The sequence below is a fragment of the Sander vitreus genome, chromosome 24 (assembly GCF_031162955.1).
Source record: "Sander vitreus isolate 19-12246 chromosome 24, sanVit1, whole genome shotgun sequence".
In the NCBI taxonomy this organism is placed as follows: Eukaryota; Metazoa; Chordata; class Actinopteri; order Perciformes; family Percidae; genus Sander; species Sander vitreus.
In genome coordinates this window covers 10729332-10873510 of record NC_135878.1, presented here as the reverse complement: position 1 = coordinate 10873510, position 144179 = coordinate 10729332, and the positions used below count along the sequence as shown (strand labels likewise).

General features: G+C 40.8%; 3 protein-coding genes and 2 non-coding genes across 6 annotated transcripts in view; 3 read left to right on the top strand and 2 right to left on the bottom strand.

Annotated features, from left to right (window-relative positions):
* Positions 1-8044, bottom strand: part of LOC144512957 (transmembrane protein 47-like) — a 23359-nt gene extending 15315 nt beyond the window's left edge. The window contains exon 1 of the mRNA XM_078243980.1: positions 7565-8044. Within this exon, the coding sequence (XP_078100106.1) occupies positions 7565-7793 (229 nt within the window). The 5' untranslated portion in view covers positions 7794-8044. The remainder of the gene's footprint in view (positions 1-7564) is intronic.
* Positions 8045-27974: 19930 nt separating this feature from the next.
* LOC144513089 (cilia- and flagella-associated protein 47-like) lies at positions 27975-98887 on the bottom strand. Its single transcript, XM_078244161.1, has 67 exons — positions 98744-98887; positions 98097-98254; positions 97662-97777; positions 96053-96191; positions 95841-95925; positions 95532-95672; positions 95054-95223; positions 94615-94721; positions 94188-94417; positions 93893-94097; positions 93355-93583; positions 92930-93082; positions 92619-92817; positions 92399-92486; positions 91998-92214; positions 91660-91904; positions 91316-91446; positions 88748-88870; positions 88478-88609; positions 88268-88345; positions 86796-86943; positions 85576-85655; positions 84633-84831; positions 84335-84420; positions 83861-84077; positions 82098-82323; positions 81315-81432; positions 80596-80723; positions 77321-77421; positions 74483-74605; positions 74068-74293; positions 73878-73949; positions 73267-73404; positions 71947-72028; positions 71600-71695; positions 70677-70863; positions 69888-69985; positions 69511-69627; positions 67358-67492; positions 66750-66862; positions 63201-63351; positions 62332-62420; positions 62041-62124; positions 60340-60404; positions 60061-60197; positions 57119-57221; positions 56505-56731; positions 56218-56356; positions 54984-55111; positions 54799-54864; positions 54306-54449; positions 52854-53027; positions 52037-52148; positions 51574-51627; positions 51326-51423; positions 50014-50189; positions 49704-49811; positions 48125-48236; positions 47609-47713; positions 46831-46987; positions 46625-46708; positions 45179-45326; positions 43973-44157; positions 40906-41080; positions 30467-30628; positions 29113-29278; positions 27975-28687 (listed from the first exon to the last, which is right to left on the bottom strand). The coding sequence occupies exons 1-67, from the start codon at positions 98885-98887 to the stop codon at positions 28496-28498; spliced, it is 9321 nt and encodes a 3106-aa protein (XP_078100287.1). The 3' UTR covers positions 27975-28495.
* trnag-gcc (transfer RNA glycine (anticodon GCC)) lies at positions 53375-53445 on the top strand. The gene has a single exon. It is a non-coding gene; the product is annotated as a tRNA-Gly (tRNA).
* trnad-guc (transfer RNA aspartic acid (anticodon GUC)) lies at positions 94795-94866 on the top strand. Its single transcript has one exon. It is a non-coding gene; the product is annotated as a tRNA-Asp (tRNA).
* Positions 98888-102920: 4033 nt separating the features above from the next.
* Positions 102921-127487, top strand: LOC144512628 (TSC22 domain family protein 1). 2 transcript variants are annotated; one of them, XM_078243454.1, is made up of 3 exons: positions 102921-105860; positions 122601-122652; positions 125649-127487. In XM_078243454.1, exons 1-3 carry the CDS (start codon positions 103810-103812, stop codon positions 125910-125912), a joined length of 2367 nt encoding a protein of 788 aa, XP_078099580.1. In that variant the 5' UTR covers positions 102921-103809; the 3' UTR covers positions 125913-127487. The 2 variants fall into 2 exon arrangements, with proteins under 2 accessions (XP_078099580.1, XP_078099581.1); XM_078243455.1 differs by lacking the exon at positions 102921-105860 and adding an exon at positions 121709-122196.
* The last annotated feature ends 16692 nt before the right edge of the window (positions 127488-144179 follow it).

The window sequence follows — 144179 nt, the reverse complement described above, 5'->3', positions numbered from 1 at the left end:
GAAACTCAAATTGCAATTGCAACAGCTGGTCTTTACACAATAGTTCTGTTCTATCCTATTCCGCAAAGTGAGATCCTTCCTTTATGCCTTTGTTTTCCCATCTCAGTCCAATTAATTAAAAGCTTTGCTGTGCATGTTGTGATCTAAATATGTCTTACTCTGATTAAAGTTTTACAATCTGTCTCTGCATATAACCACATTTTGCTTGTTGTTTGCATGGTTGTTGGGAATGAGGCATTTGTGTGGAGCTGGTGGGTGTTCCTTTGTCAATTTAACCCATAGATACATACTTTGGATCTTTAGAGGCCTGGGACCATAGTACACCTTGTCAAATCCATTATTACTCAATTAAGCCCTTAAGTCTCAAGTTTGAATGATTTCCTGGTAATTTGTGTATTTGTGTTTTTACTCTAAATCTTTATAGCATATTTAAAGAGACTGTATTTTTGTCATGGTATACAGGCAGAAGGTAATAGGTTTTTGGAAATAAAATGGCGGAGGATAAAAACTTATATAAAATATAAGGTATATATATATATTAGTGCTGTCAAACGATTAAAATATTTAATCACGATTAATCGCATTAATGTCATAGTTAACTTGCATATATATATATATATATATATATATATATATATATATGTTATATTACAAAAATAAGGATATTGATCAATTTGAAAATGACACTTTTTGGCACATATGGTAGTATCTCAGAGGTACAGAAAAATGAACGCATGTGTCTTTGCGAAATTGCTTGGTTATGTTGTGGCATAGTGGGCTAGTTCAAGAGCTACTGCAGCTGGCCAGCTAACCGGTAATTGCTAGCCAGCTGAGCTAATGCCAGTTAGAATGGCCCCAGGAGATTTTCTCCAGTTTCTCTTTACTGTCCTGTTTATCCACCCTGCCATGTTTCCCTTGTTAACCTGCAATCTATGGTGGCTGAAGGTCAAAACACGAAAGCATTTCAGAAAACACGATAGCATTTGACTAAACAAAAAAACATTTTAGAAAACAAAATGCTTGGTTACGTTGTAACCTTGGTTCTCTGAGTGAAGAGACTCTTTCCACCGTTACATATTCCATATGTATGGGGATGATCCCACTGAGGTCAGGTACGTGGATACTTCTTTAAGACACACCGGCTTGACCGGCCACGCCCTATGCTATTTCCTATAAAGCACCTGTGCTGGCGTGGAATCACTGATAGTTTGATCAGAACAGAATAGTGCTGCCCAAGCCCAGATAGTGTAAAAACAAGATATAATGAACTGTTCTAAAAGAACACTATGAACAATCAACCAGGTCAAGGCCCTGCAAGTCGCAAAGGCCAAGCCTGAAAGGCAGAGGGGTTGCTGGGAGTAGGCTGCAAGATGCAAGACCAACCCCAGGAACACATAGAGCCTTTTCTCTCAGCACACACTCACAAAGGAGGGGCTGGCTGCCACATTCAGCAAATGAAGGTGGACCGAGATGACCACTTGGCCGCTGTACATATAGCAGCGTGGGAGGCTTGCCACCATAAGTCCACAAGGTAGCAACGCCAATGGTAGAGTGCCCCAGTACCCATGACGGGACAGTCACACCCGAAAATATATTCACCTGTTCAATAGCGTCAACAACCCAGTGGGACAGACATGGCTTTGACAAAGGTCCGCCCAGATGACCTGAAGCAGAATTAACCGCTGGACAATCTTCCTGAGGGCCCAAGTGCGCTTGATGTATTCCGCCAGGGCCCTGACCGGGTAAAACATGGACTGGGGCCACTGGGGAGAGTGAGTGGAACCCTGATGAAACCTCTCTCAGGAATGCTGGATCGGGGTAAAGGATAAACTGGCCCCATCCTGTCATGGAGCTTGCCTACTCGTCAGGCTGAGGTATACCAGAGTAACCCAGTGTGAAGGGAGATCCACTTCAGATCAGGAAGGATGCCGACGTGCTCCAAGGACCATGGTCAAACCCAAAGAGTGACTAAAGGACTGGACTTATGACCGGAGAGTGAAAGAAGGAGTGGCAGAAGGAGGAGAGGCGTAAAGCAGACCCTGAGGCCATAGATGGCAGCATAAAAAACAAAACGACATTTGGTAAGACCCAAACCGGAAAAGGTAGGTACGTATTGGACGTAATGATTCCTTGTTGCTGATTGGATGCACTGGCTGTCAGTCTGTGACAAACAGTAGTTCTTCTTTTGGATTTAAGGCAGACTGGGTGCCTTGCAGCACATTGCTGCCTCACAGATAGGGATGATAAAATCAAGTAAAACGTTAAATTGCTGTGCAGCAGTTCAAAAGCTGGAAAGGGGGAAAGGCTCGGCTGAAAAGACATGCACTGCATGCATCATTTGAAAATGTTGCACCCTTAGTATTAGTTTTAATACAGTAATAAATGCCCAGCAGAGGGTCGTTAGGCCACGGACTCGGGAGTCACCATACGCACCTTCTAGTTTGGTTTGTGTGCAACATAGTAACATGCAAACGGGCTGGGTGAAGGTGAATATACTGTAGATCCGCTGGTGTGGTGATTAAATACTAATAATAATGTATTTCAGCTCGTACATGTTTTTTTTTTGTTTTTGTTTTTTTAACCTTTATTTATTCAGGGAAGGTTCACTGAGATGAGAGGCAGCCTCTCTTTTGCAGGAACGCCCTGATCACTTTCACTCATTCATTCAGTTGCACACATTCATACCTGGAAGCTGCCCAGTACAACCACAGTCTGCTCTGCTGGCCACTAAGCAGCTCCACTGGAGCGGTTTGGGTCAAGGGCCTTACTCAAGGGCATAGAGTTATTACATTTTGTCGGAGCGTGTCTCTTTTCACCGGCGCAGCATTTCTAGCCTTTACAGCACTGTAGTAGCAGAGGAAACTCACAGACCAATAGCATGCGTTGTAAATCATCTCACTTGATGCTACTCTGTACCCAGTAGAGTGGGGGTAGAGGAAATACGGAGAGAGACCGGAGAGACCCGTAACGTTGTTCTGAAACACATGGCGGTGGCAGAGACATCAGTACGACCTAAGTCATCCAAGGTGTGGGAGCATTTCACACTAAATAAATCAAAAACGTGTTAATTGCAAGATAAGCAAAAGCGACATGGCATGGCACAGGCGCACCACGGTGATGATTCAGCACCTACAACGTAAACATGTTGGAGTCCTTGATGAGGAGGAAGGAAGTTCAACAGCAGGGTAAAGTCACTACAGAATCCTACTTTTGTTCCGTTTTGAAGTGAGGAACGTAACGTCCCTCCAGTAGCTCTTCTGGTGCTGGTGTGGTATTTACTCGTTATCCAGCTTGACAAGCATGACAAGCTAGCGTTAGCTCGTTAATAACAGTAGTAAAGCAGGGGTGGTATAATTTGCAAGACTAAAGACACATTTCTATTCACTTGCCTTTTTTGGCCCATTCATTTTTCAATCTATTGTCATGTATATATTCTGTGCTTTGTCCCATATCAGTTATTGTTGACAAATATATTTGTGTGTGTTGTACTTTTTAATTTCATTTTAAAGTTCTTTTATAGCACTTGGTCATCTTAAGCTGTGTGTAAATGTGGTGTACAAATGAACTTAACTTACACATGATGGTAATAATTTAATGAAAAAGCTTCAAGTGAACGTGTGTGTGTGTGTGTGTGTGTGTGTGTGTGTGTGTGTGTGTGTGTGTGTGTGTGTGTGTGTGTGTTGTCTGTATGTATGTTGTCTTTGGGTTACTTACCTTTACACAACTATTAACTAAAACAACAAGTATGTATGTAAATATGTATTGAGTTGATGTAAATTAATGCTTTTTTGTTTTTTTATCCGATTCATCGATTAATCGAAAAAATTATTAACAGATTTTACAGATTAATCGATTATTAAAATAATCGTTAGTTGCAGCCCTAAAGGCTAACACACATAGCCGACACATACTTGTCGCACCAAGACATCTAATTAGGGAGTCCTGGTCTGGAGTCTGGATGTGTATGTACTGTAGGGTTGCACGATATTGACATGGAATGTGATATTGTGATATTCATTATGAATATTGCGATATCGATATTAATTTAGATATTTCTTTAACAAATGTAAAATTACAAAAGTTATGGTAAAACGCATCAAAATAGATTCATAACAAATAAAACAAGTTTTCTTACAACAAGGTTTATTTCAACTGACCGTCATATTGGACTGGTAAAACATGAATAAATAAATAACAAACAGGACATGTTTTACTGGTTGTACAGTATAAAAACAATAAATAAATAGCAAGTCTACAGAACAGGACATATTAGAAAAAAATAAAACTATATTGCATACTTATCACGACACTTTCGATATAATATTGCACAACGTGATATTGCGATAACGATATCCAGTCGATATATCATGCACCCCTAATGTACTGTGGGAGAATTTCCAGCTTACAAACTCATATGCTGTGTGAGCATGTTGCACGTTGAGACAGTGGTACCCCAGATCTCATTCAGGTCAGTGTCCAACATGACAGCAGTAGGTCATAACCTATCTCAGGCAGAGGAGTAGTTCAATGTCTTCATAGATGACAAAAGCTGTACAGCTGTATGATTAGACAGGGCTGCCTCAAGCGCTCCCATTCGACCAAGGTCAGTGGAGGAAGTTACATACACGTACTTACCCATGCACTCATTTGCTCACATTTATACAAACACAAACACCTAACATACATACACACAGAAAATGCATTAGTGACACACATATTGAAATACTGGATAAGATGCTCTTTGACCCAGTGTCACAGATGAATGTGCTGCATGTAATGGGGTACCTCCAACATGACTTGTAACGTAGGTAGGAACAGTTGTTGTAAATGATCCAATAGCATCTTCACACACGCATAGATGAGTGAAGAAGGACCTTATTTGGTAATATCTAAATCTTGTATGTCCAGTATGAGTTTAAATATTCCTTAAGGAAGACGGGAACTTAAGATGTTGGGATGGTCCTACACAACACAACATTGTGGTTAAACTGTACTGCTGTATCTCCTCGATTGAGATTTCATTAAAAGCTTCTGTGTAAGTTATCAAAGTTTTCTGAACTTTCTTCACGTACCCAGAGTCCTGCTCCTAATTTTTTCCATAACATGTATAGTATGTGTGCGGGAAGGAAAGAAATAAAGAGAGGAACTTCTTAAAGTAGTGGTCACAGAGGGTCAGTGAGCGGTGTGTGTATGTGTGTGTGAACATGTCCTAAGAGAGGAAGTGCAGAGATGCACCAACAGAGAAATCAGAGTGACATGAAATATTCAGCTGGGCTTCAGAGGAGAATGTCCAGAAATAGGTCAGCTCAACATGGAAGCCTCTTATTGGCGCACACACACACACACACACACACACCAATTTACACACTGACATACAGACACCCAGACTCCCCTTTTGTCACACAGACAGACACACACACACACACACACACACACACACACACACACACACACACACAGTAATTCACTTGCATACAAATACACACTGCACAGTTGCCACACATACATACACACACGCACGCACACACACACACACACACACACACACACACACACACACACACACACACACACGCACACACACAGAGTAATTCACTTGCATACAAATACACACTGCGCAGTTGCCACAAATACTGTACATACACACACGCGCAAGCACGCACGCACGCACACACACACACACACAATCATGATCCCATCCCACACACAGAGAGAGCAGCAGAGACTTATGGATTGGTCACATATCAGCTGTGCAGGTAGGCTACATAGAAAGAGCGAGGGAGTGTGTGTGTGAGATAGACAGATAGATAGATAGATAGATAGATAGATAGATAGATAGATAGACCGATAGATAGATAGATAGATAGATAGATAGATAGATAGATAGATAGATAGATAGATAGATAGATAGATAGATAGATAGATAGATAGATAGATAGATAGATAGATAGATAGATAGATGTCTGACAGTTTAAAGACCTTTAAAATGATTCCTCTTAAATTGTAAAAGTACAAAGTGTAATTAGCACCAGCCAGCTCCCATTCTCACAGTGGTAAAAAGCCACTTTCACCTCAATTAAAGTAACGCTCGTGAACTAGTTTCCCTGGGAACCTATCCAACATTCAAAATCATCCTCTCATCTCCGGCCCAAAACAGCAAGATATCTCCTGTGTGTGACAACAAGGCCGTTTTCTAAAAAATAAGAGGCAGACAGGATGAGCTCTATATCGAGCCAGTGCCTTTATTTCCCTCTAATCCTCCTCCTGTTTTGACAAATTCATTAATAAGGCGCAGGTAAGTGGCAGCACCCAGGAGAGTTGATGTACTTTGTCATGGAGGTGGTGGCAGATTTGCTGCTTTAATAATCTAGACGGTGATCATTGTGAAGTAACAAAAACAGGCTGAATATGCATGTTATAACTCTTGAGCAGCATTCATTTTACTTTTATTTCCCTGAAATATAGCCCAGCAGCCTATACAGGTGCTTGCATTGTTAAGTCTTACCAAAAGGAAAAAAATCATTATCATCCGTTATCAGACATTATAACAGATATGCCTTCTCACCATTACATTATAACATAAAACAACTTAAAATTGCATTTACGGCCTGCAATTAATTTTTTCATAATTTTTATATTAAATATAATCTGCCAAATATTCTCTAGTTAAAGCTGAAATTAAAATGACTTGTTTTGTTTTATCAACAGTCCAAAAACTCAAAGATATTCAAGTTACTGTATTTTAGTAGATGAAGAAACCAAGAAGCATTTTGGGCATTGTTGATTAAAAAATATGTCTTTAAATTAAATTCAGCTCTAATGCATTCATAAATAAACTGTTTGCATCCCACTGGTGTTCATCTAATGCTCATCCACATCTCCTCGGAGACCTCCCTAAAAGAACTGTTGCCAGCCACTTGTGTGCCCATTAACACCAGGGTCCAGTATTTACCACTTTTTTTGGAAAATGCTGCTTTTTGAGTAGAAAAAGAGGAGCGGTGAGAAGGAATGTGAGGGGATTTCTATGGCAATAGAAGCCTGCAGGTACACTATAACAAACAGCAAACTTTTTTTAATTTTTTTTATTTATGATCCATTTTTCCTTTACAGTTTTCAAAGCAGAAAACACTTATTTGAGTGTATTTCTATTTAAAGTGCACTCCAGCCCGGCAAATTCCTTCATTTCACCTCCACAATAATTAATGTGGATATCACAGGTTGACAAGGACTGTCAGTATGAGGCTTTGTTCGTTGTTAGAGGCAGTGGGGAGTCACTACCTGCCTAGGCTTGTGGAGTCAATAGATTACCTTTGGGGATTTCCTCTATGAATTCCCTTCTAGAGGTGAGGAAGCATCCCTCCATCATCCTCATCATCATCATCATGTCATTCAGAACAACTCTTTGTTCTCTACTACATTAAAAAGCTCATGTCAACGCATAATAGAAGACACGTGGTAACTAGCCTACCTTCTATTCTGTCCGGTGCGCGCGGGACAGGATAGATGGAGCGGTTGTTATGATTTTATAATCCCATACATTGTGAGTTCCCTTCCTTCTCATTACCTGAACCCAGCGTGCTGCTGCATTGCCAGTCTTCGGTGCTCGCCGGCTTCCAGCATGACTCCCACAGGGACAGGTAGTACTGGTCGTCGGCAGTCACCCACGCCGGGCTCATCACGGCTCCCACATCCAGGCAGAGCGCCAAGAAGACGCACACCAGCCCGACCAGCTTCAGCGGCGTCAGCGGAGAGCTGCGCGCCGACTCCTCCGTCTCGGTGACAGCAGACGACATGGCGCGGCTGGAGAGTCGAAGAGGGGGGGGACCGGTTAAAAACCCGGGGAGGATGCCGATGTGTGTGTGGATGTACTCCTTCCAAAGGTGTGTGGATGTATATGCGAAAGTCGATCGGGGAAGTCTAGTTTTGCTGCTGCTGCTGCTGCTGCTGGTGGTGGTGCCGCCGCAGCCGCCTGCGTTGCGCGCTGGACGGACGCTGCGCCTATGCCACCGCTGCCGCCGCGTACCGGAGACAGCGCTGACGTCAAGGCTCCGAGGGATCAGCAGGTGCTACAGGGTCCTAGAGAGAAAGAAAGGGGGGAAAGAAAGTAACGCCGCTTAATCATGGCCGAATCCAGGATGTGAGGAATACAGAGGTCCACCAGCCACCAATCAAACTTTATACAATTGTGTGGGTATTTAACAAAACTTGACCTATTCATGGCTGTTCAGTTATCTATGTTTCTGTAAATCTCATCTCCCTACTCCCCTCTACACTGTACAGTTAGAGAGTATGTAATTCTAGTGAAAGAAATCACTTTTACAAAACTTCTTTTTTGTTGTTGTAGGCCTTAAACAGTCACATTTACTCAAAAGATATATCAGAAGCAGACTTGTGGGTTTGTCAGGCTACTACGAGCAACACCATTCACCGTTTGATCCATGGTTATTATAAAATAACCACTATAGCTCCTTTAAGTCATTATTTAAATACAGTACAAATGTCATTAGCTTCAAAAGGTCAGTATTTAGCCTATAATTTTTTAGTTTTCCATTTAAATTGAATAGGCTATCTTTGAGTTCTGGACTGTTTTGTCAGACAAAACAATACATTTGAGGATCTTGGGACCTGGGAAATTATCATGAGCATTTTCCACTGTTCTCTGATATATACCAAATGAATTATTGATTTGTTTGAAAAAACAATTGTCAGATGAATTAATAATAAAAAATAACTGTAGTAAAGCTGTCTTCACATAGTCAAACCCCCCAAATTTCCAGATATATTACTGAGATCATGACCTCAGTGAGTCGGAGCACCTCCTTGTTGTTGAAACACATACTGTAAGGTCGATACAGCATTATCAAGCTCATAAGCTACCGGTCATACCAGACAGCAAATTGCGCAAGGGGTATGTTATATTCCTTATAAATTCAACGTTTTTATTTGTTAAATGAAGTATGTGTTCTTTCTTCATTCAAAAGGTACCTGCTTTAAATTCCACTTGCTTTATTTAAATGTGAGTGTCATGTTGAAACAGAGCAAAATGAGAAGGATGACTCCATCATTTAAAGAAAAATCCAATTTGATTTAGGAAATTTGATCATTGGAAATAATATAAATTATCTCACCCCATTAGCCCTTTATTCGTGACTTCAGAAAAATCGGAGGTTGGTTTCATTAGCAGATTAAATATTAAGGACTTGCAGTAGAGGGAGAAGCAAAGAGCAAAAAAGAAGCGGAAAGCAGACAGCTATGGAGCTATGGAGGAATATTATTGTTTCTTCTGCATACTAATGACAAAGCCAGAGATGAGAAAGAAGAGACAGGAGGGTGGGGTGGTGGGGGGTCGATAAAGCAGACCTGAGCAGGTTCAGGGAGGAAGAGCCATCCATATGTTTATTCAACCGGAAAGAGAGGAGGTATTGAGAGACTGATGGAAGGAAAAGATGGCCTTGTTTACCCTCCATGAGGACAATAATGAGCGATGATGAGGGAGAGACAGAAGGACGTAGGGGAGCAAAGCAGAGAGCAGAGGAGAAGAGAGGGGAAAGGTAACTGAAAGAGGAGGGATGGAAGCCTGGAGGAATTAAGACAGAGGCTAGATAGAGGTCTTAATGAGTAGACTCACTGTTGAGCCATATCAGTTATTCATAGTTTAATAAGAAAATACCTCTTTGCACTTGTTTTATCTTTGAGACACATGGCTTCTCAAACAAAAACATCATCTTTATACTCCTAAACATTTGTTTTTATCAAGTAAATAAATACAATAAAATAGTTAAATGGTAGGAAGTGGTAGTATATTATGAATAATGAAGGAACATGCCGATTTTGTTGCTAGACCAGTTAAAGCCAATAAAGGACAGTGGCTAGTGATATTTACTTTGTTTTCTGTATTAAAGGGCCCACAGTGGGTTTTTTTGTGGTAAAAAAATTTAAACTTTCAACTTAAATTAAATACTTTACAGAAATGCAAGACTCAGTCATTGTTAAAAATGGAACGGAAAGGCTGTTACGTGAGGTCATTCTCTTACTTTCTCAGCAAAGTAAAAGCCACATAAGCATTTATTGGAAACATAATGCAACTTTATCGTGGACATTTTTAATTTCCAGCCCTTTATTGACATTCAGTGGAAGAATAATGAAGGTACTCGACAAATTGTATTTATGTTCTTTATGAGCTGAGAGATTCCGTTTATACTGGCTCAGTGGGGACATACATACGGTATGGTCTTCTGCTGATTGTAGCTGGATGAAAAACTCCAGGGACAGTCAAAGACGTTTAGTGGAGTTTTCATTCTAATTTTCAGCCTGAATGTGTCAAGTCCTCGAGCTACAGAAAATGCTTAGCTTGAGCTTTTTGGAAATTGCACAAGTAGGCAAGACAATTACCTCAAACCAGAAATAAAAATCAAGAGTACTCTAAATACTTAATTGTTTACTTTATACTCTCAAATATTTTTTAGAAGAGAAAAGAATTTCAGGATGAAGAGTCCGACAAACATATCCCAAATCAAATAAGAGCAGGACAGAGCTAAGGTTAGCCTAAACTCTGATATTACAGCATCAAAGTTCCCACACAATGGATGTGTCAGTAACATGCTCCTTGACTTTAGAAGTAATGCTACGTTACCACTGTAGGTAATAAACTAGTTAGCCAGGAATGCTAACGTTAACGGTTTAGAGCAGAGATCTTCAACAGGGGGTCCGGGACCCCTAGGAGGTCCTCAGAGTTACTAAAATATCTTAAACCTTATCTTAACTTTATTCCAACATATTAGCAAATATAAATCAGCTTATTTTTTTTATTTTTTTAAACAAACAAAAAAAATTAGATACTGGCCTCTAGGTAAAGTAGTCACTAAGGCAGCCATCCACAGATACAGTTAAGGTTTTATGTTTGACATTAAAACATGATTTAAAAAAATCATCAAGAACTATTATTTGGATAGGTTATGCAATAAAAAAGGTATGTAAAAAGGCTTGAGGCCGCCCTACACGTTATTGTAGTCCTAGTTTATTATGCAACTTCATTTTAGACAACATATGTAGTAGGGGGTCCCTGCTCTGTCTCGGTTTTCAGTAAAGGGGTCCTTGTCTTAAAAAACGTTGAAGACCCCTGGTTTAGAGCATTAAACATGTTTAATCCATTCCTTACACTGTAGCTCTCATATCTTTGGAAAGGTAAAACATTCTGAATTCCTAGAACCATTAAAGAGTAAAGACAGCTTGTACTTATGCTACACCACAGCAAAATAATTTGAAAGTGATGACTCGGTTTTGTCTTCGTCATGAGATAAATGTTCACAAATTCAAAACACCAAACACAAGGGTGTAACTTTGGGTTCAACATTCGGGGGGGGGGTTGAGATCACCAGCTATCTAGCGAGTTTGTTTCAGCAGGGGGCGGGGACAAATCAGCTCCATCCTACGTAATTACGCCTATGACCAAACAGCAACTTTTCTAGACATTCAGTGGAATTTATGGCCTAAAATATGCACTCTAACTGGATTGGGCACTGAAGACAAGTAAACAGTGTGAGACGTGTCTTCTCTTCATTGTGATCGCTGTGTTTATGGTCTGGTGCTGCTGAAGAACTCCACTCTTTTGTTATCTTTCTGAATGTCTGTGAAGATACAGGGGTAGAAGGGTTGAAAGGTCATGTTAATAGTAGTGTAAGAGAAAGGTTTACACATATCTTTAACTGGTGTTAGAAAAAAATAGAATGAAATTCACTTGTCCTCTTTTGTTTTCTATACACATAGACACGCGGTCACTATGTTATGTACACATAACATAGTGACCATCAGTCACTCAGAGCTGGGTAAAAATTCTAAAAGTCCTATATGACAATTACAGGGGAACTCCACTGATTCTTCACAGCAACGTGTTTTTCCAGGTGTTGGGGAGTACTACTGCATATGTGAAAAAGTTGAATAAAGCCTTTTGTGACCAGAGCTTGCTCTGCTGATGTCGTGCCCACATTTTGCATCCCTGCCAAGAATTGCAAACGCTTGGGCAGCAACAATAATTTCTGCAGAATGAATGTCCTTAACACTCACATCTGCTGAGAATTGCATCCACCTCACGAGCAGCAACAATACATAATTTATGCTGAATAATGCATCCCTTAACCCTCATTGCTGCCGAAAATTGCATCCAGGTAGCAAGGACATTTTTTATTTATTAGAAGCACTTTTCCGGTGATGGCTGAGCGTTACTGCGCAGCCTCCAACTGAGCTTGATGAAGTAGATGCGACGTGAGCAACCTGTCTGAAAGTTGTAAGTCTTCTGGTAGCTGTGCCAAGAGAAATCTCAATCATTCCCAATCTTGCAGAGAAAGAGAGCGTAGGTATTTGTTAGGAGATAACATAGGCACAGGCTAATTATTGCTAACTAAAATGCTAGTTAACATTAGTAGTTAAACTTAAACAACTAATCGAAACTGCCTGTGAGCTTCTCCTGTACCGTACGGTAGTTTGTCTACTATGCGACAGAAAGTCGCGTGGTTATGACACAATCGTTACAAACGCCTGCTACGGAGCCATAACATGAGATACAAGGTAATGGAGCCTTGTATACATTGTCGTGTTTCTTTAGAAATAAACAATGGACAAACAGAGTCTTTAAACGCTTCAGATGTGAAGTTATTTGCTGTCAAAGTGACGCCAAAATGAATGGCAGTCAATGGAATGCTAACGGCAGGTGATGGCTTGATAGCATCAAAATGGCTCCATCGGAGCTACGCTTTGTGGAGGCTCGCTTACCCCCTTGGCTACATAAATAAGCCGGAGAGTTGTCCCTCATCTGGCGATAGAAGCCCTGCTTTCCCCGTTCTGTTGGCTCAGAGTTCCACAGCCTAAGTCCACAGGTACAAATTAGTTTGAATGTAGTCTGAATGTAGCCATGTGGCCCAAATCAGAAGTGGAAAAGATCGGATCTATGTGACTTGGGCTGTTTGCACGGCCATGAAAAAATCAGGATTTGGGTCACTTTTGCCTGCAGTCTGAACGTAGCCATTATACTTCTAACGCTCTTCTCCTTATCTTTAACCCGATTGACTTCAAAAGTGGTCAGTACAAGCTAAAGATCTTATCAAAGCTAAACTGTCCAACGGTGAGGGCGTGGCAAGGTGTCAGATTTCTATGTAATGCTGTGAAACAGGAAGTGGTTGCAATACATCATATCCATTGCTCCACATTCTGCGCACTGTTATCTCCATAATATTGCTCTAAAATTCAATATTCAATAATTCAATCAAAAAAGGATACAGCTAAGAGTGTCTGAACATAAATAACAAATTAAAACTTAACTATGAATGCCATTATTAAGAAGCTTGAGCAGTAGTTGCAGAAATTACTGAGAAATGCAGTCTTATTAACAACACTAACAAAATAGCTATATGTGGAGAACAGGGAAGTGATATTGCGAACAATAATTGCATATAATTGCAATTGCATAGTTGAAGAAAATGTTTGCAAAACACTAAAGGAACAATGTATTTAGAACATAATCAACTGGATCTTACCTGTAAAGCCAAAGAGGAGCCATGACTGGAAGAAAAAAATCTTTAAAATGAAAAAGATTACTCAATCCGAAACAGTCAGACATTTGTTTTACATTATCATTTTAACTATACATTATCTAAAATTTAAAAATGTTTTGCCACAACTTTATACCAGGCCATAGTACAGTAGTAGTTGTTGTTGCTAGGTTATATCACTCAAATATATAGCTATGCTGAGCTGCACAGTAGACTCTGCAGCATAAGAACTAGTCTTACTTCATGAATTTGCAGTGAGAAACAGAAGGCTGTAATTTTATTCTGACAGTCCATGTACTGAAGCTGCTGACAAATTGTTACGTGTGTCCTCAGCTATTGAAGATAAAGAAAGAAAGAACAAATCCAGTTGAATTAGGAGCTTCTGATGCACTTCTCAAGGACAGAGAGAACCCCAGTACAGATGAAAAAACGGTGCATCATGAAGGTTGAGTAACAACTAAAAGTGAATTAACTCACGGCACATGGTCTTTTAAAAACAAATTGTAAACTTGAAGTTCTCAGTTTACTTTTAATGGATTTCAGTGTCATGGTAGTAAAGTATGTACTCCTTAGGATAAACTAATGGTGTTGGCAGTGGCAGGTGCTAGAGAGCTTTAAATGCATGAGTTAAGTGGTTCTTTTTTAATTAGTCCAAATGCTCTGAATCCTGTGTATGCAAACACATGAAAACCTATTAATCAAATATTCCCACTGCGTTTCATGTGTTCATTCTGTTTTTGCAAATCGCACTACAGGCTGTGGGTGGTGCCAGCGGAGCCAGATTTTTTTTTTTAAATGACCTGCTTCATGTAGTTCTACTCGAACGTAGGGTCAGTTTCAGCAAATATGACAGAAAGTTAGTTTTATAAGTCTTATAACCTACTGCACCTTTAAGTAGAGCTAACCCGGAGTGAAATGCAATGCCTAACTGAAAATTGCTGGTGTATCATGGGGATATGTGTCCTTTGTTAATGATAATGCAGGCCTGCTTGAGCCATTACGTATGTAAACAAATCTGTTGTGCCTCAACCTCAACCTAAATAGTGTGTTATATTGTTTTTTTTTGGCACTTTCAAAAATACTATTACTGCATGTTTCATTAAAAAAAAAAAATCATCTTCACCTGAAATGTTCTTCATGATAGAAACCATGAGAATGTCAGCTGAATGACAACTTTAATGATATCAGCTAAACTCATGCTCACACTTTAGATTAATTACCGTATATGCTTAAGGATTTAATTATAAGAAAAAGAGTGTTTTTCTAAATATTACTCATAAATTCTACAGACAGACTGTGCATCCAAAGGATTGCTGAAACACATTTAAAAAAAAACATCCTATTTTGATATATATTTGCACAGCCCAAAATTCCAAATTTGTCTCAAGGGGCTTTAACATCTGAAGATAGTATACAACACCCTGTATCCACAAAAAATAAATAAATGGATGAATAAAACTCTATAACAGAAGAAAAGGGTGACATCCCTTTATAAGGATTGATGCTTCCTACCTTTCCTGGATAAAGTCTTATTTGACTGTGTTAATGTATCTAAGAAACAGGATGTGGCTGTTTTGGGTTGGAAAGACTACACATTAATTACACACACTGATGTCAATGCTGATTAATGTGCATTCACGCTTATGAATTAATAAACAATGCTTGAATTTTGGGCAAATTGTTGGATTAACAGTCTTGGCTACTAAACGAATCAAACTCTTCACACAGCACAGCTAACCGCAATAATGAAATAACATGAGATTGGTGCATCCAGTCTGATAAAAATACTTAAATCCCTCTAATTCTAGCTTCAAATATGAGAAACCTCGATGATTAATGTAATCTATCCCATGTCTTGACATTTTATAACACATGTGGCACGGGAAGAATGTAAATCACCTCAGATGACTTGCATATCAAACACTGGAATTAACTCATGTACAAATCAAAAGCTTCCTCGACATAAAGGCATCCTTACTGTATCTCTCTAGGGAACTCCAAACTTCCCCTTGTCACCCGGTAGGGAAAGCCAATTTACAGCTACACCAATATTACTGTACATTATTACTGAGCTAAAGGTCATAACATAAGGAAAAGAGTAAATAGCAAATGGAAAAACACTTTAATTAACATTTCCTTTTAGACTTTCTGGAAATTCTGTTCAAATTTGCAGTACATGCGGATAAAATGTGACTAACACTGCTTTTTTTGAAAGGGGTCACCAGTCAAAAGGTTCAGAACCACTGGTTAAATCTTTACCATTGTATTTGTAAAATACAAATGCAATATATATATATATCCATCCATCCATCTTCGTCCGCTTATCCAGGGTTGGGTCGAGGGGGTAGCAGCTCCAGCATATATATATATGTGTATATATATATATATATATATATATATATATATATATATATATATATATATATATATATATATATATATATATATATATATATATATATATATATATATATATATATGTATATATATATATATATGTATATATATATATGTATATATATATATATATATATATATATATATATATATATATATATAATAAATGTAGTAGAGTAAAAAGTAAAAAGTACTATATTTTACTTAGAAGTATAAAGTAACTGGATACACTCAAGTAAAGTACCTTGATATTGCACTCAATTACAGTACTTAAGTAATATTCACAATCCCTATGATCTTGTTTACCAGCTTACTGTAAACAACAACTAAATGAAAAAAGTTTGATCTGATAGTTCTTCTAAACATTAAATACAGATACGGAGCAAATGTGAGTTGTTTTTGTTTATTAAAATTCCACTCTGTGTTATTTTTAATTAGATTTTTTTTTGTTGCAATTAGATGATGAATGAGCACCACAGTGTTTTTAAGCATAGCTCCCGATGAGCATCAATAATGAATCCAGTGATTCTTCAAAAGAGAAATGGCTCTCTGAGGGTCCTTTACAAAATGAATCGCTTAATGTCCCCTTTATTTCATTTGCTACTAAGTTCACGTAATGGAAGAGTGCACAGTATACAAGTCTGTATTCATTTTTCAGAATTTGATTACAGTGGCTTTGTGATATGTTACATGTACTTATTATAAAAAGTGTATAATAACAAATCAGTCCCATAGAGTATTCGTTATTCAAATGAACACAGGCTGAAGTACCACTGACTTGATGCGTTTCGGCTTTCGTTTTCTGAAGAGGTTTGGAGAATTGCCTTAACATGGGATGCTCAGAAACATACTCAAGGAGGTAAATGTTGGTATTTTCCTGTTTCCTGTTATTTAAGGACATTGCCGTTTTTAAATATGGTTATTTAAAGGTCCAATATTTAATATATTTACTGTATTTAATGACCACAGTATCTTATCAGATATTAAGGAGACATGCTAATACTATCTTCTCTGACAAAAATGCTAAAGCCAGTATTTCCTCCTTTGAAATTGCCTTTTTTTGTTTTAGCCTGTGTGTTTTTGTCAACTGCCCATTTTGACAACCAGACATGAAACACAAACACGCAAAAACAACAGGCTGCAATGGTAGCATCAACCAAACAAGCTGGATTAACAGTGATAGATTCATTCTACCCGACATCTTTCTTAACTTTCTGCCTTAACCCGAATATAATATTTTTTTTTAACTGCATGTAAACACACAGACTGAGACGGACATATGACAGAAACCGAAAGTTTGACTTCTTCATATTGGAAACATGCAATTTAACTTTGGCAAAACAACCGTGTAGTGTGAATTGTTGGATTGGGACATAGCTTGTGTTCTCTACAGGTCACTCTGCAATGTATGCAACGTTATGTTATGGAATATTACTGTGGCTATTGTTACTATCGCCAGCTTTAAGGTTATGATATGTTGGACAGTAAGATGATTTCCACTTTGTGTCATACAACCGTAATGTGTAATATTCAGTACATTGCATAGACAAGCTGTATAACGAGGTCTGGAAAGTAGTAGCTAGTACCGAAAATCTCCCCCCTGCTGAAATTCTTCCCCGCTTCAGTTCAGCGGCCGTAGCCGACAGACGGTGACTGGGGCCGCGAGCTCGCGGCCTTTTTAGCGGCTGTTGCAGTGCCGTTAAGCCAAGGTGACTGTCAGCCGGGTCCGCGAGAGTACAGGCTTTTATGGCAGTCAACATAGCCAGCATCTAGCAACTCTGCTGCACTGTGGAGTAATGTCTGGCAATGCAAGGCTAGCATCCAGCTAACATTGACATTGTGGGACGCTGGGATTAGCGTTCGCAACCCGGCAACCCCCGTGAACTTCGACGCTGGGGAGGAGGGGCCGGGGGAGACGACTCGCTCCAGTATTTTGAATTTGGACTGCAGTAACCATTTTAAACGCTAGCTGTCAGTATTACATATTGGACCTTTAAATCTGTTTTAATACAGAATATAACATAACCAGAAATGTTCAATATTTGCATATTCCTCTGCTGTGTGGGGTGTGGTGGCTATTTAAGTGTATACTTCCTTAATGTGTGTACTGCAGGAAATAAACAGTTAGAAATGTTGTAACTGAAAGACTTTGTAAGTAACCCATAATGTTTGGTGTGTGTTCTTAAACAAAAGGAACTTGTTTTGTTTCTATAATTGATGTCTTAATGCAGCTTGGACTATCCTGATTTGAGAACAATTTCTCAAAACCAGAACCATGTTCCACCCGGGGATAAGATAATTACAATTTTGTATCAAACAAGGTTGGAAAAAGACTAAATCCTTTGCAAAGGTTTTCATTTTCTTTCTGCCGTGTGTGTGGTGATGGGTTATTAATATGTTGGTTCATTAGCATATTTCATATTCTGGTGCCGAGCACTTTTAGACCTCTATCTGTCTCCATTGGCGGCATAGACAAGACACAGGTGCTGGATGCTCGCTGAGGATAGCTTCATGAGAACACAGCACACACTATGGTGAACATACAAACGCTGGCTCCTTTTTCACCAAGATAAGCACACACCCATCAGTCAGTGTAAAAGCTTCAAAGAGTGTAATAACACATTTAAATGAAAGCAGACACACCAGCATGTCATACACTCACATAAAATCTGTCAAGTCATCGAAGTTGCTTCCAAAAGATGTCAAACAGAATTCAACCAAACCAGACAAACACATGCATGCTGTCCCTCACACACAAGTGTTGCTTTGTCACACAACACTTGGATGCAAACAGAATAATAACTCCTACAATCGTCAGTAGCATGAAATATGTAACAATGTCTCTTACACACACATACACGCACAGACGTGATGATTTTTTATGTGTCAGAGCTGAGTTTTCAGGCAGTAAAAAAGGGGAGAAGATGAAAGCAGGGTTGAGCAGCTTGCTTTTTCTCCCTGTCTTTTCTGTCATGTTCACCAGAGGGTGAGTTTTGATAGGTGTATGCACACATGCACGCACGCACGCACACATGCACACACACGCTCAAAGGAATAGGTGTAGACACACACATGCAGTGTTCGGGAGAAGTGCCGCAGCAATAATTCGATTTCACTTCAAAGAACCACGCAGTTGTTTCGGTGGGAAACGGGGCTGATGTGTGATTGGCTATGCAAACTAGCGGGTGAGGGACAGTGGGTACTCCAGGATACCGGACCATTTTCCTCTGTGTGTGTGTGTGTGTGTGTGTGTGTGTGTTTGTGTAACTGACAAGAAAGTTCATAGTAATTTAAATATTATCCATCACTTTGATATCAAACTAAGTAAAAACAGGAGTCATGAGGTGGGAAGATGTCTGCTTTGAGATGCAGAGTTAAGATTGATTGGTATGACACTCTTGTTTTAGTGGAATATGCCCATTCTGAATGGCAGTTCACTGTTGGGTGTTGGTATGTTGCTGCTATTCAACTGTATTATGGCAATTAAAAACAGCATATCCGTCATGTTCCATTGGCAGATACCACTTCTCACAGACATATACTAATTCTTACATATGCCATATATGCTGCTGCTGTGTGCTACTTATAAAACACCTTACAGTCATATACTGTATAAAATGGTGTTTTACTCTTGTTTCAATGTCATATGTCAAGTGGTATGTCGCTGTTTTTCTACTGGCATAAGCCACATGAAAACATTAGCACTCTAACATTGAGCACTCAATATAAGCCAGTTGAATATTGTGTTCGGCGGCAGAGGAGGAGACTGTGATGCCAGAAACACATGCCTTTTGATTTATTTGCTATTAGTTCATTTTCTGAGTTATTTTCTTTTTATATTTTGAGTTACATGTGTGTACAGGGTACCCCTAGGATCTTTTAAAGACCTTTTTAACCACCTAGGCTAAAATTTTATTAAGCTTCATGGCCATATAATAGAAAATCTGTATAGATTTTAAGACAAAGAAAATAATTATTTACCTCATATTCATATTTAATACACAATAGTTGTTTTTACTCTAATAAGATCAAACAAATTAAATATTTGTCGCATTAAGAGCTTTTATGCTATGATTTAAATAGCACGCTGGTCGACACAGTCACACACTGTTCACACCCCATGGAAACCCATCACCATCAAAAAGGGAACTCTTAGCTGAGTGCAGTGATGCTTCCCACAAGTCTATGTGGAATAGTTCATTATTAGGGATGCACCAAATTCAGATTTTTGGGGTTCGGCCTACTGCCGTAGCTCGACGTGCACCTCCAAAGATTTGTAACATCAAAGCGATGCAGACCGCAAGGACTCGTCCTGTGTGTTGATAGTCGGTGTTTCAAGCAGCCTACTGTGGGGAGTAGCAACATGCTAGTTCACTGACATAAGCTTTGCAAATAAACTCAGACATATTTTGGTTACAATGATGGGGTTATCTGTTTGTAAAGTGTTTATATGTCAGTAACGTTTTAAAATTAGCACTTCGCCAGCAAGCTAACATAACAAAAACTGGCTGGTAGACACCTCGCAAGCAACCTCACACTTATTTTCTGGTTACAGTAACTAGGTCAATGGATTTCACTGTCTATTTCTCCATACTTTTTACTAAATCTAAGCAAGAAAAGGCCAAACAAATAAGATTAATATTTTAGCACGACAGTCTATGGGGTTTGCCATTCTGAGTACCGTTTCGGTGGTGAGCGACACAGACACAGGCGACACCCCCTAGCGTTATGGCGGTGAAATGCACCGCGATGCAAAGCAACCCTGACGCAGAACTCCGAAAGGGTCACGACGGCGTAGAAGCAACAACGTAGCTACGGCGTGGAGTTGACGCAGAAGCATAAAACAGCCTTTAGGCTGGCCACAATAAAAGGCCACTCTAAAATCCGGGGGGTCCGAAAACCAGTCAGTATCTGGTGTTAGGGTTTCTCTCTCTCTCTCTCTCTCTCTCTCGACCTGACTGCAGTTCGTTGTCGTAACCGACTTGAGTGGGCAAATGCTCACATTCGATGGCATCTAGCACTTTGGAGAGGTGTTCTCTTCACGGATGAACCCTAACCCTAACCCTAACACCAGATACTGACTGCTTTTCTGTGTCACTCACCCAAAATTTCGCCTTGTATCTGGGATCCAGACTTGTTGCCACAACTAAGTGGCTATTCTGCTTCAACATCATCACAGCTGGCAGGACACTGGACATACACGCATTTTCTGCCTTTATTTCTCTGGTCAACTCCTCAAAGGGTCTGACCACCTTGAGAACATCCTCCATTAGAGTCCACCCCTGTGCACGTAGATGTTTATGGCACGTTTTTGTTCTGTTAAACGTTCGAACATCAGATATGTCGAATTTCATCGCGTTGACACGTCCTGGATTAAATGGTGATTTGGCAGCCCCGACTCCTGCTGTAGAGCAGAAAGCCTTGATTGAGCACTTGAAGAGTGCCTGAAGTGACCAACAGTTTTCCTGGCAAGTGCGATCATGTCAGAGACACTTTGTTGTGATAAAAGACTGTCTTGGATGCACAACTGGAGCGTGTACGCAAAACAGCCAGCACTTGGAACCCCTGCCTCGGACATAGCTTTCCGCATGTTTGCAGCATTGTCCCTCAAGACCAGGTGACACTTGTTAACACTCAGATAATTTCTTGCAGTGCATGTGCAATGTTTAATGCGGTGTGCCTTCCATCGAATGCTTCACATCAAAGAATAGCATGTGTGCGCTTAAAATCATCATCAATCCAATGTGAGGTCACACTGATGTAGTGTACTCACAAGTCCATATGTCACATGTAAATGCAAAAGCCTGTGCTTCGGCAACGTGTGCTTGTATGCGGGAAGTGATGGACTCATGCATTTCAGGGATGATTTTGTCAGCAAAAAAGCACCTGGAGGGGATTTTGTAACGTGGCTCAAGCAGATGGAGTAGCTCGTTGAATCCAGTGTCTTCCACTATGCTACAGGGCTGCAAGTCAATGGCTATCATTTTCCCAAATTGCTGCATGAATGGCTTTGGCTCGTGGGTTATCTGATGCCCACTGTTTGTTCGGTGTAGGGCTAGCAAAGCTGGTAATGGCCGTCTGGTTAACACAAGTTTTTAGCTGGGACTGTCTTCCTTTGCCGTACCTGAAGTTGCTGCATTTTGGCTGCTGTCTGTAGATTCCTTCATGCACAACTCGTATTCTTTTGGCTGTTTCATACGCAAATGTTTTAACAGCGGCGATGTTGTGTATTGTTTAGGGTCCTTGCCACCACGAGACAAATCGGCATTGCAAATTGAACATGTAGCTTGACTTGAATAGCCTTCTTTTGACTGTAAGTACAGCCTTGCATTGCCAGTTCCATTTTCACTTTCTCACAGCCTACTGCATTGAACGATCCACCTACGTAAACACCTTCCCATAATCAACGGCGGCGTCATTACGTCAACCAGCTTAGCGCGCGTAGTGCAAGCATAGGGTTCGGTGGAAAAAAATTCTAAGGTTCAGCAGAAACCGAACACCGTCAAAAAGCCCAATATTCGGCCGAATCCGAACCTGAATCCTGGATTCGGTGCATCCCTATGTAGAGCACACAATGACTGTGTTGGGAACCGTTCCCTCATTCACTCACTCACCATTCGCTATATAGTGTTTATTAAATAGTTAACTATATAGGGAACTACCAAACGAGAGACACTCACTGAAAGTATTGTTGCGTCAGTAGATGTGCCGGTTATTTGTGTGACGGAGGTGAGCCGCCCAGCATCATGTAAACAAACCGGAAAAAAATCAACTTCTAATACGTCCTTGAAACAAACCCAGCACTCAGGAGAATAACTCAAATTAGCTGTGCATTGTGGGTATTTTATAGTGGACTATATAGTGAATGAATACCACTACAAAAATGGCGACCACACTATAGTGCACTATTTCCGTGATAGGGAACGGTTTCGAACACAGCTAATGTAAATGTCAATGTAAATTGGATGTTCGTCATATAAGGCTGACTTCCTGTTGCCAACAGGTGGCACTATGACTATGAGTCAATATTGCCATGTAGATGTCCTCAGGCCTGGTCTCTGAAATTTTGGGCAGATTGGACAATGTTCATTTGAGTAACAACAACTTCCGGTTTCATAGCGAAAGAGACACACAAAAAAGCATGTGCACACACGCATGCACGCACACACACACACACACACACACACACACACACACACACACACACAGACACACACACTCTTACTTCCCCTTCTACTGGCAGGCTGTCAAATAAGTTTGTGTGCATTTCAGGGAGAAACAGCCCCTGCTTAATTATTGCCATGCTAATTGAATCCCCGTGTGAGTGATGTATGGGGATAGGACTCTCTGTGACAGAATGAAAATGAAATAGTATTAAGCAGCCAAGTAGATAATCCATTTAGGAATGTCAGGGAAAGAAGGATTAGTTAATGCACAGCCATATGGCTTGCCTGTTGGAACACATCAAAGTTGTTTGAAATCTAAAATGTTTTCATTATCAGTCCCTCTCTTTATAAAAAAAGAATTCTAAAGTCTCTAACAAACTAAACTACCTTCCCCAGGCATTCATTATTTTTTTGGATGTTACATTTTACCTGAGCTTTTGTATGCTAAACCCAGAGAGAAAACCTTGGACTTAATTAGAAAATAACTGAAAACAATTATTTGTTGGATGAATAACTCTTACTGTAAACATCTAATTAAAATTATTCTTACCCTGGCATGTAGGGTCTTAGACAGTGCTAGAAAGGTGGGCCATGTATGGTTGAATCCCAATTAGCAGTGTTTGTTAGCTGTCACAGAGGAGTGATGAACAGCACCTTCCCATGAGTCTTTTAGAAACAGCAGAACACTATCTATGACAAAGAGGTAGTGTTCTGCTGTTTCTAAAAGACTCATGGGAAGGTGCTGTTCATCACTCCTCTGTGACAGCTAACAAACACTGCTAATTGCTACTTACTTAAAACATTACATACTGTATGTATCAAGCATCTCAGAGTAGGAAATTTCTAACTGGCCAAAAATTCCCATAGTGCAAGATGCAAAATTTAGTCCTACTTTTAGGACTAGGAGTAAATCATTTTATCAGCTTTCTTATCTTAGGGAATGACTGCTATCTCCAATATTTAAGAGAGCTCCAGAGGAGTCCTAACCGGTTAGAAAGAGGAAATAATGATGACAATACGTTTATTAAATATTACAGTTTTGTCAAAAAAAATTAAAGTGTTAAGAGTGACCTTGTGCAGCATATGCTCTCACTACAAAAAAAGGATGTCTTTGCAACCTTCAACAGTGGAAAAAGCAGCTTTGCAAAAGTGATGATTACGGTCTGTAACAACCAACAATTTAGAGGTGAGGGTTTGAACTTCTCTCTCAAGTTCTCTTTTTTCCATTCTTAACAACCATTTCTGTCACTTTTCATGTTAACAAGCAAGTGCAGCACTACGAATGTCTTCCGTAAGACACAAGGTCTGTTTACAAAGACCCTAATAATCATTATAATACCCTAATCAGAATAAAAATGCCTCATGTAACTACCTCAATCAGAAGAGATTGGGGTTGATCTGGCACAATCGGAAGGAATTTCCGAACTGGTTGAGAGAAGTGGTGTAAATCTTTGATTATCCGTTCAATCGGAAAATATTAGATCCTAATAATAATAAGTAAACGCTTAGTCTCACATTGCCAGACCTTCCTCCACAGCGCCATGGAGGAGGGTCTAGCTAGTCCACACAGCATTCCGGGATGGGAGAAAAACGTGCTCTGGTTTATTGGCATTTCTTATAACCAATCACAATCGTCTTGGGCGCTAAGCGCTGTACGGAGCCTCTGCAAAATAGCCTCGGGAAGGAACTCGTTTTACGTTCAAAGGTTTAAGTCGTGCAACAGAAAACTCAGATTGGACAGATAGTCTAGCTAGCTGTCTGGATTTACACTGCAGAGATCTGAGGTAAATTAACCTGAGTTTAAAATGCCAACACAAAGAAAGCAGAAGGTACCGGACATCCGGCTGAAATGAGGAACATCCAGCGGTATTTCCGGCAGCACCTGAACAATCCCGGATGTGAAATATCGTCGATATAGACTATTAAATGCTCAATTTGATCGTTTCTTTCTGGTTGGAATAAATTTGCCTATACATATAAAGCCTACACGTAAAATGTGGTACTGTTTCAGTATTTTCAGATCACATGAACTCACAACTGTCAGAAAACTACAATATATCATCATAATTTCTACTTTGCAGCTCCTAGGAGTAATCCATCTCCTTACTGAAAGTCAGTGTAAGAAACCTTATAATTACCTCTCAGTCCTAGTCTGAGTGAGGAGTGTTTTTAGTCCTAGTTCAAACTAGTACAACAAAGCTGTACCTTATCACAAACATACTCTTACCCATACCTGCACAGGCTAGCTCAACAGAAGCCAACGGAATATCTTTGTATTACTGCACAGCTGTTAAGCAGTGCTACACAATTCAGAAAAACTAAAGCCTTAACGTTCTCTCGAAGGAAGTGAAGTTAAACTTTGAGTGTCTTGTTTTGTACGGAGGTCAGTGGATCTGCTTTGTTCGAGTTTAATGTGTCAGCACTTCGCAGACTGTCACCAAGATTTCATTATTGTAAGACTGACTTCAGTGTGATCTCTTGTTACTGCAGGCAACATAACAGACCCTCCACCAATTACTGTCGGCTTGGCTCATCTGTTGCTGGGGCAACGCACCTGCAGAGGAAGGCGAGAAGGGGAGCTCATTTCCGCAGGTAATCTACGGACAGGAATCAACAACCGCACGCACATACAGCCACACATCCCCTTTCCCTCACAGATGATATGCAAAATACATGCAGTGTCTTTTCTTTATCCTCCACCCGACACCAGCCTTTTACTGTTCACTTTATCTGCTGCCTTCATCTTTTCTTGCTCTCCCTCCCCCTTCTGCTACTTCCATCATGTATTACTCCAACCATATCCTTTGCCTTACCTCTCTTGTGTTCTTTATTCCTCTCTCTCTCTCTCTCCCTCCATCTTCTATCTTTTGCTTCTTTCCTCTATCTTTCCAATCTCGTCTCTCTCTCTCTCTCTGCTCTAGTACGCTGCAGATGGTGCTTAATGGACGCATAACTGAGCGTAACTGCCTCGTGAATAATTCCACAGGCACAAGGTGAGCCATAGGACAGCTCCATATGTGGAAAGTGCAAACGCATAGGCACGCACAAACAACTGAATGTAACTCTCTAACACAACTAACACAGTTTAAAACAACTTCAAGGGTACCATGAATTAATTTTCATCATGATTAATCATTTGAATTAAAAAACATTTACAGCTCCAACATACTCTTTATCTCTGTATCTATCCTCTGACCTGTGCTTTTCCATCATCTTTTCATTGAGTTCCTTGGAGTGTTAGCCTTTGTCTTCACGGTGGAGGTTTTTGCTAAAATGCTGACTCACCAAAACTTGAACCTTCCAGACAGAGGTGAACTCAGTTTAATTATGAGACTTATGTGACTTGTGAAACCAATTGGCTGCACCTGGGATGATTTAAGTGTGTCCTTTTAAATGGTGAGTACTACATTTTATGTTGGTAATTAATTTAGATCAGATTATAGAGTTCTGTTTTGACTTCGTCATTAAAGGATCTTTTCTGTTGTTGAGTGTCAAAGACACATTAAATCTCCTTTGATTCAATATAAGCCAGCTGGATATTGTGCTCGGGGGGGGAGAGAAAGGAGGAGGCTGTGATGCCAGAAACACATGCCTTTTGATTGATTTGCAATTAGTTGATTTTCTGAGTAATGTTCCTTGTATTTTCTTTTCGTATTTTGAGTTACATGTGTCATGAAGAGCACTATAAATACTAAAAACTGGTTAAGAGAAGTGGTGTAAACCTTTGATAATCCGATCTATCGGAAAATATTAGGAATATTATTCCTAATAACCATGTAAACGGTTAATTTGATCGTTTCTCTCTGGTTGGAATTAATATTCTTTCTGCGCATGTTTGCCCCATGTGGGGGTAACACTAGATGATGTTGCTTGCGTGAGGGACAGTAGCATGGCAATAGCAAAAGCAAAACTGGTCGGTAGCTGATACATTTTTGTTGTTAGCGTACACTTAAACTGATATTGATGCTATATGGCTATATGGCCATTTAGAACAGTTATTAAGACTTGCTTTCCAAAGATTGGACAACACGGCGTAAAAACCAATTACTTTTTAGCATAACCCTTACACTACAGAAATAAGAAGTTTCTCCCCAGCTGTAAGGGTACATAAGTTAACAAGTGTCACTGAATGTGCCATTGAACAGTGGAAGAGAAGATTCCATATTCTTCATGGAAAGGGTGTTCAACAGTCCACAGAGTATTGCAAGTACATTGCTGTACTTGCAATACTGCGCAATATACTGTATGTAAGGGATGCAGCACCATAAAACTATTTGATGGCTAACATGGATCATTTCACTAATGTATGTACATTTATCTTATGAAGGACAAACACAAGCAGCTTGCCAGTATTTTACATTAAATCTTCTTTGATTCAGTGTTGCAAAACAACACGGTATCTTCCAAGAAGGGTGAATACTTTTTCATAGACACTATTTTATAGCCACAATATTTATGAAACTGAAATAGACTTTATTAAAAATCCTTAGCTGCTGTGTAGGATACATTTGTATGCACACAGGCCCACACACTGGGCAACCTCTTAAGGCTCATGTGGTTTGATTTATTAAATGGAAGATACTGAGATTTTCAGAAAGGTTGCACTGTATTTCAAGGTTGTCCTGGCTGGTGTAATATAATGTGGGGTGGCAATATCTGCCTAACACAGGATCATAAGGGAAGGGATGAATAAAACAAAGTTGGTAACATTTTACTCTTAGGCATTATAGGGACACCATAACCGTTACTGGCATTTATTGCTTATCATACCTCTTATAACTGCTGAATGTGTGTCAGGAACAGTGACTCTTTCAATTCATACCAATCATAAAGAAAGACAAGGAGATGAAGAAAGCAGCTACAGAAGGAATTTTGCATGTGGAGGTTTTTTTTGCCAACTGTGTTACATGTATGATGTTTAAATGAAGGTTCAAGGTTCATTACAATTCGAGATACATTAGCAGTGATGAACACCGATTTCAAATCAAAGAACTGGGCAATTTATTTTTCAAATTTCAAGTTCAAGAGTTTTCAAAATTGATCTTCAGTTCAACTTGACAAAAATGTCCTTCACTTGCCACAAGGTAAACAAAAAACATATGTGTATTGGCAGAAAAATAGCTCATTAGAACTGCTGATAAGACACACTAACACGACAAATGAGCCATTTTAAGAGAAAAAAAAAGGATCAATTATGAAATCCATCTGCATCAGCACCATGTGCCTGTCCAAACAGTTCACTTTTAAAATATAAAGGTATCTCTTTGAAGACGACACATGTTGCTGGATAAATAAAGCAACCGCGGTTATAATCTAAACATAAAAAGTCAAAAAGGAAGTTAGACACAAATGACGATCCTTAGCTGTAGGAGAGAGTGAGAATGTCCTTTATCTGCGGACTTTGAGAGGGGACGAGTTAGCCAGGGCGGGAAGCCGAAGGTTCCGAACCACAAAGTTCTGCTGCTGTTCATTGGCTGGGCGGAGCACAGAAGAACTGGCGTTGGGGGGTGTGGTACAGATGGGTGGGGAGTCATGAGGGGTTTTCCCTCTTACCTCATAGGTCCACTGCATGTCTGCTGCCTTTAATAAGAGAAGTAAGCTGTCAATCATGCAACTCTGATAATTACTGAGTTTGTGTGGTGAATATGTCATTTAGCATATGCATGGTTTTAACTTTGGCCAGTACCGTGGCATCTCACATCTGCAGCTGGAAATCCTGCTATCGCTTCTGGCTTACTTGGCACTTTGAGTGGAAAAAACTAACTTTTTTTGTTGTTAAAGCTGACATTTTTAACAGTAACATAAACTGTAAATTACTGCACTACTTGAAACTCCTAAAAGTAATAATAACTCTGAAACACTTTATTGGTAACATGTTATGACCAGTGATGCAGCGGTAAAAAAAAGACCTCTAGACATTTAGTACAATTTATTACCATAAAACAGAAAACTACAAATAGACCCAAAAGTCAGTGAGATTATCAGAGAATAAATAATTGAAATACCTGGATGGTTAGTCTTGCTCTGTGCTTGCTGTACATGGTAGGTGTGAAGGACACAGTGATGAGGGCACCGGTAGAACCAACAGGAGGTAACATCCCTGAGGCTGGAGTCACTGTGAACTCATTGCTGCTGCCTGGCAGGAACACTGCTGTGAACGGCTCTGGCCTCCTGGAATGGGAATGTTAGCCACTTTTCACCACAAGACCTTTCTCAGGAGACCTGATGACCTTTTGAGGATCTTTGGAACTTTACATTTTGACCAGAGGAACAAGGGACTAATGTAGTTCCTCTACGGTAGTTCCTGGTGCCAAAAACCTTTAGTTCCTAAGTTTACACCCAAAGGCCCTTGAAACTTTGATCAAAAAGGGCAATATGGCTGCATTAATAAGGTTTTTCCCTATGTGCTGGCTAGGCTCGGTTTGGCACGTCAGCCCAGCACGGCAGGGATTTGCCTTTCCATTAAAACAGTGCTACCATCTTGAAGGCGTGTCTTTAGTGGCGTGGCTTTTCAGGGCTACGGCTCAAAGGCAGCGCTGTGTATTTTTGGCTTTCGGAAAGTATTTCTCATGTCACAGAAACCACTGAGAGTGAATCTTGTATGTTGGATGTTATTATCACAGTCTCTGATGTGTGTGGACAATAACCATTTAGTTTCATAAAATGTACCCAAATTCAGACATTCCTGTTCTTACGTCGCAACATCTGCTTTTGCTATTTAGAAGCCGGCGAGCCTGAGTGGTCAAAAGGAGCGGCTGTAAAACGGTGGATAAAACTTATAATTTCCTATTACTTCTTGCCGATAAAAGTCCCTTGTTATTTTGTTATTTAAAAGCTTCTATTATTAAGCAGCAACATCAGGAAATGTTGGGTCTTCATCAGCAGTAACTTCACACGACTCACGATCATGAACCATTAAAAAAGCAGATTATCACATTCAGAGATTCAATTAGAAGCTACAAAAATACTAAGAACTGAACACTCAGAGATTTTCCAGCACAGACATGAGTTGAGTCCATGGCTGAGTCTCGCAACACTTGAGGGGGAGAAAGGGGGGTTAGAAGGGGTTGGCTGTGATTGGCGATACGTCACCGCAGCCTGCTTGGAGGTGGGTCGGGCGAGCTTTGGACCTACTCGGAGAAGGCCCATTTCCTTTACCAGTCTCGGGCTAATAATGGAAACGCAAATCAGCGAGGCATGGTTTGGCATGACACAGCCAAAAGTGCCAATGGGAAAACCCTATTAATGTTATAGGTGTAGTGACTTGCAGTTTGTATTAAATTATAAGAAAACTTGAATGGAATAAGAGCAAACAAAAAAAAAAAAAAAAGCAAAAATGATAGGCGAGTCAACACACACCTGGTGGTGCTGGTCAGACGAAAGCCAACATCTGAAGTCTTGCCCAACTCAGTGGCTTCAGTGAGGATGACATCATCCACTTGAGGCTCTGTGCTAATGAGAGTAATAGGAAACTCCCAGATCCTGCCGGACACACACTGCACTGCTAGTACCGCTGAGCACCTGGACACACACACACACACACACACACACACACACACACACAGTTTTTTTCAATTGGTTACAATACTCAACCGCCACCAAAACTCTGTATTTACACTCTATTTTGCACACATTACATACTATTTTTAAAACTGTTAAAACATAACACAAAATTATTGTAAATTAGACTGATATTTGGCACATTCTAATGCCAATATTCCATCATTTACACTGACCTTAATTATTTAATATTTTAATGAGTTTGTCTCCCCGATTGTAAATGTGCTGAATTATTGCAAAGGAGAATTATGCTTTTTGTGTGTTTTAACCCACGCAGTCTGTAAATAGCTATTCATATTTACAGTAAAGCCACAGTTACTCCTGACTGATCAGAACTTTTGAAATTAAGAATCGTTAAACCTCATTCATTATTTATTTATTTATTGAATCCTTCAATGTAAGTTTTATCAAGACATGCCACAATGATATTTAATGTTTTATTAGAAACATACACACACTTATATAGGCTATTACTGCAGGGACTTCTATGACATCATGTTTTATTTTGAAAACGTGATTTTGGGCATCTGACATTAGTTTGCATATTGGTCAATAGCAAAAAGGCGTTCTTGGACATTTTAAACTGTCAATTACAGTGAGGCTGCATTTTCCTATTACAGTTCAGTTACTTTGACAACATTGCCTGTTTTAGTGTGTCTTAGAGATGGCTCTGCTGTAAAAGAAAATGTAAATAACGATGGGCTAATTTATTATTTCGTTCCTTCATTAAGCCTATAAATGTCCTGTGGCGTACTGTAGCCTATATAGAACATGCAGCGCTTTCAGAGGACTTTTTTTTAATGCGCAATCGTCAAACTGCTGCCACCGGTGTTTTCCGGTGTAGCCCGTCTAATGAGGATGTTCCCTGTCTGTGCAATCAATGTTATTCTTAATGTATTTTGTTATCAATTATTTTGCTAATATCTGTCAAACACTGAAGCTGATTCTCCTCTCTCTACTCGGCAAGACACGCAGCGTCTCAGCTGTGCGCGCGCACGGGACTGATACAGACAGAGAGGCTCGTTCTATCATAATGCTCGCATTGTTATGAAGCGGACGCTATAGTTGTCATAAAATATACACGCATAGTGAATCGCAACTTGTTAATCAAAAGTATTAGCCTACAATAAAGTAGCTGGCTAGACTTAAATGAGTAGTCAGCTGTTTGGCTGGCAGCCGACGCTTATGGGAAGCTCTGCTCATATAAATCATGAAACCTTAATAAAATCCTTTAATAAAAAGTGCATGCACGTGAGGAGAAAGGCTTATCATTTCTGACAATCACATCACTAGGCTATGAAAGCATATATTCTTTATGTTGTAAAAAAAAATATGAAAGACAGAAATGAAAGTCTGACAGATTTAGGCACCAATTATTCATAAAACAAAATGTTTGTTGTAAAAGTGTGTTGCATTACTTTAGTTTAGGGAAAAAAAGCCTACTGAAACATATTGCAGCATTTCTAATTCATTTCGGTAGCATATATATATTGTAGGTTAGCAGTAAAAAGGAGCCATTCTTTTATTGTGATGGACTCTTGGTTAAGGCAAAAAGGAGAGGCTGAGGGAGGCTGTGGATGCAGCGGGGAGGATATGGCCAGGGGAGGAGCCTCCAGAACCTGAGCTGCCGAAAGCAAACACAACACAACTTGTCAGCTCTCATTAGATAAGGTCCTAAGGGTTATGACTGTTGATGGTAATTGTTGATTTTGTTTATATAAGTGATTATTGGTCGGACTGTTGATCTAAAGCTATGCTAACGGCAGCTGTCACTTGTTGCCATAGCAACTCCAAACATCCTGGGCTGAAGCTGTCTCAAGCCAGAGAAATCAAACATGCAGTTTTTTTGTTAATGATTAATGCTTTGTTTTTTATTGATGAGGATACATTCATATGCTGTGTATTTGTGTTATTACATTATCTGACATATGTCAGATAATATTTATATATATATATGATACATTCAAAACTTTAATTTGTTTTAAAGGAATAAATAAATATTTTAAAATTTGACTGAACCAGACAATTATTATTTTTATTATTAAAAATATTAATTATTAATATTATTATTATTATTTCTGAGACAATTAAATTGTATAGAAAAATGTGGAATTGCTACAGCTCTACTGATTGGACATCCACATTAAAGGGTAGCAAATCTTCCCTTTAAGCTATACACCAGGACCATGTCAAAAAGGAAGAGGAACTAATCAGTGAAATAAACTGCATTAGGCTTCAACTGGAATAAAAACCTTAACACAGTTTGCCCTCTGTGGCACACAGATGAATACCTCTGATTTAGTCTGCGTTCCACTCATGTTTGTCTTCAAGTCGTTCTTCCACTCTAATTCATCTGAAAAAATGGTAATTTGAGCATTCCTATTTATCTACGGAAACATGATTCTCTAAACCGGTCTTTAATGTTCCCGCTTTTAGCTTGTGATACTTGGTTTCCTCATCTCACTACCCACGGCAGAATAATAACGTAGATAATGGAAGAGCAGATTAGCGACACCACACCCCCCGTCATTTCCTCATGGAGAACTCATTAGCTCTCAGAGGTATTGATCCTACCAGGGCACGCCTCATTAATTGCCTCCACAGATGAAGGCAGGAGCTGATAAATGAATGCACTCTTCACTCAGCAGGATGTCACATATAATGTACAGTAAGGAGGACAGTAGAGAGTAGATACATTGTGACTGAGATCATACTGTATATTTCCATTACATAGTCAGGGGGACATTATCAACTTGGTAAAACTGCTTTTAGTTTTAGTGCACCCGACTCCTGGAACAAATTACAGCACTTTCTTAAAATCAACTCAGTTGTGCCGTTCGGACAATTTAGAAATCTAGTTTTAAACCTGCAAACTTCTACTTCTTAACTGCTTTACATAATTGAATTTTCTTTTGCATCCCTATTATCCTAATGTATTTATCAAACCATTTTCATGTTCTGTATTTGTCTTTGTAATCTGACTTGATAAAATCGAGTTTTGATTTTCTTTGAGGTCGCCCCTCAATGATCTCTCGAGGATAAATAAAGGTTGAATGAATGAATGAAAGTTAGAATGGATAATTTCTAAGTAACTACAGTGTTTATTTTAAGTAAGAAGGTGGTTGTAAACAATGAGTTTTTGACTTCTTGTAGCTGCAACAGAGGATGTTATGAGTTGGACCCGTTTTGTTTGTATTGTGCATGGGCACAAGGACACACATGCATGTGCACAGGTGACGCTAGTCACATTCCTACCTATGGTTTTACACCATTGTGAGGTAGTGGTACTGGCTGATATCTCTCTAACTAGTGCATGTATAGGTCCTGGGCATGTGTGTGTATTTCAGGCCTTTGTGTAGTGTGTGTAACAACAGAGTGTAAAATGCAACTTCCCCTTCGGGGATTAATTAAGTATGTCTTCTTCTTCTTAATGCCCCCAGAAACGCAGCAATTCGCCAGCAAAGACAGAAAAGAAGAAGACTGCAAGCAAGTGCACATGGATGTAAAAAATGCAGGATTTAAAATGCTTTAAAAAATCACCTTTGTAAATGTTTTATGAGGAAGGAAATGTATTGAACACTTTTGTTGGACCTCAAGGATACACACAATTTGTAAGTAACACTGAATGTAAAAAGAACTTTTGTGTGTTTACAAGAACACTCCACAGGGCACCCTTAGGCCATGATCACACTTGGCGTCTTTTTTGACAAGAAAAAGTTGACAAGGGCGCTTTTATAGTAAAAAAAGAAGAAGAAGCTGGCAGCGTTTTTGTCCAAAAAAGCAGCCGAGAGCATTTTCCGTTGCTATAACAACAGCTAGTGTATCGTAAGAGTGATATGTGGAGCGGTGCTAGATAATCAAAGCACCCGAGCGATGTTCACCAGTGAAGAGCTCGTGAACTTCAGGGGAACAACACCATCAGACTTATTTCCCACTTTTCTTCTCCCTTCACTGGAAATTTTGGACATTCTGGTCAAAGGTGGGCTCACCTTTGCTCACGCAGCGAAATGTCGGAGGAGAGGGAAACAGGCCGGTGCGCTTTGTGCGTCTCCGCCAGCGAGGATTACGCACACCGTTCCCGGGAATATTCCTCTCTAACATGCGCTCACTGCCCAACAAACTGGAAAAATTACAACTGCTGTTGGTGAGAAACAGGGACTTTTCTTCATCTGTTTTGTGCTTCACGGAGACGTGGCTCTGTGGATTAATAACGGACTCTGCGCTGCAGCTGGCAGGCTTCCAGCTTTTCAGAGCGGACAGAGACACGGATCTCTCCGGCAAAACTAAAGGTGGAGGAATCTGTTTCTACATCAACAGCGGTTGGTGCAACGACGTGACAGTGATCCAGCAGCATTGTTCTCCTGACCTGGAATATTTCATCATAAACTGTAAGCCTTTTTATTCACCCCGTGAGTTCCACTCATTCATTCTGGTCAGTGTTTACATCTCACCGCAGGCCAACGTGCAGGACGCACAGCGCATGCTTGCCGACCAGATACTGTGTGTGGAGCGGACCAACCCGGACTCCCTAGTTATTGTCCTTGGTGACTTTAATAAAGGGAACCTCACTCATGAACTCCCTAAATATAGACAGCATATTAAAAGCCTGACCAGAGAGGAGAACATTCTGGATCACTGTTACACCACAGTCAGGGATGCTTATCACGCAGTCTCCCGTGCTGCACTGGGTTTCTCTGACCACGTAATGGTTCACCTGATCCCCGCCTACAGGCAGAGACTAAAGATCTGCAAACCTGTAGTGAGGACATCAAGGAAGTGGACCAGTGAGGCTGTGGAGGATCTCCAGTCGTGTTTGGATTCTACTGACTGGGATGTGTTCAGGACTGCTACCAACAGTCTGGATGAGTACACAGAAGCTGTGACGTCATACATCAGCTTCTGTGAGGACTGCTGTGTTCCATCAAGCACCAGGGTGAGTTACAACAATGACAAACTCTGGTTCACAGCCAAACTCAGAAGGTTAAGGCTGACCAAGGAAGAGGCGTTCAGGAGTGGGGACAAAGACAGATTTAAAGAGTCGAAGTACAAGTTTAGCAAGGCAGTGAAGGAGGCTAAACGATGGTACTCTGAGAAGCTCCAACGCCAGTTCTCAGCGAACGACTCTGCGATTGTCTGGAAAGGACTTAGGCAGATCACCACCTATAAGCCTAAAACCCCCCACTCCTTCAATGACCGACACCTAGCCAACGACCTGAACGAGTTCTACTGTCGATTTGAAAGACAAAAGGACAGTCCTGACACCATCCCCCACGACACCTCCCTACAGCTACAGCCACCTCCCTCCACCTCCTCCATCTCCTCAACCATTATCCCTGTCCCCAAGAAGCCAAGGACCACAGGACTTAATGACTTCAGACCCGTCGCCCTGACCTCTGTGGTTATGAAGTCCTTTGAGCGCCTTGTGCTTTCACACCTCAAAGCCATCACTGACCCCCTCCTTGACCCCCTGCAGTTTGCCTACAGATCCAATAGGTATGTAGACGATGCAGTCAACCTGGCCCTCCACTACATCCTCCGGCACCTGGACTCCGCAGGAACCTACGCCAGGATCCTGTTTGTGGACTTCAGCTCTGCCTTTAACACCATCATCCCGGCTCTGCTCCAGGAGAAACTCTCCCAGCTAGGCGTGCCTGACTCCACCTGCAGGTGGATCACTGACTTCCTGTCTGACAGGAAGCAGCATGTGAAGCTGGGGAAACACGTCTCCGACTCACAGTCCATCAGCACCGGATCGCCCCAGGGCTGTGTTCTTTCCCCCCTGCTCTTCTCCCTGTACACCAACAGCTGCACCTCTAGTCACCAGTCTGTCAAGCTTCTGAAGTTTGCGGAAGACACCTCCCTCATCGGACTCATCTCTGATGGTGACGAGTCCGCCTACAGGTGGGAGGCTGACCTGGTGCAAGCAAAACAATCTAGAGCTCAACTCTCTAAAGACAGTGGAGATGGTTGTGGACTTCAGAAAGAACCCAGCCCCACCTGCCCCCATCACCCTCTGTGGCTCCACAATTGACACTGTGGAGTCTTTCCGCTTCCTGGGAACTACCATCTCACAGGACCTCAAGTGGGAGCTGAACATCAACTCCCTCGTGAAGAAAACACAACAGAGGATGTACTTCCTGCGGCAGCTGAAGAAATTCAACCTGCCAAAGACAATGATGGTGCACTTCTACACAGCCATCATTGAGTCCATCCTCACATCCTCCATCACCATCTGGTACGCTGCTAGCACAGCCAAGGACAAGGGCAGACTGCAGCGTGTCATTCGGTCAGCAGAGAAGGTGATTGGCTGCAATCTGCCACCGCTCCAGGACCTATACGCCACTAGGACTCTGAAGCGTGCTGGAAAGATTGCGGCCGACCCCTCCCACCCCGGACACAAACTCTTTGAGACACTCCCCTCTGGCAGGAGGCTGAGGTCCATCAGGACCAAAACCTCACGTCACATGAACAGCTTTTTCCCCTCCGCCACTAGCCTTATTAACAAGGCCCCGAAACCACCCTGACTCTCCACCTTCAGGCTACTGTTCTCTCTCTGCTGTAATGCTCTTTGCTCTTTATTTTTTATTTATAACTTTATTTATTCTTTATTTTTAACTTAATACATACTGTGTAAATATACTTATACTTATATTGTTTGTACCTATACTTATATTGTTTAATATTCCATCTAAAGAATGTGTGACGTGCACCAACAACACCAAAACAAATTCCTTGTATGTGTTAAAAAACGTACTTGGCAATAAAACCCTTTCTGATTCTGATTCTGACATTCATACTGATCTGAAACGCTGTTTCAGAGCCCCTAAACCAGAGAAATTTGAAAACCCCCCGTTTTGGTTTGGAATCTTCCTATTTGCTCACATGCTTATTGTTAAAGGGACGATAGAATGATTATATAGGGTATTTCACACTGTTCCTTAAGGTCTCCTAATAGGGTATGTAACATTGGTTGGGCTGAAAATTGCCTGAATGCTATTTTATTAGGACCTTAACTACCCTGTGAATATGGCTCTATTTGGAACAAGAGCTTTTCTTCCAAATATGGTATGCTCATGAATATTTAGATGAGCTGATTGGTTTGAGCAAACCCCATAGAAACACATTGGAGACGAGACAGCAGGTCTCATATTTCAGACACTGCAACGTTATATGTTGTTTGTCGGGCTATTCCGTTATTAAATTCACTTCTGAGACTTTTTTATGCGAGAAATCAACTATATAAAGCTCAAATATGGGCCGTTTTACGAAAATTTATGGCTAATTGCAAATTTAGTAAGACGTGTCGGACTTTAGGAGCTTCGCACAGTCTGACGAGAAAACAGCAACCTCCATACCCAGTGAAAGTCACCGTTTCTCGGCTACTGGACGACCGGGGCTCGGGGCTGGCTGGCTGCCAGCTGCCGGCATAACTAGAGTATATTTAGTTTGAATTTCGTCACGCCACTTATATAACATCTACCCCAAGGTCTTATAAAGCTAACAATGGTGTCAATTTAATGCATTTTTGTGAACATTAGCTAGGGATTTCGTTAGCTGCTACTGTTCCTTCAATCCTATGTGTACAGATCGCGGCTAGCTAGTTAGCTTCACTTTTGGCATAATTAAAGTATATTTACAGTTAGAATTTCGTCACACCACTTATATAACATCTACCCCAAGGTCTTATAAAGCTAACAATGGTGTCTGATTTCAATTTAATGCATTTTTGTGAACATTAGGGATTTCGTTAGCTGCTACTGTCCCTTCAATCCTATGGGTAAAGACCGCAGCTAGCTGCAGGCCCTGGAGCTCCATCAGGGCCTCGGCATTTTGTAGTCCAGTAACCCAGAAACGGTGACTTTGCGCGGGTAGGGAGCTTCCCTACCTGCGCAAAGCGGGAGCTGAAGGCTTCCCTTCGTGACGAAGATCCAGCTAGCTCACAGCGAGCTGGAATCTATGAAGTAGGACACGGCGGGCGGCGAGGCAGCACCGGCCGCTGTCACGTAGCCTGCTGAGCTCCTGCTGAACTGCGACACACAGTCGGACAAAATTTGCAATTAGCCATAAATTTTCGTAAAACGGCCCATATTTGACCTTTACATAGTTTATTTCTCACATAAAAAAGTCTCAGAAGTGCATTTAGTAATTAAATAGCGGACCTCTGGAGATCTGCATGACCTAGCTAGATTCAGAAGACTAAGCTGACCACAGGTCAGTGGTGTAGCTTATGCAAATGTTGGTGCGTGACAAAGACTAGGAGTTGGGATGCTGACGTCAACTTCCAGCTTTGTTCAGACTCGCCCGTTTTCAGCGGCAGTTTCAAAATGTGAGATTTGCAGAGGAAAGAGGTATCAATGGGATTTTGAGCTTCTATGTATGTCCTATTTACCCTCCAAACTGTCGTTATTCAACTATGACAAGGTAAAATCTGTTTTGCATTCTATCACCCCTTTAAGTGTTGGTGCATATTCATAATTTCATCAAAGCAGTTGAGAATATAGGGAAGGAGTGCCAGTCCAATTATTACGGTTGAATTAGTTTTTTTAAACCTCTTTTTATGGAGCTAGGATAGTGACATAAAATTTTTGCATTGAAGGTTTTTTTTGGCAATCAAAACAAAACCTGAACTGAAAAAGGAAACATTGGCTTTGAAACACTTTTATTTGAAAAAGTTGTATTGGCACTGAAAGAAGTACTGGCCCTGAAAAAAGTTCCACCGAAAAATAAAACACAGGCTTAAAAAAAGAAGTTGAAAACGGAAATCCGAAGACTGTCATGGAAAAACACATCAGCATGCAGACAATCTCAAAATAGAATAAAATAGTTTTTAATGCCTGTGTTTTAATTTTCAGTCCCAATACAACGTTGTCCAATACAAGTGTCTTAATGCCATGGTGTCCTTTTCAGTGATCTGACATGAGAAGAATTGCCTCAACAACTTAAAGTTGGCTCACCAAAGCGTCAAGGATAAAGTGTGTGAATAATTGACAATTCAAACCTAAGAAGCTTAAGTCAAAGAAATATCCAAATGCTTTTCTCATTGACTGCCATTATATGAGATCTTCAAAAAGCCATGTGTGAATTGATCAGAAAAGCAAGAGGAGAATCCCTTGCATTTTAAACCTAAAAAGTATCAAATGTGCTTTAAGGTCACACCAGAGTTAATGTCTTGTCTATAGGGATCTGACCTAACGTGGCAAGTGCTGTTAAAGCAGAGGCAGCTAATGAGCTGGCCTCCTCCTTTACCTCTGAGATAGCACAGCATCCTTTAGCTACAAACATTTAGACTCAGCACATGTAGACAGTAGTTATAAATGAATGCAGAGTCCACACCCACATGGAGAGAGAGAGAGAGAGAGAGAGAGAGAGAAGATGGGAGAAAGAGTGAGATAGAGGAAGAAGAGACTGTACTTTAGAGGGAGAAAGACAAGAGATAAATGAATGCAGTGTTTACTCACTACGCTCAATGCAAGTGTGTTATCTGCAGAGAGAAAGAAAGAGAAACAAACACATTGTGTTTGTATGCCTTCTTTCCTGTTGTGTGTCTGTGCGTGTGAGAATGTGCTAGTACTGTATGTGCTTGTTTGTTTTTCAGACTTATTATTAGCATCCTTTTGTTTTTTTCCCCCACACAAAAGAGGTGTGCATATTTGTTTCTCTGTGTGTACAAATTTGTGTTTTTTTGCCTCTGTCAGTCTGCATAATACTCTCAAAGTGTGTCTGTGTGTGTGTGTGTGTGTGTGTGTGTGTGTGTGTGTGTGTGTGTGTGTGTGTGTGTGTGTGTGTGTGTGTGCGTGCATGAGTGTGTGTGTGTTTGTGTGTGTTTAGTTCTCTCTTCAAATGAGTGTTTGTGTATGTCTACATCTCTCTCTGGTCTTTTGGCTTTTAATGTGGTGCGAGTCTGTGGTTTGTGTCTCTCAAAATGTGCCTGTATGGTTTCTTTTTTTCTATGTGCATTTGTGTGTATAATAATTTCTCTTGAGTGTGCAAGGTGTTTGTTTGCTTTAGCTGGCAACACAACCTATTGAGAGGTTTAACAAGGAGAAGAACAGGATTTAACTCAAACGCTACTGAATCTCTGCAACAAAGAGACACATTCCTCCTCTATCTAAATGTTTCTCAGTGTGTATTTCATTTTCCTGCGTGCTTGTCAATGTGTGTCACATTTTCTTTGAACAGGTTTTTTTTGTGTGTGTGTGTGTGTGTGTGTGTGTGGTGTGTGTCTGTAGTACTGTAACCTGCATGGCCTGAGAGGAGTGTAGACTAGATTAAGGGTGAGTGATACGATGCCAGTCTCAGGGTCCCTTCTCACTGCATCGACGGAGGCAGAAAGGCAGTCCTCCACCTCTGAGTGCTCTGTTTCGCTGTCTGAACGAACCGCACACAGGAAGTCTTTCCCCATCACCCGGGAAACTGTCCGGGAGTAAGAAATAATAAGAAGGTGATTGAGCAGCTGCAAGAACCACCAGAAAAAAAGAGAACATACCGATGCGTTCCATTTGTACTCGGAAGCCGGATTTTCCGAGGTCAAAGTCGGAACCACGCCCCCTGACCTCGGATTTCCGAGCTCGGAACTCGGACAACCACAGAGTACCCTGAGCTAAAAATCCAACATGGCTGCTCTGTGCATCAACAGTTGTGAAAGCTGTAGTAACATACAGATATAAGCCCTCGTCTTATTTGTGTCTCACTAAATCAGTCGTACACACAGTGCTGTCCATCTTCTATATGTGGACATGTTGTTAGGCTGTTTGTATGCACAAAAAAACAGCGTAATGCGTTGTTACAAACTGGCATTGCTAACAATGGCTAACCTGGCTAGAGCTAACGAAAACAAAATCCGACTTGTAAATGGAACACATTCATCTCCGGTGTGACGTCATTCCCAGCTTCAGCTTCCGAGTTGCGAGGTAAATGGAACGCACTATGAGCTGCTGTACTTAAAATGTCTACAATTTTTGTTTAATTTGATGCTTCATTTTTTTTTTATTCAAGCATACTGAGGATTTTTTGCTAGTCATAAAATAGGGTATCAGCAAGAGGTGAACACTCCTCATTAAATAAATAGTTTTTCTTTCTGCTCTGTTCATTGTGAGCGCATGTCAATGTGTCAAGTTACTATTTTACACATCCACATCCTGCATGTGCTTTATAATAAATACATTCTACTGTGGAGTCAGTGGTAAGCCTTTACTGCAAAAAAGTACTAACAATGCCATATGTGGTTAGCTAATGTTATAAAGAAAAAAAATGTCCCCCCCTCCCTGAACTTAAAAAGACTCAGAATGTTCTTTGTTTCCAACCTTTGCTATGTGATATAGTCCCCACTGCTCAATTTTTACAGCCTCACAATAATTTACATAAGAATCAGAGGTGGAAAAAGTACTAAAATATTGTACTCAAGTAAAAGTACCAATACTTTGATGAAATATTACTCAAGTAAAAGTAAAAAATACCTATCTGAAAAATTACTCAAGTAAAAGTAATAAGTAGTTCATTTAAAATAAGTAAAAGTTACTTAGTTACATTAAAATAAACTGTAAAACAGGGCGGGGGGGATCTCTCCCATGTAGTGAAAATAGGACCAGGGGTCATAAATCCAAAACTATTTTGTTTTTAATAAAAGAAAAATGTACATCTATACAAATGTATAAACATGTAATAACAGCATAACACATGTCACACATGACATTTAAGACCCTTAGAAAGGTATAATGTGCAATTTTAGTTCAGACCATCCCATAAAACGTTTCAATCAACAATCAATTGAAAGTGAAAGTACCATACATTGTTAGTTCCGAGGGCCATCCTTCTGTTCTTCACAAACATAAACAATAGTTATAATGCAAATCAAGACTTCCTCACGTGTTTTGACTCCATAAAAAGGGTTAGACCCTAATGTTCACAGCCCAGATTAGCAGCTAGCTTCTACACACCTAAGTAGCCCGTATGAGCTAATTAGATGAGAAAAAGGGACTGTTGTGGAGGGCAGGACCAATAGGCTAAACTCAATTCTGCTGAGTCCACCAAACACTCTTTAATAAACTCCCCTTCAGATAATAGCTTACTGTTTTTGGCGAATTTGTGGGATATCACAAAGCTGGTCTTGACTACTTACGTCCCTGGATGCATTGTTGCTTTTGCAGCTTAACTAGCAAAGCTTCAGATGTCCGTGCCCGCTCTGCATCAGTCAAGTTGTTGTATTTCTCTGCGTGTTTAGTATTGTAGTGGCGATTCAAATTATAATCTTTTAACACAGCAATCTGTTCTATGCAAACTAAGCACGCGGCTTTACCTTTGACTTCAGTAAATAAATACTTAGAAGTCCATGTTTGGTTAAAAACTCGGCACTCTGTATCGACCTTTCTTTCTTTCCCACAAGCTGACATTTTTGAGGGATAACAGCTCATTCACGTCCATGCTAACGTCTCTAGCTGACACAGGGGTCCGACACATTGCAGTTCTTCTTCTACTTCTTTTTAATTGCGACTTGCAACCAGAGAAGAAGAAGCTGAATATGTTCGCACAAAAAAGAATGCCCAGGTCTGGTGCGCGATTATTTTTTCCTTTCGGTTTCCGTTAGTCTAAGTTATTTATTTTTTTTACTCAGTAACGGATAGGATTTGTAATGTAGCGAAATACAATACTTCACTCGTAACGTAAACAAGTACATTTTAAAATACCCATTTTAAAAACTACTTGAAAAAAAACAAAATACACAACAAAACTAATCAATACAGTAATGTGAGTAAATGTATTTTGTTACTTTCCACCTCTGATAAGAATGATCTCAACTATACTAATGCAGCAAGGAAGTGTAATACACATTTAACATTTAGGAAAAACAGAGCACTGGTATCGGATCAGTACTCAGTATCGGCAGACACCCTGAGTTTTGGTATCAGAATTGCTATTGGAAGAGAAATTAAGGAATCCCTTTTTGAAGAAATTCTAGGTCTAGGTACATCACTTAACACTGTGGTCATGATCAAATATTTTGTAAGGTCTACAGAAAGTGAAACAGTTTTAGATGAGAGTAGAAAACATTTTCAAGTCATCTTAATTCGTGGTAAAATGCTGTCATTTCGTAATCTTTCTGAAAAGTATTCCTCTATCTGCTTTTGGAGTGCTACAACTACTGCTATTAGTCAACTACTAAATATTTTCAGAATTATGACCCTCAAAATATCCCCTATTGTCACAAGGTTTAAAAAAGTGTTTTCTAATATTGCAGCACCACTAGGACTCTTGGAAAAAAAACAGTAAAAAACAGTAAAAAAGTAAAAATCACAAACTGGCACACACCTTCCTGTCCTTTCCGGTCTTCATTCCCCAGCACACATCCAGTGAGCAGTACATCCATCTTCCTTTCCTGCTGGCAGCCCGCTTCACAATGGATCACGCCCAGTGGAGAGTTCTCAACAGGAACCTCCATGGGAATTCCACGGATAGGGTAAATCCAACAGATGGTTGACAATTCCTGCTCTGACCTGAAATATTTATTTTGATATAGAGTGCACACATTACTTGGGATTAGTAATGAACCATAACTGGATTTAAAAACATGCCAGGCCTCTTCCTAACAGGATATCTGTGGCAGGCCAAAATCTAAAACCAGACCAACAGCCGTGTACAGCATGTTAGAAATCAGATTAGATTTTTCACAGAGCTAAGGATACTAGCTGCTACGTTTATTTAACTAAAGACTACATTGATTGAATACCCAACCTTTGTTTGTTGTTAAATAATTAATCACAATTGAATCAAATAATTATGAAGATAAGATTAAGAATGAAAACGATATATACCTTATTTGAGTATTTTATATTTACTTTGGCTTCCTTGTCCCAAAGGAGTTTGAATTTGCATACCCTTCACACGAAATGCAGTATTCCTATTTTTGGCCTCAAATTTATATTTAGGAGTCAGTTTGCCTGTTTGCGTTATGTGTTTTGCACATTGAAACACATTAAAAAAACTGAGCCAAAGCAATTGTACAGTACTGTAAAAGTAATGGATTATGGTGCCTTTGCCAGCATGGGTTTCCTCAAAGTGTTCCAAGGTGTGAGTGTGATAGATGTGTACGTGAGACGACCTGTTCAGGATTTACCCTGCTTCTCGCCCAATGTGCAATAGCACAGCTACTTGTGATCCTGAGTGGGCATTAATATGAATGGATGGTACATTCTAGATATACTATACTGTTCCCACTGTAGGGAACAGAACATCTTTGATGAGCTCAAAACTGTACTGAGCACTTTCAACACTTCCAAGAGTTACTTGTCAACACTTTTGTTGACAAGTAACTCGTATTCACTTTGTTTACAATGACAGGCTATGTGAAAACCCACCTGGATGTTGGAATATAAAATGCTAATGAGCTTTACTGAATGTCTAGAAGCTTGTCTGGAACCAGGCATAGACTCAGACATAGCCTCTTATGCAGAAAAAAGACACACACACACACACACACACACACACACACACACACACACACACACACACACACACCTCACGTCGTCTGTACTGAAGGTACTGTTGTTGCTCGGGCGGCTGCAGTGCTTCACAGTGATGCAGAGCCAGACCTGTTTTAGCTCCATAGAGTTTGGTGCAAACGCTACAGGCACATCAAAACGGTCCCCTTCACAGATCTGTATACCTGCAGCCAAGATGAAGGACAGCCATCAACATTTTCTAAAGCGTTTCCTGCTTACGAACCAAATGAGAAATACAAATGTTCACTTTGGTAACCATGGCTAATTAAAATACATTGCAATAGTTTTAAATTGGACATCTGCAGAACTAATACTTGTTAAAAGAAATTACTTTTTCGAGAATGTAGAGGAGTGGTGGATTTATTTAGGTTATGAAGACTAATAGCTCTTCACATCCCTACTGTCAGTTAGGTAAGTCTTAGATACAGGGACATTTATGGCAAATTGACTGCATTTACAGTGTATAGCGCTTTTCTAGTCCTAATGACTAGACACTAAAGGTGGCTGAGGCTGCCATACAAGCTGCCAGATTCACGCACATTCACACATGGCCTAGCTTTGGGAGCAATTCAGGGTTCACTGTCTTGCCCAAGGACACTTCAACATGGAGACTGCAAGGGCTAGGGATTGGACCACCGACCTTCTGATTGGTAGACGACCGGTTTCTACCCACAGCCACATAATGGCTTCTATCAAATCTTAATCTTTGCTGGATCACTTTTTAACCTGTTTTGTTATCAACTTTGTCAAATTTAAACACAGCCAAGGCAACATTAAGAGGTTTCAGAAAATGTTTTAGCTGCATTAATTGATTTTCGTGGCCAGTAGGGCAACAGAAATTGACAAAAACACATCTGACATATCATTACTTTAGAAAGTTGTTATTGCTAACATGTTAGTAAATAATTGCTTATTTACACATTAATAGTTAGTTAGAGAGATTTTAGCAATGCTTTAGTTTACACTCATGAGGGAAATATCTGGCGCTTTAGCTTTTTCGCTGATAACTGCTGCCTGTTGTGGCTGGAAACCAGGTTGATGAGAGCGGTGAGAGTGAACCAAAACAATTGCAGGCCACAAAAAAGGAACAATTAGCTGAAAGATGCTAAACAACTCTGTAAAGCTAAAGGGAACTGCTGAGGTGAATAATAATTCTCTGTGAGTTTTCACTACAATTGACCCATTTTACATTACACATAGCCATTTGAGCCATTGTTAATATAGAAAATACAGCTTTAAAGGTCCAGTGTGTAACGTGTTTAGTTGTTCATTATCAAAATCTGTGTTGCCCGTTCACAAACTTGTCCTTTTCATGAATATTTACCTCCACCATCAATTTCAAGTAAGTAAGTAAAGTTGGACCTTTAAAGTTCCGGAAATTTGGGAACTATGTGTTGCCTGGTAAAACTGGTTTATTGAACATTTTATCATAATGTGGTGAAAATCGTATCAGTGAACATACCTTCAGTGTGGCTTAGAGGGATAGAGAAGACCTCCTTGTCTTTAGTGACTTGATGGCAGTTGGGGGCCCCACTCGGGTCCTCATCTGAGAAGAAATACCAAGTACACACTGTGACATTATGAACATGTCTGAGTGTGTCACATGCATGCGACGAGAACTAATTGTGAGAAAGTGTCTGTTAGATAAATACAAGGAGTAGCTGTGACCTGTGAGTGTGATATTGAGCACGACTGGGAGCTCAGTGGGGTTTGTGAAGGGAATGGTGATGGAGGCATTGGAGCCAATCAGGGATGAGATGCTCAGAGGCTCCTCGCTCTCTGGAATAAGGCCACGCCCACTCAACAAAACACACCATTCCCGCAACTAAAGAAAGATAGAGACAGATGAACACATACACAGTGGCCAGAGGGAGAGACATGAAGTAAATGAGAAATAAGGGAATACAGAGGAGGGAAGACAAAGAAAAGGTGTGGTCAAAAGATGAAACTCGGAGGGAAAATGGCAGTATGCATTCTCTCTTCACTATAACCATGAATCATTTTTTTAGATTGATGCCATTTAAAAAGAATATTTTACAAATACTACTGTAGACAATAAGTGGTAAGGCTGGCTGATATGGCAAAAAATGTATCACGATAATTGTTAATATTAAAACAATATATATCACAATAAGTGTAAAGCGTGTCATTTTCTGGTTTCGGATCTGTTTCATGTCGAACTTTAAGTAAGCCAAGCCCTATTTGGGACTCTCTCATCTAATTTGTGGCCAAACCATATCGCCAGTACAGCAACATTTTGTTACTTGTTTATCCAAAGTAGGTCTTTATGATCAAAGTTGTTGTGACTTTTGAGTGTCCGAATGTATTCTTGTGTGTGTGTGTGTGTGTGTGTGTGTGTGTGTGTGTGTGTGTGTGTGTGAAGGCAAGGGACACAGATTCATGTTATCAATTATCTCTTTGTGTTTGTGTGTGTATATATACATACCTGAGGGCATGTGAAAGTGATCTTTGCCGTGTGGTTCCCCTCTCCGATGGATGAAGGACTAAAACGGACACCAAGCTGGGTGGAGGAGTGGGGCTCCACAATAAGCTGGAACACACATACACACACAAACACATGAAATAACTTTAATAGGGACAGTTAGGGAGGATAAACACACACATGCTCAAATCCTTTAAATCACACTGCTAGGCAACTCACAGCCTTCCACCCAGATATAAAGCAAGTCAAAAACAGTGTAAAGCAGTGTAAAAACACGACAACTGTGTTATCAAGTGTCTTGTACTATGTGGCTGTTTTAAGAAATGTATGTAATTTTAAACAAATCAAATAGTCATTGAACTACAAAGAACATCGAAAAACGATGGTAAATCAACTGCAGGAGCAAGGTAACTTCAGATGTACAGTATGCTGTGACAAATGAAGCTTTATTCTGCTGTAATGGAACAGAATACTGAGCTGATAAAAGGATGAGGCACAAAGGTGAGTGTGAGTACTTACAGTACTTCCTGGATCCATTTCAAGTGTGTAGTTTCTAGGGTTACTGTTGGTTGCAATCAGCTCCAGCGTCTCAGCTGTTGGGTTAACCAGGGGAATGGTCTGGCTGGTCCATCTGAGACACACACACACACACACACACACACACACACACACACACACACACACACACACACACACACACACACACACACACACACACACACACACACACACACACACACACACACACACACAAAGTAATGCCAGATAAGCTTCCTGACACAAATGTTGCATTTAGAATTTACTGAGATAATAAGCAGTGTGCACAATTTATATGCAGCTATAATCGCTATTCATTATTCTGTTAGTGTGGTAAGTTATCTCTCTGACATAATTATCATGCTAGGGGTGGGAATCTCTAGGCACCCCACGATTCGATTCCGATTCAGAGGGCTACGATGCAATGATAAAACGATTATAGATGCATCTTGCATTACAATTTCTATACGTGACTTTATTTTTTCTCAGTGTGACTACTACTACTTTAAAAAACATATTGTATTTGTAATAAGCCACTATTAAAATAGACGGATTCATTTACTTCCATTCTTACCGATACCTGAAATTCAGTTCTGGTACCCAATGGTACCTTTTAAATTGCCCTCTGTATAGCAAAAAAAAAATATTTCAGTTGTAAAAATAATTCCAAACCTATTTATCCATTTTATACACCACACAAAATAAAATCCCACCCTCTCCCCTCCCAAACCTGCGCTCGAGGTACCGAAATTTGGTACCATTTGATTTAACGTGAATCGATCCTCGGTAGTAGCAACGTAATTCGGTCGGTACCCAAAAAAAGTACCATATTTGGTACCCAACCCTAGACAAAATACACACGCCACCAAAACAAGTTCCTCCCCGAGTCCATTTTGCAGATACACCATCTTAGCGAATGGAGCTTAGCACCCCCAAGACCATTGTGATTGGTTTAAAGAAATGCTAACACTAACACACACACACACACACACACACACACACACACACACACACACACACACACACACACACATAATATTTTCACAAATATCAGAAGACATCTTATGAATATTCTCGGTATTTTAGTCACCTAAGTGTATGAATATTGATTTCACGTAAAGTATTGAACCAATATTAAACCGTATTGAATCGATATCGAATCGTATTGAAGCCATATTAAATCAAAATTGAATCATGACCCAAAGTATTGAAATTGAATTGAATCATGAAGTCCTTGACAATACCCAGCCCAAATAAATGGGCTTTTTTCCAGGATTGCATAAGAATGGTTTAAGATGCAGGTGTGATACTGGCACACAAAGCCATATGTTTCGGTCCTGGTCGTAAATGGAGAAATTTTGGACAATTATTGATCCTAACCCTCTTATGGCCACATTCAGGAAGATCATTGTTAACAATGCTATAGTTGTGGCCTTCTCTGCACTGCTTGCTCGACGACAGATTCTCCTCAGATGGAATAAAGAAGAAAGGATGTAATGGCACACCTTAAACTCAAACACGTGCATTGAGATATTATGTGTCTTGGTGTGTGTACACCTACTTGCCCAGCTGACAGCAGGCCTGTGGTAGCATGATGACTGGAGGAGGAAGAGCATAAAGCTCCAGCTGATACCAAAACTCCCCCACCAGCTCTGACTGGAACACCACACTGTCAGGAAACACACACCAAACCCATACAAATACTATATATGTACTTCAGATTTAAAACACTTCAAAACAGACAAATAAATTGCTGAGTATATATTACATTACCAAGCTCATGTCGTGGACTGTATTATATTGTATTCCAAACAATGAATGGTAAATGGGCATTTTACCTCCTCCTTTAAAGAAGGTCGGGTCAGTCTTACCTGCCTGTGCTCTTTCCTACTCTGCCAGGGGAGAAAATTGCTTTGTAGGTGAGAGTCTCCTGTGGGGGAATTGAAACCCAGTTGGGCCCACTTAGGTCGTCTCCTTCCAGGTGCACATCCAGCATCAGCAGCTCTTCTTGTGGGTTTTTGACAGGGATCTCTAAGGCAACTGAGCTCTGGGAAGACAGCATTTCAAAGATGACACCTGTTTTCTTCCCCTGAGATGTTCTGATAGTCTTTTGATCTAAGTGTAGAAGGAAGATTAAGTTTTCCAGTAACAGTGGCCAGCAGCAGAAACACTACTTGTAACAAATGTAACAATGATATATATATATATATATATATATATATAAAATCCTGAACTGAATTTACTGATTTCACTTTCTTTCAGAACATTGCTCTTTAAGCTAAGTATGAATGTAGTGTCTTGCTAACTAACAAGTGGGCTGACCAGGGTCTTCTAATGTCTTACCACTTTCGGACAGTAAAATTCTTGTTTGTATGTCACAAAGTAAAGTTGTTATAGAAGACGATAACATTTGAACAATTAGGCTAAAACTACCATGTGTTGTTGTACAATAAAATGTTTCTATTTTTACTCTGACTACTGCATTTGCATTCTTACCAGATGAAAAATGTATATTAAATTGAAAGTAATGACATTATTTATTTTTTTGTGATTTTGGAGAGTAGGCGCTTTTGCCAACTCAAGCTACAATCTTTGTGAGAACAGCAGCATTAGAGGCCTAAGGGGGAAATTTAAGAATGTGCTACCCTTTTTATGTGGTAATAACTCAAATTGAGTCAAAATGGAATAAAAGCAGCAATGCACTGTTCAAAGGTGCAAACTAGCAGGGGTGGGATTGTAAATTAAAACAAATAACCTCTGCAACAGAATAATCACCGCAGAGTGATCACTGTAGCAGAGGAAACTGTGTCTGAAATATAAGGTTAGTGAAAGCTTGGTGTTTTCCCAAAAATCTGCCACCAATTATTTTTCATAACTTAAATCACTGAGTTGACACAAATAGGTCATATAATATTTCCTCACATGGAAACTTCCTCTTAAAAGATGACTATACTCTTACAGCAAAGAGTCTTCTCTTCAAATACAGTAAATAAATATTCCAAATTCAGCAGCAGAAAACATTAGATGAACTGTGGATGTGCTCATTTACATCTAAATTCATAGTACAAACTCCCCTGAACTGAAAAAAATTACTGATGCTAATTTTTGCGTCCCTGAAGGTAATATGCGTCAGAGTTTGTGAGTATCCACTTAAAGAGTACAAAGTGTGTTTGCAGAACTTACCTGAGCAGAACACTGTACATCTATGATCTTGATAGGTGCTGCTGGCTCACAAATTATCTCTAGAGAGAAATGCACCTCGTAGCGTCCAAGTACGTTTCCTGGATAACACATGCATAAATCCGGTATAAATGCACACACGTTTACACATTACCTAACATTCTAATGAAGTCTTGGGCAAAACAATTCTAAATAAAGTGTTAAAGTTCTAAATGGTTCTTGTACAGTATATGGTACAACACTAAGCTTACCTTTCTGCTTGTCTGCCTCCTGCATGTCTTCAATTTCTAGAAATGACACACAGCCTGCAGGAAAAGTTGTAAATGAAGTGTTCAGGTTTTTTTTTTTCTTTTTTGATTGATTGATTTTACATATGTAACTACAAGGGTAAACTACAACTTTAACGTTGTGATTCAACAATGTAAAATATTCCGTCATTATGTGCTCAGCATTTGTTCGGCTTACAGGCATGCTACACAAACACTACAACATTAGTGTACACAGTCAAAACAGAATTCAAATGTAGGTCTTAAAACAGGCATCTAAACAATGGACACAAGAGTGTAATAGCCTGTGTGTGACTGTTTACGCAAATGTAATAGAATTTGATAAACAGTCAGCCGACATTTGAGCGCAGCTGCCTTCCATGTCAAATACTAACCACATAACCCCCACAATCACAAACATGCAGAGGAAAAATAAAAAAAAAATCACCTGTCTGTTTTCCTCGTTTCCATGATGACACAGCCAGGCTGTATGAAGCGTTGTGACCAGGTTCAATCTCCAGGGAGGGAGTTCCACTTACAACAGATAGATCTGTCACCACCTATGTGTATGTGCATACACACCATTCAAATATATTCTCACTCACATACAAATGGCTGAAAATGCACAAGGATATACAATCAGAGCAACATTGTTGCTCCACTACTGTGGTCCAATCTGAAATGTCTCAAAAACCATTAGATAAGGTTTAGATTAGGTTGCAGTAAAATCCTCTACAGACATTCAAGGTCCCTGAGGATGAAGCCTGCTGACTTTTGTGATCCTTTGACTTTTCATTTAGCTCTACCGGTAGGACAGAATTTTCATTCATCTCAATATCTACTTGATGGATTGGCACATTGATGTATCCTCATGTCGTTAGTGATACCCTGACTTTTTATCCAACTGTTGGATGAATTACCATGACATTTCACATTCTTGTCCCCCTCAGGATAAGGATTTATCCTGCCGTCATCAGGTCAAATTTCAATGTGTTTAATACTTTGTTTTAAGACACAATACTTTCTAAACCAATGGCCGTCCCATCAACCTCAGCTGTACTTTGCTGATTAGCAAATGCTAGCATGCTAACATGCTAAACTAAGACAGTGAACATGGTAAACATTAAACCTGTTAAACAATCCGATGTTGGCATTGACATTGTGAGCATGCTGACATCCCTGAGTACATCAAACCCAAAGATGTTCAGTTGACTTTGTCAGCAAGTAACTGCATGTGTGGAAGTTATTTGCATGTGTGCTTATACCTTGAGAGTAAGTTTGTTCTGGCTGTAGTTGGGGACATCAATCTGTGTGTGTGTGGTTTGACCTACAGAGCACCGTAATACCACATGGTCCACAGGCAGGGGGTGCTCTCCCACTCCTCTGAGGGTAAACACGTGCTCGATACCTTCACAGTCATTGTGTAAGGACAGCTTGCCCTGTGGGGGTAGGGATAAAGTCCAGGCAGTCAAAAAAGTAAAGGACAGGCCCAGGACAAATAACTATAGGACAAAAATGTTTCTTATTAAAGTCTAAAATGCATTAGACTGCATTGGAGAGACAAGATGGTATTCCCTGCACAAAGTTATTTCTTACACTGTTGATTGTGAACACAAAATACACATAATTTACTCATTGTGGTACATTCTACAGTGAGCAGCTTCATATTTTAATTTACAAAAAATGATAAGTGTGACAGGCAAACAAATTAATAAACAGCACAGGGACTGCTTCACTGCTGCATGTCTCCTATTTAAGCCCTGCCCCTCAATATGCATTCAGAAATGCATTGGTGGTTCAGTGGTAGAATTCTCGCCTGCCACGCGGGAGGCCCGGGTTCGATTCCCGGCCAATGCAACACACTTTTCCCTCTACTGTATACATATGTTTCTATTTTTATTTCAAGATGTAGTTTTTTATTTATGTATTTACTTAAATATTGACAATTGAGTCATTTGTTATTTTCCGCTGGAAATATAGATGCATAGGATAAAATGTATAATCTATACATCGTTTTTTTTATATTTTTTTATATATCTTTCTAGATTTTTAACGTCTTACTCACAAAATAAATAATAGTTTTCAACTTCTAGTCCACTTATGATTAAACAAATGAATCACTTTGAAATGGGAAAATAATTCTTTGTTCAACTTTCTCTATACGTGACAGAAGTAGTGAGGTTTTCATTAATCACTGTAAGGGGCCAACTAACTAAATTGCAGAACACTTCAAAAAGAGAGACCTCAGTTACAGTAAAATAAAAGTCTATCACGTTCTTAGAAAAGCACTGGAAGATTATGCTGGCCACAGAGGAAGATTAAATTCCCAGATATCATCTTAACAGCCACACAGGCCAGACAGTGTGCTGTGCTGCTGTTTGAGGCATCACGATAAGTGTTCCTACTTGAGCTGACTGTTCCCTGAGAGGATGGAATGGAATAGGCTAATGAGAAGAAAGGCCAAATATGAGGGCTTGGCTAGATGAGCATTGGTGTCAGGAGACTTCAAAGTGGGCTTTCTCCTTTAGTGTTGCTCTTTGAATTTTATCGAATACACACTAACTCAAGACCACCACACTGTAAAGATAGCATGGTCTCTCAGAGAGTGTATATTAGGCAAGACAGTTAAATAGCAAGAATTTGACAAAGGACAGAAATCAAGCAAGAAAACACAAAGAAAGAAAGAAACAATGAAACCACAACAAAAAAGGCATTACCGTGACAATGCATTGTGCAGAAGGGTGAAAGGTGAGGGGGTAGCAGGCTCTTGTCCCTGCTGGCACATTCAAAACATTTGGGCCGGAGAATCCTTCACCATGCACCTCAGCTTGCATTTTCCAGTCTTGGTGAGTCTCATTGTGCTGTGAGAGACGCATAGGTCTGATCATTTGACTTAAACCCAGAACCCACCATTATTTAACATTTCGGCAAGCAATTTTACAAAACTGCCATCATAACATAACATCTACTTTTCTAACCTAAAACTTTGAATATGTTAGTTAGTTTCAGTGATATAATTAGTCAAAGATGCATTCCAAACATGCTTTTTGGTTGCTGTGTATTCAGGATTACCACTCTCCTCTAAGAAAGCAATTTCTTATTATGGAAGGAATATATAAAATGATTCATACTTAATCAAATACTTTTAGGATAGCCCTTAATAAGCAGTGCACACCCAGACTGATTGATGCATTTTCTCTTGCCCCTCACCAGTGGTATGTCTTGCGTGACCGAACGGTGAGCAGGCGAACTGAAGTCCAAATGCACAGATCCTCCCTGTGGTCACAAATGAGATTTTTAGTAACATTAACTACAAACACATGAACCAACAAGCAATCCAGGATTATACCATTGACAGGTTTACTAAGCTCCGCCTGACATCAGCTGATATCTACCTGTGAAGTAACCAGTGCCTCTAGCACATAGACCCTGGTATCACACCAGGACCTCAGGACCACCTGACATGTAAATTGCCCCACGGAGTTCGCCTGGAACCGTAATGGGATGTCCACACAGCCACAATCTATCGTACACAGAGAGAAGAGGAGACTCAGGGATGGGAGGAGGTGGACAATCAAAGGAGAAGTGTTGACAGTTACATAAATTAATCACATGACCATGAGTGAAAACTATTAGGGCATTTCAGCCGTGGGACCTTTTCCAGGGAATCAAGGACCTTTTGAGGAGCTCAAGAACGTTAGCCGCATTTCCACCGAAGCAACCACAGACTAAATTAAGTACCTGTACAATAGTTCCAGGAGTACAAAAAGTTCTTTCTCCGAGGATACCTCTCAATGGTCCAGCAACTATCGAGGTGGAGTTTTTAGTACTGAATGTTGTTAACTTGTCGCCAGCCTCAAAACCATTTACCTCATAGACCGCCATTATAAAAGAGACGGCTGTATGGGGGAAATGGTGGTAGGTTAGGGTGGGTGGCAAAAAGATACAGAGGCAGGATTTGGGGATTTAGCCAAAAGGTGAGGTGACAGACATGGGCTATGCAAGGTTGGTGGTTTTCTATTTTATTTATTTATTATTATATTTATTTTTTGTTATCTCTGAGAATGTGAAGGCCACTGTGTTGTTTAATTTAAAATGTAATGGTAAAAATCCGTCCAAACGTCCATAAAATGTTTGACAGGACATTTCCAACTGCAAACAAGGTCAATTATTATTCTTTGTGTTATGCATTTGTAATCCATGAAGTTTTCTTTTTTTTTTTTTTTTTTTTTGTGAAAAAAAATCCCAGAAACTAGCAAAGCTTTTTACTTTTTTTGCACGAGTCAGCCCAAGGTAAAATCCATAGGACCTAATTAAAGATGAGGGTCAGACATTTATAACCTTAATGTTTTTAAAGTTATAAAAATGTTTATGTTAGGATAAACAGAGAGAGAAAGACAAACGAGCTGTGAGAGCTAGTGAGTGAATAAGAGAGAGGGAGTGAAGATGAGAGAGTGCAGCGAGTGAACAAGAGAAATACATCTTTGTTTGCTGAATTTTTCATTGCAAGACAGGCATTCTGGGTGTTTTCAGTATCCTATTCCACCTCTCCAACTCTCTTTTTCATTCATTCATTCACTACATCGACTCACACAACACTACATTCTTCAGGTATTTACGCGTGTGTACCTGCAGGATTCTCCCATGGTATGTTGGTGTCTTCCATTATAGGTATTGTGACAATACTAGGTAAAGCAAAGTATTGTGGCAAAGAAACCTCCACACTGTATTCTACCCGTTTACTGTGAAGACCTCTCAACACTTGGGCCTAACAAGAGAAGAGAAAAAGAGGGACAGCAAGTCAAATATGGACAACAGAGAAAAAATATCACAATACTGATGTGGAATCCCCCCCTGTCTGCCCTTCCTACTGTATAGCCAAACATCTGCTTTCCAGAGCCAGTATGTGTTTGTACCTGTTGTTTGAAGCGCTTGCGTACAGCTGTGGTTGCCCTCACAGTGCTGCTGTGCAAAGTGTGTGTCAGCATACGCCTCTTGTGTTCATCGGCGCTCATGGTGTGCTGACCCCAGAATGCCAGAGCTTGCTCCCAGGCCATATTGATCAGCGGCACACGCACCAACTCATCACACACCTGCCCCACCTTGCAGTGTAGGCTTAGCACTGATACACACACAGCTTGGTCTATTGGTGGAGAAAAACATCACTCTTGATATTATTTGATTTGCTATTCACTATAAATACACTACTTTATATTTAAGTGAGACAGCTAAAGACAAAATATTACTACTGGTGCCTCTTAAAAGTGATTATGCTCTTATCATGTTGCCACCAAAAATTATAAGAACATAATATGTCCACCTAGCCCAAAATATGTAAGATATTTGCATTTACAGTAAATGTTAAATGAATAAATGATAATTGATGTTGGTGAGAGCAATGGTGAGAGATGTTCATAAAAAGTAGGTAAATGGAAAAACTGCAATAGTAAATAACATTTAGTTTCACTCAGATTGTGCTATGATGCCCTAAAATACTTTATGAGCATCATTTAGGTGACAGGTTTCCTACCAGAGTTGATGGGGATGGAGAGGTTAGAACTGGGCCTTGCAGTGAGAGGGGAAGGAAGAGGCAACTCTGCTGTGGCTTTTACCATATACAACATATCTCCCACCTGGAGGGACACACAGAGACAGACATGGTTGTGGAGAAATGAGGGTCACTTGATAAACTGGCTGGTAATGTTTGGAGACCTAATCAATCATGTATGTTTTACCTATGTTAAATATGCTATTTGTTTTTTTGCCTGTTCTCAAACTTTGACTTTACTATCCTGAACTCTAGCTATAGTGTCCTCGCAAGGAGTTGCCCTTTTCCAAAGCTAAACACTAAGCTTACAATGTCCTCCAAAAAACGCAAGGCGGAACGTTTCTTGGATATTTAATGAAATATCGCAATTTTTAGTAAAACCGCAACAAAAGCACAAATGACAAATTAGAACATAACCAGGTAACACAACATAGGCACAATGTAAGGCCACAACGGCTAGAAACAAAAAATGCTAAGTCACAGGGCAAGCAGCACTAGCTACCAGCTACAGCTATGCTAGCTATCAATTAACTCCCTTTAAAATGTATTTTTCAGCAAACCAAAGAACAGCAAATATATTATGCTTACATTATCCCAAAGGTGATCAAACTAAATACTTATGGACTAAAAGTGTCCAATGCAACAACATAGGAAGATAAGTTGCAGAAGCAGTCACACTCTACCATGCCTTATTAACTCTAGGGAAATTCCCTGCTCTAACACTACTGCTGTTGACCAGGTGGGAGCACTACAGTACTTAACACTTTTACAAGCACTCAAATAGAGGGCAGAACACTAGCAAAGAAAAGCTATAATTTGAATGGCTGTCGTTACACATCTAGACTCTTTTTTTCTGAGGGTTAATGCTATCAAACATGATTAATCACATGATTGTCCATAGCTAACTCACGATTAATCGCAAATCAAGCACACATTTTGTTCTAAATGTACTTTAAAGCTGTAATTCGTAAGATTTTCATGTAGTTAATTGTCTATTAAGTTCCTATGTATCAAAGAGTGAGTTAACAATGGTGATTGAGCATATGATCCACTGATGAAAGAGCTTGTATTTGCTGCTTTGCCAATTAATAGGATCTGAGTGTCTGTGGCAACATTCCCGCCCTAAATTAAATGCGGTGCAAAGTTTTCTCTTTTCTTATTATTTTTCTGTGTGTGGTGGGCGGATCGATCCAAATATCGATAATATCGATACCAACGTTGGTATTGATATTGATCAACACCAGTGTAATAAGATTGATACTTTAGTTCAGGGCTGTAGTACTCGAGTCCGCTCTTGGATTCGAGACAGTTCTTCTATGGTCTCGGACTTGTCTTGGACTCGCTGGTATTTGGACTTGGACTTGTCTCGATCTCTGCCACAGGTCTTGCCAAATATGGCTTTTGGTCTTGACCGAGTCCAGGTGTCTGTATTATGTTTATAATAATATTAGAGGGAAAGTGAAACACTGGCCACCTGATAACCAATCACACACTAGATTATCTTCGCACGCCCCCTGCATCTGCATCATCTAACATTATTGCCATTCATTTTCATTGATTCACACACACTGTAACAAACGAAGAAACGCCAATTCTGCCATACTGAAATTTGGTTATAGAAATCACCAGGAATTTCTCAGCACTGCGCTTAAAAAGAAACACAGGGCAGACTGCAAATTCTGCATAGCAACAATTTTGGAAACCTGTGGGACAATTTCGTAGACACCTGCAGAGGCATCATACATTGCTAAGTAAGTTATCTGCAGAGCTAGGAGCTGCTTAGCCTTATCTATGTGTTAACGTTAACATTAGCTAACATAGCGGAAGATAAAGGTAATGTTCTTGAACATTAAGTTATCATAACATACCTACATAACATACCTATAATGATTGTCTTGATACTGTCATGCATTGTCTTGACTCGGACTCAAACCATTTTGGACTCGGTCTTGTCTTGGACTCAAACCTCTTTGGACTCGACAAAGGTGGTCTTGACTACAGCCCTGCTTTAGTTTTAGTTTCTCTCCAGTACGCACTGCGGCACTTGTGTCCTGGGTTTTAACGTATTAATAATCCAAAGGAAAAACATTTAAAGGTCATGAAAATTCATTCAGATTTAACAATTTGATGATGAATCCACCTTAGTTATTAAAAAGTATCAGTATCGTATCGGTATCGGCGATACTGGCCCTGTATTTACTTGCTATCGGATCGATACCAAATTTTGCAGTATCGCACACCACTAATGTTAAGTGGTGTCAGCAAAGAGCTTTTGCGCCCCACGTGGGTATGCAACCCCCAGCAAATAACACCGAGCAGCCCATTGTCATTCCTAACTGCTGCTTTGCCCCTCAGCATCTCATACCGACGCACAAGTTTAATCGACACACACACACACACACACACACACACACACACACACACACACACACACACAGACAGGAGGCTTTGCAATCACTCATAATCCGACAATGGGGCACCTTCCAGCAAAAGTGTGGATGTGTTTATTTGTGCTTTATAATATAACGGCCGTGAAACGATCAGAAAATAACTTTTTATTCCTCCGATTCACTGTTTTGTTCAGCTCTCCCTCGCGCAACCACTAGGGTTGAGTACCGTTCACATTTTTTTTTCGATACTGGTAGCTGGAATTCGGTTCCGGTACCCAGCAGTACCTTTCCCTCTGTAATAACAAAAAATACATTTCAATTGTAAAAATAATTACAACCTATTAATCCTATTTACTTATAACATTCACTCACTCACTCACTCTCTCTCTCTCTCACACTCACACTCACACACACACTCACACACACACTCACACACACACACTCACACACACACTCACACACACACTCACACACACACTCACACACACACACACACACACACACACACACACACACACACACACACACACTGACCTGTGGGCAAACTAGCAGCACAGAGCAGTACTTGGTGCCTGGGCAGAAGGGCAGGTAGTGGATGTTCAGAATGTCTGCTTGGCCTGACTTCAGACAAACACTTCTCACTGCACTCAGGAACTCACTACCTTCACCATCTGGGCACACACACAAAGGTATATACTGTAGACCACAACCAAGCAGATGTGAAGAAAGGTAGTATACTCAGACACAAGTATAAACAGTAAAAAAGGCTGGACAGAGTACAAAGCATGTGTGCATTTGTGTGTTTGTACTTACTGACATCTGAGCACTTCCCTTCCATCTCCTCCCCACAGCTTTTGTCTGAAGTAATTTTCTGTAAACTGAAAGAGGGGGAAGAAGGAAAAAAGTCATAATAATTCATAGTATATGGATATAAGACACAACCTAATTCAGCTGCACCATAGATGACCTCAATCCTACTTCAGTCAACTCCTGATCAGGAGGAGGAACTGGAATGTTTGGCTTTGAAGATGTCTCAGGTGGAGAGATGCATACTAACCAGCTATTCTTAATGACAACCTCTCCTCTCCTGAGGAAGCTCTTTTGATTAAGCTACTCAACTATATATAAATTATTTTATGTGCAATTAACTAGCTAGCTTGGAACGTCTGCTTAAGACAGAGCATGTACTGTGTTTGCATTTATAATATGTAACTTATGAGCTACCAGTGATATTTTTTTACCAGTGAGAGATCAGACAAATAATGCTGTGTTATCTTGTATTTGGACAATATTAACAGTTTACTATTCTTGTTTGTCATAATAATAATAATAAAAAAAATCTAGTAATGTATTCATATTAATCTAAAAAATATATTCAAAATACTGACCACAGTGCAAACCTGTACTGTTACAGGTTTTTAATATTCTGAGTATTCTTTGCACCATAGGAACCGGTTAAACTGCTGTTAAGTGCTTTGCAGCAGGACTAAGAATTTAGGGGACAATCTGTTTAAAATGATCTACTTCTTTCAAAGTTTTGTGAGTGCTTTCCATTTTGTACACTTGAGTTGAGTTCAACTCAAGTACCCTTAAAAGAATAGTTTGACATTTTAGGACACATGCTTTTTTGTCGAGAATAAAGTAAGAAGATCAATAGCATCTGTTCATTTAATACGAAGCTACAGCCAGCAGCTCGTTAGCTTAGCATAAAGACTGGAAACTGCCCTGTCTCTCGCTTGTGTTTCCCTGTGTTCCCCAATCCTCCCGTCTTCTATGTCCCCGGTTTGCCTCTCCCGCATTATCAACCCTGGCTTTTCTCCCATTCATCGCCAGATTGTTGCCTCAACTACAGTGGTAGCTATGTTTAGGCCTCTAGCTTACAAATCTTTGTGAACGGTTTTCCTTGTGTTCTGGTAACCTAATTAATACTTGTTTGTTTCCTGTGCTCCAGGATTCCTGTTGATCTGTTTGCCTGCCTGCCAACCTACTCTCCCTTGCTACCTCTGCCTGCCACGCCGCCCAGCCGCTTTCCCCTCTGCAACCCATCTCCTTCTACAGCAACATTACAATAAACCTGTTAAACTTCATCTACCTTTGTGTCAGTTTCCTTCGATTGAGTCCTCCTTACTATAGAGAACCAACTGGCTTTACCCAAAGGTAGCAAAAAGCTGCCCACCATCACCTCTAAAGCTAACTAACTAACATGTTATATCTTGGTTGTTTAATCCGTACAAAAAATAAATGTAAAAACCTAAAGTTGTGGTGTTACAAGGGGTTTTGTGCAGAACTATTTCTTGGCTGCGCACAGTGACGTACTGGAGTCTTGTCGTCACTGTGAGGTGTCCAGGCAACCATTGAATAGATTCTAAACTTCAGTATATTACTGCACCCGGCCAATGAATAGTCCCACACATAACCCCCCCATAAAACCACCACCTGTCATTTTTACTGTGGATTATATTACCTGTAAAGCATGTGTGTGTGTGTGTGTGTGTGTGTGTGTGAGTGCGTTACTTGGCTTTGGAGGAGGCCTGTTGAACGAGGCTGTCTTTCTTGTCAGGCTCCAGTGGGTTGAATGGAGACTCCACCAGCACCACCCTAAACACACATGCACATACAAACACACCAGGGAGGTTTCAATTCAGCAAAACAGCACAAAAACATACTGTACTGGGACTTTGTTTCTGGAAAGCCCCATCACCGTGAGCAATCATGGTAATCAGTGCAAACTAAATTTTATTCACCTCCATTGTACTAAATATCACAGACAGTTACAGCATATAAAACCTAGACACAGACACCTACCTGAATGTAGCTTCTTTGTTGAAAGGGTTAGTTATGGGCACTTGGATCACTTTCAGCTGGTAGCATGGAGACTTACATTTGACAGTGTTCTAAGGAGAAACAGAAGGAAGGAGACAGTCTGTCATCTGGTTTTCATCAGTCTACAGCAGTAGCCTCTCTGTCCCAGCCAGCCTTCAGAAACACACTGTATTCCAAACTGCTAGTACTGTATGTAAGGATATCACGAGAGCCGATGCTTCGGTACCAAGTCAAAGTCAAAATTCTAAAAACATGGCGGTACTCGTTTTTCTACAGTACTGCAGGGCAGCATATACGCCTACAAGTGTTCTAGTCTGCCATTAAATGCGAAAGGAAAAAGACTGCCTACCAGCACAGAACAACGTTGAAGATGGTGACAAGTGCAGCTGCAGTGACAGCACGCCTTGACCGAAAAACTAAACGGTAAGAGTTGTGTCGTTTGTTTTAAATACGTGAATGTTACATTCCACTGTTCTTTTTTGTAATGTTAATGTTTTATTTATTACTTGGAAGCTACAAGCCACTGTTATATTTTTGTTCATGTTCAAATGTTTTTAATAAAAGGAGTGTATGTTGAAGTACATATGGATTAATATTTGGTTTTAGTTTTTTCCCCATGTAATCCAATTGGTTATCGAGAACCGTGGAATTTCACTGGTGCTGGTATCGACTACTACATTTCTGGTATTGTGACATCCCTAGTGTGATGTGTGTTAGACAAAGCATGCTAGTGATGGTTAGCAAGCTATCAACAAATCAGTAAGTGAAGCTTGAAGCCAACTATCTCAGTAGTGCAGTAAGTGTAAATGTAGCGTGGTAGTCAGTCCATCCCTTTAAATCACGATACTCACCGTGGGTGTGATGTGAGTGACGTGTGTCTTCAGATTGAAGGTGAGAGTGGTGCCACACAGGCCATAAGGAGAGCTGGAGGTGAGCAGAAGGACTGCCTCCATGGGCAGCATGGTGGAGCAGCTGAACTGGACGGTCAGTTCAGTGCTCGCCCTGTGAAAATCACCACAGGCAACAACAAATTATCTGATCATTTTCTGTGCTACGGGAACCAGAATGCCCTTCACAGTGCTTTTACAACTCATTTTAGTGTACAATCTCCCATTTTCAGGTTATGACAGTAATGATTCTGCATAATGGCATTGTCATTAAAGACAGCATTTCTGAGAGAAAAGCTAGGGATTCAAAACGGGACATGGGCTATTTTTATGGAGAAGCCTCACTTGAGAGCAAAACTGGTACATTTTAATGAGCTACACTCTCAAGGCAATTTTACTCAACTTGCACAGTGAGCGGAATAAGTTGAGGAGGGTTTTTTTTTCTTTGCAGTGCACAAGTCTGCCTAAAACAAGTTATTTTGGAAATACTTATGCAAAGACAGCACTTCTTTGCTAACAATACCAGTTTTAGTAAAGTATGTATTGTTGATGCACACTACAAAGGCATGCGCCAATGTTTCATAATTACAATTTTATTTTGAGTCAGATTTTTCATGCTTTAACATGGACAAATATGCCTGTAAACACTTTGTTATATATGAGTCATTATTATAAAAAGGTAGCATACTATACATATTATCATACTTAAATCTACAGGAAGTAAAATATGGAAGAAATGTTATTAAATGAATGTCAATAATTAAGACAAATTGCAAGAGATCCCAAAGTCTCTTTAAAGACCATTACATGATTTTAATACAATGGCACTAATGGGGTCTAAGTTAAGACCAGAGAGGGCAATGGTGGCCTCAGGGCCATAGAAAAAAAGAATTCAGTGCTTACAGTCTCTGCAATATAAGTATAATGAAATATTCCCGGAACTCCTGATTCATTTTGTACATTTTAAGGTGTTTTAACCCTTTAATCCTTAGGCTTTTTGCTCAGTTCATTCTCTTATTTACAGGCTTTTAGCAGTGTCACTACATGTCTTGCTAGGTATGGCATACATTGGTATTTTTAGATTTTCAGAATAAGTTGGGCTGTGAATTGTGCTATATGTGTTCTAGGGCAGTTTTTATGAAAACTGGGTATCTGCACACTTTTTGAAATCAAATGTAATGCCTTTTAAGACCTTTTGACGTCAACAAGACAATCATAGGTCATCTTTAATTTCTGTGTTTACTTCCCATTATCCTCAGGGTATATCGTTAGAACAGGAGCTGGTTTAAAAAGACTTTAGAGACCATCCCCTTCTCATGGGTATGCATCATCTCAAAATTCACAACCTTTCAAAAAAAACATTTTATGGCCCTAAATTAATTTTAAGGCCTTGCAAGACTTTTTGAGTATCTGCAAATAACCTGAAAAACTGTTGTTTTGTTCTACTTGCTAAAGTCCCAAACCATAAATATCTGTATGCTATATTAATAGGTAGAGGAGAGTGTCAGTGTCCAATGTGAGTGGAGGGAAGCAGTAAGAATTTCCACACCTCGCTTACGGAGCTGTTCTTTCCCGGCTTCTTCGCTCAATATCGCTCCACGCTCATCTCCGATTTCACCCAGCTGCTCTCTAATAGATCACTGCTCGCTCCAAAAAAAAGAGCTACGTTGTATTTATCAGATGAAAACCACCCACCCGCCCTTCATGCCCGGGAGGTCCGCCAGCAAAAAGTCAGCTGGATGACAGGCACTGGCGGCATGGAGAGGGAGGGCGGGAGCCATTAATCTGCATGTACTGTGATGCAGTAATACAGAGACGGGCACGGGCATGCCTCAAACTCATAGTGTGAGCAGTACTGGAGCGAAATTGGAGAAGGATGTAGCAGGAGATAACCATGTTGATAGGACATTCTGAGCCTAAATAATGTCAAAGTGCAAAATAAAAAAGACCCCTATTATTAAAATTAAAACAATTTTCAACCCCAATTGCTATTCTTTTTTCCTTTACTTCTATTTGGGATAATCGTATTAAGTATTAAATAAGTTTTGGAACTACAGTTCTCATATTGCTTTGGGGGGGGGGGGGTGAAGCAGTAGGTAGATTGTTGTCTTGGAGTCAGGGTGTTAGCTGTAGGCTACACTTTTTAGTCCCATTGTTTAGCCTATATTTATTTACATTTCAACAAATTTTCATAATGAAAAATCATTTTTCTAATTAACATATTAATATCCCTGGAGAGTTAAAGCCATGCTGAATACATGAAAGAACACATGAAAAACATAGCTAGTAATGTTCACTCAGCGTTTTGTTTTGTTGTTAAAATGTGTGTGTGTAAAATGAGCGGTGACATTAAGGTAATGGCACCCTACGGTACCGTCTATTTGCTGGATGGTTTCAAGGTAACGGTCGTAGCTAACATTAGCAGATAAGCCCATTGACAGCGATATTATTGTTAATATTTTGAGTAGGGCTGTCAAAATAACGCGTTAATTTCGATTAATTAATCTGAGAAAAAATAACACGTTAAAAAAGATAACGCAGATTAATCCATTCCATATTGACGTTTGACCCGGAGCCGTTCTAGCCACCATTGGACTGTAAAATGAAGGAGGGAGACGAGAATGTGCTGCCTGGATCATTAATTGGAACATTTACTTGTAAAAATCTTCTTCCTGCCAACCCTGGCTACCGAAATCTGGTGCCACCGATATGTCTGCACTTCTCTCTGATGCTCTGAAACACAAACACCGCTGCACATGACGCTCGACAGCAGCTAACGTTAGCCTACCGCTAGCTAGTAGCTGGATTAAATACGGTTATAATGCTGACAGCTAACGCTAAACGGTGTAAAGTTTGACTGTGTTTTACTGTAGAGGATTCAACACCGGTATGTAACAATCTGCAGCTGCCGTCGGAAAAACAACACAGACGGTGCGTTCAATGAAACTGGTAAATTACAGCCTCGTGGTGCATTTGAAGTTATTGTAAATGTCCTTTTCCCATCTGATGGTTCAACAGCAATTTACTACTGAAATTAGTTATTGTTATTGTTATACATTATTATTAAATCATTTCATTTTGACCATATGGCCTTAGCAATAAACAAGCTGTTCTTTAATGTCACGAACTGTTGTTTAGTACCCTTTTTTTTTCTTTTCTTTTTTTACTTTCTTAAAAAGTATCGGTTCAGGCACTGTTAATTATGTATGCGATTAATTTCGATTAATTTACACAGAGTATGTAATTAATTAGATTACATTTTTTAATCGATTGACAGCCCTAATTTTGAGACAATGTTTCTGACCGTAGTAGTGGTCATAGTGACTGAAAGTGTGATGTGAGATGATAAAAAGGAACTACATGCTGTTTTCAGGTAACGTTACTTTTTGACGATCTGTGATGTAAGATACTGTACAAACAAAACCTAGTTTCTTGCAAGTTTTGTACAAATTTGTACTATAAAAATGTATATTAATTTATTTCAGTCATTCATTTTCTAGGTAAAAGACATACTTTGGGGGAATGGTGACAGTGGATCCATCAGGGAGGGAGAAGAGATGGACATCTTCTCCTAAAAGTAAGACCTGGTATTTGATCGGCTTTGAGGATGGGTTTTTCAGATGCACCTGCAGCACAAACACACAAAAACACACAGAAATAGCCAAGTTTTTGTACAAACACAGGCGAGCACAACCACAACCACAAACACATACAAATGCTGCTGCCAGAAAACAATACAACCATGAAATCCATCTTCCTTAGCACAGACAAACAGACATCCATTTTTGTTAGGCTTGTAATGCGGCTTAACCTAACAATGTGGATCATTACCCAAATGTATGTTTGTCTGTGTTTGTAATCCTGTTAGTGTATGTGGGGGTGTGTCTATAATCCTGTTAATGTGTGTGTGTGTGTGTGTGTGTGTGTGTGTGTGTGTGTGTGTGTGTGTGTGTGTGTCTTTGAGTGTGTCATTATCTGTCCAGGAGCTTATTATCCATGCCATTCAGTCTTACAGTGCAAATGTATTTGATGTACAAGGAATGCAGTTAGATTTTTTATTAAGGTGTCTTCTAGGATCAGCGTTGGTGCTGTGTATGTGTATGTATGGGGGGGGTTGTAACCTGTTTGCTGAAAATGCAGTGCAGGCCTCCTGATAGAGTGATGGTGTGCAGTGGCAGGTACTGAGGCAACCTCTCATACAGGTGAACACACAGCATTAACATCTGCACTGGATTTGGGTCTGACAAGTCTGTGGGCTGAACACACCACACACACACACACACACAGACACAGACACAGACACACACACACACACACACACACACAGATTTTTGGGCTTTAGCAGAAAGGGGGGGGACTGAGAAGTTGTTGCTGTTCAAATTCTTGGCTAAGTCCTGGATCGTCACAATCCTACCTACAGCACCTTTAATCATCATGACATATTAAAATCTCCAGGTATGCTAAATAGGTCATTAATAAAGGCAATTAATGCTGTAATTAGCTAATATGTCTCTGTCAAGTAATTGCTTGCACTTAAAATGTGGATGGTATTAATATGTACTAGATAGATACTTAAAAGATTTAGTCTCAGTAAATTCAGATTCCGTTCATCATAAGATATCAAATTACATGTACATCGCTGTTGATTCAAGTCAATTCATATACAGCGTAGTATATCGATCTACACACACAGAGTAACTATGATATGTGTAAAGTAGTTACTTATGCATCATATACAGCACATAATGACATGATTATGGCAGAGCTAAAAGTGCTCTACCTCTGCTGTAGTCATGTCATCATGGGCTGTATGGTGTGAGTAATGTGAATTTTTTTCTATGATATATTAGGTGCTGAAAGATAATGTGCAAGATGTGTAAGATGCATCATGACATTAAAGAACTTTGAACTATCAAATGCCTTTCTATCGGTTGTCTGTCCAGCTTTCCGTTTTGTATTTATTTGCCACCTAGCAAGCCAACTAACTAACCAGCTAGCCGGCCGACCACTAAATTAGTAAAATGTAATGTTTGGGTAATGTTTCAGTATGCACTCATTAAAGTATGCACTCATTAAACTTAATTTGACTGGTAAAACAGTTCTTCCATTACACAATAATAAAAGTAATAATTTATAAGAAGTAAAAAGTTTTGGATAACTTTTTACTTCTTCCAACCATATGTTAAACTAACAGTTAATGGAGATTTACATATTGCAATACTATCATAATCCTACAATGAATCATTGTGAAAACAAAACTTTCTAGATGTTGTGTTATTACTTTGGCCAGGTCATCATCAAAAAAGCAAATTGGTACATTCATGATTTTGTCCATGCTGACATTAGTTGCTTCATGTGCATTTATTAAAAACTTTGCATTGTTTAGCTTTTCATATAGCTAGACGTCTAAACTCTGGGACAAGGCCGTTATGTTTAAATAACTGCCATGCTGATTCCAAACAGACAGCTTTGTCAAGGCAGTTTGGGCTTCAGATAGCTTTTTCGTTAATGACAAATCGCGTTCCTCTATGAACGTGCGCACACGTATTGTTTGTATGACAAACACGGTTGGTCAGTGAAGGCACAGTCGCAGCGGTAGCCGTCGTTGCCAGTGACATACTCATATGACAGAGTGCACAGACCGAAGCTTTGTGACTAGCATCTAATGACTAGCAGGCACTTTCTTACCGCTGCTGCCGTACAGTATCTTCCTTGAACATACGCTGCAGAAGCATGCACCAGGCTCCCTCAATTTGAGGCACCAAGTGCTAAACGGCTTCCCGTCTCCACCCTTTTCCTTTTGTCCTCTATTAATGCCCAGCGCCATTTGTTTTAACGCCTTTCTCAACTAAAGCTGTATCTACATGCTCCAAGTTTGATAAACTTTGCCTCCTTTTTTTTAGTTAACTTTTTACTTTGCATCTGATTGGCTAGAACTTGTTTCATTGGTAGGTGTTAGTTTGATTATTGGTTAAATCCAGCGCATCAAAAACAAATCCCATGTGGACTTTTTAATTTATTTATTTTTCTAAAATAGTCATACGCCAGAAATCTGGCACCAGGCCCGAGTACTTTAAGCCCTGTGTTAGTTAGAGCTGCGTTCCTCTCATATGATTGGTATGTGAAATCAATTGACTCAAAAATATTAAACCGCATGCAAGTTTTTCACGGCCGCACGCCGGAGATCCAGCTTTAATACTTTAAGCCCTGAAGCCTTGTTGAGGCTTGTAATGTTGTCGCAAGAAACACCCCTCTGGTCCCATCTGGTATTTACCTGTACATCTAGGTTGAGAAAAAGTGCAGTTAAGGCCTGGGCCACTATGATGTTGTTGTGAAGGATCTGTTCCAGGCTGCTAGTTGTGGTGTACATCCTCCGGAAGTGGCTGCAGATCTATTTAGGAACACAGCAGGTAAGAGGGAATAAGAATCTTATCTTTATCTGTAACTCCAGGTTTCATTTAGAACTCTACTTTCTCTGACACTGAGACGTTTTTGGAATTTGTCCAAAGTTTCTATGACAAATTCACCAACCAGAAAACACCACCACAAAAATACAGCGTGAGTTGCACTCTCTCTAACACACACACACACACACACACACACACACACACACACACAGAAAAATAAACATACACTTGCACACACACTGACCAGGTAAGGGCAGTAGGCAGCAAGCAGAGCAGCTAGTACCAGTCCATCTGTCAAGTCCAGGTCAAAATTCACTATCCAGCGTGTTGATGGGACACCACCTGCGTACCATTACCATGAAGAAATGACCTATTAATCAGTAATACATATAAAGGAATCAAAATGTACTGATAACAATCTTGCCTCAAGCCTTACAGCAGGATATTACCTTTGTTTTTAATTGGTAACACACATTTTGTCAATTCTGAATTCCCTTTTTAAAAACATTTTACAGTCAGCACAACAGAAGTAAACTGTAAAATGCATAAACTCTTAATTGGGACATACAACACTGAGCGCCTCATTTCATTCATTGATAAAGTCTTTGATAGACTTGTGCCAGACTTGAGGAAAAGGGTGCAAGTGAGGTAGAATTCTGTACTGTGAAGCAGTCATAAAGGATGTTTTGTAACACTAGCAGGCTGAAGCTGACAAAACAGTAGAATACCTACAGTTAAGAAAGGATCAGCATTTGATGGGCTGTAGCATTTTTAAACTTCTATATATTTAATTAGTATATTAAGTAATATTACGTTTTTATTATAATTTTTACACTTGATATATCTTCTTTCTGGTTATCATGTGTATTCTATTATTTTTTCATTGCACACTAGCCTTTTTAGCAAAGCATTAAGAGTATGCCACCACCCTGCATTTCACTGCAGATAGTGTATGAGCATGGGAAAAATAAACCCTTTTAACTTTGAATCTTAAAAAAAAGTTGTGAATGTTTGTACATGTTGTGTGTCCTACCTGTTCCCCACACAATCTTCCTCATGCCCTGGTAATGCATGTTGAGCCATGAGAGCAACTGGAGCTCACAGGATGAATAGATGTTACTGGCCAGTGGCTGTGAGCTGACAGAAAGGATTCCATCTACGTTGTCATGGTTCAGAGTTGGCTTCAACCCGCTCTCTGACACGCGACACAACACCAGCACCTGAGCATATGTAGAGGAATATTCAATACTGGTATTAAACAGGACGAGATTCACCTTTTTCACAGACACATTAACAAGCTGTTCCCAAGTACAGCAATGTTGTCAGGCTTCCATTAAGCTGTTAGGACTAAAAACATTTATCAAGTCAAAGTGTTTTTATTCAACCTTTCATTTAACTTTTATCTGACCATCAATAATCAATCAATCAAGATTACACATCTTTCATCCCGTTCGCTGTTAAACTCGTGGCCGACTGTACACATGACGTATTATTTGTTCGTAAAACACAAAGTACACAATGCTGTTGACTTTGAATCTTGCTAGCTTTATGGCTTGTAGCTGTCTGAGCCTAACGGTTCTATGAGCTAAGAGGAGCAGAAATATCTCCTGTTGCCAAGCGTGGCAAGTCGAATATAAAGTCCATGCTATTTACAGTGAACGTTTGCATTGCCTAAGAACCCTGTGGGATGGGAATGGGGTGGGAACGATTGTTCCAGGTGTTAACAGGGATACAGAGTTATTATTCGAACACATGAAAATATAAATGAATGGTGTTCAAAAAAATTGAATTTGGCAAGTGACCATGGTAAATGTAGGTTAATGCAGTTTGAGGTGTCCCTTATCAGGTAGACTAATTAATGGACTTCGGCGGAGACAACCATTAACCCTTACTAATCTGACAAGATGCAGAGTGGATGACGACAAACAGACAGACAGTGCCAGAGAGAGTTTTTACCTTGTATATTTGCAGCAGCATGTCAGTCCAGGATCGTTTGCTCAGAGACTCGTAGTCAACACTGCTGTAGTCCAGACCACATTCTTCCTCATTTGACTGAGAGAAATACACATATGTATGTTTGTGTGTGTGTGTGTATATATATATATATACATACACAGTATATATTGCACAATAAACTATAAATATGTTGTGTGTGAGTGAAAGAGAAAGACCATGAATGAGACCATTATGGTTTGTTTTTTTATTGTTAGCAAAGAGGCATTGTTGAAGCATTGTCTCCCATTGCTCCGAAAATAGATTAGAGGTCTAGGACCAAATGGTTGTGTGTGAATGTTTATCTGTACCTGCATGGAGCACCAGTGTTTGAACTCCTGCATGTCTAGCAAGTACTCTGGTCTGATATGACAAAGGCAGGCTCCTTGTACCCTAAACAAAGAATTACAATGCACTGAAAAAAATGACAGTAGCCCCAAAAAGTTTCCAAAATGTTACTTAAACCCTTTTCAGACATGGACAATGTAACATTGCTGGCTTTATCTACAGTGGGGCAAAAAAGTATTTAGTCAGCCACCAATTGTGCAAGTTCTCCCACTTAAAAAGATGAGAGAGGCCTGTAATTTTCATCATAGGTACACTTCAACTATGAGAGACAAAATGAGAAAAAAAAATATCTAGAAAATCACCTTGTAGGATTTTTAATGAATTTATTTGCATTTAAAGGGATAAATCGCCATTTCACCGTGTCGGAATTTGTCAGCAAATGTGCGGGCAGCTGGGGCATGCCCGGGCAGAGACGGGGTGAGTGGACTTACCGGAGCGCTGGCATATGGCAGGCAGAGAGCATTTATATATGTATCTCTGACCTGTTCTTCACATCAGTGAGGCTTTCTTCTCTTGTTTCAACAAAGTGAATACATGACGAAGTGACTGGAACTATCCATCACCTCTTGGGCGTGGATTCTCAACGTCCCGGCTGTTGCCCGGTCTTTGACACACAGCTGTTGTTTGTTTTTTTTGGGGTTTTTTAATCACTACACGCGGTTCACAACACACAGTTAATTAGCGTAGTTAACACTACACACAGTGAAATTACGTGTCCTGTTTTTATTTCACGCATACTATCTGCTTTGAGTGAGTGAAGTTATGGGCTGAGCTCTGTTATCTCAGAGCTGTTTGTTTTGGAGAAGAGTTGTCAGGCGAAGTGGAAGAGAGCGCAAGAGTGTGTGTATGTGTGTGTGTCCCCCGGTCAGATGGCAACCCCAACCCTACCACCTTAACTAACAAATTTTCTGTGGGAAACCCTGAGTCAGCGACATGACAACATCATTTCATTAATCAAAACTAAAGCCATAGTTGCGACCCATACATGCTTTTTTTTTTGCGGCATGCATTTAATTTATGTCTGTGCAAGTTTTACCTTGTGCTTCTAAGGGGCATTTAAGTCATACTTGTGCCATGTTGGACATGTTACTAGGTCTGACCTTGTGAGATTGCAGTATTGACTTGTACATAAAAGTGACTCAACAACTCACTTATTCAAACAATAAACCAACATGTAAAATTGCCGTCAAATGTAAGTAACAAAATGCATGTCTGAAAGGGGCCTTAGTCAGGAATCAAACAAACAATGTCAGCAGCATGGTATTTGTGTGTGTAAGGCCTACCTGAGAAAAGTCAACATAGCTTCATGCTGTTGTAGCAGCTGATTGGTGCGCTGGTCTATATCAATGGAAAACGTCTGACACAGAGGAATACCGGGAATCTGTTTGCCAGTCAGGTGATGAAGCATATCCACCACAGACCTGGACAATACAATAGTTATATCCTTTGCATCTGAAGCCAGATCAATGTCAACTGATACAAAATAAATTCCCATCGGTGTTTCAATTTCAGTATCATCTACAATTTTAACTCTATAATAATCAATAATGACTACAAACCAGAGTAGAGTGCCCACTGCCATTTCAAATGGTCTTTTATAAGCCTTTGTTTATTCTTGAGATCTCCACATAAAAGCAGTATTCAGCAGACAGAACCTGCTTTCAAGGTGCACACTTTTAATCCCTTTCAGTTATCTAGTTTCATTATGGTTTTTGATTAAACTAAGTAGACTTACACATCCAGTTCTGTTATTTTGTCATGATGTTAGCTATGTCAACCTTCACTACTTTTCAGCATAAGGATGACTCATTTGAGACTGCTTAAGGCACTGTACCACAACACATTTTTATATTTTTGCTCAAAGAGTGTGTACTAAAAAAAGGCATATACTCACCTGGAGTCTTTATTTTGACTAACTCGAAAAGTCCGTCCACTGGAATGATTCATTACAATTTTGGACACAACTCTGGAGGGAGAGAGGAAGTGTATATTATAATAGAAGAAGTCCCTAAAAGTCATTTAACATTAATCAGTCTCCAAATGTGGCTCCTCAGCTAAATTATTGGGAAATCTCTTGGATATACCTTCTGAGCGTGTGTGGCACAGAGATAGGGTGTGGTCCACTTGGCCACCCAAAAAGACTAAACCATCTCTCCACAGCCGATAATACATTCTGGTAATAAAGTCCTTCCTCTGAGTTGGCAGAAGGGAATTCTGGGGCGCCAAGATTGGTTGGGCTGTCTCTGTTAGGAGAGTTGTCTGTATTCCTGCTGGCCTGACCGCTCACACTGTCACTGTCTGGAAAGGAGCCTGACGAGGACACACACACACACACACACACACACACACACACACACACACACACACACACACACACACACACACACACACACACACACACACACACACAATGCTGCTCAGGCATACACACAAATTAATAGATACACTCAAACAATTACAAAAAAAATACCATTACATAGTACATTTAACTTTTCTGACCTGAGGCTGAGTTCTTGTTTGTTGAGCTGTTGTGATCAAACGATGACAAGGATGATGAAGTCGGAACAGAGGCAGGACTTGGTGTGTGATAGCTCTGAAGTATCGCTTCAACAGCTGTGGCCCCTAAATGGCAGTCACATATAAACCAATCAAATGCAAGGAAAAAATGTTGAATAAATAATCATGGCATAGTCAGGGTACAATGGCATAATGTGCTGATCCGGGAAGCGAATGGGCTATAACCGCTGTTCTTCCGGAGAATTACCATGTGACAAGACACAGTCAGTGTGTAGGACATGACAAACAACAAGTGAAGGTGTCTTGATGTGCTTCATAGGCTGTTGGCTACACCGCCTACAGAAGCGAACTGCTTGCATCCTGCTTTGCCACACACAGCTTTTATTTTTTTGCCCCAGTGACAAACAAAGCTAAAGTTAAATCAGTTTGGACAAGGTAACATTATGTGGCTCAGTTAAAAACTTGCATCAAGTGCAGGTGTGTCTGTGATTTGCCCAGTTGGAGCATGGACCCCTTTGGGTCACAACATAAGCGGGCATCATATTTTTTGGCGCCATATCTTTTATTCAATTGGTGACAAGTTTGCAGCTATGAAATATCGTGAGCGATCATATACCGCCCTCATATATTATATTGCTTTTTGTTTGTTTAACTGGTGGAACTTGCAAGAAGCAATCATTCTACCTCTCTAGCACCACACATAGGGATCAATATTCAGCTTTTTCATGTTTGTGGAGGGTAACTCAAGAAACGTTTTAGGTTTTTGACTTAAAACTATGCAATTTCACATAATCAACGTTTTGTTGTATTTATTTGCTAAATACCTAGCTATTTGGCACTCAATTAGTGTAATAAACATCGTTTCATCGGTGCTTATCAATGCGCAACCAGTTCCGACATTCTAACGGAATGATTGATAGATGATTCGCTGTCATCTGCGATATTATGTACTGTTTTTGCAGGACTTGAACATCGTATTGCTAAATTACAGCACCCTTGCTGCGCCTGAGTCATATAATGGCAGGGAAAACCCTTCCAGACAGTTTCTTAAAAGCCTTGAAATATCCATCGCTCGTAACAACAGCTGAAGTGTGTTGAACCGAGTTTTGATATCCGGCAGTGGTCTCTGTTATGGGCATGTGCTGTGCTGTACTATCAAAACTGGTGAGTTGGATAGTTTTTTTCACACCATTATTAACAAGAATGAATAGCAGAAAGGAAGTCATAGCTTGCATGCTTACAGTCAGTTGTGTTTATGCTTTGCCTAGTCCAAAGCAGTGTTTTCAAGTTGGAAATTCCAGAAATCCAGATAATCCTTTACACAGTTTGGATTTTGAAGCTACTTGGGTGGCATGTGAAATTATTTATGTGGCAAGAATGCTTTCCTTTACAGCTCTAGGACTCACTGACAGGTACAAGGTTTGTTATATGCACAACAATAACAGTAAAATGAAAATCTTCTCCACCTCCAACAATGCTCATTAAATAACAAAATAAAAGGAAAAGTTAAAAAAACGTTAACACAAGTAAAAGCAAAATCTGAATCTAAGACGGAAGAAAAAAATAGTGCAAGTTAAGATATAGGGCTTAAACATAAACAATAAAATATGAATGAATATAATTATAAAATTAAAATGCTTTGTGTAGACAGTATTGTAAGATAATAAGACTGAATATAAAAAGGAATGTAGTAATACGCATAATGAAAAAAAAAATATATATATATATACACACACACACACACACATACACACACACACACACACACACACACACAACCGGTCAAAAGTTTGGGGTCACTTAGGAATGTCCATTCCACTCCATTCCAGACAGAATACCAGCTGAGATCAGTTACATTGCTTTTTTAATCAGGGCAGCAGTTTTCAGATTACATTATGTTCTTACATAATTGCAAAAGGGTTCTTGACTGTTGTAGACAGAAGTGGCTGAAGAAACGCTTGAAATCCATGCTTTTTGGTCTAAATGTCATACCCAAATTAAAAGTGGCACAGCTCCCATATACTTTGACACTCTGGGGTGTGCCTGATATCATTGGAAAGGTGATTGATGTGGGTGTGTTTGTGTATTTGATAAGTGTTGTATTTTGTAGTTTTTTGGCTTTTTTCTTTGCACTTTTCAAATGGAAATTAAAAAAAAGTCTTGAGTTTAAGTCTTTTGGCTTCTGGATTTTTTCTGTAGTAAGCTGAGACATGTGGCTAATGCCCTGTGTTGTCTGTCACCTGTCAGATGTGTTTACAGCAGTGTATTCTAAGCCTAGAATCACCCTGACACTTGTAACAAAAACTTGAGAGTGTTACCTTTCCAATGATATCAGGCACACCCCACTTTTAATTTGGGTATGACGTTTAGACCAAAAAGCATGGAATTTCAAGCGTTTCTTCAGCTACTTCTGTCTACAACAGTCAAGAACCCTTTTGCAATTATGTAAGCACATAATGTAATCTGAAAACTGCTGCCCTGATTAAAAAAGCAATGTAACTGATCTCAGCTGGTTTTCTGTCTGGAATGGAGTAGAATGGACATTTCTAAGTGACCCCAAACTTTTGACCAGTAGTGTGTGTGTATGTATATATATATATATATATATATATATATACACAGAGGTGCAAACTGTTCTTAAGTAAAGTGTATAAAGATAAAGATAAAGTGATGGTTTAGAGGTAAAGTGACAAATGATGAGCTCATTCCACCAATGCCCTACAGCTCTTCAAAACTTTCATGAGTTCTGGTCCTTCAGTCTACCCATGCTCCATATAGGCACATTGTGTCATGGATGCGTGTTATGTATGTATACAGTACCAGTCTTGAGAACTATCTGTTGCTTGGAGCGGTGCAGGGCCATGTAGGGCCAGACTGTCAACAGACAGTTGTCAGCAATAGCACACAACTTAACCTTAAACCTTGTGGCAGAGACAAAGAAAAAAACAGAAATAAGTCAAGTTAGTGGATTGAATCAAGGATAATGCTTGATATTCTCTATTTTCATTATTGTTAACAAATTTAATAACAATTTGTTAACAAATTGGTTTAAGACCAAACCAACATTGTGTTCAGTGTGTTGAGTCTAATGGAGGGAGGAAGAATAGAACAGAAAGAAGTAAGAGTAAAATGGACAAAAATGCCTGTGTGAGGTTAAGTGCTGGTTGTCTCTCTTTACTGACTGCAAGTCCAAGCTGTTAGAAAACAGCACAATTCTGCAGCACGAGTATTTCAGTCTGTAAAATAAAATTACAGAACTATAGAGCAACTATGGGTCCAGACTTTGGACTTAAACGTGGCTGGGGCATCTGTTATTTTCCTCAAACTGCTGTCCGCTATCCCGTTGAAAACCTCTCCCTCTTCAGCTAGTTAACTGATGTTCAAGTTTCCCTCATTATTGTGTTGAGTGCCACCTCAAGGATGAGGTAACTATGCTGGAAGCAGTGAAATCTATTTAGAGCGCCTTTTTTTTTATTAATTAAAATATCAATATTTGGCGTGGTGGAGAGGTTTGTGTGTCCCTATGAACCTGAGGGCTGTGTTGTCTGGAGCTTGGTGCTCCTGGTAGGGTCTCCCATGGCAAAGTGGTCTCAGGTGAGGGGCCAGACAAAGAATGGTTCAAAAACCCCTATGAGTCATCGAGGAAGAGATGAAGTTACCCTGGAGCATCTGGAGACAGGCCCAGATGTAGGGCTCGTCAGCAAGCTATGGCCACGGAGCCCGGCCAGGCACAGCCCGAAAAAGCAACGTGGCACCTCCCTCTCCCTCCCATGGGCCCACCACCTGTGGGAGGAACCGCTGGAGCGGGTGCGCTGCCACAAGTCTGGCAGTGAAGGTCAGGGGCCTCGACGGACCAGACCCGGGCGGCGGAGGCTGGCTCTGGGGACGTGGAATGTCAGCTCTCTGTGGGGGAAGGAGCTGGAACTTGTGCGGGAAGTGGAGCGCTACCAATTAGATCTGGTGGGGCTTACCTCTACGCACAGTCTCGGTTCTGGAACCATACTCCTGGATATGGGTTGGACTCTTTTCTTGCTCAGGGTGTGAGGCGCCGGGCGGGTGTTGGGATACTCACAAGCCCCCGGCTCAGCGCCACTACGTTGGAGTTTACCCCGGTGGACGAGAGGGTCGCCTCCCTATGCCTACGGGTTGTGGGGGGGAAAACTCTGACTGTTGTTTGTGCATATGCACCAAACAAGGGCTCGGAGTATTTGGCCTTCTTGGAGTCCTTGAATGGAGTCCTGCATGGGGGACTTCAGCGCGCACGTGGGCAATGATGGAGACACATGGAGAGGCGTGATTGGGAGGAACGGCCTTCCTGATCTGAACACGAGTGGTTGTTTGTTGTTGGACTTCTGCGTTAGTCATGGATTGTCTATAACGAACACCATGTTCGAACATAGGGATGCTCATAAGTGTACTTGGTACCAGAGCACCCTAGGCCGAAGGTCAATGATCAATTTGATAATTGTTTCATCTGATCTGAGACCGTATGTTTTGGACACTCGGGTGAAGAGAGGGGTGGAGCTGTCAACCGATCACCATCTGGTGGTGAGTTGGGTCAGGGGGTGGTGGAAGACTCTGGACAGACTTTCAACTCACACCTCCGGCGGAGCTTTTCGTGCATCTCTGTGGAGGCTGGGGGCATTGAACTCGACTGGACAATGTTCAAAGTTTCCATTGCTGAAGCTTCGGCGGGGAGCTGTTGTCTTAAGGTCTTAGGTGCCTCTAGTAGAGATGCTCCGATACCAGTACCAGTATCGGTATCAGCTCCGATACTGCCTAAAACGCTGGTATCGGGAAGTACTGTAGTTTATGCACCGATCCGATACCACGTAATAAAGCCCTAAAGAAAATCTATGTTAAAGTAGTTTATTTATGTTATTTTTCCATTATAACTGACTGTCAAACTGCATAATAAAAGAAAGTTCTGGGGCGTTCATTGTTTGAGTTTGTTCATGTTTCACAAAGAGTTTAACCTGAGCCAGACCGACAACAAAGATAGAAATAATATCACATTCATACAGGGACAGTAGTATACAGTTGTTAAAACATAATAAAATATATGACACACTGGTATCGGATCGGTACTCGGTATCAGCCGATACCCAAGTTCAGGTATCAGAATCGGAAGCAAAAAATGGTATCGGACCATCTCTAGCCTCAAGGGGCGGCAACCCACGAACACCGTGGTGGACACTGCTGTTCAGGGAAGCCGTCCGACTGAAGAAGGAGTCTTTCCGGGATATGTTATCCCAGAGGACTCCAGAGGCAGTTGCAGGGGACCAAAGGGCTGCAGCTTCTGCCGTGAAAGAGGCAAAGCAGCGGGTGTGGGAGAAGTTCGGAGAAGACATGGAGATGGATTTTCGGTCGGCACCAAGGTGCTTCTGGAAAACCATTCGCCACCTTAGGAGGGGGAAACGGAGAACCATCCAAGCTGTGTACAGTAACGATGGGATGTTGTTGACCTCAACTGAGGAGGTAATAGGGCGGTGGAAGGAGCACTTTGAGGAACTCCTAAATCCAACTAATATGCCCTCTATGTTAGATGCAGAGCTGGAGGATGAGGGGGGATTGTCATCAATTTCCCAGGTGGAAGTCACTGAGGTAGTCAAACAACTCCACAGTGGCAAAACCCCGGGGATTGATGAGATCCGTCCAGAAATGCTGAAAGCTGGTAAGGATGCCCCCTGGGCGCCTCCCTAGGGAGGTGTTCCAGGCACGTCCAGCTGGGAGGAGGCCTCGGGGAAGACCCAGGACTATGGTGGAGGGATTATATCTCCAACCTGGGATGGGAACGCCTCGGGATCCCCCAGTCGGAGCTGGTTAATGTGGCTCAGGAAAGGGAAGTTTGGGGTCCCCTGCTGGAGCTGCTGCCCCTGCGACCTGACCCCGGATAAGCGGACGAAGATGGATGGATGGATGGATCAATATTTGGCGCTAGCCTATCGATTCTCATGTCGCACAAAGAAGGACAACGATATATTGCCATATTGATATTTTTTCCAACCTTATTTGAGAGTGGGATGAAGGAAGAGAGTAACCAAAAAGACAAAGATACAAGAAAAGAGGGGTGGTGTTTTAGAATAACCATTTACCTGTTGTGGAGGTGGTCAGTGAAGGTTATGCTTGTGCAGAGGGACAAAGGGATGGCAGAGCAGAAGGACACACTGCAGATTAGAGAGGTCACCTTGGCCTTCTGGTTCTGAATGCCTACTGGAAGTCTCTAGGGTGGCAGATAAAGTAGGAAAGTGGGATAATTCCACAGATCATGACAGAGTTTCTGTTGAAGTGCCAGCCTTTCTCAGTGGTGACGTAAAACGCATCACTCGAGCTGCTGTGTGCGAACGTCGCCGGACTACATTTTGTAAACATAGCCATACTGAGAAATACAGAGAGTTGTGTGGAGCTGATAGCCCTAATTAGCTTTGTATCAACTCATTTGGCAATGACTTGAATGTAACAGACGTTAATTAATATAAAATAGTCGCGCTCTATAGCTTTAAGAGAGCAACTTTGGGAGTAAACCAATAACATTTAGAGTAGAATGTTAAACTGCTTGCTCATCCATAATAGAATACCTTCATAGGATGAATTGCATTCACTAATTTTAGTTGTAGAGGTGTGACTTTTACCCCACCAAATAATATCTTCTTGGCGGGGAGGAAACATTTCTGATACCATAAATCACCAATAAAACAAATATTTTTTGACCACATGACACATAACTCTGGTAACAAGAATAACATCCATTTTTGGTAAGATGGTTCATGACTTTTTCATAATAGTGTAAACTGCTCTGAGTACAGGCCTGTACCTGATCCTGGTTTTGGGCAGGGATGTTGTTACCCTCTGGAAAGATGATAGAAACAGGCTGTGTCTTTGTCCCATCCTCCAGTTCCACCTCATCCACTTCAGTTGATACCATAGTTCCACTGCAAAGGTGGACAGACAGTGCATATGTAAAAAAACAATGTTCCACTTTTTGCTCCCATGCAATATTATAGGCAACCTTCTCAATATATCTCAATGTTATTGTTTAATGTAGATATGTAGCATGTAAACAGTGCCCCAGATATGTTTTCTTGAAAAGATGCACTATGTTGCTGAGTTCAGTCACAGGGATTTAGGTCAGAAAATGCTGCCAGAACTGTAATAGTGCCACCAGCTTGCTTTCCACTCTGAAATCTAAACAATGCAAACCACAGAGGAACGTGGATTAGCTAGTTGGCTTACAATGTAAGCTAAATCCAACATGAATGCAGATTTGCCAGTTAATGAGTCCTGGTCTGATTGATAAAAATCCCACTGAAATGAATACTAGTCAGTTAATGTGTGTGGCAGTGTTTCCTCTGCATTAATTTAGCTCCAATGGCTCAACACAGCAGGTAAATTGGCACAAGTTAAGAAAAATGTAAATACAAAAAAATTCCATCAATGTTATTTTAACCCTGTTCAGCTTACCCAAAAAGCTGGAGACTACAACTGTGATCACAAAGCAGCTGTCCGTGTGTCATGATTCAAATAATCAAAAGTGAGGCAGTCATAAAATGTAACAGTTACTGGATCAGTTTTTGGCCTCGGGTGTATATAAACCAACCTAGGATACCCTAAGGCCAGCAGGGTGAATGTGGCAGATGCATTGCTTCCCAGGGGTACTGGTGTAAGGAGGATTTGAGGGGGGTGGATGGTGATACAGGGAAGCTGTAGGATAATAGTGATGGACAACTCTCTGTAAGGTTGATGTACCTCCTCTCCTCCCAACCCCTCCCCTCCCTCTTCTCCAAGGTAAAGAGGTAGGGACAGTTTGGTCACTCTGCCAGAGCCTAGGAGAAAATATTTACACATAGGTCAGCCATTGCAGACCAAAGGTGAATTAATAATGTTGCATCAAGCTAGGTTCATAACCCACATAACTAGGGCTGGTTAAAAAAACTGATTAGTCAATGCATTGCAATATACGTTTACCCAATTGAATACCAATTTAGAAAATTCTGAAATTAATAGTTGTTAAAACTATCAATATCAGAATATCATTTACCTTCGCCTGACCAAAACCAGGCTGCTGCAGTATAACCCCACAGATCTCTACACCCATCAGACTGGTCGGTTATAACTCAATATTTCAAAGGAGAGGAGAGAAAGACAGCAAAACGCAAACACACTGAGCTCAAATGGAAACTCTGCGCTGCAACACGTATCTTTTGGTTTAATTACAGGCATATTTTTGGGGGGATTTTGTTATTACGGTATTTAAGAAAAAAAACGTATAATATTAATCCTAAAATTGAAAACCGAGTAGGCCTAACTATCCAACAAACAAATACTTGAATAGTCAAATATTCGGTCCAGCCCTAGAGAGGTGTGCATTGTTTACATTGTGCTGCAAGTTCAGCTATGGCACACATTTGCATTTCAGTGTGTATGCACTTTACATTTTATTTCAACGCATTAGCACAGCATGCAGTACTGTGAATGGTTCATTCTTTGCTTAATAAAGAATAATGCAATGGTGAAATAAGTTTTGAGTTCAATTTGTTCTAAACCATGCCAATAATGCACATAATATTATATGACAAACATCAGAAGGTACTCTTATGAAACAGCCTGGGTATTTCAGTCACCTACGTGTATACATTTTGATTTCATGTGAAGTATTGAATCAAAATCAAATCGTATTGAATCTATATCAAATGCTATCAAAATCAAATGGAATCGTGAGGTGCTTGACAATACCCAGTCCTACACATAACCCCTGTGAATGATGTGTGCCTCCAAAAAACAACAACAACACTACGCAGTGGCAGAGAGGGTATACTCTGGGTTTAGGTTGAAAAAGTAATGCACTCTTTCTAAAACTATTGGACAAAAATAAAAAAGAACCACCAACCTGTTTTGTGGTAGCTATCAGATTGCCAAGATTAAGCATTGTGGAAGCAAGAGACAGCAAGAGGCTGGTTCCCAGGATGAAACATAATTCCTTATTTATGGTCCATCACTACAGATTATTAAGGCCCCCATGATTTAATGGTCTATGCTGCACAAGAACATTCTTTAACAGAGTTATTTAAATCTATATTTAGTTATGTTTTACTTTATCTTAGTTTTGCCCCATGTGGAAGTATATTTTGAGGGATGTTACACTCTATTAAGCTATGACATATGTTGTACATTATCTAGTTTCCCTCCAGATGTGTGTGTGTGTGTGTGTGTGTGTGTGGAGGAGAAAGGGGTCAATTGTGATACATTTGTGATGGTGTGATCTGAGTAAAATTAAATGTACACTGACATGACTGTGTGTATGTGAGAGAGGGGAAAGCAGTGAGAGATCATAATGTGTTTGTGTTTCAAATCATTTCTCACCAGTTGTGATATCCTCAGGGCTGAAGCTGACCGTCAAGCAGATGGACTGCCCAGGCCCCAGACTGCCTGAGGATGGAGACACCATACATAGCTCCCCCTCTTTTCTGTGCTCTGTTGGTACCGCTATTGCTCTGCAGTCAAACCACCAGTTTACATGTTTCTTGACACTACTACGCCAAAACACACTCTCTTCACACGCTGCCTTCAGCTCCACTGTCTGCGGAGGGAGAGAGGAGGGAAAGAGAGAATGGGGAAAGAAAAAAAACAGCAGAAGCACAGAAGATAAAAAGCAATCATTTTATTTGTCAGAATGTGGTATCAGATATTCAGTAGGATGGTACATACTACAAGATGACAGGTACAAGTAAAAATTAGGAGTTGGAGTAAGAAAGTTGAGGGTAAGCTTGAAAAAAGGGGAAAATGTGGGAATGGAAGCAAGAAAATGATAAGCTGTGGATAGCCCCTTGTTGATACCTTAGTGTAAGCATCAGACTGGGGTGCCAGGGGCTCCACATGGAACTCTAGGCTAGTGGGGGACATTTCCAGTGGGGCGCACAGCACTAAAAACATTTTAACAACAGCAAGGAAAGAAAAACATTACATTTAGCTATGTGAACATAGTGCCACATATGACATTTGTTGAGTACACATACAAAGTATTTCAGCTGTGATTTAAGTTTCACTCCAGCAGAAGGTATATAGTGAATCATTTTTAAACTAGACATCACTCACCAATACACAAACAACTCTAACTCCACATTGATGACCCCACCTGTGGCCTGTATGCGCTGTGACCGTTGTGTCGCCATGGTGACAAACTGGGGAAGAAGCTTGACGACATGCTTCCTGCTGCCAGCTGACAGCGAGGAGGAGATGGAGGAGGAGGGTGGAGTGAGAAAAGGAGACGGAGAAGCAGTGGGCCATCTCACTCCATTGACCATCAATGGCAGGTCAAAGTCATAACTGGCTGCCTGCAGGGAAACATTTCCTTGACTGTCCATCTCTACTTCCTTAATATTTTAATGGATCACTTTTACAAACAAACATTTTAAAGCTTTAAGATGAGAGGGAGCAAGATCTGTAATGGGCCATTCGCTAAACCCTGCCCCCATTAGTTACAGTTGCTATGCCTGTCAAGCTTTAGTGCCAGTTGGGCATGATTTCCACTCCATTTCAATTCTGCACGTTAAATTATGACAACTTGAATCAACGACTCTGTGCGGCACATAAACAAAATTGTATGTGTACCAGCAGCTTCAACAGCAGCAGTAAATAACACAGACTAAGAAACACATATTTCACATGGCTTATTATAGATGAATAATAATGGGGAAGGCATTGTGCCAACACTATCTCAGATAACACGTTTGGCCTGGACAAAAACCTCTTAGGGTTAGGGTTAGCTAGCCTAAACTGATAGAAACCTGGACTTCCTGGCTTTAACACAGTAGGGATATATTACACAGTGGAAGTGCTAGCCGTTTTTTAACTCTCGGTTACTGCTGAAGGTAGTAAGCTAGTTACCTGGACATGCTAACTATCGTAGCTAACCTGCTATGCCTAGTAACGGTCGCTAAACTATGATTGGACAGTCGCTGTTTCGAGGAGGGGTTTAAAGAACAGTCAATTCACAGAAGCTAAATGTGCATTTGAGCATGGTTTACTCAATCTTCGTGATACTGTATCCACTGTGAGACATGTGGTCAAAATCTCACCTGGGTGGGGGAGAAGACAAGGGAACAGTCCACTGTCTGGTTACCCTGGACCTCCACAACACTCACACCTGGCTCCTTCTCTGCTCCTTCAAAATGCACAGGAACAATCACAAAAACAAAAGCACACAGCCTAAAACTCAAGACAAACACAAGGCAATGTGCTGTGTATTTCACACACAAATCACATTTAATTTCACATATTCCCATCTTTTATTCTAGTCACAGCCCACACATACAATAATTTTAATAATAAAACAATAACACTATGTCCTTCTTTTGTTTTTTTTTAGGACATATTATCCACCTATACACCAGGACTTTTTAAAGTCCGGACCAAGGTCCACATCCAGACCAAAGCGGCAGGTCAATCGGCAAGTCAATCCAGACCCAGCCTACACCTTGGGTTATGAATACAATAACACCCCCAAAATGTAAACAGGACAAATAGGTTTGGACTTATTTTACAACTGAAATCATTTTTTTGTTATTACAGAGAGATAGAGTAGGCTACCAAAAAAAGGTACCATTGGGTACCGGTACAAAAGTTGACCAGGAAAACTGTGAGACAGCAGCATCTTCTAATGGACTGCTACAGCGATAAAGAAGTCTGGGTAAGTGTATGGGGTAAGTTTCGATCTGTGTTATAAATCTGTGATGTAGTGTATCCGGAGAGATGTAATGTCTGGGAAACATAAATAACTGATGCAGCTGATCATCTGCATGTTTGATTTAAACTGTGGAAGACCAGATGTTCAATGGTTTTACAACAGACTGTAATAGACAGTGACACTGTGTGCAAGCAGGTGCTCGCTGACCTCTGGAGGAGGAGAACGATGGACAAAGACCAGCTCCTTCCATGGAATAAACTGAACTTATAACTCACAGCACTTAATAAAAGATCTTGGACTTCATGCACTTGATGAACTTTATTATATTTTGCACATTATGCACTGGTTTGCACATGTTTATTTTTTTTATATATATAATAAAACATGTACTGTATTTATAAACTTGTATTGCATAAAACTTTATTAAAGGTTTTTAAAAAGAAAACTTGAATGTTTGTTGCTTATAAGTGAGTTGATTAAATGTTATTTTGTTATTGCCAATCATTTCGGACTTCTGAGCTTGAAAAAAATCTGATTCAGACCTTTGAGTAATAAGTTTGAGAACCTCTGCCATACTGTGTGATATGCTGCATTGTGTGCGTAAATACGTACTTGCTGAGGGCTGAGGGAGGTTTACAGAGAAGTCTGTGTGTTCTGCCAGGTCGAAGGTAACCCTGGCTGCGGCTGACGAGTGGTTCGCCAGAGTGAACGGTATCGCTCGCTGAGAACCAGCATGGACCCCGTAAAACTGGAAATGGGACTGAAAAGAGGGAGGGATAAATCAGCATAAGTATTGAGTTAATGTCTTCTGGACAATGCTGCAGAACACATCTGGTAAATCAAAAAGAACTGCCTTTACGCCAAAAAATGGATGACATCAAAACTTAACTTTCATTTCAGCATTCACAAAACAGAGCTCATAGTTATGTGTGCAAGATCAAATCTGCCTTCTTCCACTTGAAGAGCACCTCCAGACTCCATCGTTTCCTAACTCCAAAGCAGAGACCCTAATCCATACATTTGTCATGTCTTGCTTGGATTAATATACTGTAATTCTAACTGGGTTTCCCAATAAAGCCACGGGCATACACCAATAATGTTTAATTTATGTAAAGTGTCCTTTAGTTATGTGAAAGGGGCTTTAAATCTAATATTTCCTATTCCTATCCTTCAAGCCAGACATTACAGGTTAAAAACAACATGCAAAATAATACAATCAAACAAACAAAACTGATTTATGATTGGATATTTAACGATTTATTTAGCTAAAGTTTAAGACCCTTTTCAGTCGCCTGTTGCTTCAGAGATCCTGGAACACTGTTCCAGAGAACGGAAGCAGTGAACAAAGTGTATTTTTGCACTTGGAAATCCTGAATCTTAAATAAATAACTTTAGTTGAACAACCTCCCATTGACACAGATTCATCTTAATTAGTAAAAGCTCAGTCTGGATCGACGACGGTTCACGCTGGAAGTTCCGCCGGATGTCCCTCACCTTCTGCTTCTTTGTGTTTACGTAAACTCCGGTTGCATTGAGGAGCAGCAACCGCAACCTCTGAGCTACCAAGTTAACGTTACACCCTGAAAATGGCAAGTTTTAGGAAGAATATGTTTACGGCATTTACTCTCTAACTGGGACGTTTTGGGACTGATTGCTATCAACAAAATACACTGGTAAGAGCAAATTACCATCAATCATGTATCCAGCTAATTTATATAGCTCACATTACTGTATCGTGTGAACAGTTAACTTCATTTAATATTGTATGTGGCGTTTTCTTTTGCGGGGTGCAAATGTTCCACCAAAACCAGTTCCTTCCTATTTTGCAGAGCCATGGTGGCTGCTTCCGGAGCTTAGTGCTGCCCAAAACCATTGTGATTGGTTTTCAAGAAATGCAAACGACCCCTGACCATTTCTTCCTCTATCCAGGAGTGTATGCTCCTGTTGCCAGACCTTCCTCCGCAGCGCTGTGGAGATAGGTCTGGCAATGCGAGACTCGTAAAAGCTGATCAGCATTTTTTATGTTTTAGACTTTAAAATGTCTTTTGCTCAAAACACACATACACACACACACAGAAACTCACCACACTGATGTCTACACTTGGAGGCTCCACTGATCCACCCACTCTGAGCTCAATGGACTTCATGTTCCTCAGAGCTATCTGTAATACACACACGTTTATTGTACATTGCTCACACACACACACACACACACACACACACACACACACACACACACACACACACACACACAAAGAGTACTCTCGCTCCTGGTTTTTCTATCTCTCTCTCACCTCTACTCTGGTGTCAAACTTGATGACAGAGTCGGGGTTAAAGTCAATCTTGAGCGCTACCTGCCCCCCACTTGGCACCACGCCCTCAGAAGGACTCACCACCAAACCTGGCAGAGGGCACACATCTAGCACCTGCCACAAACAAACACAGACAGAGAGAGACTGGCTATTTTTCTAAGTATCTGTGTGTGTGTGTGTGTGTGTGTGTGTGTGTGTGTGTGTGTGTGTGTGTGTGTGTGTGTGTGTGGTGGTGCGGGGGGGGGGGGGCACCTGGTAGTAGGCATGGTTCTTTCCAATGTTGTGTAAGACTGCAGTTCTCATAGAAGGCATCTTGAGAGGCACTGATCCAAATGTGACCTGTTTGTCTGCCAGCAGGACACTGGTGGACCCAAACTGAGAGGGAAAAGGAAAAGTTCTTTTAATGTTATATATCATTTTTCTGTGATATTCAATACATAGTGTTCTGTATTCTACATTTGTAGTTTACCCACTCTCCCTTAACCTGCTTTGTCTAAATCTACTCTAGTCACTGATTTCACACATTTTACAAAATGACTTTTGACAGTCCCCAGAGCACATGTATTGGAGCAGGTGTATGAATCATTGAAGAGAGCAATAGTAACGATGATGATAACAGAACAGCGAGTAGTACAAGCGGGAGAGTGTTTTTCTATTGAGTGTTTTTCTATTGAAGAATACATGAAAGTCCCAAGCCTTACTTACCGTAAAACATAACACTTCTTGTTGCTGAATTGTGTTCTGGACTACTAAGGCCGCTGTCAGAGGAGAAATCGATATATATGCCTCTTTGATGGATTTGGCCTCATATGACAAAGAATGAGCCAACAAAGGCTCTTTCTATTTGATAATTTATTTCCTTTCATTTATCACAGTTTTGGATTGTTGAAATCTTTTTTTGCTATTAACCTTAATTATAGCTGTCTTGAGCCATCTCAAGGTGACAAAAATCATTTATGTTGCAAGGCATATCCCCTATAGTTGTTTAAGAATTGGATTGTTTACAATGTTGCAGGAATGAATTGAAAAGTGTATATGGATGTCTTGATACCTCATTACTGCTATGAAAACTTGATGAATCCAAGCTGACCAAAGCCATTCTTCTCCGTGAAGGAACAGACTACAAATCATTTACATTTTGATAAAAATATGAAGGTTGGGAACATACTGAGCCTATAAATGAATGATTTTTTAACAACCGGCTGCAACCCTATACCACTGAGTTTCCGTTGTCCGGTAATTAACGGTCATTGACCGGAAAAAAATGATGAAGATCGAAAATTCTTACTGTCTTGACCGCTGGAAATAATTGCCTCTGCACAATTTGAATTGTGTTAAAATAGGCTACAGTGATTTTCATATCTTTTGTTTTATTAAAACAATGAACAATCATGTTTTTTTCATTTTTAAAAATGACTGTAGCGTATGCAATAAAGGAAAAAACTACATATCGCGTTCTCACTCTGATTGAACGCAGGAGTTGACTACCGTGTATTTACAAACTACAAACGGCAGCAAGCAAGCGGGAAAGTCAAAGTCCAAGCCATGACAAAACGGGGAAGTATTGAGAATTACTTTATTAAAACCAAGCAGCAGCCGCTCTAACATAAATTAAGCCAAGAACTTGCTAGCGAGTCGACACCAGCTACAGCTACAGCCCTTGTCATTAACGTTAATGCCACAAACGTACATCGAGATGCCGTATATGATGACAACCCTGCGCGGTTACGGAGGCATGACTTTCTCAACAGCCTGCGAGGTGCTTATTATGGACTCACCACCAAACCTGGCAGAGGGCAGGGGCTAACACACAGACACACAGACACACACACACTCCATATCAAATGCTCACTTCAAAACCACACTCAAAACTCATCTGTTCAAAGCTGCTTTTAACCTGTAACCAACTTAGCTGTTTCCATTTGTTTCTATGCTGTTTTGCTTAATATTTATCTCTAGTTGTTATTGATTGATTTTTATACTGATCTTGCTATTGTTTTTCTTTGTTTTTACCTTGTAAAGTGCCTTTTAGTTTATAAGCGCTTATATAAAATAAATGTATTATTAGTATTATTACTATTGGGATTAAGGTGAAATCTATCCGGAGTGTGTCAAAATGGCCAAGCTAGCTTGCGTAATTCCCGTCCGCAGTGTGCCAGCAAAGAGAGGCTTCTCCCTGCAGAACCGCATCAAAAAGTGCAGCTAAGTCGCCTTGGGTAAGGCGGAGGTTATGCGCATCGTGAGTTGCAAAAAGACACTTGTTTAGAATTATTTTGATTCAAGTCGGCACTTTATAATTTTACGAGCCACTTTGTTTGTACTGCAGTTTGTATTGTTTTATTTCCTCTGCCTAGCAAATGGAAAATAGGACTATTTTAATTCAGATCAGCACATCATGTGTATTGATTTAATTTTTTGCCTCTCTGCCTGTAGCAAGTAGTCCATATATATATATATATATATATATATATATATATATATATATATATATATATATATATATATATATATATATATAGTATAAATCTACATCCATTGATGATATTGTTCTTTATATAGCCTACCTATCAATTGTTTTTAAGCACACAGAACAGAAAATGTTTGACTGGATCTTTTCCCATTTGACCAGTAAAATGACTGTCACCAATTTTTTCTAGCAGAAACACTGTAATAGTGCAGTTTTGGCTGCTGGATGGCAAAGATGTAAACGGAGATCATCGATCAACTCTCTGATGACCAAATCTCACATACCCCCAACCCATCCCCAACTGGCCAAAGCAAAAGTAGTAGTAAGTAATTTTCATTATTCTAGGGCCAGACCTTAGCAACACAGTGCAGGCGTTGTTTGTTGCCCTCGTGGACACAGAGGTCAAAGTCTCCTTCTGGAGGGGAGGAGAAGGAGGGATGCCACACTACCTCACAGTCCAATTCCCTGTATGGCTCTACTGTACCTGTGGAGGGGGTAGATTTGTTGTATTAGCCCTAATTCAAATGGGCATATCTATTAATTAAAAATGCTCATTCAAAATAAAGCTCCTTAAAGACAAACACACAACAGGGAGGGAGAAGATGTGAAGTGACATTCCTGATGTTTGAAGGCTTTGAAAATGCTAACCAAAGTACTCACACCCTGGGAAACTAAAATTGAGCTGCACTTTTAGCACCTGTAGCTGGTCGAATGGAGAACAGGATTCCGCTCTCTGTGACGACTGGTCTCCATGTGAATACTGCAGCGTGGTTACGCTGGTTTCGAAGGGTAACTGAGCTCCTGTATCCTGACTGGGCAAGCAGAGTGTGGGTGGGGCGAAGCACCAGCAGGGTGTTGGACAGCTCCAGAGCCAAGGGGACGACCTGGGCCTGGACCAGTATCTGACCAGGGTGTTGCTGGTTTACAGAGTAGGATACAGGTCTGGAGGAAAGAAGTATGTTTATATTGCACTTGAACTGCAATAATTGATTTAAATGTAATAAAAGGTAGCGTTGAGCTGCTTCCTACACCAACCTGTAGAAGTGACCCAGCTTGTTGCTTTGGAAAGTCAGTGTTAGGGTGTTGAGGGAGTGGGGTGGCAGGATGTGGGAGAGGGGTGAGGAGCCCTGCAGCTCAGGGCAGTCCACCTCCAGCTGCACCCAGACGAACACTGACAGATGATTGATCAGCTCCAGCTTCTGAACACACACTGACTGCACACACACCTCGCCAAAGTCCACTGACAATGGTCCTAATGAGGACATAGTGAGATTTTGTTTTACCATTTTACAATATTCAAAAACATTCATCTTCACTTAGGTATTGCTTAACATGAGAACAACACACAAAAACACACTAATACTTATTATACAGCTTGTACACACACACTATTATTAGAAACAGTGGCTGTAGCACTTCTGAATTTACTTTCTAACCTATGACAACTTGGTAGAGCTCCTGAGCTGTCAGAGTCCTGTTGCATTCTGCCACCTCCTGGCTGGTAGAGGGAAGTGCACTCATTACCTAGAGAGAATGCAAGATATCAAGAGACAGCTGAAAAAAAAGGAAGCTTTCCCCTGAAATTGACATTGAAATTCCACTCTGTGTAACAGTTAACTGATCTGTTACCATTCTTTTGACCACTTTTGATCTGACCTGACTGTTAACCTGCTTGGTGATGGATGTCATGTCTTGGGGGCAGCTACGTTTGGCTGGTGATGAAGCATAGCCGTATTTTGGCTTGGTCTTTATGATCTTACTGCTCTCCAGGTCACTGATGCGGAGTGTAGGTGGAACAAGCCCTTGAGACGGTACAATCCCAATTTCCACATCGTCCTCCACCTTCTCCTGCTGTCTAACAACCAAAAACAAAGGTCCAGCTACACTGTTTACTGTCCAACTGTATGACAAAAAAGCTTGAGATGGGCCTTTATGTCAGCAATCAGAAAATTGCTGTGAAAGCCTACCTCTCCTTGATCTTCTGCAGGCGCGTTTGTCTGAGCTGTTCGATGAAGTCTGTGTAAATCTGTCGATGACACTGTCTCTGCTCCTCCTCTTCCTCAGTGAAAGCATAGTTTGTGTCCACATAGCGATAGCGTTGTACACCAGTGAAGATGGTCCTGAACACGATAAAGACAGGAATCCTTCAGTAACAAAGTTACAATTTGTTGTTGTAGCAATTAGCACATTTAAAATATAGAATTACAAAACCACAGAGACAACATTTCAACTTATTATTCTGTTTAAACAAGCTAAATGCTATTTGGTTTGTCAGTGTTTTTAACAATAAATACGATTTGTTGTCTTTGATTGTTTCAAACCCATTTAAGTTGACAAATTGGCTATTAATCTGCACTAGCACTGTGAAAGAGTGTGTTTCTTTAACCTCTACCTGTACTGTCTTTGTGCAGAGGGAGGCCTGATGCTTGTGGCTCGGTCATTAGGAAAAGCCAGGAACTCCTCCACCTCTGTGTTCTGACTCTTCTCCCTACGATGTTCGTGGAGTTGTGTTTTGTCGGCGCTGAGGACGGCAGCACGCACCATCCCACGACAGCGAGCCAGTTCACTGGACCGAACGTGAGGCAGTAATCCGGTTGGATTGGTCACTGCGGGAGTGATGCCTGTGAAGCAGCCAATAAGAGCAGGACAGGTACGTGTTATGAAATCATTAGGGGCATCCAGTTGTATTATCACAGATATGGCTACATTGATACACGGACCCCTGCATCAGTTTAGACGGACCAACATTCGGCCGATGGCCTGGTTCTAACGTTACGAATCGGTTGACTGAATTTCTGAGCATTTTTTGTGAACTGTTTTATAAAGCTTTGTATGCAGCAGAAACCAGCTTAGACAGGGTAGGGAAGTCAAAGTATTGAAAGACATTGTTGGTTATGGTCTTTTCATGAGATTTATCCTTCAATATTCACCAGGATTTAGTTTAGGCATGGGGTGTGTGGTCGCACTGCAGCAGACAGCAGACAGGTGTAGAGTGATGGTGTGGAAGCTGTAAAGCTCAAGTCCAATAACATCTTCAGCTGTGTTGCCACCCCTCACAGCATGACCTAAGACATCTAGCTTCTGACACACCTGGAAGCTCCCTTGCTGCCGTGCAGTGAAAGACAAAACTATATCCTGAGGAATGCAAAAGAGAGAAGAAAGTTCCCACATTAGCCGCTTCGCTTGGAATTAAAAATAAATAACTGACTCAATCACGAGTCTTACCTGGCATTGCCCAGGAGCAATTGTGCCAGTGGAGGGCTTGGTGCTGAAATGCGCCAACTTGCGGAAGCGGAAGTTGACAGGAAGTTGAGGGCAAAGGTTCTGCAGCACACACAGCTGGTCCACACGTTGGCCTGTCACACAGGTGAGGAAATCAAATCTTTGAGAGGGACTAGGCACCAGAGACACAGGCAGTCCAGAGCCTGTCACTGCTAGCTCCACACTGCTGTTACCTAAAGACACAAAGAAAAATAATTAAATCAAAATATCAGTGTGATCTATCTTTAATTATTGGTTTATTAATCAATGAATAATGTGCTCATTAAGTTATATGAACTGAATTACTGGCTTAAAAACAGTCCTCTGAGCACTTGTGTTGGACTGGATTTTATTATACAATGCGACATGAGTGTGTGTGTGTTGTGAGTACCATTATGGTGAGTGAAGCCATATCTGCTTCCCAATGACTCAAACAGCAGGAAAAGACAGTAGTCTTGTCGGCTGGCTGAGTAATTGCGCTTCTTCTCTTCACTTGTACTGAAAGAGAGTGTTTTTTTGTTTTTTTTATAGTGGTAAAGTTAAACTCCGGTCCCAACACATTCCTACATCCTCCTCGTTAGTATAGTGGTGAGTATCCCCGCCTGTCACGCGGGAGACCGGGGTTCAATTCCCCGACGGGGAGTAATACCTTTTCTTTCCCCCTCCCTGATGATGGTAATACATTTACTTCACCCCCTCTCTGGCCCTCCTCTCCCCTCATTTGACATTATTGTTTACATAGGACATTTTACCATACAATTATTTTATAAAACATTAGTGTATTTTTTACGCCATTGGGTATGTTTCAGGAACATTCAGAGACAATTTACCTCTTGCAGATGGGGCTAAAGCAAACTGCCACAGTGGTTTTGCCATATGGTCCCAGTCGACCCTGTTTGGGGACAGACACCAAGACCCGAGAGACGTCTTGGGTGGCTGGCCTGCACCTCTCCATTCGTTCCAGCAGGGCGGCGTCTGTGGTCTTCTGGAGGTCTGTTCCCTAGACAGCCATCACAGTAAAGGCCTTGTTTCATTTTCAGTTCAGTGCAACTGGCCTCCAACCCATGTTCCAATCAAGCTGCCAACCTAGCTTTCTTTCCTGTTTACCCCTCCTACTCAACCAGTAACCAGTCTATAGCTATCGCTACTTGTCCACCTCCCAAACTAATAACTTTAACAGCTATGTTTTTACTTACAATCAACCTATATGTACCTAAACATTTCCTTGCTTAAACACAACCATGCTTATCTGCATAGCAGCTGTGCAGATTGGCAGCTATGACTACTTTGCCTGAGGGCATCACTCACCACCTCAGTCCCAGCAGCAGTATCCTGGAGCAGGCAGACCCAGTTACATGCCTGGGGCGCATTGTTCCTCAGAACCACATTCTCCACACGGGACGTCCCTAAGTATACAGGTCCAAACCACAGACAGGACAGTGGAGCCCCCTGTGAAACAGCACAGTTATGTTTTGTTCAGCTACAGAAATAGACACAAGCATATTTACATGAATACCAGTTTGAGGAGGGAAGGAATAAAGATGAAAGTGAATTTCAAGGATCAATTAAGTATCACCATTAAGTACTATATGAATTCCACTTGGACCACTGAATTACCTGCAGGTCAAAAACCTCAAGGCACTGGTCCACTACCTCAGCCCTTATACTGAGAACTACAGGAGAGTGATTCTGAAGTTTCAACCTGGGACAAAAGGAGGGTGGGGTTCAGGTATGAGTGTGCACAACTCAGTAGTGATATAAAAATATATAACCTTAAATATGACACTGAGCATTTAGTGCCCAATCTGCTGTTGTAAAGTCTTTCTTACAGAGCCTTCTCATCAATCTGTCTGGGTCTGTCTGTGCACAGTTCCACTTTCAGCCACTGGGTGGCGCCAGCTGCTATGACTCCACTGCAGGGTGAGAGTCTGACTGAGGGGTCTCCATTGTACTCTACCTGGAACACACCTTCAATGCACACACACAGAAATACATACACAAGTATTCTCATAGAGTGAATTTAGTATAGTCCCAACTGCTGCATAATATCCTAGTAAAGGTTTAAAACAGAGGACAGATACCTTCACTTGAGACAATTCAATTCAATTTTATTTATAGTATCAAATCATAACAAGAGTTATCTCGAGACACTTTACAGATAGAGTAGGTCTAGACCACACTCTATAATTTACAAAGACCCAACAATTCCTAGCCTGGTTGACACCAGCCCCTTCTCAGTTGTAACAGAGTGGGTCTGAGCAAGCTTCATTCACAGCCCATTTCCAAAGGACGCCGCTCAAATGCCTCTGGGCGCAATTGGGCAGTCCTTCAACCAATCAGACCAACGCTCTGGATCGGGTGACGTAGCAGCTATAGCGGCATCAACGGGTTGCTGACCTTCGGTGGCCGTTATGTTGAATGTAAACAAAAAGCTGCTTGCCGTCGCTGCGCTATCGTCACCGTGTAAAGCCCGCCTCAACGGTTGTGATTTATGCCTCAATTTGGAAAAATTGGAAATGGGCTTGAAAGGCCTCTTGGCCAGACTGACTTGCAGAGCAAATCTCAAATTTGCCAGAAGTTCGTCAGGGTTTTCCCAGGCTAAATAATTCCCACAAGAGCAAGCATTTAGTACGACAGTGGCGAGGAAAAACTCCCTTTTAGGCATAAATCTTGAGTGGTAAGGAAAACTTCCTTTTAGGGAGAAACCTCTGTCAGAACCAGGCCCTTGGTGGGCGGTTGTCTGCTGGTGCAATTATATTATTATAATTATATATATTATATATATAATTATTATAATTATACAATTATGGTGTGGCAATTATAGTCACAATAAAGATAATGGAACTATGACTAGAAATTCATAAGAATTCATAAGTTAACAAATCAAGCCTACTTCCTCAAACAACGGTTTATCACTGGCAAGGTATTTAGCAAATTAAAAAAAAAAGTTGACATTAACAGCACATCAGTTGCACACTCCCCATGGAGGATTAACCTCTGCCTGAATAAGTAACACTTTACTCTACCTGTTCTACTGTAGAAGGAAAGCTGGTATAATTCAACAGAGGACTACGATTCCCTTTTTAGTATAACGTAATGTTGCCTAACAGTGTTACATGATTTCTTTCTTATGCAGTCCACCATGCATTTGCTGTCAGACATAATGTCTTCATAAGGGAATGGAAGTATATTCATCATTACAGATAAACTATTCCTTATTTGTTTTTATAATATTGAAAATGTGTGCTTTAAATGAAAAAGGGGAAGGGATAAGGTATCTGATTAAGTCAAAAGAGGAAATGCATTGTCATTCTGATAATAGGTATCCCTTACAGTAACAGCTAATGCTTAAATTTGATTGGTCATGGAGTCTGTGGTTTTGGAATATGAATATGTCATCCACGTGAACAACTTAAGATTCATTCATGCTTGATTTACCTGGTGCTGATCCCTGATTGGTTATATGTTGATGTTTGCTGATCACCTGACTGCTTGCAGCAATACAGCCAAAGTCTAGTACTGAGTCCATTATGAAGGAACAAGCCCTGGGAAACCTAGAGAAGCATAGAAAGAAAGACAGAAAGTTTAATTGCCAAAAGATTTGTGGAGATGTTATATATCTTTATATACAGTCTGTCTGTGATGTATGTGTGTACCACGTATCAAAAAATGTCACAGGCAGTGTGTTTAGTTCTAAATCAATTCAACTTTATCTCAGACACACAGGTCCATATCAGTACAAAAACATGCAAACACAACAACACAGACAAGAAAAAAAAGATTCAATGTCATACGATCAAAGTGATTAAAACATATCTACTTTTTTACGCCATTGGGTATGTTATGTTAATATCATATGGCTAGCCTGCGTACCCCAGCAGTGGGATTTTGATGGTCTCTACATCATCTATGTGAATCAGAAGGCAGTCTCTGACCTCCTCTTCTTCCTCTGGAGTAAACTCCAGCAAGCCACTTACAGACAGACCAGGAGCCACCACCTTGGCTGAGCTAGATGCTGTGAACTTGAACAACTGCATGACAAAAGAAAAAGAAAAGAAGAAGAGAAAAAAAGGGCATAGATCAAATAGTATACACAGATATGACAGAGAGTTAATGTAGGGAAAACTTAGCGCAGTTAACGTTAGATACAACACACTAACTTTAATGTTAGCTACTCTCTTAAAACATTGACCAATAAAAAAAATAAAAAGGATGGATGGATGGAAGATAGATAAGAATATTGGACTTGTTGGTATTATTGGACGTGGTCGCATCAAGCAAGCCCATCAAGCCAACAATGACTAAGACGTTATTTAGAGTAATTAAAGTTGGCTAACGTTAGATAGCTAGCTAAGTTATTAACGGTACTTTAGCTAGCTAGCTAAATTCTTGCACGAGGTATTAGCCGCTAACGTTGCGTTAACGCCAAATTCTTAATTTGCTAATGTTAACGTTATGTAATTTATTTATTTTTTTCGTATAGCTTGTTGTTGATAGAAAAACACCTGAGTTTAATTTACCTTTAGCGCGGGCTTTTCAATCAAAATTTTCTTCAAAGCTTTTCCAACGTTTGTTGCCGTGACTGTAGTCTTGTAAACCTCCCCGACTTTAACATCGCTGAACTCGACAAATGGTGGGTCAACTCGAACACAACTTCCAGCCATTACAACGTTATGACTTTAGGGTAACTAACGTTAACGTTACTGACTTACAGACGCCACAAATATATTCTTCTTCTCATTATATATAAAATAATTATCGCGCAATTTTGTCGACTTGCTGGCTCGCATACCGATAGTCAACTTAACTGTTGCTACCCAAATGTCAGAGACTAAACAGAAGTTAAAAGCTCAGGTGGTTTCTAGGCGACGAGTCCGTAGCTGCGCTCGTTTTATAACCTCGGGCAGTCCAGGTGGACGGTGCAACTGTTGACACTGAACAGTAAAACTTTATACAGACCCAAAGTATCTTGTATATTTCGGAGGAATGTAGCCTAATGTTCTTCATACCATAAATGTCAATACATATGATCATTATTCAAAAAGTTGAGATGTTTTCTAAAAAGAAGTCATTTCTCAGATTATCTCCGCTTATATCTCACCGTTTTTTCAATTGAGTATAATGGTGCTGTAACCATTGAAATAGAATGAGATCTCATTATCATTCTATTTGGTGTAACCATAGGGGTGTAACATAATGATTTGCTAAATGGATAGTTAAATCAATCTGAAATCTCTTGCCATATACTAAGTATGTTAGTACACTGCTCATAATATTTGTGGTAGCCTACTGCAAATATGACAATAAAGAGATCTAAATACACATAATTAATATTAAATTCCTTTCACTTTCAACTCAACATCAGCACGTTGTACAACACAGCAAATCATTAACATATATCCATAATTCAAGCTTAAGTTAATTTGAACAAACATTTGTACAAATGTTAAATGATCAATAGAGTTGATGTAATTTATTTCACAAGAAAAAAAGATTGTCTTTCTTCATTATATAGCATGTTACAATAATATAACTGGGTATTAAATAGTTTGTTAATTATGTTAGTTATATAGGTAAAAATAGATTGGTGTAAACGTGTATAATGTTTTTGTCAATTGCAGATTCACACAAATTGTCATGCATATATATATATACATATATATATATATATATATATATATATATATAGTATATATATATATACATCAAATCAGCTCTATATCTATTTCTGTTGATGAAATATGGGAGAGCCCTGGCGCTGTTATGACCTAGCAAAGTACTAAAATGGTAGCCTAGAAATCTAGACGCACCCATAGCGGCAGCAAATGTATGCGGGTCTGGCTTGTCAGGCTACTAAAATGGATTAATCTTATTTCTTTCTAAAGCATAACAGTGACAGTTGTTTTTGTCTTTCAGAGGTTGATGTTAATACTTTGACTTGTCTTATTTTTTTTTTTTATAAGATCTGATGTTATATATATTTCATATATATTGTTAATCACTCACACAGTCACACAAATAATATCAGATCTTGTAAGACATAAGTCAAAGTATTAACATCAACCTCTGAAAGACAAAAACAACTGTCACTGTTATGCTTTAGGAAGAAATAAGATTAATCCATTTTAGTAGCCTGACAAGCCAGACCTGCATACATTTGCTGCCGCTATGGGTGCGTCTAGATTTCTAGGCTACCATTTTAGTACTTTGCTAGGTCATAACAGCGCCAGGGCTCTCCCATATTTCATCAACAGAAATAGATATAGAGCTGATTTGATCTGTGCCCGTCAGGAGGATCCTTTGATTGCTCTGAGCACGTATGCAAGTACAGGTCAACTACAACAGCATACTTTTTTCTAAATCCTCCTGATTACTAACTTCTGCTGAACTTCTCTCTCCATCAACCAGAGAGGTAAACCAAGGCACAGCCCTAGCTTCCTCTGATGGCTTTTCCTGCCTCCCTTCATGCTCTCCAGTTGGGATAGCTGGTGTGACTTTATCCTTTATCCCCTTCTGGTTCTGAGGTGTGTTCTCCAGGCCAAAGAAGTTGTTTCAGACAACACAGCGCACACTGCAGGAGGAAATTCCTCCCATAGAAAGAGACATGGTGTCCTTTTATAGTGGTACTATGAGCTTCTCCAGCCCGATGATCATGTTTGCTTTTTAGTGGAATCTTGATGCACAGGTGTTTATCAGGTTACCAGTAGTGGCCGCAGCAACAATGCCATAAGTTGTTCTCCAAGCATTGTTCATATGCTCTCCTGCGTAAGATGCATGCACAGTTTCGATGAAGATTTTCTCACACCAGTGCACAGAAATGGTTTATGGTGACATTTCTTCATATATAGAAATAGTTTGCTTAGATAGATGCCATGTGTTTGGATTGTTACATTATTGCTGTAATGTATTGGCTAAATAATTTTTTCCATGTAGAATTAAATCACCATTGGTCGAGAGGAAAATGCCCTGTGATTATGAGCGTTTTATATTGAATCATTTAAACATTTAAGTAAAGGTTGACATTACTCTTGTTGACTAAACGCATGTCTAAACTCCTTATCAGCAGAAGCTGAGGCTGTCAAGGAACAGTCTTGACGTTCAAGGTTGAACGTTTACAGAAAGCATGGGTTACATTTCTCTGTTTACTTTCTGCGGTTTCAACATTATGCAACCTTTGGAATCAGACTTCGGAGTGGAACTTTCCCATAGCTCGCCCTCCCCTAAAGGTGCATGTGATGTGTTTATGAATAGCCGTGATGCTGACAGGTTGGAAGTTCTCTGACAGGCGTGTCTCAACTCTTTGATTTTTCTGGCAACCCTTCTTGTCCTGCTGTTATATGTTTAGAATCTGTTGCCAGAAGGCAGGCACAAAAACCGATAAGTACATTATAATCTGATTGTGTATAGGGGGATTTGTATAATAACGGCTGACTTCAACCCAACAGGTGAGACAAGCAGGGTCCTATATGAGGAGATGGTTCAACTTTATCTTTGTGTCAGGACTGTTTTTTTTTTGTGCTTTTCCACCTTAATTTAGGTGGCGGTGAGAGAGAAGGAAGACATGCAGGAAATCGTCACAGGTTGGATTCGAACCTATGACCTCTGCATCGAGGCATAAACCACTCAGTATATTTGCACCTGCTCAACCCACTGAACCAGGACTGATTTTGCATGAGATGACAGCAATGATTGGCTTGTTATCTCATCCATCAAAAGGTTATTTGAATATAGAAACTAGAGGCTGGAACTTTTCTAAAATTCAGTATACTGTTTTTGCCATGAAGAAAATCAGTCTTAGCTGACTTTATAATTAATGTGTAAAGGGGCAACTGTTAGATAATGGTTTAATTTGTTATTAACCAGTAGCTAGCAAATAAACAAGGAAAATACGTATTAGACCAGCTTCAAATACATTACCAAAGCCCGTCTACGGATAGATAGAAATTCTTTGACATTACTCAGGACTTTTTCAGCTTGGTTATAGTAGCACTTCCCAAACAGTGGGGTCCAAGAAAATAAATAAAAACGCCCCCTCTAGTGCTGCCTTCAATTGCTTAGTAAATATTGTAAAACGGACATTCTAACCATGGCTATTTGGTTCAAGTACATCTATGGGTTCGAGTGAGAAATACTTTGGAAAACGCCCAATTTTCTAATATTAAATTGTCTAAATGATGTAAAACGATTAATATCAGAATACATCGATCCTAATAAAAAATAAATGTTTAAAAACTCGGCCTGACCTAGGCCTACTTGAATACCTGGACTTTGTACATTCCGGGTTTTTTTTGTTATTCTTTATGAAACATTGTGAACAGACAGACATTCAGCAGGTCATGGACATTCTTATCCTACAATTCAAGATTCCAGTGTGTACAAAAAAAAACCACATAGCATAGCAATATGAAAAAGTAAATGAAATATAAAACATGAGATATCTAAACATAACAAATAAACAATGACATCGATAAGTCAGTAGGACTTATTCAGAGGCTACAGAAAATAATTATTTAAAAAATGACACTGTCCGTTCACTTTTTTGTTTGTCAAAAAGGTTAATGTAGCCTAAAAAACGAATTCAACCAGAAAAACGTTAAGAATATGCCTTGTGAAATTTACCCGCTACAGGTAGGCCTACAGTATTTGTCATGTAACGGTTTATTACTACATTGGAATTATTTAATGTATTTAGGTATACTTGTTATAGAGTGTCCAATATGGTTGTTACAAACACGTCTCTATCAATGACTGTATATATTATTTACAGTATTGAGCTTGAACGTAGCACAAGTCTGACGAAACAGGCAGTGACGCGCATGCGCAGTTGCAGTGTTTGCATTCCTCCTCCCTCCTTTGAGACTGACAGCCCGTTAGCTGCTGCTGCTCACCGGCAATGATACAGCAAACACGGACACTGAAAGACACACCGAGATGGACTTAGCGAGCACTTTTTGCCACTACAAAGACGGATATTATTTAGACATCGTTGTCTATTAAGTTAATTTTTCGCCAGGATCATTTTTGTTTCGGGGAAAAAGGAGACTCGACGTGCAAGAGAGGAATTGACGCGACGACTGAATTCCTGCGACATACACCGGCCAGCTAGAAGCTTTCACGTTCACTTTGAAGACCACCTGAGTAAACCTAAACTGTTCTGGGCTAGACGTATTTTTGTGTGTTTAATTGTGACACTAACATCTTCAAAATAATCGTAATAAGTAGTGAAGAGACAAGTTGTGGAAGAGCATGTCTAATTGCTACTGGCGACCCAACACAGCTTGAAGCTAACCGACGGTTAGCTGGATTTCACATTCTTTGTTTTATTTAATTACTTAGCCAATTGAATACAGTGTTGATGTCTTTCTGAAGTTGGATTAATACTTGTGTTAAGAAGAGTAACACCGCTTATGAGCTAGCGTTTCGACAACGTAACGACAGCCCGGATAGTTTAGCTTGATTTTTAAAGGACATAAATCACCTGACTTATGGCTCGTTAGTATCGCGGTACTGCAGCTGACCCAGCTAGAAGGTAGCGCCAGCAGCCGTCAGCCACTTCTTGGCCTTTTGCAACTAATTGAAGGTAAAGATGCACCACCAGGACTTTACTGGGGACCCGTCTGGGACCGGGAGTAGGAAAACGGCTCACCACTACAGGAGGGGTAGCAGCGGCGCGCCTGCCTCCTCCGCGGCCGGTGGCAGTGGAGTCAACACGGCTGACGACAATCCCACCCAGGCTGGATCCAGTTCTCCCGGACTCCACCACCAGCCGCTGTCCCAAGTGTCTGGCGCTCAGGTGAAGAAGAAGAGCGGCTTCCAGATAACAAGTGTTACATCAGCTCAGATCAATGTGAGCGGCAACAACAGTTTAGCAGATGACACCGAGAGCTATGATGATATGGATGAGTCACACACAGAAGACCTCTCCTCTTCTGATATGCTGGATGTTTCCGTGTCCAGGGCCACAGATACAGGTGTGCCAGAGAGAAGCTCTTCAGATGAGACACTCAACAGTTTCCATGGGGTCGATACACCTGGAATTGTGTCACCCAACGAGCCTCTTCACCATCATTCCATCTCTCAGGGGTCTCAGCAGCACACCTCTATGGTAAATGGGACCATGCAGTCTCATTATTACCCTCAGCAACACAGCCAGCCCCACCATCATCACTCTGATAGTTTGGGAGGAGTTGAACCCTCATTGTCAGCTCTTCCCATTGCTCCCGTGGGTAGCTCCAGCCCAGCTATGGCTTCCAAAGCCGGGCCTAGCCAGAGGCCACCGATGTTGGAGCCTGCAGGTGGAACAACTCAACCACTAGCCCCTATTGTTGGTGGGACAGCCACTGATCCACATCTACAAGGCAGTGGGAACGTTCCTAATGTGTCAGCTAACACTGCTTCTGCAGTTCCTCCTTCTGGGCCTGCAGGTTTTGACAACACTAGTGTGAGTGGACAAGTAGCTTCTGTTGGAGGAGGAACAGGACTGTCTGCTGCTGCCCCCAACACTCAAACCCAGCACACCCAAACTCAGACAGCTATTGGCTCTCGTTTTAGGGTGGTCAAACTAGACACTAACTCTGAGCCATTCCGCAAAGGAAGATGGACATGTACAGAGTATTATGAAAAGGAGGTTCCTCATCCAATGACATCTGAGGCACCAAAAGGCGTGGAGGTGGCTGTAGAGACTGAGGCTGGTAACGCCGGGATTAGTCAGCAGGGTATACCTGCTGTACAGCCACCTCACACGCTTCAGCCGCCGAGTCAAGATTTCACTTGTCCACAAGCCATGCAGAGCCCACCACAGGGACTGGCACAAACCACTCCTCTGACCTATGTTTCACCCCAGGAGATTGTTGGTGGGACCCACATGCAGCACCCAGTGGCTCCTGTCACTGTCCCTTCTACAGTGACATCACAGGCTGGTGTAAATCAGCCTCCCCATGTAATACCCCAGCAGCTGCCCTATACTGTGGATCCCCACCAGGCTCAACCCCAAGGAGGTTACCAGTTCCATGGAGGGGTCGTAGCCCCGGGAAGTGTCCGGCAGCCAGACTTTATCCAGCCTACTGCTCCCTTCCAGTCCCAGGTCCAGCCTCCGCTGCCACATGTTACAACAGGACTCTCCATAACGCCAGTTTCAGGGGTCATGGCACCGCCACCGATCAGCATTCCTCAGCAGCTACCCCATCAAGGTTCGGTAGCCCCACCTGCCCAGGCAACTTTTGCCGGACAGCCACAGACCCTCCCAACTCAACCTCACCCACAGTCACAAGTCCAGTCCCTCTCCACTGCTACAGTCCCAGTAGCGCCCACCCATGGGACCCCCTACATGCCTTTGAGTGCACTGCAAGCTGACCTCCAGCCTCTCCTCACCCCGGGTGCCACCTTCACCCAGGTCCCTGGAGGAGGGAGTTCCATAAGAACATCCCAGCTGGAGGATGCCCAGAAGCTCCTGCTCCAGCACCAAGGCCTGCTGGGTCTGCCCAGGCTAGGGGTCGCAGCAGGTGGAGAGGGGGCCACACAGGCCGGTGGTGCTGCTGGAACCCTGGCCCACATGGGGATGTCGGCTGAGGCCAGCGCCTTCATGGTCGCTGCTGCTGCAGGCCTCAGGACTCAGCATGCTGAAGGAGAGGAGGACAGGTAAGGATGGAAGGCCTGTGCTGCCAAAGCTGTTAATTCTAATGTAAACTCTGTTTTGCAGGTGAAGATTTTGTAGGTGAACCGTGTAGTTCTGGCTGCTTTTCATCGTAGAATTTCCTCACAAATACTGTCTACTGAGTTTCATTCAGATCTAGAAGTCCAATGTCCCATTTGCTTGATCCCCTGTCCCCTGACGTAGCTCTGTGTTCGTTCAAAAAACAGTAGTTGGAAAAACAGCTCGCTGGACATGTTATCGTAAAAATATCAGTGGCTGGAATAGAGGCAGTGGAGTTGCTGAGTCACCGAGGGAGCTGGTGACTCAGCAGATGTTCTACCCTGGTCGACCCCCTACCATCACACATCTACCTCCATTACTCTTTGTGTCAGTAAGGCTGCATTTTCTCTGTTGTACTGCCTCACACTATCCTTCCTTTCTTGTTTCGTATTTGCGTCTCCTCTTCCGCCCTTTCTTACCCCCTAGGTTGTCTTTTATTACCCGAGGGAACTGTGCAGTGGTTTATTTATGTGTACAATTACTCAATCCTATGTTTTGCTGCTCAAAAGTGGTTATTGCAGTTCCAGGTAGTTTCTAAATGGAGTCGATGCCCTAGAAAAAAAATCTCCCATGCCCCATTTGAAGATGCAGTGTTAGTCATTCAGAGACTGTGCTGTAGATACTATAGAGGGCCTGATCAGGAGTTGTGTTGCATAAATCTCAAACTCTCGCTGCAGAGAAATTGAGCACTGTTGTGGCAGCACTCTAGTGTTACCACTATACTGCCCTGTGTACCGGTTTAACAGGAGTTTTCATGTTGTAGGAGTACAACAATAATGGCTGCAGGGTATGGAGGTTGTTTGACTGAGTACTGTCAGTCTCGCCCAAGCACCCATAACTGAAATACAAAACACATTCCTGAATATAATGGCTTTTATTTAGCAGTTGGCAACAAATTAGCAAACTCTCTGTCTGAAAAAGGTCTCCCAAATGTTGCACATATACAGTACATGCTGTATACATCAGACTTGGAATGGAGAAAAATAAAAGACTTCTGAGTAGTTCCATGATTAAGACAACAGTTGCTGAGCGAACCGGTAAACATACTTCTAATTCAATTATCAGCACAGCAGGTCATTGGTGGGCTGGAGCTAGCTGTTATGTATTTTCAGCTGTTCAGACTGTGTCTGAACCCGAGGAGAGTGCAGCAATCGCTGGTTCAACGCTGTCGTAGTCATATTCAGCGGCAGACAGAGCAAGGCTGTATTCTGTGTGAAGGCTTTTGTCGGCAATTCATGGCACCCCATCGGGACCGTGTGTGTCTTTTGTATGGTCTCTGTAAAGTGTGTCTGCCCGTTTTCTTGTCATGAATCGGCCACTGTCCTGCAGACAGTGTAGTGCGTGTGTGTGTGTGTGTGTGTGTGTGTGTGTGTCTCTGCTTTGTTCATGGTCATGTCATTCTGCGATCTGTCTCTGTCTCTTGATTTCCCTTCGTCACCCTCTCTTTCTTTCTTTCTGTCTGTCTCCTTTCCATGTGCAGTTTTGTATCATTGTAGCTGTCCAAACTGTTCTCCTCTACCCTTTCCTTCTAGAACACTAGTCCAGGGTTTTCCCTACCTTTTTTTTATAAAGCTTAGGCGGCGCACCCAAGCTGTTTTTGGCACCACATAAGCCAAACCAATGTGAGCATTACAACAAAGTAAATTACTTTTCTCAGATCTAATTATTGTAGTTGGTCCCCAGTGGACTTCCTTAGCAAGTTTTGTCTTTAAGCTTTTTGAGTGTTATTTATTTATCATCCACTATTTTCCAACGTTTTAAACACATAAGGTTATAATTATGGTCCAAAATGATGTAAAATTGCATATTCTTTCATTGAAAAGCAAACTGTTCTTGCGGGAGGACCCCTAAAACCTTAGTCTTCCACAAACCTAAGGGAAACACTGTAGTCCGTTCTCTTTCCACTCTTAAAATATCCCTCTCCTTTCCCTGAATACGTGCGGTGTTTCCTCCAAGCTGAAACATCTAGTCCCGTGCCATAGTGACGACCAATACCATGAGGCATTTACACCCGTATTTACTAATGAGAGTGAGCAACAGTGTGTATGAAAAGGTAAACAGTCCATCAACTCAAACAGAACAGCAACTCGATCAGTAGTGACAGCACATAAGAAGGCCACCGCAGATGCATAATTGTTTTTTTTTCCCTTCCATTTAAACAACCAGAGGCGTACATGAATACATCAGACGGACAAATTAACACCATCTTTGAATGCCTTTGTCATTGACAGATTGTTTTGTTTACAGACCAATATTAAGGTTAATCCTGCAACAAACGGTCCTTTTTAAGATTGCTAATTTTGTCTAAAAAAATGTCGGAAAAAATTTGAAAGATGTGGACTACATTTTCCCAGAGTGCAAGGTGACGGCAACAAAAATGTTTGTGACATATCACTCTTTTTTTTTCTTCTGTTTTTTCTTAACAAGGATGATTGTTGTACACAGAGCACAAATCAGCTGCATTCATTCTCAATTTCAGTTGTGATAACTTGTTCTCAGAGTCCAGTCTAACTCTTTAAAGGCACATTGCAGTTGCCATGACTTTGACAACTCCAGATGTAGCACAGCTGTGTGGTTGACTTGTGTCCTGTTGTACAACAGGGATGTGAGGGTATGTCTGTGTATTGCAGGGTTATGCATGTGTCACCTGCTTTACACTCTCTCTATATCCGTCTCTGAGGTTGATGTCAGTGAGAGTGCCGTAGGGACAGCCATATTACCAAATGAAAGGGTTTTCATCAGGTCCTCTTTCCTCCCCGGGTGGAATTTCAGCCTGCAGGTCGGTGCCGGTATAATTTGACTTTTGGATAGCTGCCAGCAGGGCTTCACAGTAGAAGGAAAGCACTCGTGACTTTCATACACACACTTCTAGTATTTTATACACCTGTTGCCTGTGTGATATCCACACACCTTTTTTTTTCTCATTCCACCAACAACTACAGAGAAATATGACTTTTCATACAGGTTTCAGAGAATGCATTCATTAGTTGCTTGCCACAGTTAGTAGCCTTGTAAACCGCAATAAGTAATGCATGCACTGTGTAAAATAGTCCCCTTTTAAACTGAGTTATATTAGCTGTAGAGATGTTGCAACACTCAAGCAAAAAGTGTGACCCTACAAGTTTTTTTTGATGCAGAAATAGTGTAATAATATCACAAAGCTCTGCTTATGTGAGCACAGTCTACGTCCTTCTTCTAGTGCCAATGAGCCTTATCAAAATAATCTGTATATTTAGTTTATTGAAAACTGTGGTTCAAGGCATTTTTTTTTTGGAATAATTACCATGCCAAAGGTGTTTTAAAAACTTGTGAACCATGTGCTTATTTGTTCAAAACTACCATACCGTGGATATTTTCTATTTCCCAGTCAGCTAAATGTCATAAGATATATATGAAGTGGCATAGTACATTTTGTGAGTTTTATTAGGGTAATGTATGGTGGACTGATCCTTTGGAGCCATAACGGTTAGAGGTGCAATCTTTATTGATTATTTTCTCATTAAAAGTTGCCCACAGCAGTTTTATATTAGCAGCGTTCTTTTTGAGTTTGAGTCCCAGTGATTTACTATTTGAATGAAGTATGCATGTATGCAGCAGCAGTTGAGGGCACCGAGGAGTCACAGGTTTACAGCCTGAATACAAAGTGAAGTGATAATATCATCCATCAGTCATGATCATGATAAAACAGTCAACAGGTGTGCCAAAGGGGGATGTAAGAGATTGAAGAATCTGTTGCACGAGGTTGTCAAAAAGAGCCTTGTTTCTAATAGACACGGAATAAAAAAAAAAAAGAAGTGACGTAATAAGTAATGTTCTGGAGACGCAGGCTTACTTTCTGATTTTCTGATCTGTTTTTAAAAGCGTTATTCATCTCATGACTTCCCAGCATCAATAGATTTCTTGCTGGTAAGATGTCGGTTAGAGCACGTACTTAAAGTAAGAAGACTAATATGTTGGTTTGTCATTTCTAGGCATGGATTTTAGCCATAAAGATTCAAAGATTTGGCTTCTTCAAGCCCTGTGTGTTTTAATGTCAGTACGTGACTGAAAGCTGTTCTGTTTTTATGTGGCGCTGCAGTCTCTGATGGTCTTTCATATGTTTTAGTGATAATATGCAGCCTGTCAAGCACTGCAGGTATACCGGCTTTGACTCATGATTTGTGTTTTGTTAATATTGACACGCCTGGTTTTAACTGGCTCGCCATCCAAAAACTGAGGTAGAGGGAGTCCCCGACGGCAAAGACCAAATATGGATCAATGCTTGGACCTACCGTCAAAAATTGTTGATGTTATGATGTATGATTTTAAGAAAATCCTAGCTTCTATAAGTGCCATGGTAGAGGATCCAGGAGAAGCTGTAGACAATTTTTACTTAGCGTTACGATTGTAAATGTAACCCAATACACTATTCTGATTCTCTCTTTATAGTACAAACATAAAACCGAGCAGTGAGTCATGCCTGATGACAAACCTATTTGTGAACCACTGCTCTTGTGAACACACCCCAACATAAGAATGTTAGGTGTCCGGCTGCTTTGTTTAAACACGCTTAAATGATTAATAAACGGAACCAAGACAAGAATAAACTGAGACACATCAGCTTATTTCAATTTTAAAATCAAACTTTTAGACCTTGTAATCACGATATACAAATCATAGAATGTTGAGTGATATTTTGTTGGTTTATGTGCAAGTCTTTAGTAGTAGAAAGTAATTTCACAATATAAAAATGATTTGAATATTTTTTGTCAATTCTCCAATTTCTTTATCCAGGTACCTACAAAGCCCATATTTTTTATTTTTATTTTAATGGGAATGAAATCATTTATTAAGACAGTTGGGGTTGTTTTAAGGGACTTTAAGTGGTTGCACATATGGAGTTGAACGTGCCAGACAAAGACAAAAAAAACAAAAAACAACAATGGTATTGATTGACTGGTCAAATTTGAACATTCACTAGCCATTTGGCTGGTAGATGAACAAGTTAATTTTGAAACCTGGTCATGCGCTTATACGGAAACAACTCTGCCTCTAATGTACTTTGTCTTTGAGCAACCTGACAGCTTGCATTTGGCACATCATGCGTGCAATATATGATAGTCCAGTTTCAAGGTTTTGCCTGCCTGTGCGTGCACACCATTTGCAGCCTGTTTTATTGCGTTCTTATTCCTGTTTGGAATCTTTAAACTGAAAGTCGGACAGCAGCTTTGTGAAACAATAAGTCCAGAGGTGCTTCTTATTTCTTGGGCGGGCTCTCCTGGATTAAGGGTCAATAAATCAAACCTGAAGGTAGTTACTAAGTCAGTTGTCTGTTAATGAGATGTGACATCTAATCATGCTTCAATAGAGACATTAGCTTTACTGTCATTAGTCTCTCTCCCTCTCACGCTCTTTCTCTCACCTTGTTGTACTGCTGTTACCCCACAAGGTGGCAGTCTTGGTTCATAAAACTGTTGTTTATATAACCCTAACATGCTTTGGGAATCACTGACCTAAAATGTGCCTTACAGCTAAGTGGAAAGGTCTTTCCTGCACACAATGTATAAATTACAGAAATTAGTGGTTGTAGATCTTCTCTGGACTATATCTATCTATCTATCTCTGATAAGCGTGGTTACTGGCTGCAGAAGGCCCCAGCAGTACAGTGATTGTACAAGGATTATATCCTTTGGCAGGGTTTGTAACACAGTAGGTGTGCTTATTTTAGGGATGGATCTATTACCATGGGCAGCGTTACATCAGCCTCTCTGAATGAGTCTGTGATTGAGACTATTTGGAAAAAGCTTATTCTGGAGGCCCTTTTATATGTCCTATTGCAAAAGTGTATACAGCGGAATTTATCAGTGTCTCGTTTTGAATACACACAAAATGTACAGGTATTATGTGGATCAATTTGGCTCTCCCATTATATTACAGTCAACTTGTACTTGCACTATGAGGCTGATTGATTTTTATACCAAGTAACACATTTTGAGTTTTTCGTTTTTGTTCAAAATATTTGAGTCTTCCTTGAGATGACATTGTGTGTACGTTTCAGGCACTGCTGTCGTTTCTGAAGGTGCATCTTGGATGTGTGCGAAGATCTTAATGCAGCTAGATCAGAACATCACCCGGCTCTGGCCGGTTCATTTTTTTTTTTTTGTTGGCATTGGTGGGGGCATAGGTGGGTTTAGGAGACTGGGGTGCAGAGCCAAGTAGAGACTGGTGTCACGTTTGCTCGCCTTGTGCCTTCATGCAGAGCTGCAGATTCTTGAGTAGAGAATGTCAAATGTGTCCATGCATGCATGTCTGTCTGCATTTCTCAGCAGGAGCGTGTTTATGAGTTCAGGATGATTGATGAGTGCGTGTGCATGGCATGTGTGTGAACTGGTAGGTGTCGACAGGAGAGGGTTTTTTTTTTTTCTTTTTTTCCCCTTCAGGTATTTGCTCACAGACGGAGATGTGTGATATTTCATGTCCTTAATTAAACATGTGGTGGCAAAACACCTGAATGTTTCCAGCTGAGCTTACTGCAAGAGGAGAATACTATATACTCCTGAGCAACTTGTAACCTGCCATTGAATTCAAGTTGCGCTCAATGTAATTTCACATAATTAACATAATGCTTAGGACAATGCTCATCCAATGCTTATACATAATGCTAAGACAAGCTATGCGTGTTGTTTAGGAGTTCAAAAATGGAAAAAAATCGAAGTAGACTAGACTTAAAAGTATCTGGTGTATCACGCTTGGTCCTGGGAGACTAGATGGATATTAATCTAATGTGATGCTTTGTTGAATGTCTTTTTTTTTGTCAGAGATTAAGTTCAGTAAAGAGCCCATTAAACAGACAGGCAATGTGTCCTGCTCAAGGGCACTTTATAGGGGGCGCCCTGGTAGCTCTCCTGGTTGAGCGTGCGCCCCATGTACATGGGCTCGGCCCTTGCTTGCAGCGGTGGGTTTCGATTTTGACCTGCAGCCCTTGGCTGCGTGTCCTACAGCTGTCTTATCAATTAAAGGCAAAAAAAACAGCCCAAAAAATAATCTTAAAAAAAAATAAATAAATAAACTGGAAAAACAGTCTCCATAATCTGTGCAAAAGTATTTATCAGTTATCTCTCACGGAAGCCCTTTTCTTTTGTTTATCTTTTGAGGGGGAACTGTCAAACTCATCCACTGTAACATGACTGCTCTATTACCTGTCAAGGAAAAACATAAATCTCCCCCCTGAAAGTGACACTTCCTGGTAAAAAGAAACAATAATATTCTGCATAAAGCCAGTTTGGATTGTTTTGTGTCAGAGCCTCAACCCTTCCTACTGTGAAAACACATTCCGATCACTGCATGAAGCTTGTACGCTGCAGAGAGCCTGGAACAAAGTTTCTCAACCGCTGCTGAGAAGATCCTCACTGTTAATGCACATGACAGTAACTCTGTTTACACTGACATCGAGCCCTTAAACCTCACAGCAGTAACACTGTGCAGATCCTTGTGACTGGGGGTGAGCAGCACAACTTCCCGTGACGTTTTTAATGTTGTCAGTGTACCGTGAGGTTGTGTAATATTTACAAATGGATTAGAGTGAGGGTAGGGGGCTGTTGAATCCCAATTTGACGTGTGAAATTTGTCACCGTGCCCGGATTATCCATAAGGGCACTGGGGCCAGTGCCCAGGGGCACCAACCATTCACAACCATCACATGACGCAAGCTTCAACAATATTTTCCGTAAATTGTTATGTTATTCACTTGAAATTGTTTAAAGACCATACATTACTCGTTTATGAACACTAATTTCACAATAATAATAATCCCCGATACCGATTCCGATACCTGAACTTGCGTATCGGCCAATGCCGAGTACTGATCCGATACCAGTGTGTCATATTTTATTATGTCTTAACAACTGTATACTACTATCTGTATGGATGTGATAATATTTCTAGCTTTGTTGTCGGTCTGGCTGAGGTTAAACTCTTTGTGAAACATGACAACAAACAATGTTGAACTTTCTTTTATTATCCAGTTTGATAGTCCAGTGTCCTCTATGTTGATAGCATAGTGGCGGTCCGTCACGGTACATTTTCCAGCGCCACGGTATCAGAAATAGGGCAGACGCACAACGGGGTTTCCGCTATGTACACCGCGCACCACCGCTCCTTCAGCTGTTTATGAAAAGTCATAAACTCGTAGCGCCGTCTGCTCTACTGAACTCAAGCAACTGTCGTCCGCTTTCTCTCCCCCTACGGTGAGCAGAGCATCTGGAACAGTGACAGGACGTCATCACTCGTCAAGTCATGGCAACCAAATAAACAACAGGGCGAGTACTACTTCACTCAATAAGTGATTAACAGCGACGAAAGCCGCGACATTAAATCCACACTCACACCCGTGAAATATGACCGCTACAGTTTATTGGAAAATAGCATTGTGATGAATTTACTGTCCCAGACCCCAATTTAATCAGACCCCAGATGAGACAAGAAGCTAACGTTAGCCACGCTGCTGTGACGGCCCTAAACTGTGTGTAAAATGAGCGGTGACGTTAAATCACCCTACGGTATCGTCTATTTTCTGGATGGTTTCATGGTAACGGTCGGTAGCTTACATTAGCAGATAAGCCCGTACTCTGACGTCCAACACCACCACGTCCGACTTTGGGAAATCTTTCATGCATGATAGCATCTTTTTGACATTTTTATATATCGCACATTCCGTCCTAAAAGACAAAAACTCCCTCCCTCATTTTTACCTCCATTAAAAATGTGTTTCAACTTCATAGTGGGTGAGGAATGTGTGACAGTGTCCAAAGTTAATACCCCATCTATCCATCCATCCATCCATCCACCCATCCATCAGAAGAACAAGGCATGTCTGCAGTGTCACTAAAGTAGTAGAGATGTTGGCGCTCAGTCTCCTTTCTTTCTTCCCTGTCTCTCTTTTCAGTCTCTTCCGTGGCCCATATGGCACAGAGGTCTGTTATGTAAGGCATTGCGTGCATTGCAGAGACTGATTCACTTACGCTCTACAGAGCTGCTGCCCTGAAGCTCTGTGATGCCATGAGAGCTGGTCTAGTTTTAGGGTGTTCCTGCTCTTTGTTTGTGCAAAGATCAAAAGAGATTATCCCCAGTTGCCAATAGAAGTTTTTTTTTATTTTGCTATCTTCGCACGCTTTCCCTATTCATGAATTATACCTTGAAAACAGGAAAATAATTGCATGCTGCAGGTACACATTTGATCATGTAATTGTCCCTTTTCTTTTCATCAAATCTTGTTCATCTGTTGTTGTTTTTTATTTCTAAATGTGGAAGATATAAACACACTTTATTTGCGTGTGAGTGCGAGTGTGTGTACACGTACGCACACGCAGTGGGGTTGATCTTGCTGCCGGCCTTGGTTCTCCTCTGTGTAAAATGCCAGTGTTCAAAAGCCTCTGAAACCGGATCCTACCAGTTTGCAAACATAGCCTCACACATAAACGGGACACACACGCCAGCTGATGTCTCCTCACTGCTTAAGGACAAGTGACGCGGAAGGAGGTGGGCGAATCACAGAGCGGCATACAAACCGATGAAAAAAGAGGGAACGTGCAAGGAGCGAAGCAGGGAAACATTAATTTGAGGATGGATATAAAAAGTGAACCCAATATTACTGGTGGTTTTTGTGAGTTACTTTTGTGTTGTCCTGTTGTGTTCCAAGTCACTTCCCTAATTGCTTTGTGTCCTTGGTTATAACTTACAGTTGTGGCAGAGTTGGATCATTTTCAAGACCACACACTGCAGCCAGAGTGATGGCCCAGCTCTGTTTTTACTCAAACGGCACAATAAAGTAAGGCGGAAGCGTTACTTCCACTCAGCTGGAGGCTTTTGTGAGATAAAGGAAGGACTGTGGTAGAATGGGGAGACGCCTTCAAGTGTATACAGCAAATACAAAAGAAGGCATTTAGGTTTCTGTTGGCACTATTGATTTTACACTTTTCTGGAACACTGCAGCTTAAATATATCTTCTCCTCTGCCTTCTTTTACTCTCAGCTCTTCTTAAAAAAAAATAATTCTATATTATGATGATATAGTCATATACTCTCAAGATATTTCTGAATTCACATGTAAGCCTTCTCAGTTTAGCTGCCTGAGTTTTTGTTTTTTTATGGCTCCTCCATGGGCGTCAGTTTGGTTTGAAATGTGCTGGGGACAGAGACGCATTCGGAAGTACATTTCCAGAAGTGCTGGGTACAATGACTCATTCATTATTTTTTTTTTTTTTTTTTTTTTCTCTTTCACGCAGGTCATGTTTTGAAAAACGCTGTCCTGTAGCTTACTAATGAACAAAAATGTGGTTTAATGTACGTAAACAATGATCAATGATTACCAAATTTATCTCTCATATTGCTCCTCATAACCACTGAACTGTCAAAAAATCTAACCCAAAGTCCAATTATTATGGACGTTATCTGACATTAAGGGACCACCGGAGGAAAATAGGGGAGGTCTTTTTATTTTTTAATATGGCCGCTGTGTAATATACAGAAATGCCCAAAAAGTACAAAATTGAGCGTTTCTTAAAGCTAAGAGCCTAAAACTACAAGGATTTTGATTTAAAGATAGGTGTCACTTTTCTCACACACACACACACACATACATATATAATATAGTTCACTCCTTGTCTTGCAATGACAATTTATAGTTTAACCATGTGGGCAACGCATGCACCATCTGTTTTTTTTTTTTTTTATTCCTCCACATTGTCTGCTGTTACACTGTGGCTACACATCTGCCCTTATATAAGCTCCACAGGGTGTGACGAAGAAGAAGACGAAGGACACCACCACACTTTTATTTTCTATTCAGATCTCCTTAAACTCATGTAGCTGGTAACAGTTGTTTTGTTTTTGTTTTTTTTGGGGGGGGGGGGGTTAATATGGCTGTAGTTGTCTTGACTAGAAAGCATTTTGTGATGGGTGAAGATGCTGTTTTGAAGAGCTTTGCCTGTTAATTGTTTTATTCACAGTTAGGCAAGATCAAGACCTCATTACCTGACTAATCAAATCTAATAGCTTGGTGTAACATCAACATGGTAGCCTGGCCAATAAGGATTTTAATTTGGCATTGGAAGTGACTTAAACAAAGTATTATTACCTGATCACTACTTTTCCTTATAGCCTATTTGTTTTCTAAGTCTCCCATGTGTAGTATAAGTATACATTAAGCTTTAACGTAGTGGTTAGGTAATATATGGGTCAGCCTTGTGCACATGCCCACATACACAAGCTTTAGATGGACATGGATAAATAATGAATGGAAGCATCCCATCTGTGATGAAGGTCTCTCACCATTGGCTGAGCTGAGTCTGTTGCACCATCAGCGATTGGCTGAATGTCAACTGTCTCCACATCAACGAACGCTCCCCTCAGCCTTTTGTTCCAAGTGGGGCATGCGTACACTGACCCCAAACCTGCAAGTGCACAATGTACAGATATACAGTATACGAAGAGCTTTGTCTTCAAATTACAAATAAACTTAAGAAAAACAAATTGCTACTAATCAGTAATGGTAGTTTTGAATCTCCCGTTCCTTTAAAAAAAAAGAAAAGAAAAAAAAAAAAAAGGTTTTTCTAGCCCTCGCTTTTTGGATTTAGTGACACACACAGTGGAGGGAAGAAAAGACTATGTGACCTTCACCTAATGAGGTTAACAATTTCACTGCAGGCATTGAGCCTCAATCCCACCAACAAACTCACTCTTCGCGCCCCTCGGCGCCATTTTGTGGTCCACACAAGTGCGCACCATCTACAATTATGGTTGCATCTTCCCTTTGTTCTCTACAGTTCCTCTACTCAACACTTTTTTAACGGCTGAGATACAGTGTTGATGCTTTTAGTTTTTGTGCCCTACATCAGCTCTTTGCCTGATCTACCGTCTAGATAGCCATCTTGTTGTGATTGTCTTTTTTTCAGACTGTAATGCGTGCCTGTGTGGGAGCCTTTTTTATTTTTATTTATTTTTTTACTGCTAACATAGAGCTACACGTGAGCCTTGCTCCAGTGGAGACCCATACTGTGAGTGTGTATCCAGTGTGCATTCACTGATGTGGCGTGACAAGACGGCTAAAGGCATGGTTGGTACACCATACACATTCTCCTTGAGATACCTTAAGGAGGGGCACGAGTGTGAGGAAATGTGAAGGATGCAGGAGGTGGATGTTTGTTGTTATCTTCAGGGAATTTAAGGGAAAATGAACTCACTCTTCACTAGAAACTGATACAAGGAGGCTTAGAGTATAGAGTACCACTCCCGCACCCATCACAGAGAGGATGCTGCAGGAAACAAACAAGAAAGGAGTTTGAGGTTGCAAACCGAAGGGAGTGGCTTGTAGGAGGCTGTTAGCGTGCTAGCGGGGTGTGTGGTCTAAAGTGGCTCATCCCATTGGACGGATCACCCTAATCTCTACTGGCTGTTATATATATAACCGAAGGGGAGGTAACATGACTTCTTATGCAGTGACATCACACCCCACCCACTAATTTCCCCTTATCATGCACCCAATCGGCTGAGAGTCTATATGTGATTCGGGCTTAGTAAGAGGGCAATCAGGAGGGCTCGTACTCCTGTTGTACACACACTCACATCCCCATCCTCCATGTTGGCCAGGCTCCCCTATGTGAATCTCCCACAGCTAAGCTAAGTAGGGGGTTAGGGCCAAAGGGCGCAGGTCAGGAGATTGGAGGAGGTGCGGCGGCGGTGATGGTGTTTGTTTTGGGGTGTTTTTGGTGGGCCTCTGCTTGGTCGGAGAGCGTGTTTGAGCCTGAGAGCGTCAATGAGAGAGAAGGGGCAGGCTGGGGCAGGAGGAGCACAGTGGAGGGATGCCATGGCGTTAAAGCTGCTCTTCTGGGAGCTGGAGAAGCATCTGAAGAGGTAACGATGGCTGTAGTGTTACATTGTGTGGGGGGGGTCAGCGGTGGTGTAGCGGGGGGTCAGGTCCACTGCAGCAGCCTAGGGATTAAACAAAGGGCTTTGTGTTGATGTGTCTGTCTGAATGTTGTTGTGGCGTTCAGTTCAATGATTTTTTTTTTTTCTATCCATTGTTGACGGAGAAAAATGCCAGTAGGGCCTGCAGTTATCAAAGCGTTCATCCAGGAAACTTAACACCTGCAGTTTTCAAATCTAACTTGGCACTCGAGTGTAGTGCCTCTAACTGCAGCAAGGAATCGAGGCACATCACCTCAGCATGTGCATACGCCCGCTCCGCAGCCCTGAAGGGCTATACATGTGTTTGAGGACACAATGTTCTTGCTTCTGCACACGCATGTTACATCTGACTGTGTGTGAGTGTGAAAGCCAGGCTGGCTAATGTACACGTGGTCCTGGACAGATCCAGCATTAAGACTTTGTCTTGTCTTGTGTTTCAGATCCTCAATTGATCCAGTCAGCCCATATTTGCTTCCCTTTGCTCAGTTTTCACACCACTAACAGACTCCTGTCTCCCGCACCCAATAAACAAATATGAAATCAGCTTGTCCAACATTCAAATTTACAACCTACAAAAACATATTTTTCCTATAGTTGCACCCAACAACCAGTTTCTCTAGAGAGTTTAATATTCGTCTCCAACATAGTTGCTTTTGCGTAAGCACATATTAATAGGGTCTCTACAACAGTGCATGCATGTGACTCCGATCCTTTTGGAAGAAGGAAAAAGGAGAAGTCACTACCAACATTATTTTCCAGTTTTCTAAAAATCACTCGGTCCCGTCAGAGTTCCCTTGACTGTTGAACCCTTAAAATAGAAAGCTATGAGCAGGCTGAGGGGTTTGTCATCTCCCAAGACACGTTTCTGAACTGTGAAACTCCCATGTTGACACACTTCTACTTACTCAAATGAATGTTCCAGCCAGAGATTTAACACAACTAACGTAAGCACCTCAGGTGTTTAACGTGTAGTCAAAGATCTTACCACTGGTGCTTAAAGCTTGATTGAAGCCGTTACATGGGTCCAGTCAAAGTCGATGAAAGGTGTGAATAAGGAGCAGTTAGAGATCAGTTAGCTCCTACCAATTCAATTAAAATGCGTCCGTGTGGTCACGAGTGTGATAAGAAATTCACACCCTGACCGTTTTTAGTTCAAGTCTTGTTTGCTCTAAATGTACTTCCTTTTCTTTGTGTGCTGCTTGAGTAGTTTAGACCCATGATTCAATCAAAAAAGAATTGATTGCATCTGCCTTTTGTGTAATTCAAGTGGCATGTGCTTCATTAATGTTTAACCCTTGTGTTGTCTTCGGGTCAAATTATTATTTTTCCAAAATGTCTATATCAGAAACATGGGTTTCTTTTTAACTACCTTATTTGGATGATTCCATACATCGCGCTTCGCAAGTACAACAAAAGATAGGATATTTTCATTGACTTTTGGGTGCTTTCAAAAAAAAAAAAGAGAAGTTTCAAAACCAGACTGAACATTGACATTTACCCTTCTTTAATTATCCTTCCTTTAATATGAGTCATAATTTCTGCTTTTTAAACTCAAGAATTAGGTATAATTTCCTATAAATGAGGTGTACTGACCATGAATTCCAAAAATGAGTGTAAAACTGGTAATAAGTTTGTGTTTATAAATGGTAGTGAAAAGAAGCGTTAAACGTATAAACAAAAAAAGAGCCAAAAACATTGAAAAAAGAGACAAAAGTGTCGATAAAAGAGACGAAAACGTCAGAAAAAGTGTTGATTTTGTGATGGGCTTTTTAAATTACTGCCTGACATTTTATAGACTGAACACGTAATCGTAAAACTAAACCGATGAATCGATAAATAAAATAACCGTTAGTTGCAATAGTTCCCTCTTCTTACTTTTATTGTTTTACAAGATCCCATTTCATGTTATTAAACTATACTGCTGCAAACTTACTGTTATCATTTGTTTATACCAAAACTTTAACTGTGGTTGCCTTAGAATCTGAGGATGCATTAATAGAAAATGATATTAGTTAACAATAGATACTCTTTTCTTTTTTTTTTGGCTCAAGTAGACTAACTAGGGCTGCAACTGACTGTTTTTATCGATTAATCCTTTTTTTTTAATCAATTGATCATTCATGCATATAATGTCAGAAAATTGTCAAAAAAAAAAAAAAATGGACGTCACATTTTGCCAGAGTCCAAGGTGATGTCTTCAGATGTCTTATTTTGTCTGATCCACAGTCCCAAACCCCAAAAATATTCCATTTACAATGACATAAAAAGAGAAAAGGCAACGTATCCTCACATTTGAGTGGCTGAAACCAACCCAATATTTGTTTGATAAATTACTTTGACAAGTCATTTTCTCTCTATTGAATCAGGGATTCAGCTCTATCGCACATCACAGACATGCAAAATAAAAACTTGGGAGAACTCCTAAATAATTTGTCATAGAGCCTAATAACAGAACAGGCTGTTCCCATGTTACACATTCAAACTGTCTGATTCAAATGACATAGGAGGAGCACTCAACTCCACAGACTTTCAGTGTGTAAATGCTTATTTACTCTCACAGATGGACTTCACTGAGGCCACAGGGTCAGCTTGTGGGCATTTGATTATGTTTACTGTGTGTGTGTGTGTGTGTGTGTGTGTGTGTGTTCGCGCACGCCGATAGGTGGGGACATTGTTTCAGTCAAAGTGTTCCCATCACCTGCGGTCCACATTTAAGCCGATTTAAGCATGAAACAAACAACACATTAATATCGCAATTTGAGACGAGACAAACAGCTAAATGTCCGCTGATAAATTGCTGCGTTTGTCCTGTTTAAGTCGAGGCAGTCCGCTCTTTCATTTCGTGGGTGGATGCGGTGTTTTATAGAGGACGGTGCAGCAGGTAGAGAGATGTTGCATGAATCATTACCATGAGCGACCTCTCCTCCAATCCGGGGCTCCGCGGCACGCATTATGTTAATGAGCTCACTTTTCCGCCAATCATGCGGCTGCTGGCGCTGTTTTCCCTGCATGTATTATCCAGAGAGAGAGAGAGCCGCGGTGCGCGGAGCTGCAGTCTTTTGTGTGCTCTGTCCCGGCTGCGAGCTCCACGGTCGCCCGGAGAGCAGACCCGACATCCTGTCCTCAATAATGCTCTATATTTTCTACTTTTATACCACTGGATTTCCAGTTTGCACAGCCGAAGAATCGCCTTCGGGGGTTTTAATGGACAGGATAGCATGAATTCCCAATGTTATACGGTGGCGATGGATCTTGGCGTTTGTCATCTGAGGAATTTCTCGATATCGTTTCTGTCCTCTGTGCTCGGAAAGGAGAGTGCATCAGTCGCGCTTGACAATAGGTAACGTTAACGTCACTAGGCTTTCGGCGCACTATCTCACTATCTTATTTGCGAAGTGGGGTAGATTAAAAACGAAGCTCCGTGCCTGAAATGTTGGCTCATTGATTCTCCGCCATCAAAGTCAAAGTCTTCTGCCTTCTCGACCTCCGTTTGCTGTATTGCAGACACTAAATTGAGATTTCCTCTGAATTAGCCTCATGTTTGTTTTGCTAATGACACCTTCATAATGTGATACCTCGGGCTTTTTTTTATTTGTGTTTTAATTGTCAGCATAGTCCCGCAAATACCAGTCTACGTCTGTATGCTATAAACCCTCGATGGAGACATTTTTCAAATCCAACCTGCAGTATTCAGCCAATGCAACGCTGGTATAATCAACATCTTTTTTTCTTTCCGCTTTTCAGCTCTTCCGGTGCAAGTGTGGTGGCCATTGACAACAAGATTGAACAAGCAATGGTAAGCATCTAAAAACCCACTCCTATTACACGCACAGTGTTTGTAAATAGGCCCATGTTATGTAACGTTAAGCCAAGCAAGGACGTGGACTCTCACAACTGTTTGCTTATATTTTGTCATGTTTTGATTGCCTGTTAAATAATATTGGTAAGATGTTATGTTTTTCTATAGAGGTTAAAGTATGAATGAATGAATGAATCATGGTAGACCTGAATTTTAGTAGACATTAAAGCTGCAGAAGCGTAAAAAAACCCCAATTTCCCGCATATATGCACCTGCTGGTTTGTTAATTAGAGGCAACAGGAGTTTCCTGCACTGTCACGATTTTAGACCGATGACCTCCGGCTTGCTGGCAACTTGATGTTGGCCAGGCTATGGTTCACACGCTATCCCCTCTCGCTCTCTTTCTCATGCATAAACATCTAGTCCCTCGCCCTCTCCCCTCTCTCTGTCCCGTGTTGCTAGGCAAGCAGCAGCCTCCCTACCGCCCGCGGCTCAGTATAAATAACTCTGCCGGTGATTGGCTCCTCCCACCCCGGTGCAGGAACATTTTGTTCCCTCGCTGCGTGCCGGGGTAGGGAGGAGGAGGAGGAGCGGGACCAGAGGAGGGATGCTCACATTATTAAACGCAGATCCTCCTTCAGCAGCCTGGCACAGCTCGAGCATCATCATGGGAATGCATTATACAGCTGTTTCTCTTTTGAAAAATCCACCTTCTTCCGAGGAATTCATGTATGCCTTTTTTTCCCCCTCCTGACAGTCCTGCAAAATTTGCCTTTTAACTGTATGTGTGTGTGTGTGTGTGTGTGTGTGCGCGCGCGCGCGTGTGTGTGTGTGTGCGCGCGCGTGTGTGTGTGTGCGCGCGTGTATGAGTAGATTAAATAAATGTACGAGCCAAAACACATTTTTATAAAAAATAGAAGTCAAGGAGTAAGTGTGAATCGTGGAGTTTGTGATGGGGCTGCAACTATTTTTTACTATCGATATAATCTGGTGACGTTTTCTCTATTACTTGATGCTCATTTAATCTACAAAATGTCCAAAAAATGCCATTTACAAGTCTTTAAAGACTACGGTGACATTTTCTTATTGCTTGTTTTGTCCAAGCAGTCCAAAACCTGGCGATTATAAAAGAAATCCTCACATTTGAGAAACGGGAACCGCATTGTGTTTGATATGAATAATCGATTATCAAAACAGTTGCCATTCAATTTTTAGTTTTCACTTAATTGACCAACATTGGCATGTTGATAACAAGTTGATTTAGCCTTTTTAAAATGTGTAAAAAAAAAAATTTTTTTAAAAAAAAGTGAATAAATGTCCATCTCTATGGACATTTCATCACACATCTCACTTCAGAGCCTGAAGTGACACCCTCACATTACTTGTCTGACCAGCAGTCCAAAACCCCAAAATATAACATTTACAAATGAGAGAAAAGCAGTAAATCATCACTTTGGAGATGGCTTGAAAAATGACAGAAACGATCAGTTCAGATCTTTATTGACCCACGAAAGGATTATTTCCTTTTGAAGCAAGGCGGCATAAACGATCCCTGGCCCTACAGTTCCATGTCGAAGTGTCCTTGGGCACGACACTGAACCCTGAGTTGCTGCGCCATCGGAGTGTTAATGTGTGTGAACGTTTATCTGATGAGCAGGTGGCACCTTGTACGGTAGGGTGCGGATCGGGCCGAATTTTTCTGTCCGAGCCCGGCCCGAGCCCAACAGGCATTAAGATATTTATATCCGAGCCCGACTTTTTTTTCTCATAATAATGACACATGTACGTTTTGTTTGTGTGGAAAGCCCACTTTTATTAAGCAACTGTGGGAAGGCATTCGGAAATGTCAACAGATGAGCGCATCAGCGCACACGGGGCAACAAGCGCACGTTAACACAGGTGCGCACCTATAATAAGCTTTTTTAAATTTAAAATGTTCAATGCCTTATTGCGCTGATGTCACCAAGCCCGGCCCGGCCCGGCCCGGCCTGACCCGACCCGAACATCATTTCTAAATACAGTATGTGTCCGAACCCGGCCCGGCCCCTTGGGTACTGTCGGGTAGCCATCCTCTATTGTACTGCAGCCATCGCCATCAGTGTATGAATGTGTGTGGTGAATGGTTCCTGGACTATGTAAAAGTACTTTGAGTAGTCGTTAATACTAGAAAAGCGCCATATAAATACAGTCCAGTCCATATGCAGCTAAATCGCCTAACTAATCATTTCATTGAATAATAGTCTTAGTTCCAATGTGGTTTGACTTGACTTGTGTTGTCTTCCCATCAACCATCAACTTTTGGCGCTTTTTCTGACATGTCTTATTTATTTATTTATTTTTTTCTGACGTGTTTTTTTTTTTTTTTTTTAATTCATGGCCAATAAACCTAATTTAATTTTAATTTCTCGCTTTTTTTTTTCAGCGCTTTTTGTCGCTTTTTTGTCGTTTCTTCCGAGGTTTTTGTCACTTTTTTCAACGGCTTTTTGTAACTTTTTTCCGACCAGTTTTCACGTGTTTTTCAACGTTTTTGTCACTTTTTCCGAATTCTGAATTATTTTGACTAATAGTTAAGATCAGAGGATGTGGATGGATAATTAAAGTAAATAAAGTTTAGTCAGGATACTGTCTTGAAACCATTTAAAACATTTTTTTTAAATGCCATAAAATTGAATAAAACAACCAAAAGTCTATGAAAGTAATCATTTATGTTACCTGAAGAACATTGTATGGCATACATGTTATTTTTAGGCAATTTGGTTGAAAGAAACCCAAGTTCCTGATATTATTTTTTTTTGAAAACGGGTCAAATTTGACCTGAGGAAAACACAAGGGTTAAACATTTTAAGTATATAGCATTTTTGTATATGTTTTGTTGTGTAACAAGGAGTTAATAGCCTCAAACAGAAATGTGATTTGAATAAGGTGTTATCTAAGAGGGAAAACGAGATGAATTACATAGCTAACCAAATCTCTCTTCCTCCCTCCGTTGTCAGGACCTGGTGAAGAGCCACCTCATGTACGCCGTGCGCGAGGAGGTGGAGGTGTTGAAGGAGCAGATTAAAGAGCTGATCGAGCGTAACACTCAGCTGGAGCAAGAGAACAACCTGCTCAAGAACCTGGCCAGCCCCGAGCAAATGGCTCAGTTTCAGGCACAGACAGAAACTGGCGGCTCCCCGAATGGCACCGCCCAGCCTCCGGTCCCGGCCGGAACCACACAAGTCCTCCCTTCCACACAGAGCTCCGGCACATCGGCGTAACACAGAAACGGCACACTGGAGAACCCCCACCCCCCACCCCCAGAGGATGAGAAATAAGGGGAATGGAAGGAAGAAGAAAAGGAGGAGAAAGAAGTTTTGCCATACTGTGAACTGACTCTAATATCAAGACCGACTATGCCACCGTCTCTTGGAGGGCACACGTCAGCTGAACCGGAGGACAATTTTTGTTGTTGTTGCACATTTAATTGAACTGAAAGACTTTGAAATTGCACCGGTGTGTGTGTGTGTGTGTCTGCTTTTATTACCTGCCACAGACCATCGTCGTCTTCAATATAGTTTTGATGAGTGGAAGGAATGAGCTGACAGGAACTGACAGTCGACCCTTACAGCCGCTGCCATTGTTCAGAGCCACCAGCGGAGGAAGGAGCTAACGCGGGATCCGGCCAATCAGTGGGAGTATGCTGCACGCTCTTGTCAGTGCTGTCGAATCCCTTGCTGTGTGACCTGTGGAAAGTGTGCCATCATCTTCGCCCCCCCCCCAAGCCAGCACTGTCCATCTGCGCACACTTTTTTTTTTTCTTTTCTTTTTTAGTGCTGCGTTCCATGCACTTTCGGCCGATTATTAACAGTGGACGAGCTATAAAGATGTGTACGACCCATCTGGAATGGGAGTCAAACAGCCCAGTTTACATTTTTCTTTATCTGAAGACGATGATAATGTCTTCTTGATGTTCTGGGTTGAGAGGGGGTTATAAAGGATTACGAAATATACATTAGCTGTGCCTCATTGTTTTCGCTTTGAGAAATCTGTTCTCTTCAAGGTTCACATTACCGTCCCCACCCTCAACGCACTCTCCCTGGTCTTGGATGGAGCATTCAACATTTATGCAGGGAATCAAGGTTTTTGTACGAGAGGTTTGCTTGTTTCAATGTTTCTGCTCTTGTTGATGTAATTAACGTCCTAGTGATCTGTAAAAAAGTAATTGATGGAAAGGCAAATAAGTAGGACATGACTGTTTCTCAGTAGTGAACTTTGTACAGATAAAGAATTTCCAATTCAAGTGCCTGGTTTCTAACCATAGATACATATATAAAAGCTTTTTTAGTTGTTTTATTCAATATGTGTATATAAATGTGTGTATATATATATATATATATATATATATATCTATGGTTTGCCAGGTTTTAAACTACCTGTGATGTCATTACTCAGGTTGGGATCACAAGGATTATTTACCTCGACACTAAGATGCTGTCTCTCCTGCAGTGACATACGGCATTGTACTGTATGCAAACTCTCTTCTGCCGTTGCTTATCTCAAATGTTCAAATTACCTGGACTGTTTCACCGCTTGGGGACGTGTGATATTGTTTGTTTATTTTCATGAATGACGATGGTTTCTTTTTGTTTTTTGTACAGCCAAGTGTTTTGAGTTGCTCGTTGTGCAACTGCAGCGCTGAACACAATAATGACACACTTGGCAAAAAAAAAAAAGGAAAAGGCCTAGCAGAAGTATGTCGATGTTTTGTGCATGTTCCTCTGCCCATCACAAATGTGACGTTACAATTGCACTAGACAGTTGCACCTCAAATAAAAACAAAAATGTAAAACCTGGACTGTTATTTTTTATTTTTTTTCTTCAACAATGTCGTGGTTTTAAGTACAAGTCTGACCGATCTTATCCAACAGGTTTCATAGATGACGATTGGTGCATTCTTCAGAAATATGTATACAAGTTTAATTTTGGTCATACATGTATACCTTTTCTCCCTCTAGAAACCATAGAACTCTGGATTTAAGTCATTACATTAATGCAAAAATGTAGGTTGGCCAGAAATAAACCATATAATTCCACTATACAAAAATAAATACAGCTCGTTTTCTCTCTACTCAACATTTTAAAGCTAATAAATAATCGCCTCCCAGTTAACACTGTTGATATAATATAATTATATTATAACATCCGTGGTTAACACAGACATTCTGTTTCCTCACTAGACCTCATTACACATGCGCAGAAGTGGAGCGCCATATAAATATGTAGCCTGCGCCTCTGTAGACATCTGATTGGTTATATGTGACCGAGCCATCTTACGGCCATCTTACGGTTGCTCCGCCCCCCGCATGTGGAACTTCCGTTATTATTATACATCCATAGGACCTGACATGGATGTATTAGGTACCGCTGGTAGCGAGGACGCGCAAACGGGAGCGCGCAGAAATATAGGACGACGTCATGTGAAGCCGAGGTGAAAACGCTTTAATTACGACGTGTGTTTGGTGTTTTTTTTTGTGTGTGTGTGTAAAATGTAGTGTTTAGCTTACACAGTAACAGCGATCCAATAGGCTCTGTTAGTGTTTTATATTACAAATGTTCTGGTGTACTGATGATGACCAAATGGAGTGGTTGTTTAGATTTAATATATATATATATATATATATAAGTTGGCGACTTTTGTTTCCAAAGCATGGCAAAAAGACGGTTTGTTTGTTTAATTTATGTTGCTATTTTGGTATGTGGTCCCCTGCTATAAGTAATGGTGTCTTGTAAGCCCGTTTGGGCTGGGCATTATTTTTGTGTGCATGACACAATAATAAAATGATTCATTCATGCATTCATACATATGTAGATGTCTCTAATTAAAAGCTGGTTTCAAAGTGAATAATAGGCGACTGTGAGGAAAAACACCTATTCTATTCATATGATGATCATTACATTAAGTATTTTTTACTATAGCATTCAAAACTATAGGTATTACAAAAGAAAAGTGAGACAAGTAGCCTACTTGCATGCAAACATACGTTAATAGGCTATATTACATACTTATACCAAACGTATACACACATGAATACACATTGAGTCTGCCTTTTAATCTCCTCATATAGGATTACTTTAAATCGTAGGCGTAATTTACAGGGGGGATGGGGGGGGTTACAATCCCCCCAATATTTAAAACTGCAGTGCAACCCACCCCAAAAACCTATTATAATTTCCTTTACATAAATACAGACATTTGAAACATAACTTGATGCAGAAAAGGCACAAATTGTTGTAATATATATATATATATATATATATATATATATATATATATATATATATATATATATAAGGAAGGAACATACAAAAGAGAGAGACCCAGTCAACAATTAAATAAAACAGGAGGTTCTAAACAGGCACTTTTTATATCAATAAAAATGTACACAGGTACAAAAAAAGGTCCTATAAGGAAATCCTTTATTCCAAACTACTTTGTTCATTTAAATCATAGAATATCTCTATTATTGTATTTATCCAATAGTTCAAATCTGGAGCTTTAGCTATTTTCCACTGCCATAAAACAATATTTTAACCAGTTTTAATAATTAAAGTATAACATAGCGGTGCAGAGATTTATCTGAAGTCATTTTGACTAATTTCTTCACATACGAAAGTATGACAGCTGCGTATCGAAAATGTAAAATTAACAAAACTGATTAATGCATATATACATGCACATTGTACACCAAGAAAGAAGGATACTTTTATTTTCAGGGCCACATTTTAACCTCGAGGTACTGCAGCCTTAGTGTGTCTATTTTTAGAAACTTTTTCTAGGCTGCACACCAGAGAGCTCGATACAGGCAATCAAAACTAGGTTTCTTTGTAGTTTACCTAATTGTTTTAATGAAAACAAACAATTTCATGTGATATTAATCTATTCTAATCAAAAGCTTCATGTTTTTTTACACCCCTGGTATGATAAAAATGTAACTTGAGAACAATAAGGAGCTTCGGTTTGGGGTGTCCTGGGGAAAAAAAACTAATTAACTGAGGTTTTTGATCTAATGTATATCTATTTAGAAGGCCTTGACCTGCTCTGTCCTCCACCCCACCCTCCTCCCCCTCCTCAGGTCAGTCTGATAGTAGATCCTGATCTCGCAGTGGCTGACTGGCTGTCTCGGTGGATCAGACGCTGCGTAGAGACAGAGCTCCAGTCCAGATGGCACTTTCGCAAATCCTGTTCCATTGACAAAAGGTGTTGTCTTCAAGCACGCCGCCGCGGGGACAGGATGTACTCTGAGGCAGAGGGATCACACGCAGATTAACCTCGTATATATTTGTGCCACTGCTGATGTTTGGACGCACAAATATAGAAGACAATTGTTTACATTATGTGCTGTGATCCGTCAATTAAGGCCTTTTGCCACATGGAGGCTGTTTTTTTATTGTCCAACCAGCAAATACACAAGTACGCACATAAACTGATACGCATGCAACCTCTATTTCTGGCCTACTGTTTCCAGACATGCAAAGACCATTCTGACCCCAAATCAACCCCCCCCAAAATCCTCTTTACACACTCTGAACTGGACCTCCCTCTGTGCTGTTCCTTATTGCTGAGAAAGCAGGTGGCCTGCTGGTTAAACCCTGAGCGTCCAGACTGTCACAGAGGCCCCACCTCCTGTGGGCCCCCCAGAGACGCTACTGTATGAGGGGATTAGCCTGTCCAGTGTCCAGGCATCAGACATACGCTACATGTTTGTACACACACAAAAAGACAACCTGTTAACAGCACTCTCATCACTGTGAAATCCCAAATATACCACAGATAACACCATATTTTGAGCACTGCAGGTGATATTACCTTGCACACTCTTTTCAGACAATCAAAATAAAATGGCCAAAAGTAAATACAGTGCACTATATAACAAATAGGGGACGATTGTTTCAAACACAACCCTTGACTTTGAAGTTTTTAAATAGCAGCTGTGATGAGAGCTGGTTAGATCCTCTAAATCAGAGCTCCTCCGGTCCGGGGTCCTCAGAGATTAATGCAGGGAGGGCAGCACATTATTGTTAATTTTTTGAATGTTTTTTCAAAAATGAATATGTCTTAAGATTAATCCAACATATTATTAGCAAATATGAATCAACCTATTTGTTAAAAAAACAAACATTAATGATAGGCTATAGTCTCGCTTTGCCAGACCATCCACACGCTGCGGAGTGGAGGAGGGTCTCCCTACTCCACACAGCATTCCGGGATGGGAAAAAAACGTGCTCTGGTTTATTGGCATTTCTTTAAACCAATCACAATCGTCATGGGCGGCGCTAAGCTCCGCATGGAGCCGCTGCAAAATAGTCGTGCGAGAGAAAACTCACATTGGACAGATAGTCTAGCTAGCTGTCTGGATTTACCCTGCAGAGATCTGAGGAGCAGTTAACCATAGTCCTCATAAATCCTCCCGGGTTTAAAATCCCAACACAAAGAAAGCAGAAGGAAACGGACATCGGCGAAAATACATGCATCCGGCGGAATTTCCTGCGGCACCGGAGCAATCCCGGAAGTGGAACGTTGAGGATAAAGACTATTGATAGGCTAACTGGCCTATAGGTAAGGAAGTCACTAAGGTAGCCATCCATAGATACAGTCAATCCTAAGAATGCACAATTATAGTTTACATATACATTAACAAGCTCTTGTTGGAAGGGGGAGGGATGGTATTTTGTTTTGCCCTTATCAATCAGTAGGAAGTAATAAGTCTGTCCAGATAATGTCATTTTTAGTTGAGACAGAAGCTGTTGACTGTTGCTTGGAGAAACTAACTGCGACCAAGTCTTGATTGGTCAATTTCTCTGACCATGGGAAACAGCCGCCAACACCTAACTATTCAACAAATCTGTGATGTTGGTGTCTGGATCCAGGCGAGTTGGACTCATCAATGCTTTTCCTTTTTTATACCTTGACTTCTGTCTGGTTTTCCACTGATGCCAAGGACACAAACAAGTACTCTTACAAATATGCACTTCATTTGACTGACCCCCAAACTATAGATGAGGCTTTGGGGGAATCAGACAGTATTTTGTCTCTGACATATTAATCAGTTTTATTGAGAGAACCCTTTAATACCACACACGCAATGGATTCGGTGGTCTGTGGTGTCCGAGTCATCCACACAAGGAAATCGCCTGTCTGTGTTTCCCGTCACACACAGACTCACATGTGCACTCAATCAGTGCTGATTTTTAACTTGAGTCAGCTGCTTCCACACATGTAGTTACACGGAAGATTCAGACGAAGGGTGAGTCATTTGCAGAGACCCGTGTCATGTGCCAAAAACAATAGGTTTTTTAAAAAGTCAAGCCCTTTGCTCTGGTACAGTATCTCTTCTTCTTGTGCCTTCTCATCTTCCCTTTTCCTACTGTCATCCTGTCTATTATTGAACATTAGCACAAAATATTGAGTCTAGAAAGAGATTTTTGCTCACGTTTGTCATTCACAAACTGCACAAACAATGACGGTGAGGCATTAAAAGACAAAGAGAAGAGTTTTGCTTAATGCTTAATGCACAACAAAATATATCAGGACTTCATAATTTTAGGCGAGATGTATGAGCGTTGGAAAATATTTGGCTTCACGTTGACCCTCCCCTGCCTTTCTGTTTGTGCAGATTAAATAAAAAAATGGAAAATGTCCATAAAAATAAAACTTGCACACACCCACACAGTCAGTGAATTTCTTTCATGGGGGATTGAGTATTTTGTGGGAAGCTCAGGGTCAGTGTGCAGCAGGTCTTCATTATGTCCCCGTCCTTGTTTGTCCTCCACCCCAAAGTCACATTTCTTGGAGGCACGTGCCCCTGCCGCCAAGCGAGAGCCCTCTGAAATTTCAAAACAAACCGCGGACAGAATCACAGAGAGCGAGGCTTGTCACTGGCGCCCCATTGGGAGAGATGGGGATTATTGGGGATTACGACCCTCTCTTATCCTCCACTTTTCCTCCCCTCAGCACCTTCTCTCGCTCCCTATGAGTTGTCAAAACAGGACAATAACAGTTAACTATAGGCACACCGCAGATCAGTTAACTTCAACTCTGACCCATTGGTAATGATTTTCACTCAGCTGTCTGACTGAAGTGTTTCTTTATCATGTAAATCTGGTTTGACTGGTTTTCTTAAACACAGTTGCATTCCTGATGTGTGTTTGGTATCTGCAAAACAATTTGTAATGAATACAAAACAACACGCACAGACAGTGTTGAGATTAATTAATGTCACAACTGAGGTTTATTCCTGAATTTACTGCTTATTAGGGCCAGAGCCCGAACAAACCCTAAGGCCCCCTTTATTTGAATACAAGAAATGGAAATAACGAGAGGGAAATAAATAAATGTGGCATTATACCATAAAACTCCCCTGAAATAAGTAAAAGTTGTCATTTGAAAAATGTCCTTTTTTTAAAACAAAAACCTATTTATTCATTGAACCATATTGACTACTTACATTTATTTATATATTTATTCAGGAAGTGTCTTTTTTTAAGAGCAGATACAGTAAAAAGGGGAGTTCATATACATCTGACTGCTTGAATGTGTTGATGAAAAGCATGTATTAATATTGAGGAGGTGACGCATCGTGATATCAAATCGATTCGACCAGTGAAGATTCACACCCCTAATTTATAGCCACATTTTTTTTATTTCAGGATGTTATTTCATTGGCATATTTATTTATTTAATATTGGATAAATGGCATGCCATACATTGAAACATGTGAACATTTGCACACGCATCGGAACTGGTGAAAGTCTTGATATTTTATGGGTCTAATGCTTGGGTGAAACCAAAAACCAGATAGTGTCCCCTACACAAAAAAGTAGCCTTCACAGTACATTTCACCTAGATGTATGCGATACATAATACACACAAAATAATTGCTACTGTTCATCATGTCATTCCATTATACCCACTGCTATAATTAAGACGAGTCATATTTCTGTGTCTTTCTGTCTCTGTCTCTCTCTCCCTCGTTCCCTCTTCCTCAACCGGTCGAGGCAGACGGCCACCCACCTAGGGCCAGTTTCTGCCTGAAGTTTCTGCCTGTTTAACTACAACCGTTTTTTTCCAACCTGGACCCTAATTTCCTATGTTTTTGTGTCTAATATTGTCAGACAATTAGAATATAAATCTGAGCCTGTCAGTGGCAAAACAAGCACTTTTGTGAAGGTAAATACAAGCTGGACAATTGCCCTATTAACTTACATTGTAAGCTTGTTTCGCCGCTGCCGACTGCAGCGATCTTGCTTAATACTGGACCAATTTCAAAGATTGTTGTTCCCATCAGTCACTTAGACACAAAACATAGGAAAATAGGGTCCAGGTTGGAAAAAAAACGGTAGTTACCCTTTAAAGAGAAATTTTCCCTTGCCGCTGTCGCACCAAATGCTTGCTCTTGGAGGAAATTGTTGGGTCTCTGTATATTATAGAGTGTGGTCTAGACCTACTCTATCTGTAAAGTGTCCTGAGATAACTTATGTTATGATTTGTAAGGTCCTGCCAGCACCCTCGACAAGCAGGGAGACGTAAGGACCCGTTCGTAGCATGCAATTTGGGGAATCTTTATAAGCCTGGACATAGTTTATTTTTAAACACACTTAAAACGTGTATTTTTAGAACAAGAAGAATATATCTAATTACTTGTAGCATGTGCTGCAAAATGACGAGGATAAAGGTAAGCTAGACAGACAGCAGGATTTGAACTCTTTGTTTTGGCAGACATATAGGGAATGTGTGTCTGTGCAGCCAGACAGTCATTATTACACCATTGTTGAACTGACACAGCAGGAGAGACAACAACAGGTCCGACGTTTACTTAAAGAGCTTTCCTCTTAATCAGGTTGTTAATGCAACACTGTTCCAGTTTAGACGGGCGCTTGAAGGACTTTATGGGCCATAGGCCTACAGTAAAGTATAGAGAATAACATGTCTTTTTTTTTTTTTTAGTTTGAGTCAAAACAAGAGTGTAAAAGTATCCATGGTTCAACAGGATAGACAGAGATTAAGTTGGTATGTTGCACAGAAATTTAGCCACTGAAATGTTCAATTCAATTTTATTTATAGTGTCAAATCATAACAGGAATTATCTCAGGACACTTTACAGATGGAGTAGGTCTAGACCACACTCTATAATTTACAAGGACCCAACAATTCCAGTGATTCCCCCAAGAGCATGCATGAATGCGTAAGTGCGACAGTGGCGAGGAAAAACTCCCTTTTAGGAATAAACCTCGGACAGACCCAGGCTCTTGGTAGGCGGTGTCTGACGGTGCCGGTTGGAGGTGTGATGAACAATGACAATAATAATCACAATAAAGATGTGTTAATATAGTTATAATAGTTCATGGTGTCGTAGAGCACAGCAGGGCGTAACAGGGCATGGCAGGGCATAGCAGGGTGTAATAGGGCACAACAGGGCGTAGGGCATGACCACGGCGACAGCTGCCACCATGATGTAGGTGCCATCATGATCCAAGATGATGATGCTGTGCAGAAAAAGAACATAAGGACTCCGGGGAATAAGCTCCCCGGAGCTATGTTAGTAACAAGCATTTCTGTGACACGAATACACACAGATGGAAAGAGAGAGGAGAGAGAAGCTCAGTGTGTCCAAGGAGGTACCCCGGTAGTGTAAAACTATAACCGCATAACTAAGAGCTGCAGAGAAGGGGCGATAGGGAGGCTGTGTTCCGTGATTGTGGCTACACACCTTCCCCTCCGGTCTAGGCTAACGCTGCGACTCATTACTCCCTAAGTATATGTAAGCTTTCTATGGGGAGAAGCAGAGATAGGGTGGGGGTGCGCCATGACTGTGGCTACACACCCATCCCCGCCGGTCTAGGCGAACGCTGCAACTCCTCATACCCTAAATATAGTAAGCTTTCTATGAAGAGAAGCCGTGATAGGGAGGCGGTGCGTCATGACTGTGGCTACGCACCTTCCCTCGCCGGTCTAGGCACTCCTCACTCCCTAACTACAAGCTTTATCGAAGAGGAGAGTTTTAAGTTTACTCTTAAAGGTGGTGACGGTGTCTGCCTCCCGAACCCAGACTGGGAGCTGGTTCCACAGGAGAGGAGCCTGATAGCTAAATGCTCTGGCTCCCATTCTACTTTTAGAGACTCTAGGAACCACAAGTAACTCTGCATTCTGGGAGCGCAGTGCTCTAGTGGGACAATAAGGTACTATGAGCTCTTCAAGATATGATGGTGCTTGACCATTTAGAGCTTTGTAGGTCAGGAGAAGGATTTTAAATTCAATCCTGGATTTTACAGGAAGCCAATGCAGAGAAGCCAACACAGGAGAAATATGATCTCCCCTCTTAGTTCTTGTCAGAACACGCGCTGCAGCATTCTGGATCAGCTGGAGAGTCCTAAGAGTTTTATTTGGGCATCCTGATAATAGGGAATTACAATAGTCCAGCCTGGAAGTAACAAATGCATGGACTAGTTTTTCAGCATCGTTTTAAGACAGGATATTCCTAATTTTGGCAATGTTACGAAGGTGAAAAAAGGCTGTTCTAGAGGTTTGTTTTAAGTGGGCGTTAAAGGATATATCCTGATCAAAAATAACTCCTAGATTTCTGACAGTAGTGCTGGAGGCCATGGCAATGCCATCTAGAATATCTTGGGATAAAGATGTTTGGAGGTGTTTAGGGCCCAGCACAATAACTTCAGTTTTGTTTGAGTTTAACATCAGGAAATTGTAGGTCATCCATGATTTGATATCTCTAATGCATACTTGAAGTTTGGCTAACTGACTGGTTTCGTCTGGCTTGATTGATAAGTATAATTGGGTGTCATCCGCATAACAGTGAAAGTTAATTGAGTGTTTCCTAATAATATTGCCTAGAGGAAGCATATACAAGGAGAAAAGAATTGGTCCAAGCACTGAGCCTTGAGGAACGCCATGGTTAACTTTAGCGTACTTGGAGGATTTATCGTTGATATTGACAAATTGAGATCGATCAGAGAAATAGGACTTAAACCAGCTTAGTGCGATTCCTTTAATGCCAACTAAATGTTCCAGTCTCTGTAAAAGGATGGTATGGTCAATAGTGTCAAATGCAGCACTAAGATCTAATAAGACAAGTATGGAGACAAGTCCTTTGTCAGCAGCAATTAGAAGGTCGTTAGTAATTTTCACCAGTGCCGTCTCTGTGCTATGATGCTTTCTAAATCCTGACTGAAAGTCCTCAAATAGACTATTCCAACGTAAAAAGTCACATAACTGATTAGCGACTACTTTCTCAAGGATCTTGGAGAGAAAGGGAAGGTTAGATATAGGTCTATAGTTGGCTAAGACCTCAGGATCGAGGGTGGGTTTTTTCAGAAGAGGTTTTATCACAGCTACTTTAAATGACTGCGGTACATATCCTGTTAATAAAGACATATTGATCATATCTAGTAACGAAGTGTTAACCACAGATAACGCTTCTTTAAGTAGCCTCGTTGGGATGGGGTCTAATAGACAGGTAGATGGCTTTGCTGAAGAGACCTTTAGCATTAATTGTTGAAGGTCTATTGGAAAAAAGCAGGTTAAGTATACGTCAGGTCCTGTCGTTCCTTCTAGCACTCCTGCATTCAAAGGTGAACCGTTAGAAGTTAAGGGCAAAAGGTGATGAATTCCATCCCTAATTGTTATAATTTTATCATTAAAGAAGCTCATGAAGTCGTCACTACTAAGAGCTAGAGGAATAAATGGCTCAGTAGAGCTGTGACTATCTGTCAGCCTGGCTACAGTGCTGAAAAGAAACCTTGGGTTGTTCTTATTTTCTTCTATCAATGATGAGTAATAGTCTGATCTGGCATTTCTGAGTGCCTTCCTATAGGTTTTCATACTGTCTTGCCAAACTAAACGACATTCTTCCAATTTAGAGGAACGCCATTTACTTTAAAGTTTTCGTGAGATTTGTTTTAATTTGCGAGTTTGGGAGTTATACCAAGGTGCTTGTTTCCTTTGCTTCATCATCTTCTTTTTGAGGGGAGCAACAGAGTCTAAAGTTGTCCGTAGGCAGGCCGTAGCACCGTCTACAAAATGATCAATTTGGGAGGGACTAAACTTAACATAAAGCTCCTCTGTTATATTAAAGCACGACATTGAGTTAAATGCTGTTGGAATATTTTCCTTAAATTTATCTATAGCACTGTCAGATAGGCATCTAGTGTAGAAGGTTTTATTTAATTTCGTATAATCGGGTAGTAGGAATTCAAAAGTTATTAAAAAATCTGGTCTGATAATAAGGAATTCTGTGGAAATACTGTCAAATCGTCAATTTTGATGCCATATGACAGCACAAGGTCGAGTGTGTGGTTAAAACAGTGCGTGGCCTCATGCACACTCTGACTGAAACCAATTGAATCTAGTAGTGAGTTGAAGGCATTACTAAGGCTATTGCTGTCAACGTCCACATGAATATTAAAATCACCTACAATAATTATTTTATCTGATTTTAGGACTACACATGACAAAAACTCTGAGAATTCAGATAAAAATTCAGAATACGGGCCTGGTGCTCGGTAAACAACAACAAATATAATTGGCTGTAATGTTTTCCATATCGGATGTTGAAGATTAAGAACAAGACTTTCAAACGAGTTATAATTAATTTAGGTTTAGGATTGATTAACAGGTTTGAGTCAAATATGGCTGCAACTCCCCCTCCTCTAGGAATTTGAGTATTAATATGACTGGGAGGAGTGGCTTCATTTAGACTAACATATTCTTCATGTCCCAGCCATGTTTCAGTAAAACAGAATAGATCAATTTGATTATCTGATATCACATCGTTTACCAATATTGCTTTAGAAGACAAAGATCTTAGAATATTTAATAGTCCACATTTGATTCTCCTATTCTGGTCTATCGTTGCAGTGGTTGTTTTAATTCTAATTAGGATGTTAAGTATAGCACCTCGTTGGTTTACGTTTGATTTTACCGATCTCAGTCGCGGGACAGACACCGTAGTTATGGGATTATGAATGGGTGGCTGCTCCAAAGGAAGCACAGAGGAGCGTGTAGCGCTGTACCTGTGATTACTGATATTATTGATTCTTACTGGAATGATATAGGTGGTCTGTGGGTTAGCAGAGTTATTTGTAAAGGAGTGAGAGCTTATGGGAGACTGGGAAGTGCGCTTGTGCGTGTGTTTACGGGGTGCAGACAGTCAATCTAAGGTCTGGGTCTGCACCCAGGTGTTGGTCTGCACGGCGTGCCGCAGATTCTCACATAGCATCTGGCTGCCGCGTCTATTGGGATGAATCCCGTCCCTGTTGAACAGGGAGCCACGTTCCCAAAACAGATTAAAATTGTCAATAAAACCTATCTTGTGGATGTTGCATGTATGCTGGAGCCAGGTGTTGAGGGTGAGTAGTCTGCTAAAAAGGCATACTCCGCGACCTCGAGATGGAAGTGGGCCCGAAATAAAAATCTTCTTCCTAGTGCTTTTTAAAGCTTCAATGAGAGTACCAAAGTCTTTCTTTGTGCGCTCACTCTGCTGATAGGACATGTCGTTATGTCCACAATGGACCACGATGCGTTTAATAGAGGTCGGGAGTGAGGGTATCAGGTCCACAGCTTTAGCCAGGATGTCTGCAACTTTGGCTGTTAATGTTCTGTTAACACATAATAAAACCAAGTTAAAAGAGACTCCAGTAGCAATGTCACTCTTACAAAAATGCATATTGTACTGTGTTTGGAAGTTCCCCAGGTAGTTCACCACACCTTCAACTAATTAGCCTCAATCAGCCGCAGACTTCATTAGACAGCACCTGTGCACATAGCCCCTTCCCTTGGTTCAAACCACATGGAGGAATCCTTGCTGCTGGACCAGCTGTGGCTCCTGCCTTGTGTGCGTTATTGAGTTATGGAAGTTTCATACATTTTTACTTTGATGAAATGTTGCTAATGTAATTATAAGGTGAGCGCTAATTTTGCATTCCTTTTGTTTGTCTGATGTTTAAAGGTGCTGTTATATTGAACAGTTGAAATTGGTTTACATTACTCATTTGAGTTACCGGTGTAGGAAATGTGCATTTGATTATTTATATTCATTGTTAGTTTATTAATAACAGCAGATAACATGTATTGTCTGATCGTCATAATTGTGGACTTGTATTGTGGCATTGTGAAGTTAGTTATATCCCATATCCCTTTCCACCTCAGAAACCACCCACACACACCCATACCTGTTACCTTGATTACTTGGAATAAAAGAAAATGTGGTATTAAAAGTGACTGGACTGAACTGTTCTCCCCGACACCTCCACTGGTCTCAAGCCAGCCACCTACACATCCCTCTCAAACCTCCTTTACAAACTAATTACAAGTTATGTTGAAAAAAAGTCCTGAAAAAAGTTCACAATGAGCACTGCGTTGGAGCTGGTCCTGAATGCTAACCGAGTTTAGGCAAACGTTGGCAGCTCTGTTCTGCTCTTTATTGGGTTTAGGAAAGTTTAAACTTCAGCAATCCCAGCCAACACTACAACCTGGGTACGGTTTTTAACCAACTCATGGCGTTAAACATTAGCTTAAGCTGGAGCGCTACAGCGACAGTTTTCATTTCAACTGTCAACATCTACAGTTGCCAGCTAGAAATGAGTGGCTGTGTTTGTCTACAACTGTAAAATCGAGGTCCCATTGTTTCTAAAATGACCCATGAATTTTGAGTAAATGTTCCGCCGTTATCTTTGGGAACTGCACATGTGCGGAAAGCTTAACAGAGGTGGACGGGGCTTAACAAACGGATAACTGCTTCACACTGTGGCATCAATAGTACTTGATTTCCATCCTCACACAGGCTGACATCAACTGTTTTATGAACTAAAGTGGAGACGGCCTGTTCCACGCAGACGATGTGCTGATCAGCAACAATCGGAGGGTACGAGCGGCGGTCACAATGCCAACATGAGCATTAAATGTGTCCTTCCTTTGCCTCCACATGGACACACTCAGCACTTACAGTTCAGACAGGAGGAAAGAGAAGTGTCGACCTTGTTTTACCCAGTAATGTGACCAAAACCACAGCGATCTCAAAAATAGCTTGAACATGACCTGATTGAGAAAGGCTTGCGTTGACAATTTTTTAAATCATTTTATTTTCCTTTTTATGCAAAGTGTGAGGCCTCTTAACAAAGTAGCAGCACAGATCTGGTAAAAGCCATGCAGACCTGACCCTAGATCAGCTTTGTGTAAGTAAGCAGTTGAAGGACTCATCTGGCTGACATCTGCCTGTTTGTACTGACACAACTACAAGAGAAGCTCACAAATCCTACTTTTTTGTTTGCAGGAAGGGACAGTGGGTGTGCTCAGTGTGCAGATAATTTGACACAGCAAAGTAAACCGAAACCTTACTTGCCCTTAAAGCATATTTGTCCTGCGATCATCTTAGCTAGACACTTGGTTGTTTCCAAAGCTTCCTTTTCTTGTAGCAGAAATACTTGGGGGGAGCAATTTTGTATTTTGCTCTTCTGCAGCTCACCATAAACAGCCATTTTACCGAGATAGATGGAGCAGATCTGGGTCACTCAGGCACGAAGACTCTCTACTCTAATATGTCTTCATTCATTTTCAGTGCTTCTGAAACTCTATTTCTGTGAATACTCTGTCCTCAAATCCTCATTCAGCCAACATTTGGGTACATTGTGTTCAACCACACACACAGATATAAACATGCACAGTCTGAGGTCAGCTTCTATCACTGCAGTGTTTCCTGTTTGCTTCCTACTTTTGAGAGAGGAAGAGAAATCGGTCTCCTTCTTCCTCACGCTGTCCTTCACTTTTCACCTCAGTCTTGAAGTACGTAAAAGTAATTTTCACAGGCTCCCATATTTTTGAAAACGTCACAACGTGCAAACTGAGGTATATTTCCCAAATATGAAGTACTAAATAATCAGACGTTCAAATTGCACACAGTAAACACGAAGGCACTAACTGTCATGGCCCTATAAATGAGAACATGGATAGCAACATTTTCACCTTTTCATACATTTTGATCTTAAATCAGAATCACTTTTATTTTAAAGTTGCAATATGTAATATTTACTGTATTTAATAGAAAAATGACCCCAATGTGTCATCAGATATTAAGGAAACATGCTAAGTTGAAATACTATGTTTTCTGTCAATAATACAGTATTTTCTCCTTTTGAAATTTCCGTTCCGTGACGGAATGTCTTTGTGTTTTGGCCTGTGTGTTGGTATCAACTGCCCAGTTTGACAACCCAGCGCGCTACAGCTGTAGTACAGCCATGGAAACAGCAAACAAACGAACGGGATCAACAGAGATAGATTCATTGCACCCCGCCCTAATAAAAAAAACTGTCCATCTTTCTAAGGTTGCCTAAGCAGAGACGAGGTAAAACACGGGTAAATATTGGAGATGCATTTAAAAGATGGAGACAGCTTAGAGCCTAGAAGGACACCGAGTTGACTAATTTCCTTCTAAACAGGTAAGCGTTGAGCTTCATTTATATCACGGCTAACATAGGGATAGTCATTTTCATTCATTTCAATATTCATGTGCTCGCATTAAATATTATATAGAGTAACGTTACTCGAGTTAGTTACACAAGATCTCATTTCTCTCCTTCATCCAAACCAACACTGAGACAAATGCTGTATTTGTAACTTTAGAAAATGTTGGAATTGAAGCTTAGTACAACTCACACCAACTCAGACTGATAAATGTACACAAAGAAACACGCACACATACCAGCAATAGTAGCCTACAGGCTTTGAGAGCAAACGGAAGCAGAGGAGAGGTCAGTGTTTCAGCCGAAGTCAGGATATATAGCAGAGCTTGGGCACAATGTGTAAAATACTGTAGATCTTAAAGAAAAGAAAAAAACACTTCCTTTTCAGGTTTGTACCTGCTCAGTGATGTCCGTCTGTAGCTGTATGTGATGTGTCAAAGCTAACGTGACATTAGCTGCCGTCACGGCTTACAAAGACGCTCCGAATAAGAAAAAGATGTGACAATAGAGCTTGTAATGCGACATGTTTTGAAGGATTATTTCCTCAGGACTCTCTGATGGTGCCAAGTGACTGACGTGCCGGTATAAAACACCTCAGCATTGTGAAATAATGACAAAGCTTCTATTTTCTGCAGGAGTTTGGGCTCTTCGTGTAAACAATATGATTTCTGGGGCCTGCAGCCATTCAGACCTCTGATGCTCTTTTAAAAAAACAAACCAAAAAACACCAGCAGTAAAAAAAGGCAAATACTGGCGTCTAAACACCCACGCACACCTGAGGCCTGTACTACGAAGCGAGATCAAAATGTCCTGGATTTCTTTCAGTAATCCGGCTTCACCTAACCTAACAACCGCGGTCCCGCATAAGCTGTATCACAACGCTGGTTATCAACTAGTTCAGTCAACCCAGGTTTTTCCAATCTAGAGACGCGCGCGTTCACATAAAAGGGGCGGTGATCACGCCATATGTCCAATCGCAAACATGGACAAAACAAGAGCTGCATATTTCACACAGGAGGAGCAGACCATTATCATACAAACTTATCAGCAATTCAAACACATAATACAGGCTAAAAGCAACACAGTCGCTGCTGCCAAAGCAAGGAGGGAAAGCTGGCAGAAAATAGCAGACGCTGTAAATGCGTAAGTTACATGACTGATTGCTATAACTGTCACAGGAGAAATATCTGACCATAATTACACTTGTGCATTCCATAACGTTTAACTGATGTTGCTGTATTATTTTAGTTGCAACCCTGGCAGTGGCAAACGATCGTGGGAGCAAATAAAAATAAAATATAAAAACATAATTCAAACCGGTAACAGTAGCAATACTTGCACATATTTTAAGACCAACAAGTACAAGGCTGAATTGCGGGATCAGTCCCTTTTGTAGGATATTGGTATACAAAGGGCCTATAGAACAATGAAATTGCGTGCAGCCAACGGGAAGAAAAATGAGGCAACGAAGACTGGAGGGGGTCCTCCTCCACAGCACTTTACTCCTGCTGAAGAGCTGGCCCACTCCAGCAATCAGGGTCGCCCCCTGATGGAAGGAGTGGAAGGGGGCATTTCCTCTGACCCTGGTGGCAGCAGCTCACGGACCCAGGCATTTATGTACAGGGTATGTGTCAAGTAATCTATGTTACCATGTTCATTCAACAATTCGTTATGAATATTGCAGGAGTGAAATGTATTACTGTGCTCTGCAGTGACAGGAGATACAGTGGTGTTGCTGCCACCACCCACTGTCGTCCCACTGTGCCATACAGAGGTAACAGTGAAACTAATGCCATATGTGGTTGCTGAATATTGATCAAATAGGCCATTTATTTCCTCAGGTGGAGGTCCTAGATGATCAGGACACTGTGTCTGCCTGCTCAGAGAGCGTTTTGGGGGTACACTTTTGAGTTGTTTACCACTTGCACAGATGGTGAGAGTGTGTGAATGTGTGGCCGTGACTGAAGTGTCTGTAATGACTTGCTAATGGTGGTGGTCTGAACATGAGACACAAGTCC

Coding starts and splice junctions, on each gene's coding strand:
- LOC144512628 (XM_078243454.1), top strand. CDS start 103,810: ATGCACCACCAGGACTTTACTGGGGACCCGTCTGGGACCGGGAGTAGG. Junction 105,861..122,600: donor GCTGAAGGAGAGGAGGACAG/GTAAGGATGGAA, acceptor TCCGCTTTTCAG/CTCTTCCGGTGCAAGTGTGG. Junction 122,653..125,648: donor ACAAGATTGAACAAGCAATG/GTAAGCATCTAA, acceptor CTCCGTTGTCAG/GACCTGGTGAAGAGCCACCT.
- LOC144513089 (XM_078244161.1), bottom strand. CDS start 98,887: ATGGCTGGAAGTTGTGTTCGAGTTGACCCACCATTTGTCGAGTTCAGC. Junction 96,192..97,661: donor CAATCAGGGATCAGCACCAG/GTAAATCAAGCA, acceptor TGTGCATTGAAG/GTGTGTTCCAGGTAGAGTAC. Junction 71,696..71,946: donor AACACTGGTGCTCCATGCAG/GTACAGATAAAC, acceptor TATTTCTCTCAG/TCAAATGAGGAAGAATGTGG.